At 43.0% G+C, this 142500-nt stretch overlaps 7 protein-coding genes across 14 annotated transcripts in view; 5 read left to right on the forward strand and 2 right to left on the reverse strand.

Moving 5' to 3' along the window:
• The window catches only part of keap1a (kelch-like ECH-associated protein 1a), a 20391-nt gene extending 6162 nt beyond the window's left edge, over positions 1 to 14229 (forward strand). For all 3 annotated transcript variants that reach the window (XM_080480570.1, XM_080480568.1, XM_080480569.1), the window contains 11 exons: positions 374 to 1249; positions 2791 to 2990; positions 3122 to 3278; positions 5649 to 5741; positions 6155 to 6301; positions 6478 to 6584; positions 7838 to 7967; positions 8931 to 9127; positions 11216 to 11421; positions 13141 to 13317; positions 13929 to 14229. In XM_080480570.1, the coding sequence (XP_080336696.1) occupies positions 1037 to 1249; positions 2791 to 2990; positions 3122 to 3278; positions 5649 to 5741; positions 6155 to 6301; positions 6478 to 6584; positions 7838 to 7967; positions 8931 to 9127; positions 11216 to 11421; positions 13141 to 13317; positions 13929 to 14107 (1806 nt within the window). In that variant the 5' untranslated portion in view covers positions 374 to 1036 and the 3' untranslated portion in view covers positions 14108 to 14229. The remainder of the gene's footprint in view (positions 1 to 373; positions 1250 to 2790; positions 2991 to 3121; positions 3279 to 5648; positions 5742 to 6154; positions 6302 to 6477; positions 6585 to 7837; positions 7968 to 8930; positions 9128 to 11215; positions 11422 to 13140; positions 13318 to 13928) is intronic.
• Positions 14230 to 40486: 26257 nt separating this feature from the next.
• Positions 40487 to 81704, forward strand: LOC308119785 (single-stranded DNA-binding protein 3). 4 transcript variants are annotated; one of them, XM_080479989.1, is made up of 18 exons: positions 40487 to 40828; positions 48939 to 49011; positions 49728 to 49789; positions 54265 to 54349; positions 68756 to 68845; positions 73257 to 73340; positions 74717 to 74776; positions 74960 to 75026; positions 75842 to 75906; positions 76324 to 76385; positions 76903 to 76948; positions 78239 to 78274; positions 78383 to 78437; positions 78726 to 78796; positions 79112 to 79190; positions 79293 to 79321; positions 79455 to 79556; positions 81000 to 81704. In XM_080479989.1, exons 1-18 carry the CDS (start codon positions 40773 to 40775, stop codon positions 81027 to 81029), a joined length of 1152 nt encoding a protein of 383 aa, XP_080336115.1. In that variant the 5' UTR covers positions 40487 to 40772; the 3' UTR covers positions 81030 to 81704. The 4 variants fall into 4 exon arrangements, with proteins under 4 accessions (XP_080336115.1, XP_080336113.1, XP_080336116.1 ...); XM_080479987.1 differs by having other exon boundaries at positions 40661 to 40828; positions 81326 to 81704; XM_080479990.1 differs by lacking the exon at positions 73257 to 73340 and having other exon boundaries at positions 40661 to 40828.
• A 2522-nt stretch (positions 81705 to 84226) lies between these two features.
• On the reverse strand, positions 84227 to 88531 carry LOC308119784 (ankyrin repeat domain-containing protein 34B; the record flags this gene model as incomplete). The annotated part of the gene is made up of 4 exons (XM_080479986.1): positions 84227 to 85665; positions 87102 to 87331; positions 87776 to 87958; positions 88319 to 88531. 4 exons carry the CDS (start codon positions 88529 to 88531, stop codon positions 84852 to 84854), a joined length of 1440 nt encoding a protein of 479 aa, XP_080336112.1. The 3' UTR covers positions 84227 to 84851.
• A 4179-nt stretch (positions 88532 to 92710) lies between these two features.
• Positions 92711 to 102438, forward strand: LOC308119588 (RNA polymerase II elongation factor ELL-like). The gene is made up of 12 exons (XM_080479693.1): positions 92711 to 93177; positions 95296 to 95340; positions 95475 to 95596; positions 96539 to 96699; positions 97631 to 97929; positions 98151 to 98275; positions 99036 to 99519; positions 99607 to 99691; positions 99826 to 99892; positions 99991 to 100162; positions 101104 to 101148; positions 101281 to 102438. The coding sequence occupies exons 1-12, from the start codon at positions 93004 to 93006 to the stop codon at positions 101407 to 101409; spliced, it is 1908 nt and encodes a 635-aa protein (XP_080335819.1). The 5' UTR covers positions 92711 to 93003; the 3' UTR covers positions 101410 to 102438.
• A 926-nt stretch (positions 102439 to 103364) lies between these two features.
• On the forward strand, positions 103365 to 107505 carry d2hgdh (D-2-hydroxyglutarate dehydrogenase). Of its 2 annotated transcripts, none has more exons than XM_080480163.1 (10): positions 103365 to 103533; positions 104567 to 104939; positions 105024 to 105081; positions 105177 to 105316; positions 105425 to 105618; positions 105699 to 105867; positions 105955 to 106098; positions 106217 to 106359; positions 106577 to 106742; positions 106838 to 107504. In XM_080480163.1, the coding sequence occupies exons 2-10, from the start codon at positions 104603 to 104605 to the stop codon at positions 107098 to 107100; spliced, it is 1614 nt and encodes a 537-aa protein (XP_080336289.1). In that variant the 5' UTR covers positions 103365 to 103533; positions 104567 to 104602; the 3' UTR covers positions 107101 to 107504. The 2 variants fall into 2 exon arrangements, with proteins under 2 accessions (XP_080336289.1, XP_080336290.1); XM_080480164.1 differs by having other exon boundaries at positions 103375 to 103533; positions 104567 to 104932; positions 106838 to 107505.
• acvr1l (activin A receptor, type 1 like) lies at positions 107289 to 115124 on the reverse strand. Of its 2 annotated transcripts, XM_080480165.1 has the most exons (10): positions 114950 to 115124; positions 114228 to 114311; positions 112883 to 113137; positions 112475 to 112686; positions 111808 to 111907; positions 111146 to 111292; positions 110702 to 110977; positions 109940 to 110137; positions 109626 to 109756; positions 107289 to 108785 (listed from the first exon to the last, which is right to left on the reverse strand). In XM_080480165.1, exons 2-10 carry the CDS (start codon positions 114298 to 114300, stop codon positions 108654 to 108656), a joined length of 1524 nt encoding a protein of 507 aa, XP_080336291.1. In that variant the 5' UTR covers positions 114301 to 114311; positions 114950 to 115124; the 3' UTR covers positions 107289 to 108653. The 2 variants fall into 2 exon arrangements, with proteins under 2 accessions (XP_080336291.1, XP_080336292.1); XM_080480166.1 differs by lacking the exon at positions 114228 to 114311 and having other exon boundaries at positions 107295 to 108785; positions 114950 to 115113.
• Positions 115125 to 131470: 16346 nt separating this feature from the next.
• On the forward strand, positions 131471 to 138175 carry otomp (otolith matrix protein; the record flags this gene model as incomplete). The annotated part of the gene is made up of 8 exons (XM_080479849.1): positions 131471 to 131561; positions 131720 to 131856; positions 132656 to 132758; positions 132926 to 133111; positions 134238 to 134412; positions 135081 to 135148; positions 137309 to 137493; positions 137948 to 138175. 8 exons carry the CDS (start codon positions 131471 to 131473, stop codon positions 138173 to 138175), a joined length of 1173 nt encoding a protein of 390 aa, XP_080335975.1.
• Between the last annotated feature and the right edge of the window lie 4325 nt (positions 138176 to 142500).

Consider the following 142500-nt stretch of genomic DNA (forward strand, 5'->3'; position numbering starts at 1 on the left):
AAGCAAAACAATTGATTGTTTACAGCACACACGTTGTTTAAGTGTTGCAAAAGTATTTGACCCCGTGTTTACATGCTTGACAAAAGAAGGGTAGGTTAATAAGGCAGGTTGTGAGACATAAACGCTTCCTGAAAGTTTTTGCTTCAATGAATAAGTCCAAAACAAAGCTTTAGTCAAGACTTCCTTTGGTGAAAGCTGTGGTATCAATCAGTCCTGCTTCAGCTGCAGGGAAGTGAAACTTGAAATGTGTGACACTTACACACACCCACACACTAGAAAACACAGCTCCGTCTCATGAGATTTTTAATTCCCTTCGACTCACTCAAAAGTCTCTCAGCTTTCCTAACGTTCTCTGTTCTTCTGTCTCTCACAGGATAAGCATCACAACAAAGAGGTTCAAGGAATCGACCAAACAACGGCTTCCAGCTCGTACCGGCCACTTCCCTTTCTCCTGCGGAGCTCTAAATGCCTGAGGACTCCCTGAAACTTCAGAATGGATTACCCTACAAACAATGAAAGCCATAAAATCTGGACCCACAAGGATTTAATGATCGTGACTTGACTTGTGCTATGGGAACACTCCGATACTGGCACGAATGTCGTCCGTCATGTTGCAGCCGGGAAAATATGGATGAGGGAGTGTCCTGTGGTGTACAGTCAGTCTACAGTATTGGTGCAGGGAAACACATGACGGGAATTTATTAGTTGCAGCAACTGGCTTTTTCTCTAAACTTCTTGCTCCGCCTGCTGGCAGTGGATATGACCACAAGTGGATGGTACTTGTGTGCTGTTTGTGTCCCTCATTGTTTGGGAAACCTCTTCTTACTGAACGGATATTTGCTTTAAAATCATCAAAATGAAGGTGCCAAGGACATCTACCGAGTGGTGCCTGTCTGAACTGAAAGGATTGTGTTTGCTAAGAATCTAACCCCAATGGGATAAAAACTCTTTGAAAAGACTATAAGGACTCTATGACTGCGCACGCAACATCCCCCAAAAGCTAAATCTGGAGTGACCCCACTATACTTTCTGCAGAATGCAATGCTCCATGAGGAAGAAACGTACCACACGCGACCAAGGTTTCACTGCGATCGTGGTTCCGTCCATGCATGGGTCTGGATTTCTGGACTACACTGTGGGGAACCATGCATCCAGGTCCATGAAGGTCATGGATGAGTTCAGACATCAGGAGATGCTGTGTGACCTGGTGCTACATGTCACATACAAGGAAAGGACAGTGGACTTCAAGGTAAGGGATCGCCTTATACTTGATGTTTTCTTTGGAAACGACAAACCTGGTTTGTGTTGGGCATTTGCCTGTTCTCTCTGTGCATGCATGGGTTAAATAGTTTGACATTTTCATAGTTACTGAAACCCAAACGTACCTTTAGGTTAATTGTAGGAAACAAAAAGAATCTTAAGTATTTCCCAAAGCTGGACAAGGGAGGATTCAGCAGCACCTTAAGCCTAGCTGAGATCAACATAAAACAGATGTGCATGTTCATGTGGTAAAATGAGTGCAGGTGCAAAAAAATATGCACAGCTGCTGGCCCTGACTGACGATACTTCAAACCACTCAAGTACCTCAAATCACGGACGATTCACGTGAGTAAGACTTGAATCGGTAGGAGTCACGGTGACAAGGTGTTTCCTCAGAATGCCAGCTTCACCATTATTAAACTGTGAGTGAACCAAGAGATGGGATGGTCGGACTGCGAGCCTCTCATTGGGTTTCGGGTACATGTATGAACAATAGTCGGTTCATGTTAAACAAGTCGACTTGCATGCATCGACCTGCAAGTCCATAACTGTGATTTTCATTTAAGAAAAGTGTTGTTAAATAGTCCTTCTGGGAAAAAAGCTGTTGTAAGTCAATGATAAATAATAATAATGCATTTTATACATCAAACTTTTATTAAACTCAACAATGCTTTACTGCACGAGCAGTTGACTTCTGCATGCGTTGTAATGTGTTCAACCCTTTTGATGAGCAGTTAAACAAGATGTTGCTCAGTTGTTTCAGTCCTTTTGCCTGGAGGTGATGATGGTATGAATTAGGTAGATTTATTGATCCGTGTGGGATTTCATCAACGGTCACATTCACAACAAGATTTGTGACAGTTCTAATGCTTTTAATGCTCCAAATCTTAGAAGGCTTAGTCTGTCAAATAAGAACATGTCACTACTAAGTTAAACAAACTGGTGTAACCAGGTCCATAGCGCAGGTTAATTCAGGACTGTCAGTCATCAGGAAATAAAAAGTGAACGACTCGTGTTGAACTTGCCTTGTTGTGGAGGCTCACCCCAGTTTTATTCCAGCCCTTTTTTTCTAATGTTCAGTGCAGCTTCCTTTTGGTAAATACGTGTATCATTGAGCTAATTATTTCACCACCTAATCCCAGAAATGATCATTATGCCAAATGAACATCAATTACACAGCGATCATTTATCAGTTCAGTCACATTCAAACACATGTTTAATGCCACACTCGTACACCAAAATGCTGCTAAGGTTTCAGTGTATTGCCGAAGGACACTCTGACAGGCAGTGATGGAGATAAAACCGCTCACCTTGTAATTGTAAGAAGACCCGCTCTCCCACCTGAGCCACAGCTACCCCACCATGTACTGCTCTACACTTTACTAAGACTGCGTTTTAAATGATCCGAATATCTTTTACTGGTTATATTTGGCCAATCCTTAGGCCCCAGAGTGGTTTTTTCCATAATTATAAAGACTCTGTAATTATATGTATATATATATATATTTATTTTTTTTCCCATTTTCTCAGGTGCACAAGGTGGTCCTGGCCTCGTGTAGCCCTTACTTCAGAGCCATGTTCACCAGTAGCTTTAAAGAGAGTAGCGCCTCGGAGGTCAACCTTCCTGATATCTGCCCCCAGGTGTTGGGAAAGCTTATTGACTTTGCGTACACGTCACACATCACAGTGGGAGAAAAGTGTGTCTTGCATGTTCTTCTGGCTGCTATGAGGTAAGCATACCTACTGTAAATGGCAGTAAAACATTAACAGATTGAAACTGTACAATTGAAGTGATAAGTTTATGGGACGTATACAGGAAGTAATGGAAATTTGACAAAATTGTTCCCTTATATTGCACAAGGTATCAGATGGAGGACGTGGCCAGGGCTTGCTGTGATTTCCTCACGAAGCATCTGGAGCCATCGAACGTCATCGGCATCGCACGCTTCGCTGAGGAGATCGGCTGCACTGAACTGCACCAGCAAAGTCGAGAGTACATCAATACACACTTCAGTGAGGTAAAGTGGGCAGGTGTAGGTATTTACAATCAACTCATGTCAGGCCAGATTGTGATTATTATCCTCAACCCCCCCCAAAAAAAAAAAAAAAAATCACTTAAAATGTTGAAGTTTGATCGTCTGTGCAGGAAAACACATGGACACCGTCATTTTAAAGCCGTGTTTATAATCACGGCTGAAAAGAACACTTTGGGGCACCCATGTGGCTGCGTGGCACCTAAAATGAAAATGTAAACAACTTTTTCCTGCGCTGCATGGAAACGTGGATCGTTCATTCCTTAATAATCAGGTCCGAATTGTGTCAATGATGCATTTTCACACAGATGCAATCCTGTGCATGTCTTCTAACAACTTCTATGAAAGCATGAAGCATCTTGGCTCAGACCTGGTGATAAGTGTGGCTCTGTGGCTGACGGCTGAAATGTTAATGACTCATTAAAGAGCTTTCCACACCGGAGAATGAAATATTTGATTTTGTAAGTGTAGACTTGTCGGTCATTGGTTTTGTCGGTCAAATGTGCGTGCTTGGAGGGGAGCAGCAACCTAAAAAAATCTAGGAGTTATGGAAGTGCAGCTTCTCGGCATCATTTTTGTTTTTCTTTTAATATTCTGAACTTAAATAAAAAATAAATAAATAAATAAAAATGAGTTACTGCATTGAAACACATTCATAGAACTGAATTTATAAGTGTAATGAAGATATAATAGTCATAAAATATGTTATTGTGCAAAATAAGGGCCAGATTTCCCAAAAACCATTCATGCAAAGAGTTAAATCAACACTATGAGTGACGTCACGCACAAACGGGAGTATTTGAATTTACAGTTTTTTGTGCTTTAGATTGTTTACACAAGGACATCAGCTGTGAACGAAAGTTTCCAGTGAGCGGCTGAAGGAAACAAATCTGGAAAATAAATCGGAATTTGGCACTCTTTAAATAAAATCTGCAAACAAAACCCATGGCGAGCCAGCGAAGGCCCCGTTTACGCGACAACAAATACGAGTGTATCCGCAAAACTTTCTTCACTTTTGGGGGGGGGGGGGGGGTCTGTTTACACGGCACCGGTGTGCAGACCCACTGTACCCGCAAAGTTTTTAGTTATTTCTGTTCATGCGCCTGTAAACAAACATGGCCGACCCGTAGTGGTATGACTCGCGGTCCGTATTCTAGTTTTATCGTCCATATCAGTAGTTTTATAGTTGAGACTCACCCCTGATGGCATCCGATTCGTCTTCAGTCCATACCAATGCCAGGGTCTCTTGATTTTTTTTTTTTCACGCTTACAGCGTTTTGTTCTCTGCACACGTTTGTGGTTTCATGGCTAAAACAAGCAACAGCGCCCTCCCGTGGCCGGGCAGACTAACTACATTGTTGTCAGTGTGTCTGCTGCTGCAGTGTAAACGCACCCTTTTTTTTTTCACAGATTAGGAGTCACGTGAAGCGTTGTCGTGTAAACGGGGCCTAAAGAAATTCCTTTCACCACAATGACATCCGCATCTCTGCCGAAGGCTGGGCCAGTTTGCCCCACCTTCTCAGACGCCGTAAAAAAGTCTCAGTAATAAACAATGCAATCCTTTTTAGAAGTACTAAATCACATTGTGCGTTGTACAGTAATCTGTCAACATAAACTCTTCCCAGGAGTTTCTGCATTCTGCCAGACAGATCAGATTTTTCTGAAGTCAAACATGCATTTGGCACAGCATATCTGCAGACATGATCTCTGTGTACCCAATAAGTCCATAAGCTATCACATTTGCCCACATTTTGCTATGTGTGAGCTGTTAGGCCCATATTGTTTGAGTTAATAAAGTTGCAGGCTCTTTACTCTGATGGAGAACAGAAAGTGAATGCAAAGTGCCAAAACAGGAGACCTCAACCTTGGTGCCTCTACTGCTGCAGTGCCAGTCACATATTAAAGAGGTCACACCCCCAAGGATGAGGGCCCATCAGTACTGTTACGACACACTTTATCCTGTCTAGATTGCATGTACTTCGCAGTGAGTCACCCAACACTGCAGTTTTTCTGTCTTTTCATATATTTACAGAAGTCTGTTTTTTTTTTTTTTTGTTTTTTTTAATCTGAGTTTGTCGCATTATATACTGCTTTTGTAGCAGCAAGGAAAACTGCTGCTGCAGTGTTTGGCATTGTTAAGATCTGTGGTTTTAACGATTCTAAGGATCATGGCAGACTTGGCTCTTGCGCCCTATATTCTGTCTTACTTTATTTTTTTAAAGAAATAGAAAGCGGCTATTCCCCTCTGTAATTTTGATCACTAAAAAAAATACATGCTCACCCATAAACAAGGATAAGACATCACCTTGAAGGGATAGCCCGTCATGTGTCGGCTAATCGGTTCGTATCTTCCAGGTGACCAAAGAAGACGAGTTCTTCAGCCTCAGTCATTGCCAGTTGCTGGACCTCATCAGTCAAGAAAGTCTCAAAGTGCTTTGTGAGTCAGAGGTGTGTAGCATTTGATTGAAATTAATTAAAACCTGACTTTCATACAACAGACCTTTCGGTTCCAATGTTCTTTGGCATCTCACAATTTTGATTTACAATGGGGCTTCCTGTTCTGGGTGTTAGGAAGTGTGACCAATATTGCGACCATTACATTCACAGTTGCAGTCACAGAAAACATAAAAGTCACAGAAATATGTATTTTAATAAATTTGGTCTGAACAAAATTTGGTCTGAACAACAATATGAATGATCACACCCTGAAAGAATGACAAAAACACTTTAATCCAGATATTTAATTGATTTGATATTTGATATATCCATGCGTCCATCTGCTTTATTCACATGAGAATGTTTTTATTATTGCCAATAGAGACCAGGTATTGATATGCTACTGTACAATCATCTTCCTTTAGGTGTATAAGGCTTGTACAGACTGGGTTCGCTCGGATATGGAAAGCAGATCTCAATATCTGCATGCCCTCCTCCATGCGGTTCATATCTATGCACTGCCGGCAAAATTCTTGAAGAACCAGCTCCAGTCCTGCCCCATCCTGAGCAAGGTAAATCACAGCCTCTCCGTTTTAGGCCTTAATATGCAGATGATTTCTGTCAGAACATGGATGTGAGTATTATGTAGACATCAGAACAATCTGTGTAAAAATGATCTGTTCTTCTAATAACCTTTCGCTTATTTAATTAACTGTGTCTGTGTCTGTGTGTCTTATTTGAACTTCAGGCAAATTCCTGTAAGGATTTCCTGTCTAAAATCTTCCAGGACATGACAATAAGAAAGCTATCTCCTGCGCCTAATCGAGGAACCCAGCTCATCTATGTGGCCGGCGGGTAATTATGTATATATTTATATATTGTTTACACCATTATTTTGAAATGCTTTGGAGGATACAAAGAAACCTCTTTCACTGTGTGCAAATTGTTGCTTATAAACACATAGCCATATGAAACACAAAAACAGTTTGAAACCCTTTATGACTTTCACGAAGGTATTGTAATTTGTAATTTTGTTTGAGATTATCAGACATGTTGAATGCATCAGCATGTGTATGTTTGAGGTAGTCTGCGGTGGTGTTTAGTTGGACAATCTCATATCATCGGAAATTGTTTTGAAGACACTGCCTCTCTGCTGTTTGTCGATGTCATAACCAAAATACGGGAAAAGTCCCTCTACGTGGAGATATTAAAATCAAAACCTCTCAGATGATCTCAAGCAAATGTGATCATTATTCCCCTTTTTTAAAGTTAACTTTATTGCCGGGCTCCTGGGCAATACTTCATTAAGAACACCTGCAGGTGCTTCTAAAGTGGCTGATTAATGCTTTTTTTTTTTTTTTTTATACAAGTGTTTGATAATTTGTTAGATCTCCCTGAAGGCAATATTTAAAATTCTCCCTACAGTTTGTGCGCTTTTTATGATATTGATTGTTCCAAACTAACTACAAGATAAGTCTCTCCTCCTGTCCTGGTAATGAGCCCTGACTCTACTTTATTACCTCAGTTGCACCCCATCAATTCAGAATGTGAGTCAGTTTGCCACCCAGTGGCGGCGAGCAGGTGACACACTCTGTCTTCTTTACGCTGCTGAGCTGTTCTCTGCGCTCAAGTCTTGACTCTTCCTCTTCTGTAGCCTCCTAATTCATCGGTGAGAAGCTTAAAAGCCATTTAATTCACAGTTCTTTAGAGGACACGGACATGACGTAGCCCTCGCTGGGTTCACACATTTTACTGCTAAAATTTAGCAACCTTACATCAAGGAGCAAGTTAGTTTTTTTTAGCTTAGATTTTCATTTCAAGCTTTCTTGGTAGATTTAATGATACTATTGCTGTACTTCATGGACCTTTCTATTGGATCATGTTGTTGTAGAAACACGGATATGAACAGATGTTCAGGATGTATGTCATTGGCATGGAGATAATGACTGAATATTCATTCTTAAAGATTTACTTTGTGACAAACATGCATGCATGCGATTTAATTGGCTTTGTCTTGCTGTTCCTGGCAAGATGCAGTTTACTTTGTAAATAAAGTCTCCATAAGCAAACATAGTTTCTTCATTGTGTGTTTCTTGTTTTCTGTCCAGATACAAGCAGCATTCTCTGGCCACGATGGAGGCTTATGATCCCAGGAAGAACATTTGGCTGAAACTGGCCGATATGGGGACACCATGCAGTGGTCTGGGAGCCTGTGCACTGTTTGGACTGTTCTACACCGTAAGTGGCATCACTGCAGTTTTAATGTGAGTGTTGCTTAAAGAACTGACCCAGTGGAATAAGGTCCAAGAGTTATGTACTGCAAGACAAATTGTGAAATTGGGAGTTACTCGCCTGCAAGCATTCATTGATAACGTCATTGTCACTTTTCATCCTGCATATGAGAATCCTGGTAGATTTGAAGGGTCGACAGAAGCAACTCAGTAATCCATCCATCCATCTGCTAGTGATTTATCCGACACAGAGCATGCAAAAAATTCCACAAAAAAATGTCCCAAGCCTGGATTCAAAATATTTCTGCTCCATTCACCTTTAGCAAAATCTAGGGTTGTACAATAGATCACAAATGCGTGGTTGTCACGAAGTCGACATGTGAGAGATATATATATATATATATATATATATGTATATATATACACACACACACCGTATATAGATAGATGAATGGCAAAGATTGACTAAACTGTGAAAGCTTTTGTTCCCATGCACTGTGCATTGATGTTCTATATGTAAACGTCTCTGGCCAATCAGATTAAGCCCTACTGCGCCGTATGCCCGCCCACTCAGTCACAGCCAGTGTAAATTAGGGGCAAGAAAAAGAGCACGGTTATTGCCAATAAATCTCATAACACAAAGACATTAAAATAATCTATCAGGTGTTTGTATTTATTACAAATTTAATCAATATCACAGTTCTTGATAAGATAATTACGTTTCACATGTTGTGGTATGATGCAGCACGAATGCATATGAGGAGGTGAGTATTATTATAAATGGTGATTTTGGAGAGTGTACAACACCTCTGAATAAACCACTACACCACCGTGGCTCAGGTGGTAGGAAGTGTTTGATCCCTCGTCGTTGGCACAGTGAGTGAAGCATATTGAGGCTTCTTGAAGGAGTGAAAAATGCCATATAAGTGAATTTCATTTATTCATTTTTAATTTTTTTTAATGGATCCAGGTTGGAGGCAGAAACCTGTCGCTCCCAAACAACACAGAGTCCAATGCCCTGTGCTGCTATAACCCCATGACCAACCAGTGGAGCCAGCGCGCCTCCCTGACCATCCCCAGGAACCGGGTCGGGGTGGGCGTGGTGGACGGCTGCATCTACGCTGTCGGAGGCTCCCAGGGCTCGGTTCATCACAACACAGTGGAAAGGTGAGACATTCTGAAGCGTTAGCTGTGTGTGTGTGTGTGTATGTATTTATTTACTTAACTAGGCACTCAAGCAGTAATTTGATTTTCATGGCATTTTATTTACTGCGATGAAGGTAATGAGGAGTGATTTTATTTATTTATTTATTTATTTTAATTTCTCCCCTGAACGCAAACTGTTAGATGAAGTGCAGTTATTTCAGTGCGAGTATGAATAATGGCATGAGAGAGATGAAATGAATAGCTGCCATTAGACGTAAAGAGCAAGAAATCTTTCTGGTATTTGGCGTAATTATACGACAACATGCTCTCTTTTTAAACATGTCGGGGCAAACTTCTTAGGAATGTCAATCTGGTTGGGAATGCTGTACAGGAGGAGTTAAAGTGCTGTTGGGAGTCATTCTCAATCAGTTATTAACAAAAAATCTCGAGTATCAATATGACAGTGTGTTGATATTAATATCTTCCCATTCCATTTCTTAAGAACTCCACTTCAAATGTAACCTTAATCCCTGTTTTATATTAAAAGGTATAGATTTCTAAAAGATGCTAGTCACAAGAGATTTATTACAATTCATCAGATGCCTCTTGAAAGTCGTCTCCTGAGGAGCTGCTAAATATAATGAAAGCTGATAAAACTATTGAAATGAAAATTCAGTGTGAAACGCATCAAAGATTAGAGCATTTATTGTAATAGCAGTTGGCAGAAAAGGCTTTTCTCCTTACTCGGTTTCCCAAATGAATCCACGCAACTCGCAAGAGACCCAGCAGGGAGTCGTACCTCCCTGCTGAACTGAGATTATACTTTATTATTTTGTTACCGATACGAGACTCGTTGCAGATGCAAATGTATTTATTTATTTTTTCTTTCTCTGTGCTGAGAGTGCACGGTCATTGTCGGCAAGAAGACTTTAATTTATCCGTTCTGTGAAGGGCACATTGCCAACAATGGAGGGCAGGTGATGTAATATCAGCCACCCCCTCCTATCAGCAGTTTACAGCTGGAATACACCCAGAGCCACCGAGTCAGTCGACATCCTCGCAATGATTAACCAGTGGGAAAACATGCAGTACAACCTGCCTCATCATGGGTCACTCACTTTTTCTTGGAATGGTTTTGTGCTGGTGTTTGCTCCTGACGGGTCTCCTTCCAGGCCAGTCCTGGTGGTTGAATCCCACCCATCTCACTTTGTACACGTCTTTTTTTCTTCTTTTTTTTCCACAGACACTTTGTATAAATCTCAGTAAATGCGCTGATCTGCTTCTATTCTTAAATATGTGCAGGTGCATCTCAAAAAAATGGAATATAATGGAAAGATTTATTCATCCCATAATTTAATTTGTACAGTGACACTTTCATGTATTTTACATTTATTATGCATGAACTGAATATTTTCAAGGCTTTCAGAAATAAAAAACAGATGGTTTTGCCATTTTTTTTAACGAGAAGCTATAATTATCACAATTTAGATTTAAAAAAAAAAAAAATGCTTGAAACTTCTTAGTTTATTTGTTATGAATGTAAAAATAGCTGACTCATATCAAACAAACAATTATAATGATATTGTGATCAAATGTGGAATGGAAAACCACAATTTATCTAAATTTAACATGTAAATTTGTGAACCGTGGAGGTGCCAGTCCGCGGTTCATCTTCTTGGACCTGAATGCGGCTCAGTCTTTTCTTCCTGCCTCGAGCTCCGAAAATCCGTTCCAACCACAGACCTTTCAGCTCCGCTCAGTCCAAAGACAACACGAGCACCATGAGCGCCCGCTGGACTACACGTGAACTTCCTCGTCCCTGTGCGATCTCGCCGGTGTTACAACATGTTTGGCTTCCAATAAACCTCGTCAATAGTTGCCAAACATGGTTGCCAGCTTAACCTAATCCACTTAAAGTTGACTGGCTTGTGTAGATTGAGAGGGTTGCGGCAGTGCGGCTGCTCTGAACCGTTTTAAACGTGTCCCAGCACTGATGCATTAATGTGATTATTCTAATTGATTAATATGTAATGTCATTAAGGACCGTCAACAGATTGTTGCTCCTCTAAGCGCAGTGCGTGCGCTGAACGACTGCCGTGTGGTTTGCAGGTGGGATCCGGAGTCGAATCGCTGGTCCTTTGTTTGTCCGATGTCGGTGGCTCGTCTGGGGGCCGGCGTCGTCGCCTGCGGGGGGGCTCTGTACGTAGTTGGGGGATATGACGGACAGAATCGTTGGAACACCGCTGAGAAGTACCAGCCCGACACAAACACTTGGCACCAGCTGACACCCATGAGTGCCATACGCAGCGGACTGGGTGAGTTTGTTTCTCGGGGCCTTTTTGTCGACAATTTCATCCAACTAATTGATTCCTCCGGTTCTTTTCCAAGAAGACTGGCCATGTTCAACATTTGATTAACATTTTTGAAAGCCAATAACACTGTATAAAATGTGCAATAACATGTTGTTTGTCGTTGCACATATATACAACAACATTTTGTTGAGCAGTTTCAGTCCAGAGGCAGCAGGAAATGGCCCAATAGCAGCAATTTGTACGTTTCACACATGTACAGTGATGTCATCTGCAATCCACAAAACTCTTCAAGATATAAAATATATTTAACGCATAAATGAGTTGGAAAAGGGGTCAATTTAGAGATATGCATGTGCCTTACATATGCCTATCAGACAATTGAATGGTGAAAAAAAATGTAAAAGTAATAATGATCTGATCATTTATCAGATCAAGAAATAACTGAATAACGAGGCGAGAGACGCAACTTAAACTATCATTTTAAAGGATATTTTATTATACATTACATCTTTTATGTTCTCCTACCTGTGTCCAGCATAAGGCATAATATCTGAGCATAAGGATTTTGGGGGGGAAACGCTGGTTCATACTGTCATAACACAGTAAAATCTGCCCTGAGCAGCTGATTCTTCATCGCTTCTTATCAGTCAATGGTAACCTGTAAAACAACAGCCTGTGTTTTTATGATCCCATTTTTAGTTTCTTACAAAACCACTGAATTCCTAAAACACGTCATTTGGAACTTCTTTGTCGGAGTCTGCACACCCACCTGCTCGCTCGGCTCCGTCAATGAAAGCCGTCTGACAAGCAGGGCCTCGAGTCTCTGCCTGGAAACGTCTCTTTTGTTGTTCCTCAATGGAGCAACGAGCTGCCAAAGGCCAGGCCATCTGCAGTATCCCTCTCAATCTTCAAGAGGAAACATAATGTCCAGTTAGTTGTGAACAACAATGGCCTTCATGAATATGGATGATGGAAAAAAACAAAACACAACAAAAGGAAAAGAAATCACTTTGGGTCTTTTGGTCATTTTGGCCTCAAATTCTGCTCCAGGTCTTTTCTCTGGTTGCCTTCACTTTTGGAAGGACACCACTCCTGGATGGGAGGGTATTCTAATGATATTGTTGAAATTTATGATGATCTATCAGAGAGTGGCCATGTGCTTCTGGGGTCACTACAGTAGGCAATATGAATATACATTAGATGGCAAATTCCACATTACATTTCATTGTACAGAATGTATTTGATCGTAGTACAACATATTGAGATCGCTGTCAGGAGTCCTAGAATTAGTGAACATTTTGACTGCCCTGCTGTACACCTATTATTGTTACCTTTTGCCAGTTTGTATGTCGTCCAATATATGAGGAGATATTTATTTCTCCTAAAGTGTTTGAGCTGAATGTTATGTGAAAGGTGCTCTTTCAATAAGGCCTGGTATTAATATTTCTGTTGTTTGGTTGCAGTATTCAATACAGTGCATGATGTGGAAATGAGATTATGCATCTGAGATTTTGAATAGGGAAATTTGTGTGATTCTTTTTTTTTTTTTTTTCCTTGCTCAAGTGCCCTCAAGGATTTTAACCAAGCAAACCTCGGGGAATAAGCTGCCTTCCCTTATCACATAATAGATAATCAGCTATTGAGTCAAGTTGTATTTGAAATGGGACTGAAAACTTGAAAAGAAATGGATTGTTATTATTAAAGTTGAGCTTTTCTTCCCAGGATTGGTGTGCGTCAACTCTCACCTGTACGCTATTGGGGGCTATGATGGGCGGAGCCAGCTGTCCTCGGTGGAGCGTTACAACACAGTCAGGAACGTGTGGGAGCCCCGGGCGCAGATGCAGTTCTGCCGCAGCGCTCACGGCGTCACCGTCTACCAGGGACGCATCTTCGTCTTCGGTCAGTCGCCGATCGCCGTTACTCGGATCGCCGTCGGCTCTCTGTAGTGCTTGGCATGAAGTCCAATCAGAAGAGGCTAAGTGAAAAAGGCAGTTTTGTCTGGGTTGACGACACGCGCCTGATTATGTATCTAGAATCGAACGGCTTTCAAGATCTCATGTAAATATTATGACACTCGCCGTTCTGTGAATGGATTTGATCGTTGTGACGAGCAGGAAGTTAATTAACTGATGCTCTTTTGCGAAAGTGTGAGCAGCTCTCAGCTTTTTTAAACTTGCTCATTGACTCTGTGTTGTTTAATTAAACAGAGTAAAGTATGGTTCAAATGCTACGAGTAAACAGATCTGCAGCAGACAAATTAAATGCCACATCGGGAAGGAAGGACAAAACACATCAATGAATTAATTTGGGTGCAAAACCAAATCTAGAATTTTCCTCTTTAAAACCAAAAAAAAAAAAAAAAAATCTATTTGCTCATCCATTTATGAACTGAAAAATAAATTGTCTAAAGACAGAATAATTGAATTTAATTATTCATTGATACGACTGTTGAACAGTTCCATAATTTGTCTCACAGCTTCATTAACCACACTGTTTGTGTGTCCAATTAGGAGGTTTTAACCAGCATGGCTTCCTGTCCAACGTTGAGTGCTACTGTCCCGATAAAAACGAATGGACGTTTGTCACCGACATGCCCATAGGACGCAGCGGCATGGGCGTCGCTGTTACCATGGAGCCCTGTCCTGGCAGCCTGCCAGAAGAGGAAGAGGAGGAGGGGGCCGCGGCGTGACATCAGGACGACATCTGTTAAAAGTCTTGAGTTGAACACTGTGGTGCCACTTTTTAAGAGAGAGTTAGTTTTCTAAAAAAAAAAAAAAAAAGCATTCCTACTAAAACAACTCAATATTGCAATTGCAATGCGATTGCACCTGGAGTATATAAGAACTTTAAAGGTGAAGGAATACATTCCAGCGTCTCCTGCGGCTCACGAGTGACACGGACGACGTGGCGCGATGGCGACCTCACCAGAAATGAAGGTGGTACAGATGCAAACTCAAGTTGTAGTTCTATTTAATTAAATGTTATTTCTCAGACGCCTTTAATCTCTGTAGTCTTCAGTTTCATTTCTAAATTAACTTGGTGAACTTTGAACGGCCTTAGCCGTCCTAATTTCACATTCCTCTGTCTGCTTTGTATCTTTAACTACATGTCTGTCTCTCTTTGGCCAAATGAGCACTTTTTGTACTTTGTCTTCATGTTACTGGTGTCAATGTAGTTTTTAGTTTTTTTGTGCAATCACTGTAGTTTTGTTTTGTTTTGTTTGTTTCTAAAAATGGATTGATTAAAAGGTAAATTATAAGCCGTTTTTCATTATTTGTAGAATTTTAAATGCGGCAGATGTGGTTTACTGACCTCCTCTGATTGTGTCTGTTAAGATGCATTAAAGCCGTGCAGATCCAGTATGTGACAGCATATGCACTACCACTAGATGGTGGAATAAGTCCAAAAACAGAGGGACACTTAAACAAAACTATATATATATATATATATATTTGGTCTCTTGGTTTGATGTGGAAAAGAAGTCCAGTGGCACTGACAGCTTAAGAATAACACAGCAAAAGGCTGTAAATCACTTTACTTGTTGCCACACAGTGACACATTCCTGAAATGGTGAAGGTGGATCTTGTGCAATAGGAGCAATTCTCTCCTGAAAACAGGATATTTGTTTTCCTCTTGCATAGCCCAATAATTGGAGGCGAACAGCGAGAGCACCTTTAACAAGAGTCTCATTCTCACCGTCCGCAAGAAAGACGGGACGGTGAAGTCGGTCTGGCGTTAGTCATCAGCAGCAAACGTCACTTGTGTGTTTACCTTCTCTCTCTCTCTCTCTCTCTCTCTCTCTCTCTCTCTCTCTCTCTCTCTCTCTCTCTCTCTCTCTCTCTCTCTGCACTGCTGTTCTCTATTTCCTCCATGGCTCACCTGCAATTATCCCAGCAGGCCACCAAAGAAAGACAGTCATGGACAGAGCTATTATTCAAATCAAGCCTCACTCATCTCATCACGTTTTGTGATAAGACATGTGACGGAGGGGGGGGGGAAGCAACAAAGAGGAGGGAAAATATCTTTTAATGTGTGTTATTTCTTTTCCGGAATAATAGTCTGGTAGATGATTAAGGTCTTGTGTTTGTTTCTATTTGAATGTATCTCAGATTTCAAACTCCGGGATGCTTTTGGAGCCTTGATCTCATTCATTATTGACAAAGCAACCTGTTGGGCAATGAGCAGAGATGGAGTAGTGGGGGAGAAAGGAAGAAGAGTTGTGTGTTTGGGCCCACGAGAGTATATGCATGGAGACAAAACGGCCAAGCACACGGCTCTTACTCACTACTTACTGCCCGACACAAGAGCAAGTGACTCACATGGCGAATGCATGACGCAGGCGTCTTATGCGCATTTGCACATGGATACACAAATACGTGCGAGTCCATACACAAACACGTTTGTTCTTCATCTGTGACACGCGAACGCACTCGCATATGCGCGTGTGTGCACACTCGTGCAAAACAAAGCTGGCTGTCTCTTATTCACAGTCTGTGGAAACAGATTTGACTCAATGTGTTCATTGTCTCATGAGGGGAGGGGAATAAAGAAGGAGATGTGGCACTGTACAGCGCGGAGATTTGCCCTCCGTGGAGAATCAGTGGAGGAAAATTAGTGCACGTACAGATGTAGCCGCTGAGCAAGTCCATCTTTTGCATGCCTGCTGCGCTGATGTTGAACAGTTGCACAACCCCAAGAGGAACCGCTGGAGGACAGACTCCTCTGCCGGAGCGGAAGAGATGCAGGGACCGCTGCCATTTATCACAAGTGTGAAAACACTTTTGCTCAATAAATTATTTGGTCCAGAATCCAGATTTTTTACATTGCCAACACTTTGTTGACTACAGTTAGACAAAAATGTTCCTAGGGTAACTTGTGCTCAGAAATGCATGCATTAGACCCAGCTCGTCACTTTTGAATGTGAAAAGTGATCAAATCTAAAAAAAAAAAAGAAAAAAAAGCTGATCTGATCATCAATCGTTGCGTAACAGAGCCCACAACTACGCATCACACTGAAATGTGCATACCGGATTAAAAAGTCTATAGGAGACTATAGGAGTCGATAGAAACGCTGTGAGTTAAAGTGTGCGTGCGACACTGAGCTACTCAGCCTTTTTCAAGTCTGTTCGGGGTAAAGGAAGCCTGAAGGGGCCGAAGCAGCCTGTTCCATCACTGAGTATTACAATAGGGCTTATCCTGTTGGATATGGCTTATTCGGCCTTATTCAGATGTGCGCACAGGCAGGAGGTGGAATCAAGGCTCTATAGGATCTGAAGAGGTGGGGGGCTTTAACGCCAGTGGGCCTATAGCTGGATGTGTGTAGGTGTGACCTTGGGAAGTGATGACCTCATCAACATCCCTGCCTGCAAAGCTAATCTGTTACATTCTGAAGGATGCTCCTACGATGGAGCCACCCATGAAGGTGACATTGGTGAGTGGGCTGGTGGCGTGGAAACACACCCCTCAACAACGCGCACACGCAAACACATTCAAATGAGGATTACAAGTGAACAGATGCATTCGACTACTGTACGTGCATGCAAATACTGTAGGAATACCCGCCGCTTGTCGTCGGCGGAGGCAGAAGCGGAGTCTCTTGATGAAACGTCTGTAACTGCGGGAAAGTTTGTGATGTAAACGCCGTCGTTTCACGGCGGCCGACGATGACCCAGATGCCTGCAGCAGGTGTTTCAGCATGATGGAGGTCAAAAGATCAGCCCGCTGTCTCTAATCTGACCCCAAAATGTGGCAGCTTTTCTCTTCAGAGGCCAACACATGACAGTCAGCACATTTTTTTTTTTTTTACCTTGATTTTTAGCCGACAAAAACGTTTGACTGAACAATTCAATTCAGTTTTATTTAAAAAGTTGAAACTGGAGAACACAGGAGTGAGCATCGGGGACTAGTGAATAGGGAAAACGCCGATGGAACAAATCCATGGAGTTTTATTTTGTTGTTTTTGTTTCTTTTTTAACCTCAGAGCCTTCACTGGCGTGGATTAACTGCAGCGTAACTTTAAAAGCGCTACCATTTACAACTGTATGGTCTCATGGTGTGCGCATGAATATCATAGCCATCTTCTCTGCAAACAGATGCCCTTGGGCAAGGCACGTCCATCTGATGCAGTGGAGCTAATCAGTGAAGAGCAACAGAGGACAGACTGGCAGTGCCGTTAGGATTGCTTGTGAGCAAAATGAGTGGGAAGCTGAGCATATATACATATGTACTGAGCCAATATACCAGTGCATACTTCTTTTTTTTTTTTCTTTTTTTTTAAGCAATCACATGCTCTATTTAAGACCACTGAACAAACAGTTCTGTGAGTGGCACTGGCTGAGATTATTCCTCTATATTTGTCCCTTAGAATGATGTTCATGCATTTATTCGCATATTTTGTATTGAATGTTTATATGCTGAGTCTAAGGATATTGTTTACCTTGAATGTGGGGCCTTTACACAAACGTACATACATGCATTCAAGCACACTCACATGGAAGGACATGTGTTGTACCCAGATCAAGAACTGCATGGCCTAATGGAGGCTAATGTATCATCTACTTCAGTGGTGTCAAACATAAGGCCTGGAGACCAACGCCAGTCGGCCAGAGAGTTCAATCTGGCCCAAGTTTAGATGATTACACATGGAAAACCTTGCAAAGTCTAAAACTTACATAGGAAATATCAACTTTTTTATTTTTATTTTTTTAAGAAAATGTAACTTCTGCTCTTAATTTATTCACTGGGTGGGGATTGCACTATTTTACCAAGAATAGCAGACAACACAACACTAGCTCCCTAAGTTTCACTAACATGAAAGTATGTGTGAAAACATGCATGCTGAATGCTGCAGAAAGTGCAAACTGAGAAGTTACAGGCTTTTATCTAATCGGTTTGTTTTTTTTAACCCACATTAACCTAAAGAGAAACACTGGCACACACGGTGAAAAGGATTTCTTGTTTCTCACCGGATCTGTCAAATAAATCACAAAGTCAAGTCAGATGTTACATTTTTAGATGCGACAATTAATAAAAGGAATTACAGCAAGAAAATAGAGGATATAATATTTGGACATTTTGGGGAATAATATTCAGATGTCTGTCCAAATGCAGACTTCTTAATGTACTTGCCGATCTTTGCACCATAATAAAGGGAGACATTTGAGACTTGTGATTCATTTACAGGTTATCATGACAATATTTTCCTGGTCTGACCCACACAAGATCAACTTGGGCCCCGAACCAAAGTTAGTTTGAAGCCCCTTATGTACATTCTCGATACCTGCAGGAGCTAAACGTGTAGTGCAAGCCTGTAAACCTCTCACAGCTGGCAAAAGGAGGATTTTTTTTTTCACATGGTGTAAGTGTGTGTTGACAGAACAAGTGTACAAAACGATTTAAAAGTTTATTTTATCAGGACTTATATCCCTTTGGAGGATTGCATTGGCACTCTGCAGTGAGTCCATGTTGACCTTATACAAGTAAAGATCATCTTGCCTCACTCTGAAATTCCTGTCGTTCTTATCCCGACATCCATTTTTTTTTTTTCCTGAGATCTTTGCACAGTGTTAAAGTAGAGTGTTCTTATAATGATATGCAGGGAGAAAACTGTTGTTTTCGTTAGTGAAGATAGCCTGCCTGTTGTGAGCATGTAGTGCGGCCGACTGGTCTGTGCGTTCCCTTCAACTGTGTTTCTCTCAGACTCGGAGGAAAGCATGAGTGGACAGTTTCAAGCTCCCCTCTCGCTGAATTGATTCTACTATGGGTCCTCTAGAAACACGGCGCTGAAACACAGGGGGGGTTAACTTCGAGCTATTCTTTCTCTTTACCTGCTCGGGCACTTTAAACAGTCGTTTTTTGTCGAATTCGTGTTATCAGTATACACATGTCATTTTCAATTCCCCCTGTTTGCGCAGGCTTGTGATCATCTCCCGCTTTCATGAAAATGCACTTTCCCATGTCCCCTCTGTACCCAAAGGTGGTATATTCCACAATTTATTCCAGGGAAAGACTGACAGTTTTTTGGGTCATGAAGCAGCTGTTCAAGTCAGTGGTTCACCCTCCCTCCGCAAGAATAAGGAATTAGTACATTTCAAATTAGATAACGACAAACGTTGGTGCAAAAAGAGAAAAAAAAGTATGAAAATGTATCCGCTGTACAAAATAAACCATTTAAACTTGATCAAAAAATATTTTTGTCACGTTAAAAAAAAAATTAAGCCCAGTTGATTTTCACCATATTAACATGAACTCTGCTGTGTGTATGTTGTTCGTATTTTATAGTTGCACTAGAGCAGGGGAGCAAAAAAAAATACCCAAGAACAGCAAATTCTTTTCAAAATCCTTGTCATGTTAAAGGTTGAGAGCTCACGGACACACACATACTGTAACAGTTGAAAGTGGAGTTGAACAATGCTGGGATGACTGTTGACCCCACCTCAATAAATCCAGTCAACGTTAGGTTGTGCCTTGGCAATCCATCACTTTCCTTATGGGTTTAAATTAGAGTTTTCATTCCTGTGCTGTTATGAACAAAGACAATTTAAATATCCGACTTGGCTTTTCATAGCGGTTATTGTAAATTTCATGATCGATACGTCTCATACCCCGAGAGTGCCTTTTAAATGTGTGCATAGATTAATGAGTGGGCTTCTTTCTTCCATTTGTGCATCCACCTTAATACCTTATGTGTGACAGGAGGAAAAAAAATGTATTTACGAGGAGTGACTGAATTTGTGCATGGTGATACACAGTGTACTGCTGATTGTTTTTGTGTTTTGTATGTGTGTGTGTGTGTGTGTGTGTGTGTGTGTGTGTGTGTGTGTGTGTGTGTGTGTGTGTGTGTGTGTGTGTGTGTGTGTGTGTGTGTGTGTGTGTGTGTGTGTGTGTGTGTGTGTGTGTGTGTGTGTGTGTGTGTGTATGTGGGCACATTCAACATGGGTCAAGCCCCTTGGAAACAGCAGCGGAGGTCCTCTGCTTTTAAGTGGATTAAAACTCCAGCACAATCCCCAGGGCCAGCAGGCATTGGACAGACTGGGTGTAGTTTAGATGAGGACTTAAGACTGATTATCTCTCATGCTGCCTTTGTTTTTGATGCTACAGTTGCATATAAGGGTAATACTGTACAGTACCGTAGCTGCATGCCGTACATAGAAGCCGTGACGCACATATTAGCTATTCGGTCTGCAAATCAACATGGTTGTATTTTTCCGTCTGCACTAAACCCTTTGCCGAATATCCATCTCTGTTCCACTTTGAAAATCAGCTGTAACCGACTTTGCTGTGCCATTGCAGTGGAAAGATTCCTCGGCCCTGAATGTATACCTGCAGATTGTTTATGTTTAGTCTGCCGTCACACAGCTTGACTTATCTACGTTATAATATCTGAGCTTCTGTTGTGGTTTGCTGTGGACCCAGAGTGTCACTCCCATACTTCTTGCAATGTGTCAGCACCAATTAACCAGGTCAATATTCTGTGCTCTAGTTGTTACAACTCGGATTCTGAGCCGGATTCTACTTTTGTCCGAGTTGCATGTTTAACCAGCATGTTCATCTGGAGCTGTCTGATATCATGAACTGACATAGTAACCTCCACTCACTGTTGTTGTCAATTGAAAATGAACAGAAAATGTATTATTTAAGATCAAATATGGAATTAGATCTCATGATCAGATTAATTTTGAGAATTACAAGTGTTATTTACTTATTATATTATATCACAAATTCAGAGACATTGTCTATATTATTTTTGGTAAGCAATATGCTGTTGTGAATGCTGTGATTGGTTTGCCTTTTCGTGACCTCACCTGATTTTTATAACCTCTATAATGTGCTTAGGATTCATGATTCCCGGAACCAATGAAAAATATTACATTATCCTTTTGCTTTCTTTTCCATCCATGCCGGAGGAGAGGAATAGAATTGTTTTATGAAGTGAACAATGTGTAATGCCACTGACAAAGTCGAAATGAAGTGAATGCTCTGAAATTACAAATCTTGAGGTGTGGATCTGGCCCCTGAAATCTCATCTGTCCTTCCTGCAGTCTTATTGCTGCTGTCCACTGGAAACGGCTCACTGATGCAGAGATGCTATGAAGTTATTTTTTTATGAGGCAGTGACAGTTAAAATTGATGATCCCAGCCAACAAGATAACAGTATGTTTGGTATAAGTGAGCTGGACGTACTCCCCAAATTTTACTTTGCCTTCAACTTGATATTCACAACAGTGTATTTGTGGTCGTTTCATTTGTCAATGTCATTAGGACAGAGAATCATGTTTCAATCTATACGTTTAGCATAATCTTCAGATAAAATTCAAATGAGCATAATCCATCCATCCATCCATCCATCCATCCATCCATCCATACATCCATCCATACATACATACATACATACATACATACATACATACATACATACATACATACATACATACATACATACATACATACATACATACAGCCATAAGGTTACCCAGTCAACCCCAACCAACACAGAGCAAAGGCCTCGATACACTAAAGACGTATAATCAAATCTAAACTGTACAAAATATTGGCAGCTAAAAAGTTTTGAATATCAACATGTCTTTTTGTTTTTACCGGTACCTGCTAGTTTCTTTCTCTCACTGTGTCTCCAGGGGTTTTCCACCAACATGAAGTGACATTGAAAGCTTTTTGCAAATTGGCTCATCCTTCCACTGGTTTGGCAATTATGTAACAGGATGTTTGTGTACTGATTCATTGGGGACCAATGCTGGTGCCTTAAAATGGTGAAATGCAGCTGTTTTCTCTCTTTTTTTTTTTTTTAACAACAAAAGAAGTATATTGCTAATTAGATATTATGTTTAAGATTGGGTTGACTTGATGACACAAGCTGCCAAGCATGGATTTATACTCTACCTACCCACCCACCCCCCCGAAACAACTCCTTTGTCAGAAATGCAATAGAGGCAGTACACTGAAAACAACAGTGAATGTAAATACATGTTTACAACTATTGCAAACCCCGGTGACAAAATACGTGGCATTTCATCGCACCATGTTTCACCAATTGGACACTTTTTTTGTGAAGCGGCAGCAGTTGGAAATGTCAACTCCGACATAGTAACTTGTGTCGTAATGTAGTTCTGACAAAGCAGTAGGAGAGTGAAAAGTAAACTGGGAGGTGATACCAATGAGATCAATTTACAAACAGAAACATTGCATTATGTGCTGCGCGATTTCCCTTGCATTACGTTATATAAAACATCTCATAAACATCTATAACTCCAGTTGCTCCTTACCCGTTGCTAAAAGCACGAATACAGATACATGAATGTATTGATGGTCAAAACTATATTGTAACACACTAAAAACAATTGCATTACATTATGCGGTTGAGTAAAGTAACGGAATAAAGTCAACAACCACTAAAATATTCCAGAAAAAAGGTCAAACTTTCATCGTTCAAAGGCCACTCGATCCGTTCTTCCTTCCCTCCATAGTTGTACGTGTGAAAGTTCAAAGATACAGGACTCGTGAATGAGAACAGAAGGGAGGAACACCAGATTGGGAAGGCAGACAAAAAGAAAAAACACAGCAGCATGATCTCTTCAGAGAACAACAACAAATTCACCAGAAACCACTCGGTTCACATGCCAGTAGAAGACGGCTCAATGGGTTTTGGTTGAGAGAGATTAAAACCCATTCAGAAGCTTGCGGTTTAACATCACTAACGTTACATTTGCCAAGAAAACGTACCCTGACACACCCGAACTGGGAGACATGTGATAATTCTGGATCAGTTTCATTTGAGCCAGTGACGATTAAAAGTTTGCTTGGAGAAAGCCAGCGAGAGAAACTGCACCAAGAGCAACCAAAACACTTTGACGAGATATGTGTACCCTGCCTTTGCCCATTTGGAATATAGAACATGAACGGATAGATGGAGTTTCATCTAATTCTATTTTTGATGGCTTCTGAGTCAGTCATGCTTAATACCAGGAGCAAATCTTAACTTGGGTTCCTCTCTAACATTTAATATGGGAAACAAAATGTGCTGAATATTGCCACCTATTAGCAATCTTCATCTATTTGTTTGTTGTCTCATAAAGGCAGTTCGTTCTTTGTTGATTTTGTAAGCCTTTTTCAAGTGAAAATGGAAAACTTTCATTGCGTTTTACTTGTCATTTTACATTGACGAACATTTTCAAAAACGCTCCGGCTTTTTGACGTCTGTCCACACGAATGTCCGTTGTTAATGTTTACAGCGTATTGTTCTCTGCACACGTGTGGCTTCCTTACAAAAACAAACAACAGCCACCACGAGTGGCCCAACGTGAGAACTACAACGATTTCATTGTTTCTGCCATTCCCACGTAAACAGAGTTTGTTTTCAAAATGTTGCCATGTAAACGTGAAACCCTTCTGAAACAAAACAGGAAAAACAACGGGTTTTCACTGTTATATGTATCATTGTTTAAACTTTAGCTTTACCCAGAGTAAGGGCCTGTTGACTTCTCGATGATACAGCCTGAAACAAATTGCTTAATGTTTGCCAGTATTGTTTTTGATCACAAACAGACGGCAATAGACAATAATGGCCAGCTTATTTTATTTATATCACATACTGACACAGATACAACTACAGTCGATGGTCCAAGTTGTTCAGGTAAAATTAATTGTGTCGAATATTTTGTTTTGTCAACTCTGCCCATCTCTCTCTTGTTAATGGACTGAAGTTGATAAAGCTCATAAACAACACACTTATTAGTTTTTGGCTTAGATTATAGAGAATGTGATCATAATTGCTAAAAATCTGCAAAGGTAATGTGTTTTTTTCTGAGCAGGTTTCGTACAGCACCCTCAAAACACCCGCAAATGATTTGATTGGATGTTCCCCAAACATGACAAGAACACGAATCCCAAACATTAATTTCATACACCACTATTGTCACTGAGTGAGTCAGTGAAGCAAGATGATTTGTTGGTTCAGGATATTTTAAAAGACCAAAATTTTGTGATAATATTTAATACTCATTTTAAGTGGCATTGGCTTTTGGATCACAATACAAGCAAATAAGAATTTGCCTCTGATCTCTGTTCACTTGGTTAATGTTTTAGCCACTGGTTAGGTTATTAACATTGTTCTAGAGTATATTTCAATAATTCTGCTTCTGAACTTTTAACTCCTTCTTGTTTTTCAAGAATTCTGCTGCCACTGAATCATCGGCCTCTTCACTGCGCTGATGAATGACGCCTGTACTATTCATTCTACCATACTTACTAAAGCGAGTCTCAGAACTCTCCTTCATGCTCACGACACATCTGGTTTCCTAGGACACTTGTGGTTGCCTAGGAATGAAGTTAGGTTTTACATGTTGATGACATCACCCCCACCCCGACCCCCCCCCAACTCCCCCAATCCTCAGTGTTGCTGTGGCTGTAGAAAAGGTTTAAGTGGCCAGAGCGAGGTCAATTTTAATGTTTGAAAACCTGTCTCTTTTTACAATGAAAATGCTCAAAAGATAAAAAATTCAGATGGCAATTTTAAGTTGGGCCCGTTGCCTACAAAAAAGCCTCAGGGGTGAAATGGGATCAGGCCTCACAGAACCCCACAGTACGTGTGTGTGCTTGGTGGATGCACATGTACCTGTAATGTGCACATGAGTTGGGGTGTGGGAGTGTATGTCTGTGTGTGTAGATGAAAGTGTGTGTGTGTGTGTGTGTGTGTGTGTGTGTGTGTGTGTGTGTGTGTGTGTGTGTGTGTGTGTGTGTGTGTGTGTGTGTGTGTGTGTGTGTCTACTCCCGCCAGCCTTTAATGGGGATCATGTGTGGAGTCAGCAGCACAGACACACAAAAACATGCTAACCCCCACCCCCCACGCACGGTCCGCATTAACAAAGCGTGTGCACGCAAGCACACACACACACACACACACACACACACACACACACACACACACACACACACACACACACACACAGAGACGCACGCACACAAATACGCACACAGAGCGTGCCTCAGTCAGCGAGTTAAGAACAACTCCTAGGGGAGGTAAAGCACCAGTTTCTGTGTGTGTGCATGAGTGTGCGTGTGTGTGCGAGAGAGTGGCAGAACACACACTCTGTTTCAGAGAGATGGGGGATGGTGGGGGGGGGGGGGGGGGGGGGGGGGTGGAAGGCTAAGGGGGAGGGGAGAGAACGAGAAAGGGGGGAGAGGAGAGAAAGGAGAAAGATATGGGCAGTGAGCAAAGGGAAAAGGATGGAATGGGTGTGTGTGTGTGTGTGTGTGTGTGTGTGTGTGTGTGTGTGTGTGTGTGTGTGTGTGTGTGTGTGTGTGTGTGTGTGTGTGTGTGTGTGTGTGTGTGTGTGAAGAAAGAGAAGGAAAGAGAGTGAAGAGGGAGAAAGAGTAAAAGATCGACAGGGAGGATAGAGTGAATGGCGTCGAATAAGAGTACGAGAGAAAGGGAGAGAGGTTGAGGGGCCCTGCATAGGGGGAAGAGGAGGCCCTGTAGTTTTGGCCAAGAGGCAAGACAGTCAACAACACATGTATCCAACCTTCAGACAAACGTCTTCACTCAGGACAATAGTAAAGAGCTAAAAGTAGAAGCTCATAAAGTCACTCACGTGTTCGTAAACACAACAAAGCTTTGTCTGTCATCATTTTTGACCATTTCTCATTATCTAAGTGTTTCTACTTGACCCCGGAACGATCCGTGCTCCCACCGTGATGAAGGACAGAAATTGAACACACCATAAATGATCAGGAGTCCATTCGATAAGCTGCACAAAATAATGCAACAAATTAGATCAGTCTGTAAAACAGTGAATATCCAGTAAAAGACTTCCAAGTATTGATCAAGCAGACATTTGAGCACTAACACAGCGTTGGGCTATCAAAACGTCTCCAACTCCAGGTTTTTCTTTGGGTTGTTTTTTCTCCTTTCATCATATCAAACTCTATGTTCATGAAAGAAAACGCAGGTTTAAGCCAAAAAAACCCAACTAATGTTGATTTGTTATCTGCTGTGTCAGTGGTCCACTTTGACATATCTGGTTAGGACTTGACCTTGAGAACATTGGACCCATGTTTGAATCCGAGCAGGGAAGGTGCCTGGTGTCAAAACTTGCCAAGTCTACGCCGCAAGTTACCTGCTTGCCTCCTTGAACCTTTTAAAAAGGAAAAGCCGAATAGACACCCTTTATTGTTGGAATAGGTGATGCATGGTTCCACAACACAACAACCTGTCCAGGGTGTCCCCTGCCTTCACCCATAGCCAGCTCCGATCAGCCCCAACAACCTGTGACCCTGACGTTCAATCGGTATAGAAAATTGAATAGAACAAATGTTTTTAGCCTGAGCAATTATGAAATAAATCTGCACAATTATCTCATTCACTCAACCCACCTGGCTGATTACCTGCACACGCTCTGTCCATGCGTTCATTGCGCGTTGTCAAAGGAGTTTAGTTAAACCTGGCGGGCTAGTTCCAGGGGAATGACACCAAACATTAGGCCAGAAATTCACACTCACATTCTATCTGCAGCAGCTCACACGGTTTAACAAAGCAAGAAAGAAAAAAAAGTGAAGGCAGAAGTAGTCACGACTAAAAAGAGTTTTGATAAAGCAGGAGCTCTAACCAGGGTCAACATCAGAGTGGCTTTTCAACTTTAGCTACATCTGACAGTGCTGTAGGAAATGAGCAGCCAAGCCATGGCTGCCGTCTTTTTCTTCTTTTTTTTTTTTTCCTTTTTTCTGACGGTTAACTCTCTGGCTTGTTTTGGGTGTGTGTGGTGTTTTCCAAAAGTGGCTGTTGAGGGAGGCTTGAAGGGAGGGAGTGGGATATGACTGATCTTTCTTGCATTCCGCAAAAGATAAAGTGTTTTGGTGAGGGAACCAAGTATTCGGTGTCATATTTGTGGGCACGGTGTTTCTAACCATAAACACATTTTTCTGAACGTTTTAACACCTTCAACATGTTGGAACGCACGGTGGGGCAGAGGAGAGCGCCGTTGCCTCACGGCATAGGGACTCAATATAAATACCATGTAAAAGCCTTTCTGCCCAAAGTGAAAAAGTAAGTTGGTGATTGTGTCTTTCTTGTCCTGTGACTGGCAACCTGTCCAGTGTGGACGATGTCTTTTTTATTCACAATGACAGGCTCCAGCTCCATCAATATAGAATATTCTTCCATCCTCCTTCCATCCCCTCTTTATCCAAGTAAGGGTGCCATTCCCATCAAGTAGGTTGTCAAAATGAAGCTACACCCTGATCCATCATACGGCTGATTCAAAGTGGAAGGAAACAGAATCAATGCCAAACACTGGGAGAACATGCAAACACAGAAAGGCCTCCGATAGGCAGGAATCAACCCCAGGGTATTCTCACAGGGTTCCGCGGGGCATTTTATCAATATAGTGGTCAGTGTAAACGTGAATATTTAGGGAGTTTTTAACAAGTTACTCATGCTATTATTCAGCACTCCTGAATGAATTCAATTGAAATTCATTTTAGTTTCATTCGCAGCACCGAAATACAAATGATAGGACAGAGACAACGAGCAACAAACAAACAAGTGTGCTCCAGGTATAAAAACCTTTAAATCCCCCGCCTTACACCGCCATGCAGCCATGTTGAGCATTGTATTATATCTCTATAGCAATGGGAAATCATCAGTACACACCTCAGATATGCATCAAACTTATGGTTTCACCATTCTTACTGAATACTATAAACATTCATCAGGCTTTCAAATTTTCTGTCAGTATCTACATATCTCGTGGTGGTATATGTCAGAGGTTCTCAACGGGGTTTAGTGTCAAAAATCGGCAAAAGATTTTTCCATACATTATGCCTGACAGTGTGGAGACCTGATAAAATACAATTTGTTCACGTTCCCATTTCACATTAATGTGGACTAAATTCAACAAAGATGTGTTTTGCCAGTCTCCCACGTTCTGAATTTTCCACACCTCGTTTTGTGCCTGCTTCATCTCCTTAGCAACCAGAGCCGAGGCTCATGGACTTTGTAGTGTTTAACACTATCTTGCTTTTCAAACGGGCAGAATAAACAGAATTTGTCAGAAACAAAGTTGTCATTAGAACCAGCAGAAATAACAAACACCTATTTGAGATAAACAGAATCTGCCCTGTGTTTTGGTAACACCAGGATTTCTCAAAGGGAAAGCATTTCCACAAGATGTACAATAGAGGTTGGAAAACGATTTGCAAATCCTTCCCAGTGTGTCACCGAGTATTGTTCGTCAGCCGGTAAACTTTTTTCCTCGCTCTGACATCACAAGACACAAGAGATGAGATTTATCATCAACAAAATTTTACAGTAGTTGTTTGGAATTGTTAAAAGCCTTTGAAGAGCAACATCACCAGGGTCACTCATGAAAGGAGCCCAGAACACCCATTCTCAATCTTAGAAGGTGACAGAAAAACAGCATCTGAAATTACTCTACTAGTTGAAAGAAAATAACATCTGTAGACTGTCTGTGGAGCCAATTATACCACCGCACACTCATGTTTGTGTCTCTGATAAAAAATAAAAAAAAGGGAGGGGGGGGGGGGGGTCTTGTAACTGTTCAAACGTTTTTGAGAGGACGCGCAGTCTGGATCCAATTTGACATCCAAGTCAACATATGTTTCTGTCGCGAGCTTTCAGGTCAAATGTAAATAAAAGGCTGCGAGCACTTCATGTTGCGAATTCTTCACACAAAAGCAGAAGAAGAAAAAAGAAACTTGGCACATTGCTGAACCCATACCAATTGTATGACTTGTGCTTTTGTGGGGTATTGAATGAAGTGCTACCCTGGTGTGTTTTAATAAAAAAATAAAATAAAATTAACTGATAGACTGTAACCACAGAGTATGTTTTTTATAGTTCCCACTTCATTAACTAAACATTGTATTGTTTTCCTCACTGGATTCAACTGCTATCAAAGAAAACTATTTGTTTTTGGAGCCAATATTTACTTGAAATGTCACCAAAAACAATCAGTGTTTTATCAACATATTATTGGGATACGACTATCTGTTAAAAAGCCCTGCACTGACTGATTGCAATAAACACAGCGTTTTGGCTCAGGAGCATTCAAATCCTTTGGTTTTTTTGGGATTTGCTCTTGCATCAGCTGGACACTACACTGACTGCTGACAGCACAGGAAGGCACTCTTCTCCACAGCGTTTGATATAAACACTGGGGGAAACATGAGAGAGAATATGCATATGACTTTTGAGCACATGATCAAGGCTTTCTCTGTCATTTTCTGTCTTAAAAGTTGTAACCAGCTGTAACTCTTTCTTGTTGAAGCAGCAGTGACTTCTTGCTGCCAAAAAGCCGTCTCAGTCCGATCAGAGCTGGTGGCTCCGAACAAGAATAATTGACAGTTGAGAGAAGAAATCCACAGACTGGTTGTTTTGTGCAGCAGGGCCTCTTAAACCAGCCATCCAATGATGAGTTCTTTCAGTAAGCAATCCATATCCATCCGTCCGTCCGTCCACTTTCTATACTTGCTTATGGTAGCATGGAGCAAGAGCGTCTTCCATATAGCTCCACATCCATAAGTCTGCATACAGCAAACAAGGATGGTGTTTTCTGAGTTACAGAAAATCTGATTTAAAGAGATGTTTTACTCAGTTAATGCTAATAAAAGGCAACATTTTACTTTGAAACGCAAGTCTTCCATTGCAATAAATCTCTTTATAAAGTATCAGACTGTCATTACTTCAGCGTAATGTTTTGGCGTTAGTGTAGCTGTGAGTGACCAGTATCCTAAATGTGCTTGGAATCCTGACATTTGTGGATGAGAGACAACAATGTCTGGCAGAAAAACTTAAACAGTCCCCCATGATTCATGCTCCTATGATTCCTCATAACCCTAAAAAGACACACACACACACAGTTGGTTTGCAATGACTAACTTTTAGCTTTTAGCCCAGGACAGCTAGGTCCATGCATTGCAAAGCTGGATGCAGGTGAAAGCCACCAGCACTGTGTTAAGTTACAGTCAGCTCTCCAGGGAAGGTGGCATGGACGTGGTTGGGCATTCGTCCAGTGTACACATAAATTGCAGGCAGTATACACATCAACTGAGCAAATGTAACAGAGTAGCGGGCTCAATTTCACACCGGTTTTAAAAATAAAGGCTGCATGGGGGAGTAGTGTTTAGCACTCTCGTTTCATAGTGAGAATGCAGGCCAGGGCTTTTCTGGGGAGTTTGCATGTTCTCCACGTGCATTTCTTGTGAGAGAGTGTGTGACTGTCTCTCCCTGTGTTTGACCTGCGACCTCAGCAACCACATGCACAGACATATTCTTCTGCTTGTCTTGCTCTGGTATTCATCACAGTGGTACATCTGATTAGTTATAGGCAGAAGTGGAAAGAAGCCTGAAAAATTGAGCTCAGTGCTATTGCACTGCTAAGATTGTACTCAGTTACAAGTAAAAGTAGAACCATTCTCAGAAACTACTCACAGCATTATTGTCTGTTACACGGAAACTGCTTAAGTACTGAAAATGATGTAGTTCTCATGTTGTACCAGTAGTGGGTGCTAGTTTCATGACACTTGGAAGGCAGCTATTGTTATTGTCTATCTACTCGTGGATGTGCAGAGGAACTATTTTCTACAATCATGTACAGACATGTACAATAGCAGCGTTTTCTTAAAAAAAAGTTGCGCTTTACCCCATTTCCATGGAGTCAGCACGTCTTTGAAAAGATCTATCTTCCGAGCCATTTTCAAAAAGTTACATTTTCAGTGGCTCCAAGGACCGTTGTCATGTAAACAGACAACGTTTTGTGCTCGCATCGTCATCGCTTGATCAGGCTGATTGTCATACTTGTGCCAGATCTACAGTATGCACAAACCACAGATATGACAGTGATTATTCATCTCTGTAACATGTTTCCCAAAATGTGGCGCTGTAATCTTCATTTTCATGTGACGTGCACAGACCCATCCCAGGGAGAAACGTCACATAGAATCAGCATTTCTTTGGGTTTGCAAAGTCAACTGAGAGCTTCACAGATGAGTAAAAGTGTGCGATTCGTCTTGTGTATGTTACTGGTCACAGTGTGAATCTTTTTCACGTGCGTATCTATATGTGTCAGTCCCTAAAGGCATGTTGCAGTCAACCATGGGAACTTGTGTAGCTGACTGTAAGTCCACAGTCCTGCCTTGTCAGAAATAGGCCGGGGTAGGTTAGAAAATGTTTCATAAGCTCAGACTGACCTCCTTCCTCTCCGTTTCTTCCTTGCCGCCCCCTCCAACACCCCCCCCCCCCCCCCCCCCGCCCCCGCCCCCCACCCCTTTTTTTCTTTCTCTTTCTCATGGTGTCGCTGTCTCCATCTTACCAAAACATTGAAACGGTCATTGTAAAAATAGGATCATATACTTCCTTAACAAGACGCATAGACAATCCTAAAAGTCTACATTTCAGAGTGATTTCTCTTCACTGCAGCACATCCAAACTTCCTCCACGCTTTCTTCATTTTTAATCTCTCTCAAAAGTCTCCGTTCTCATTAATATTTCCTGCATTCTGTTTTCTGATAGCTTTGTGCTGCGGGAGTAATATTCTTTCCACTAAACTGACAGAGGAAGGTGACTGAAATGCTTGAATTTATGACTCTACAGTATGTTCTTGTAAAAGTGTGCACGCTGGTGTGTGTGTGCGTGTGTGTGTGTGTGTGTGTGTGTGTGTGTGTGTGTGTGTGTCTTTGCACAGATGTGTGTGAGTCTCCGGCCATGCGTGCAGTTGCCAGTCTGCATATGTGTGCGTGTGTGTCTGTGTGAGCATGTAATTGCATGCATGTGTCTCCGTGTTTGTCTCCGTCTACCATTTGACTGCCATCTGAATCTGTGGCACGTACGGCAGAGCTACGAAACACCAAGATAGACAGACAGGAGGGAGGCAGGAGGGAGAAAAAAAAAAGAAAAAAAAAAGTACCCATGTGTATGTGCCTGCGTGTGTGTGTGTGTGTGTGTGTGTGTGTGTGTGTGTGTGTGTGTGTGTGTGTGGGTGTGTGTGTGTGTGTGTGTGTGTGTGTGTGTGTGGTGGAGGGGGAAACAGAATGGGTGAGAAGAAGTGAAGAGGTAAAAAAAGAGAACAAGTGAGGGGGAGGAGGGGGAGGAGGGGGAGGAGGAGAAGGAGGAGCAGGAGGAAGACTTTTGGAGGTGGAGAAGGAGAGATGAGGACAGAAAGCAGGGAGCGAGAGACAGAGAGAGAGAGAAAGACATGAGCGCGAGAGAGTTAGACAAATAGAGATACAGAAAGAGAGAGACAGGCTCGGTGCAGAAGGGGGTGGGGGGGCATCGGCATACAGAGGCAGTCTGTGGTCTTCCAAGCAGCAGCAGCAGCAGTAAAAATAGGGGAGAGGAAAAACAACGATGGCTTGAAAGATTAAATTCCTGTTGGAATAGGAAGTGCAGAAAGAGGGAAGGGCAGATACTGAGTGAGGCGGTGGGACAACTGGCTGAAGGTGCTGGATTTGGCTTTGGTGCTCATTGTTTACATGACAAACACGCCATAAAACAACAAGGTGAATAGGCCTTAATGTCTGATATGATTCATACAGGAGCATTGATGGACTTAGAAAGAATTAAAATCTTCTAAAAAATGTACATATATATATGGAAATGTTCTGGCATCTATAAATGCAGATGATCAGAATCAGATAATTATTACATCTAATATTACAGGTAAAATAGAGTTGAACTGCAATTAAGATCAACAGACGTATTCAATTTGTGAGCCTCACAATTCTGTGTTTACATCCATAGAGTTTCTTTCTTTCTTTCTAGTGATGTTTGGTCATTACAAAATTTTTGGACTGATGACTAACCATTGTCTATAAAAGTGGCTAAACCAACTGATTTAAACTGAAAACATCTGCTGTGTTGGGTTTGAAGCGGTCTGAACCTGTTTCTATTATTTGCCCAGGTGTACATGTTCTTCCTGTACAAGGGTGGGTTTTCTCCATTGACCCGGGTACTCTGTACTCTCCAATTATAAAGGCAAGTGTTTGACGATTCATCAGTATTTCTGAAATTGCCTGTAAGTGTGGAAGTGAGTATTTGCTGAGTGATGGGCGGGTTGTAAACTGCCTTCACTCCTCATAGCCAGCCGGGATTGGCTTCAGCACCCTTTACCCTAAACTGGATGAAGTGTGTAGAGAGGATGGATGAATTGATGGACTGACTTTTAGTCCTCAAATTAAGGAAAAATTCAAAAAGATGCGGTACTGTCGTTTTGTGAACGTGTGAAACCTAAAGCTAAAATGTTGGTGCTTTTTAACATGCATGTACTTATGTGAACATCAGTTAAAGTCAAATCTTCACATGAGATGTTGTTTCTACATCATGTGCATACTCTCAGTTTTATTGTATTCATGATAACTTTGTAGAAATTTGAAAACTCCTAGTGTAAACAGTGAGGATGTGACAGAACTCACTCGGAGATCCAGAAAATCTTAGAATCGCAGGAAATATCAGACCATTACTCTTATTTAAGCCACCCACTATTCTACTTGAGATATTTCTTCTGCCATATTGTGACGATATTACTACTTTCACAGCCACTTTCCTCTCACAGTCGTTGCCTTACATATATTAATTATTTGTAAGGTGACATTTCCTCTCACAACCAATACCATAGATTCAATGTTTTGGGTTTTTTTCTCTTCGCGGAATCACCAGTCCCATTTTCTTCTCTCTTGCTCATCTGATCCCATGACGCTACTAGTTCTGTGCAGTGTAACAAGCATTTCCACAGAGGAAGTGTTTCAGGAGCGTTCAAATTGCATTATTTATTTTTTTGCGTGACATCCATACAGTTTGTGTCTGTGTTTACGTCCCTCAAACAGTCACAGAAGACATATCTTTACAGTTTAGCAGTAATCCTCCTGCAGAGCGTGCCGGAGTTCATTTCTGTAGCTGAGAACTCATCAGGAACTCTGGTCCTTTAGATTTGTTCTCTACATTTTCTCCATGTTTTGCTCCAGTGCTTTGGGTGGAGCACACTTTTCTTTCTTTTCTTTTTGCTCGAGTTAAACCACTCTGAACTTTCACCATACAGTGTGAATTTGCATGAATTCATGTCCACTCATGTTTTTGCATTGACAGGTTATTTGCTGTCTCACTGCATAAGAATTCACTCCACTAAAGACACCATCCTTAAAGCAAAAGGCCCACAGAAGACCGGGAGAACTTCCTTTTTCTCAATTAGGTAAAACCCATGATTTCATAAACAACTGTTTATAGAATTGATGAGCGAATTCTAACAAGAAAGAAATAATGTATTTCTGTGATCAATAATTTTGTACTGACTGTGGTGATTCATATTGGATAAAGAGCACTGAAGGAAATGCAGAAATACAATTTTCTCAAGTGACATTGGGCTCAATACGACATGAACTATATATTGCAATGACACGCTTTTAATAAGCCACATCCAAACAGAAAAAAAAAAAACCTGCTTTTACCCCTCAAATATAACTACTGCTTTTCTTAGATTTAAGTCATTTAAAGTTCAAGCACAATATTTAAGAATTACTGAAGCATTTCTTCATCAGTTTGTGTCAAATAAAGACTGACTTTAAAAAAAAGAAAGAACTGTTTAAACATGATCAAGGATCGTGTAAAGATATCGGCGTTAAATTAAAGAAAAACCAAACTTGTATCAAAGGAAAACACAGTTTATAGTGCTGCTTATTCCCTTCATCATACTCTTTCATTCAGAAACAATACATCCATAACAGGAAACTGTTGAGCGTGTGCAGTGCTCTGCCAACAAACTGTTTGAACGTGCGTCGGAACATAGGTAATATAAGTTTTAATTTACTTTCTGCTGGTTTGATGGATAATGAGCCCCCCCCCCAAAAAAAAATGTCAACACTTGTTTTTACATCTTCTCATTTTCCTAAACAACGCCTCGAAATTGAGATTTAAATGGATATCACACAAAGACAATCTCTTTTGTATTAACCGTAACTCACAAAGGGAAAGCGATTTTTTTTATTTTTTTTTTATTTTTTTACAAAAGAATTCAGGGAGGGGGAGACGGAAGGAAGTGATTGCTAAGTGCTGGAAGGAGTCCCACATCTCTCTTAGAAGCCAATGAGCTCTGATAGAGAAATTCCAACAAACCCACTGATTGGCAGCGCAAAGGATGCCATTCAATTAGAAATAAACATGTGAATGGAAGGCTTCTGAGAGGGATCTGGAGTGATGAAAAATACAGGTTTGGCATGATTGAGCTCAAACCTGTTTGGGGATTGCACGTGTGTGCGCGCGCGCGCGTGTGTGTGTGTGTGTGTGTGTGTGTGTGTGTGTGTGTGTGTGTGTGTGTGTGTGTGTGTGTGTGTGCGTGCGTGCGTGCGTACGCTCTCTGATAGGATAGGGGCTTCGTTAGAGTAATTACAGCTTTGCTATGTAAATAAGCCTGTCATAGAGGAGTGAGACACACCCACCTCTTTTTCAGACCCAATTAACCTAACTCCCCTGGAATTTACATACCTAACAATCTCCAGAATACACACGCACGCACGCGCGTGCATACTGTATGTACACACCGACAAAATCGATCCAAATATTACTCCATGCACACCTTTATACACCTCAGTGCAGATATACCTATCGGTGAATCCTTGCATGCGCCAAACTTTTCCATCCCACACGGAGTCAGTCTGAGGCAGCGCGCTATGTCTGAGTGTGTGTGTGTGTGTGTGTGTGTGTGTATGTGTGTAAACTTGTGAACATTTGTGTGTATCCTGGTTGAGGCGGTAGACTCCAGCTCGCCAGGTGATATCTGTATGCATAAGGCATCACCCCGGGCTAACTGGCTGCTGGAGCTGTGGTGAGCAGCATCTATCATCTCAGGCCGCTGATGAATGTCTGTCCTGAATGGCTCTGTAGCGTAGTGAGGGGAGCAGAGAGAGAGCACGAAATGACTCATGGTAGAAGGAGAAAGGAGGAGATGGGAGGAGGAGGAGGAGGAGGGGTGGATAAGGAAGGACGGAAGACAAGGTGTAAAGATGAGGGAGAACAGTGATGGAGAACAAAATGCAGACGATGGAGGTGGGAAGGAGGCTTCGCCAAGAAGTAACAAAACTGAGACTATTGACGGAGGCTGCACAGCCACGTCGGGATTTTTGAGATGCACTGTGGGAGAGAGAAGTATGGAAAAGTGGAGGTGCAGAAGAAAGTGAGAGGAGTGGAAGACAAGGGGGAGCGAGGAGCCACGCAGGAGAAAGTAGAGAAATGGGAGATTGAGAGACAAGAAGGTGGAGAAGCGTGAACAGAGAGAAGTCAAATGGAGGAAGAGACGGAAGGGGGGAGGAGAAAGCGAAAGAGAGAGAGAGATAGAGATGAAGGATGCGGGTGCATGAGGAAAAAAAAAGGGAGGAAGATTGTGGCGAGAAGGCATTAAAGTGGGTCAGAGCAGAGGACGGCGATATGGAAGAGAGGGAAGAGGAGATGGAGAGATAGCAGTGGGAGAGGCAAGAGAGGGATGGAGATCGGATGGGGTGGAGAGAGGGAAGATAGTTGAAGGTAGTTTGGAGGGCAGGACGGTCTGGTGCCAAAAAGCTGAGTAAAACTTGGGATTTTACATGTTTTAGAGTGAAACTTACATTCCGACTGGATCGCACAAAAGAAATACACAAGCAAACCCTGGAGATAAAGTATAGCAAAATATAAATACATACATAAGACTTGACTTTAACTCAACCAGTATATTATAATTCTAAGAATTCAGTCCAATGATCACATTCGGAGATGATGTACATGTAGGAAGCTGGTGTCATTAAGTGGAAATATGCGAAGGTACATGGCAGCAGGGACACAAAGCACCATTAACCTCGTCCGAATTTAATAAAACCGAGGAAATGGAGAGCAAAACAGAGAACACACGGCGATACTGCTTGTGTTTATTCCGTGCTAAAGACGAAGAGGCTGTGTTCCCGGGGATCATTGGGTTCTCGGATCAATACTGGTGCTATGATGAGACAGTGATAGAGTTTGTGGTCTACAGCTTTAAAAGATACCTACACCATCACTTTCTCTTTCTCCCCGAGAGTATAGCCGGCACTAAGCTAGCTACGCTTGAAAATGCGTCTCATATTCATTTGTTTTGTCTCTTTGTACACACTGCGGGCGGTTTTTGGGAGGGATCTCCAGACTAGGTAGATCACAAAACGGGGCACTTGAATATACGTACATCCACACCACACTTACAATACGCTGTTTAGTGTGTAAACACAACATTTCCATGGTTTCACAAATCGTTCTATAAACTTTTTGCAAATCACATTTTTCTGAGACACGGAAATAGAATTAGACCAGCTCCATAATTAGCCGTATGAAAAGTGTTGGAATCAGAATCAGAAAAAAAACAACCCAAAAAAACCCCAATGGTTTCCCCTGATGAAGTCCTACATATAAATTTACCAATTTGGCTTATTTCAGTTCATATTATTTTTGGTTTATTCAGTGCGGACGGAGCTCTAATAATCTAGAAAGTGCTCCTGTGGACATGTAGTTTCCACATTCAGCAGGTTTAGTCAGGATGTAGTCTGAAACACACTGTGAATATGAAAAGATTAAGGCTGAAGATTAAACAAATAGAAATGCACAGACAGAGCAGGGAGGTGTTATTATTTGGCGCGCACGTGTACTCATTTCTGCAAGTAATACAAAACGCAATATCAAATGGGAATTTATATGAAGAAGTAGAAATCTGCCATTTGTCTTTGGGAAAAAAAAACAAACCACGTCACTCTTATCAACTCTAATGGCCACCAGTGTTTTAATTTCACCGCATCTGTCAGTGTGTCTCTGCTGCGGTATGCTCGATACACCAGTTCCCCAAGAAAAATATTGGAGTTTTCTCTTCCGTAAAAAATAATGTTCTTTGTCTGCTTTATCCCTCCATTATTTCTCTATTCTTTTACAATATGTATGCTCATCATGCGTTGTTTGTATTCTCATGTAAAAAAGCAGGCTCCACCACACATACAGAAATGTATTTTCTCTCTCTCATCTTCAACTCTCTCTCTCTCTATCTCTCTCTCTGACTCTCCCTCTGACTCTCTCTCTCACATGCACACAGGAAAGCATGCGCTGGTCTACACACATACACACACACACACACACACACACACACACACACACACACACACACACACACACACACCGGCGTGTGCACAAACATACACGCACACAGACAGTCAGCTGTGCCCTTCCCACAGCTAGTAGCACGAAAACAGAGCACACTGCCTGTCCCTGCCTCACACACACACTCACACACACACACACACACACACACACACACACACACACACACACACACACACACACACACACACACACACACACACACACACACACACACACACACACACACACACACACACACACACACACACTCTCTCTGCAACAGCTCTCTGCACACTCTTAAAGGGACATGACACAAACTTAGACAGCAATCGAGTGCCAACACTGTACCTAGACATTGAATACAGTACATGAGCTGAGCATGAGTATTATCTAGTATTTGTCACCATAATACTGTTGAGGACTAAAAAGATTTGCATATCACACAAGCGAACCGCTTGTGGGGAAGTGACATTTCTTAGAATTGTATGGGAGTGTCTGCCACATTAAAAATTTAATCAATTCTGTTTTTATCGCAGAGGTAAGAAAGCAGGAACACTCAATGTGCTTGTCAAAAATGCTTGTGCAAGCCACAGATTTCACGATGATGTAGCACCAGAGGAATGATGACTGGGTATAATTGAGAAATAATGACAACTGTTAATGTGACGTATGTTATCGTCATTCGGTTAAAATGGTGTTTAGACTGTTAGGGGAAATCAATTCAAGCAGATTAAATTAGCACTGCCATAGATTCTGTATCTGCTATACCCAAAAGCAATGAAGACACAATAAGACTGAGAAATGAAATGAAACTGAGTCTGACTATGTAATAAGACCAGAATCTTCGAAACCGCAAAGAAATCTTGAATATTCTAACAAAATCTGGAAATGAAAATTACAAATCGAGACAACCAACTTAAGTTGGGCGATTGTTTGTTGTCTCTCACTCAGCTTGCATGCATTTTTTATTTTTTTTTATTGGACTGTGTGGAATTTTGTATTTCCATAACCACTAAAATAGCACCTTTCACTTTAGCTCAATTTGCATACTCATAATATAACTTTGACAGTTCCATCAGATGTTTCCTGCCCAAACCAAGTACAGAGAACTATAGAAAAATAACATTTATTCTCTTTGATCTTGTTGAGGCTGGGATATCCATAAAAGCCCAATTGGGCATTTGAGAAACACTTTCCTTATGATTATGAACACACTCATGGCCTCTCATTTGTAATTACAGACATAAACTGATTCAATAATAACATGAATCACTGAAGTACTCACTGTGGTATTAGCGGACAAAAATACTATAATGTATGTGATGAGATAGGTAGCCAACCTGACACTGTGTGCTAGCATCATGTGTCGTGTTTATGAGTTTACTTATCATGTTTTATACTAGTGTATCCCTGTGTTGCTTCCTTTATGAAGCCGCTCCAGTCAATGTTTTACACTCACAGATGATTTTGTTATTCATTCACATTGTCAGAATAAACGGAGATCACCTACTCTCCTAATACACGACGCAAACCACACGAGCAAACATCTATGCATGTATAGTCGAGACGGGAACGTGCGGTGGCATTTAAATGTGTCACTGGTTGGCGAGTACTTGGACAGAAAAGAAGAGGGACTCTTTGGAGGGACATAGGCCAACAAGGGAGGATAATTCAGCCAATCAAATATCCATTTTCGGTGACATTGGGATGAAAATGAAACACTAAGCAGTCCCAGAACGATAAATACAAAGCTAATCATGTTTTGAAAACGTAACGGCAGTCGCTTTTGACAATGTGGCACTGTACACACACACACATATGTAACGTAAGGCCTGAACTCGAAGGCCTCCAAAAGAGAACTTGAACTTGAGCGAAGTCGGCAAAAACTGAGACACTGTAGCTTTAAGAAGCCCCCACCGTCTCACAACAGGGGGGGCGTGAGCTGAATCCAGGAACAGCGATTGAAAAAAAAAACGCTCCACCAGTGGACTGTTTCAAGTTCCCCCCGGCTGAAACCCTGCCTGATTTGTGGGCAATGTTGGGGATGTAGAAAAAAAAAAAAAAAAAAAAAAAAGGAAACCGGAGCGAAGAGAGCGCAGGGGAGAGATAGGGAGACAACACTAACTGGGTAGCTATGGAGATAGTAGGTTTTCCTGGTAGCTTTCTTTGACAGGTGTCGAGTGGGATAAAATAAAGTATCAGAACAGCTTCCAAGATGTACGGCAAGGGTAAAGGAGCTGTGGTCCCCTCCGATAGCCAAGCAAGAGAAAAGTAAGTAAATATTACACTGTCATAACAGAAATCCAGCAAAGAGTGTGCTAGGTGGCTAAACTTGCTAACTGGTGTAGTTGAGTTACTTCAGGGGAGTCTGGCACGTTTGGCTGTGCTCTTTTTCTTTGTGTGTACGAGCTGTAAAAAAAAAAAAAAAAAAAAGAAAAAAAAAGAAAAGTGATGCTGCGGGAGTTTATTTGCTTTGTGTGTGCTTGGCGAGTCTTCCTTTCCCTCTTCTTGCATCCTCCCAACTAACAGGCATGGCTGCTAAGTTAGCCGGAGCGGCTAGTAGCCACAGCCACTTCCACTCTGCTCTTTCTTGTTTCTCTCTGTCTCGTGCAGAAGAAGCGGGCAGCGCGCGGCGGCTGTGGCCAGTAAAGTTGCAAGCGGCGGCGCTCCGCTGCACGTGTTTCCAGTAATAATGCAGAAAATGGTGCACGGATAAGACGGACGGATGGGGATGGGGATGGGGAGGGAGGAGGAAGGGGACCGAGAGAGGGAGAGAGAGAGAACCCACGGTCCGGGCTCCATCTCAGCCCCGGCGCGAGGAACAATGCATTTGTAGCTTAGCTGCGCTTTTGTGTGTGTGGCCCCGGTAAAAATAGAATACAGCTGTTCGAGGGCTTTGTAACAAAGTAGCGCAGGAACGTTTCTCCGGTTCCTCCGCGCTCCTCGCCGACTGAGGCTCCGGGCGGCTGGATACATTGTATCCATGCGGATCGGCCGGTGAGCGGGACGCACGAGAGCAGAGCTGCGTCTCGTAACTTTTGTGGCCCGATCTGATTTCTTTCAGTGACCCCCCCCACCCCACTCCCCCCCCCCCCTCCTCCTCCTCCTCCTCCACCCCCTCCCTCTTCGAGTTGTGTGAACCTTTTATTCGAGCTATAAGCTGCGTGCATCCAGCGCCCCGTGCTCGCGGAGGATCTTCCTCCCGGTCAGGCTTTTGTTTCTCAGGCTTCGTCCGGAAACTTGCAGGCTGTTAGCTTGGGAAGCTCGTAGCACCTCCAGTCCCTTTGTCTGCACGCCTCTGTCTCGATGCCTGTTGTTCCCCCCTCGCAGGAGACGTGCGCTCGCTTTCCCAACACTCCCAACAGCCTCCAGATTCCACCCAAATGGGGGTAATTTTCACAAATCTGTGTGCAGCAGTTCTCGAATGAAAAACCACGATCCTCCAGTTTAACCCCCCCCACCCCCCACACCCCCCCATTGCTGTTAACAAAGCCCCCTGTAAAAACCTGTGCATGCTTTCATTAAACTTAGTTGGATTCAAAGTGCTGGCTTTGAACAGTTCCTGATCCACTACACAGGCAGATCACCTAAAGCCACATGCAACTGCCTGAGCCCCTTCTGTTGTGGCTCCCTGTAAAGTTCACAAAATAAGTAAACATCTTTAAAACATCGGGGTTTTTTTTCTGCAACAAGGACTGCTGTTTGAAATTAACTTTAATCTCGCCGTTTCTGAGACTTAAAAATAACATGCTGTCCACTAAAATGCATGTCCTTTCACTTCACCTGGTAAACGATTCAGTCCTCACCTCTCTGTAAGACGTCTATAAAGCCAATAGAAAAATATATGTATAATTCAATGGAGACAGATTCATTAGGATGCTGGTTTGAGAAATCGGTGATGATGAAAGAACTATAAGGGCTCACGGCACAAATAAAACGTGTAGTTCACAAATTTCACAAGAGCAAGTAGAACCACAAAACTCTATATGAGCTATGTTCTCCTTATCCTGAAAGTTAACCCTGTTTTGTGGTTCCTGGTGAGTTTTTATTTGGTGGAAAGTGGGTAAAAACGGCTCTTTTGGTCGTAAAGGTTGCAGACCTCTGACCTGAAGGTAATGAATTGGAGACTGTTTCTGGAAGTGTTCCTCACAGCAGATGAGAGGGACCCGCCATGCCCCTGGTCCCAGTCAGCAAGTTCTTGAACTGTCACATGCATTTACCCCACGTCTGACTTCTATATTTTTTATTTTTTTTGCTCCGATGCGAGCCCCCTGTATTTCCGCCTTTTGACCACATTGCTTTTCCGTTGGCTTTCTTCATCTGCCTCCTCTAACTCTTCTCTTCCCATCCAATGCTGCTCCTCAAAGTCCTCATCCCTCACTTCAGTGTTGAATTATTGAGACAGACTGAAGCAGCTGCTCTCAGCTTTGCGTCAGAGTGGAGAGAGACGGAGGAGAAAGAAGGAGACAGAAGACACGGGGAGATATGGTGGGCAGACTCATCTATGTTTAAAGAAGGGGTTTTGTCGGGAGCCTCAGGCAGGATGTCAGGTGTGCCGATGGTGTACATCAGGGAGATTTCTCACTCGGTGGAAGTAAATGTATGCACGCACTGATGTCCCAATTCAGAACGTGACAGCGAGTGTGGAGGTCAGGGGTCACCTCACACGGTGTGATGAAGGAAGGACATTTTGAATAAGCTTTAAAAGGACCGGGCTGGTGCAGACATCCTGTGATCCCAACAATGTAGTGTAAAGGTTATGTATTAATATCTATTGAGCAAAAAAGATGCTAACTTTAAATCTTTCTTACCTTGCCTGATGAATATAATTTCACATTCCTTCTGTGAAGTACGACTACCACTGTCTGAACCTGACTGCCTCTCTGATCCTCTGTGCCACCTACTGCTTCTCCGGTAAAAAACTGGATGTGTCCCCTATTATGTTCCTGGCAAAGCAAATCTTTCCCCGCTCCCTCTGCTCAGCCACGCTATAGTAGCTCCCCTCCTCAAACTTCTGTTCCTTTTCTATGAGCTTGCTTCTGAGCTTTAATAATGCAGTAGGCCAGGTGCATGCACAAGGCACCCCTTTTGCAACCCACACAAAAACACACACACACACACCACACATAAAAATTTCATTGAAGGCCTCTTGGGGGGGCATCTGCAGTGTGATCCTCCTATCCCCTGACATAAGACCAAGTCCTTAACTATTTCCTACTGAAACTCCCGTACGAGGATCCACAGCCTGCAGTACGCAGTGACATGTAAACAGTATCAATATTGAAGCACCCACCGGAGCCTAAATTGTCCCGTGACCTTTTTGCCAGGCATCCCACAAGTCTTGAAATCAGTTTGAATGTGAGAGACTTCCGAGAGTGATCACCTGAGTGCAGAGGTAAAATTCTCCATGATGTGTGGAAACGTGTGCGTGTGTGTGTGTGTGTGTGTGTGTGTGTGTGTGTGTGTGTGTGTGTGTGTGTGTGTGTGTGTGTGTGTGTGTGTGTGTGTGTGTGTGTGTGGCCACATACGAGACTGACCTGCAAGTGGCAGGGACTTACACTCTACACCAGCGGTCACTGAGAGCTTTGTGACCTACAAATTGCCAGGAGCCTCAGAAAGTGGTCAGATTCCCCTGGCTAAAGTGGTCAAGTGTTAGTGTGTGTGTGTGTGTGTGTGTCTTAGCAGAAGCTCAGTCTTTAGCCTCTTAGGAGCAGCAGTCATTTGTACAACAACCAATCTCTTACTGTGTATGTAATTAATTTAGTGTATGCCGCCAGGATGTACTTCTCTTGTTTGAAGTGTGACTGATAGATGTTATTTACAGCTGAATATTGTTAATCAGTGTTGGAGTCGTCTGCGTAAGTTGAGATGTCACGACCGCATCTGCTCAGTTTGTTTGTTCATCTGTAGGTCTGCTTGTGCATATATGTTTTGTCTCTGTAACTATCAGCTAAAGGGAAACACCCTCAGCTATTTATTACCTTCCCAGCAGGGCAGCCTGTTGTACATATAAAAAGACACATGCCCTGCACATTGAAACTATTATCTTTTTTTTATTCTTTTTTTCTCTACAAGGTATTACTCCTAAAAGAGTGTCCAACTTGTGTTGACCCATTTCCAGTTGAATACTCTCATCACGTGTGAATTTATGGATCTAATTCTCCAGAAAAAAGAAAAAAAAAGTCAAGAATCACCATAGTTCTCGTTTTACGCTGTCATTTTCTGTATGATGAGTCTCACTCTGGCACTCTTTAACTTTTGTTGACAAGTTGAGGAGCTGTTTAATGTTCTTCAAACATAAATCACTGATTGCTGTCTCTTCAAGGAAGCAGCATCCAGCCAATGAGCTGCTCCAGTTCAGGAGGACTGCGTGCGGTGTTGATCCTCTGTTCGTATGACGGTTGTGGTCTCAGGATGCACACTGTACATGAACAGAACAAGCAGGAGGCGGTGATTAGTGGTTAAACACACAGCCTAAGATGTATTCCGTAAATGTTTTGTTTGTTGCGAAACGTACAAGGTTAGTTTGTGGCCACATTCATGTAAACACATGAATCTACATAATATTAGTGTGTGAGGCCCATTCATTAATATGCAGATTGCAAATTTCACCCCATTCAAGCACAACTGATCATGTGTGACTTAGATAAGAACTTAGTTGATCTCTGATTTTGTCCCGTTTCATGTTTAAAGCATGATAATCTCGTGTAATCATAAAAAACAGAATTAAGCATTTGCCCATGAGTCTAGACAATATAATTTTGTCTGTTTAATTTTTCTTTTAAGGACAAGGTGTGCAATCGTGTCGGGACCGTCGGCTCCATACTACGGTTACTGTCTTATTTGCCTATTCAGATCTTTTACAGACTACATTTGCATACTAACAATGCATATTTTCAAGATTTGCATACCATTAGTGGTAAGAACAGGTCAGGCACAGATCATATCTCTATTGTAAAGCACTACAGCAGTTATTATTTATCCCCCCCATAGCAGAAATAGTAACTGAACGTGATCATACTTTAGCCTTGACCTTCCAGAAAATTGCGGCTTGCGTTCCTATCCCCCATGTATCCATTTAAGCACATATATTATCTTAGGGTTATTCTTTACAGACACACAAATTGTAGCATAGACAATTGAGTGCATATATAAATCTCATCATATTAATAACCTTGGATGTGATTGCAAAGGTGTGCTAGCCATGATTTATCAGATCGTTTTCCTTAAAGAGCATAAAGAACATGTGAAACAGAAGTAGGGGTGCTTTTCTAGTTTCAATGGTACAGAATGGATTCATATAGGAACTGCAGCCCTTTGTCGGTTTCTGAATGGAGTTGCAAATACACCAAAAAATAGAAAAACCTAAATGTAGACGAGATGTAAACGTCGGAATTCAAATCCAATGGCGGCACCTGGGTAGTGCGTCGTGCAACACTTGGATGACAATACAGCATTTACACATTTGGGTCATTTTGTAGTTAACCTTCAAAAACATGGGAAGCCTTTTAAGATTGATTTTTAAAAAATCATTGACTTTGCAGTAGAAACAGTTTCAACTGCTTGAGACACACAAACCCCTCAAAATGCAATGTGGGAGTCAGAACTAAATTGTTACACCAATGGAAGAAAATCAGATTGTTAGATTCCTATAGATTCCTATACTGAGCTAGAAGTTCTCAAACAGACTATTGTTTCAATCAGCTGCTTATATTCTGGTTCAGTGCAATGGTCAATACAAAAAACTAAACTGGAGACACGGTGAAGTGAACAATTTAACTACACAAAACCTCTTGAATAGATCCAGCGCATAATCTTTGCTGTATTGTTTGACGTACAGACACAGATAAAGTCGAGAAAACTGGAGCCTTTGAAATTTAGTTGCGTTGTGAAATCTTCCACCGATGGTTGAAATGGTGGTGGATTCACTTTCTGTCACCCGGTGCTTCTCACAGATTCACCTTGTCCCTGACCGTGACCATAGGAATTCTACATTTCTAAACTGAATACTGTTATTAAACTGATCACTAGTTAGGTTTTCCATCACCTTAATGGAGCTTATTGACTTTCTGCCCTTTTAAAGATTGTGGCAGCGATATATACTGTATATATTTATATATACACATATATAGTTTGTGTGGACTAAGTTCTATTCATCACAATATGAAGGAAGACAGCAGTGCAAAGCAAAACAGCTGTCAGTGGTTAAAAAACAAACTGCACAACAACCCGATTATCTCAAAACCATCTTTCATTGATCAGTTCATTGGCTAATGATGGGGACTTTGACACTGAGCTACTGTCCTTCTCATTAGGACCTTATTGGCCTGTCAGAGGACTGTCTGCTCTGAGCACACAGGGCACTGTCATATCCACACTGCCGGTCGATTGATGGTCCATTAACAGCCTATTAAACATGACTAAGTGAAGGAGTTAGGAGTACAATGTTGGGCCAATGGGGGTTTCCCACTCCACAGCATGGTTCTTCTGTCTGTTAATAGACCCTGGTGGATTGCCATTTTCAAGTGTAGCCAGCCCGTTATAATAGCAGTGATTTGAAAAAGTCTGACAAGAGCTTTTCAAATATTGTTGGAACCGATGGAAGGCCTCTTGTATGCAGGTATTTCTGTTAGAGGGTGACACTTTCAGTCAGATGACACATTTTTTATATAGTACAATAGCACGACTTGGAAGGGTGAGAATTTGTAATAATAATGATTTCTGAAATTGACAAACAGTATTTCATCTTCTAACCAGTGTTTATCGCTGACTGGTCTATTGGTAAAGTCTATATTTCTAACCATTTATACCATTCATACATTCGATTAACCCAGCTCACTGTGCAGGTTTCCAGTCCATCATAGGGCTAATGGAGGGAGACACAGAATCACAAACGTCAGAGACACCTTTAGCTGCAAATGCCTGTTTTTTTACGTTTTGAGGAAGCCAAAGAGAAAAGCAGTGCACAGGGAGGACACGGACACACTACAAATCAAGGCTCTGAAGTTCAGCCCGTGGTCAGACTAGTGCTAACCACATCACCGCTGTGTAGCCCAACATTAGTACTAGTCCTCTGCAATTACCAGACTATAAGAAACTCATGATAAATATTGTCTAGCTTCAACTTAATTGACAAAAGTCTCCCAGTTTTTGGAAATCAGAACATTTTAGTTTATTATTTTAGTTTTTTTTGTGAGGTCAGACTGGTAGCTTTTTGAGGTTTCCAAGAAATATTTGATCAAAAATATTTACCAGGCGGTCACAGTTGCATTGTGGATTTGTTTAAGAATCCATTTTTAGAGTCTTAATCGTGTAGTTGGTTTGATGTAGTTGGTGTAGTTTGTTTTCTGTTGAACATTCATTTCGTCTAATTTTCACTGACAATGAAGGGATGCGATGTAAATGCTTACAACTTAAAAATCTACAATATCGCCTTATGCGTTAGAAAGATCGAATTTGGTCAAATTTAGTTTAATTCGTGGTTTTAAATCAAATAAAGTGTTTGTCCTCCACGTTTTGTTAAAAAATGTTTAGCACACAATGTAACAGTAACTGATTATTTCTGCTCATTCATACTGAACCAAACGAAGGTGGTTTGTTTCATCCCGTACTTGATTTTGAATAGTGAGCCATTTTTCCACAACAATGTCTGCGTCTTGACCCACCAAGCTATTGTAGCTCTCTGTTTTACACAGGCATCAATTTGGCCCTCTTTCTACCTCTGCTGCCATCTTAACAACCCCCTCATTAAACCTGGGTGCCTTTTATAAAGGTGCAACATTCCCGCCTTGAACAAGCTGCGTAAAATGAGCTATTGTCCATTCAAACTGAGGATTTCTAAAGCTTCCTGTAGGTTTCAGTCAGGATCTTTAAGTAACTTATGGGTTGTGTGTCATGTTTTATGGCTCAAAATAGCTCTTATACCTGCGGTAGGTTTTGTCCAGTAGTTTGCCGTTTGCCCAAAAAGACTTAATGAACATCAACAGCTACTGCAAACCATTTATACACTTCTCTGATATGTCCTGCAATACAAATACAACCCTGGAAGTATCTGAACCTTTTAGAGAACATGACTCTTGTCTGATGAAGCATATTTTCAATTCATATCGAATGGATTAAACCAACAACAAGCGAGAAAAATAAAGTGTGATATAGACCAATGATCTGTCTTTGGACTATTGTATTCAATTCTACTTGTTTATATCAGGTTAATGTTACTATCTTCTTCCCATTGTCTCAAAAATCAGAGCTCCCAATGGGTTGAGTCTTAGTTGTTGATTATCCCAAAAGTTACCTTTTCATCCAACGCTGGTCCGTTGACACCCGATCCTCCTAGTAGTCGACTGTGTTCGCTGATGTTTTGTCTTTCTTTTCGTTCCAGGTTAGCGTTGTATGTGTACGAGTACCTGCTACATGTGGGAGCACAGAAGTCAGCACAGACCTTCCTGTCTGAGGTAAGAAGGCATCCACGACTCAAAGAAGCTTAGAGCTCGAACTGAAGGCTTCTTTGTTTCTTTCTGCGAAAATCACCTATCTCGTTCAACTTGAAGCAGCTCCTGTTCAAACATGTTATCTGAAACACAGGCCCTGATTATTTATGAATGCTAAACAACTTTGTTCATTACTTACCGTTACATAATATATCTCCGGTATAGTGTGTGTTTATAGCGACTCGTACTCAATCGGACATACGTTGTCAGTGCAAACACGCAAAACATGATTACAGGGTGCAAGGTGTTGCGTAAATATTTCATCAGGGAATCTTATAAAGTTACACCAGATCATTCTCACTGTCCACCGTGGTGAATCTTCGTCAAGTGGTGAAATAAATCCAACCCTTGTCATTGGAGACATTTTGAGCTTTTGTGCAGCCATTGTGCATCCCAGGAGCTCATTTGGAGTACAAGCAAGGTTTCAGTGACTACGTAAATTATAGTGCGTATGAATGAATGGAACTTGCAATGGCTAAAGAGGACCAGTAGAGAGTTTAATAACAGGAAGAGGTTGAGGATGATGGAGATTGTCTGAGACAGAAAGAGGCCTATCCGCACATCTGAGGCCATTGACAGTTCGAAACTGACTGATTATATGTTCTTAACCCCTGGACCTGCAGACATAATCCTCTCTCCAGTGGCCATAAGTGACTTCTCTTCTCCTCTCCTCTCCTCAGATTCGATGGGAGAAGAATATTACATTAGGGGAGCCCCCTGGATTTCTCCATTCATGGTGGTGGTAAGTGTTGCATTCCATTTTTTCAGCATGAGCAGCTACTCTGTCATTTGTGTTCATAAGCACGTCCATTTCATGTACTTGTGTCTTTAAACAGATTTTACAGTACATGTCTCCTCCTTGCCACCTATAGACGCTCAGTCAGTCACTAGGGATAGGGCCCATCCGATCCAGTATCGTTCTAGGTTCCGATACCAACGTAATTCATGGATCGGAAAAATCCGAGCCACGTCTGTGTTTTACTGTCTGCTGAAATGACTCCACAAGGGATTCCCTGCCGCCGCTGTACTCGCTGGCTGCAAAATGTGGAATGGATTTCCTGAACGGAGGCGGGTCTCAATGATACGTGGAGTAATGAGTTAGGAAATCCATTCCACAGTTTGCAGCCAGCGAGCAGTCGAGCATAGCAGCACTGTGGCTATCCAACGTTTCATGACAACGTGTCCGCTGTTTGGACGCATTTTTACGCGCAAAGCCGTTGTACAGCAAGGCGGCTGCTCTGCAGCCAGGACTGACCATTTAAAAACCCCAGCTCGTCGTGGAGAACGGCACTGACGGTGGCATCAAAACAAAGAAAAGCAGCTCCTCCATACTGTCAGCAGGCAATTCACACCTCCGTGAAGCTACGTCTTACTCCACCTAAAACTCTTTGAAAATAGTCCCATTCGTTTGTGTTGTGTTCGTGCTGGAAAGATTGCTGTTTGTGCTGCGTTGCTAAAGAATTTCCCCCGGGATTAAAAAAGTGATTCTGAGGTTTTAATGATATAACAAGTTTATTATGAGATGATGACGTCATGCAGATCCCCACATTGTCCAAATTGAACAAAAATAGTTTGTACTGCTTCCTTTTCTGACCTTATACTCACCTCAAGTTGCCTTTTGGGAGCATACATGCAGACTTTCGTACATTTCATAATTGCCTGTAGAGAGGAGTTTATTACAGCCTCATATAAAATCAACAATAATGATAATAACAATATTAAAGCAAAGAAAAAAAAATAAAAATAACAATATTAAAGCAAACTTTGGTATCAGAATACTATCGGTATCGGCAGATATCCAAATTCAAGTATCGGATCGGATTTCCCCTCTTAAATTGGGCTCTTCTTGTCCATTTTGTGGTTAAACATGACTTCCAGGGGTGGGAGGTCTGGCAGAGTCTCAGCCTTTGGGTTGACCAGACTCACTGAGGGCGTGATCCCTCCCCTCCCCGTCTTCTAGGCTCTCCCCTCCTCCCGCTCTCCAGTCTTAACCCCCGTTTCTGAAACAATAGATCCAGATGGTTAGGGAATGGACCCCCACCCTACACACACACACACATACACACTCCCTTCCCCCTCCTCACCCTCCCGTCGCCCTTTGTGTGCCCCCCACCTCCCACTTTTCCCCTTTTGTTCACATGGGAGAGGGTTTCTTAGCAGATTAACCCGTTGCATTCCAGGTTCCTTTGTGTCACCTCTCCCTCCTCTGTCTTCCTCCCCTCCCCCCCCTCCTGTCATTTCTGCCCCTGGCTATAGTTTGACCTTTAGGGTCAACTTCTTAAGCATTGATCAGCAGTTTCTTATGTTTTTGGATGTTGCTCTCACCTGTGGTGCACGTTAACAGGCCCCACAGTATGTTTCTCACTCCGAAATTACACGCCTGCAGTCACATTCCTGTCCTACTTTCCACACCATATGTTAAGTATAAGATTGGCATATGAGCTTCCTGAGGACCCAGTAGATATATAAACACTAAACTGAAATTCATAGCTCAAATGTAACGACTGGATTTAGTTGTATGACGGATGAAGTCAATAGGTTTCAATCCATGTTTGAATTTTGGTAGGAGCTCAGACTACAGAACTTCAATCAATCTCTTCTAGACTTCCCAAAACAATTCTTGTGAGCGTTGAGAGCTGAGGAAGGAGAGCATGAGTCAGAGTCAGGTCAGAGGATAATCGAAGCAGAGAAAAGGGCTACAGAAATGTTTCACTCAATTAAAACGGCAGCAGTTGGAAAAACATTCTTAACTTGTATGTCAATTTAAAAGTTGCTTGGCTGGCAGTTGTCTTTATTTCTTCCCTAAACTGAAAGGGGATTTGTCTTGGAAGTCAAGGTCCATTACTTACTTCTAAAAGCACAAATGAAGTGAATATCGTTATTCATTTTTAAACAATACTTTGAAGCAACTGATATTGTATCAACCAACAGCCGTAAATGGTATGTTATGTGGATAATCTTTGGCATCAGATTGGCTACATATTAGAGTTTTTACAAAATGAATGATGATGTATAAAACATTTTACATTAATCCTGTGCAGTGAGTGCTTAAAAGTTGCATCATTTTGTATTTTACAGGCTTCAATAACACTTTTCTTGTAGCATCTGTTTTGTTTAAGGTGTTCACATCATTCCAATAAATTTTGATTTTAGGATCACTACTTTAGCTGCAAGAGATATAACATTGTGTATTTTTGTATTGTAAATCTATATAGCGGGTAAAAAGAAAGGGAAATGGAGCACAGCATCTTTCAGCTACAAACTGCCCCAGGATTCAGAATAGATTCACTGTGTTGCTGAAGGACAAACTGCATTGAATTGAGTATTATACAGATTAAAACTGAACATATTTGGCAAAAAAATATGTTAATTCAACACAACTAGTTTAAATATATCCTTAAATGGTCTATAAAAGTACAGTATCCAGTGTAACTTTACCTCGGGGGGTGGCTGTGCTGAGTCAGAAGATTGAACGTCGACACCATCAGCAATCTGAGACCAAGGACATGTTTTAATAAGAAGAAAACGAAGGACCAGTATAATACTTTGAAAACATAAGAGTCCAGGGCAAGGTAAATCTGAAGAATAAATTCCATCTATTGTTTCGGGACTTCTCAAAGCGTTGTGAAAATAGAACGATAGTCAAGAAACGGTTCACACACAAGCAAATGTTCTTCCGATAGTGTAAACGTCAGCTGTTGTCTCTGAGACAAGCAGTTAGTACTTCTGGTCTTTATCCTGTTTGCCTTTTTTTTTTTTTTTTTTTGCATGAATCATGAACAAGCAGTTATTTATCTGTTAAAAGATTCCTTTTTTAAAGTATTTTCTTCGGCAACTCACGCCTGTTATCATGCGCTCCTATGTCGCTTTGTTAGGTTGGCCTAAGTCCACGTTTGAGATGAACTTGATCTTGATCTTGATCTGAAGTATTTTCAAACATTAGGATTGTTTAGGTTTGAACATGCTTTTAAGTAGATTCCTAAAACGAATGTGTAATTACTCCTTTCTGTAGTTTCGGTGTTCGCTCCTCCACTAAATCAATGCCCAAAGAAAGATTCAGCTCAGAGCTTTCAGGCAGTGAGATTACACAGAGAGATGCGTGGGCTTTTCCACATGTAATTCCAATATGCTTGTCTGGAAGCAGTCAATATATGGGAAGAAATCAGAAAGGTGACCACAGCTTTATTGGGCAGCTCAATTTGTAGAGCGGACGTCTCCCAGTCGGCAGGTTGCAGGTTCAATTCCTCGTCTCCACGAGTCCTTCAGCAAGACTCTGAACCCCAAATCGAGCCCAACGGATGGATCGAGCGCCTTGCATGTGTCTTGCTCCAGTGGTGTGTGAATGGGTGAATGTGATTAACAGTGTGAGGCACTTTGGGACTGCTCAAGCAGTTGAAATTTGCTGTATAAGTGAAATCCATTTACCATTGATCATCTGAGCAAAGGTTGGGCAAATTATAAGCTGAAGTAAAGCAGAAGAAATCTCTTATTGTGGTATTAAAATGTGTGTGATAAAAGAAACACATTTTAAACAGATCACACTTGTTAAGTGAAAGAAGCATGTAAATGTGTTAAAGATTTCCAGAATGCATTTAAAGTTCATGGACAAAACTTCTTCAAAACACAAACATCGTGACAACCCAAGTCAGATTTCCTTTTTTTCCTGTGCAGAACAATATGGTGCATTCGATGCTTTAGCTACTTCTTGAACTGTCGAGTCATTGGTCAGGGAGTCACCAATTTTCCCAAGCTTTATTAGATAATTGGTTTTGGCAGGGGTTCAAGTGCAGTGAAAGTAACTGTGACTATATTGAACAGCCGTATCAAAAGATGTGCAAATTTTTGTTCGAATAACACTATTTATCTTTCTTCAACTAGTTGAAAAGAGGATGGTTTATTGACGGAGTGGATGTCAGTCCCTTTAAGAGTGGACAAATGTGATAAGATGCCTCCACTGAAGTCAATGCAAGCATGGTGATACAAGTGTGTATGAGCATGTGTGCATTTTGAGAGAGTGAGAGGTTGATTGAGGGGGCTACACAGGCATTGTGTCCCTCTCACAAAGATGCTCAAGTGTGTAAGAGGTAGTTTAAGAGCGCTCGGGAGATAGCTGGAGTGTGTGAATGGATTATGAATAGCTGTTACACATTTGCTTGTATTGCTCTGTTTTGTAACCTCTGACCTTCTCTCTCTCCTCTCACCCTCTTTCCATTTCAGTGTATTCTGGGATTTGTATTGTGCAGCTCCAGACCGAAGGGAGACATGTGAACACTCCAGTGAGGCTAAAGCCTTCCATGATTATGTAAGTGACGGGCGGGAATCTGCCAACCCTTGTTTGTTTTCCTTCACAAAAAACAATCACTCTTTTACACACTGTTGAATATCAGATTTCTTTAAATCGGCTGTGATTCACGTAAGTCTTCTTCATTTCAATACTGAGGTCAAGGGTGCATGAGAATCTTGAAGCCTGCAAAGAATAATGTCTTGTTCAAGGACATTTGTACAAGTAATATAGAGCTTTAATTTTGTAGTGTGATATATCGATAGTTCCTGGATTTATCCAAAAATGAACAGCTTATCCACAATTTTGTCAACAAGGAGAAGTGATGTAAACAATAAATAACAAATACAAAGTTTCCTTTCATCAAGAATAGTTAGAAGCTAAAAAAAAGACAAGTTGTGATGTCTCCAACTGTCAAACTCACCATGGCGTCAAATAATAATAAGAAAACACAATTCTTAAACAACATGAAGATAATTTAGACATTTACACCTGCTGATATGTTGGAGAAGAAAAGACTATTGAAGTCCTTTAAACTTTATTTGTATAGTGCCAGTCATGGCCCATGGAACTGACCATCGTTTCACCGTTTCCAGGGTACAACCCAGTTCAAAAGGGCTTCACACACACACACACACACACACACACACACACACACACACACACACACACACACACACACACACACACACACACACACACACATGCACACGCACTATGTAACGTTACCATTCACATCATTGGATTGGAGGTGAAAGCTGTGGTACCCACAGGGGCTCAGCAGGTTCCACCTTCCAGCTGCGATCCAACAGTACAAACCACTTCACTCGCGTGCTACTCGACAGTCAACACAGTAAAGTCAAAGGCTTAATCAAATATATGTAAAAAAGAGAAAATCAGCTAACTAGTCTCTCATGTATTTAGTTCTAACTTATTCCTCGTTCCATTCGTCGAACCGATTGACATAAGATGATTTTCACAGGTGCGGATATCTGCACCCTGATGCATTGTATGTGCCCTTTACACCTGTTGGAATGTAAGCTCCTGTGAGGTGAGCCCAAAGGGCCATGGTCCTCAGAGGTGTAAATAACAAAACGATCGATCATTTCTCATCTATTTATATGGCACCGTTCAGACAATAAAACACAACTCAATGGGTCAAATATTTACAAACATCGACACATGGTTAAGTGAGCACATGGATACACACCTTACAAACACACTCTGGGAGGACCAATGCTCCCCTGGAACAATTGAATGAAATAATCCAATAAAAGGTGGTTGAAATAGTCAACACCAAGATGAAAACAATCAAAATGTAATTAATTTAGAAAGGTTGGAACTACAACAGAATTAATAGAATGAGTCAGAAAACAGATTCATCTAAAGACCTTGATGGTGCTAAAAATGGCATCACGTGGCCACATGGAGCTATTCTTGTTAAGACACAGAGCAGCCTCACAGTTAAATGCCAATACCTGAAATGTCAGTAGCAAGTCCGGACTGAAGACGCTGTCAGTGCCGTGCAACTCCAATGCGTCTGTGCAGGCACAGTTCTGCATTCCTATATCATTTATACATTTTAATGATATCTTTAATGTCACTTAACAGGGAATCACAGGAGTCTGCTGGGGAATCTTTTTAAAAAAAAAATCATGATTATTTAGGCGCATGCGGTGCCCCCCAGTTTTAATTATTTCAGTTGTTATCAAAGAGCCAAGCATTTTCTAATACAGTTTCTCATCTGCTGTGCTGATGATTCAGCTGGGAGCGTTTCCATCCAAAAGCTTTGGAAGTGAAATAGTCAAAGAGAAAATGAATGAGGTACTTTTTTTTTTTTTTTTTTTTTTGAACAAGGGACTCCCAAAATTGTTCCTGCCACTTCATAACGCCACAGTTTTACAAGATCTTGAGAGGATAGCAACATCTACACACAAGGCAGATTTTTGGAAAGATCTGATTGAATTAAAAAAATAATGGCTATTAGATTTTATTTTGTTGTGCGGCTCTACATCCAGTCTATTTAATCAGTTTTTATATATGTCCTTCCTTGAGTTATTTTAGAAACATTTTTATGCAGGAGGAAATTTTGCTCTTGTCTTATAGTATATAGAAGCTAAAGACTTTGATCAGCAGCTGCTCCATGGTTCGCAATGTAAGGTTTTTCACCGGTATTTTCACCGACACAATTCAGCGGTGGCTGCTTGTTGTCACAGTTCAAGTTTACACCTCCTTCCACAAGAGGCCTTCAAATAACACGTCATCCACTTTGTGTGCAGCAATAATGCAAAGAAGTGTGTGTTTTTCTTCTCCAGTGTGAGAGGAAACTGTCACTGTATGCTCTCGTGTGTAAATGTTATCTATTTTGATTGACACTGTTTGTCTCTCTTCAGCCTGTCCTCTCTGGCCAAGACAGTGTGGCATTGTGTGTTTACGTGTGTGTGTGTGTGTGTGTGTGTGTGTGTGTGTGTGTGTGTGTGTGTGTGTGTGTGTGTGTGTGTGTGTGTGTGTGTGTGTGTGTGTGTGTGTGTGTGTGTGTGTGTGCGTGTGTGAGTACGCATTCTGTATAGTGTGGGGAGATAATGGAATAGAGTTCTAATCCGGTAATCCCAGCACTGGGCCGAGGCTAAGCCAGGGATTTGTGTGTGTGTGTGTGTGTGTGTGTGTGTGTGTGTGTGTGTGTGTGTGTGTGTGTGTGTGTGTGTGTTTTGACGGACGGGGGGCATCTTTGGCAACCAGCCCGTGGAAGGAGGGTGGAGGGGCTCACACCCTCCTTCCAGTTAACCCTGTGTATAAATGTAGATGGCCGTGCTACATGGTTGCTTTCTGTCTGCTCCTAAAAGTGATAAAGCAAAGGAGACAAGACTGGTTTAATTTTGGCTCCAGCCCCCCGAGGCTAGTCTCTGAGCACAGGTCCTTTCTACTGGTTTCAAAAGAATGAGCCGGTTTGAGGCATTGGAGTAAAAAAAAAAATTTTTTTTAAATTCACCTTACCTCAAAAGAGTTTCTCAGTCTTTTGAGGATTGTTAGATTGCAAGTCAGTATTTAAGAACTATTATCACAGTTCTCCTCACTGGGTGCAGACACAGCAGAGGCTGTCAGTTACTATCAAAGCAACTTCTTCCAAGTGTCCAAACAGTGGTTTAAGAAGCAATGCACGGGTTGTGATAGTATTGGCTGCTTGTTAGGTGATGTAATGTTCATGAAGCTATGCCTCTATCCTGATTGGTGCGATTCATGGTTAATGGAGGGATGGTAGTGATGGGCAACATCCTGGACAGGTCACAGACCAACACAGAGAAACAGATAAACACACATGCATACACTTTTAGACCCTGTTTAAGGGGAGGTTTTCGAGTGAAGACGTAAAAACCTTGTTGCGTTTTGAGCATTTGTTTTCACGACAGCGGTGCTCGGAGCAAGTGAAAACAACTGTTTGGAAAACTGCTCCCAAGGTGAAACGCTTAGAAAACGCTCCGACTCCATCTCCCTGGAAACGGGGTAAAATGCAATTTTTTTGAAATGCTGCGATTGCACATGCGCACCACGGCTGTTGTAAATAGTTCCTCTGCACATGCTCAGTAGACGGACAATAATAACAGTGTTTGCCTCCAGAGTGTCATGACTCCCAGTCCATATTCTCCTGGGACTTCACCCGTAATAACAATCCGACGTCATCGTCTGTCCTTACCAATGCCTGCGTACTTGCCATTGTTAACGTTTATAGCGTATTGTTCTCTGCGCGCGTGTGTCTGTGCTTTCATTACAAAAACAAACAACACTCACTACTAAACGGGACCCTAGACTGCAGAGGAAAGCTGAGTTCCATTAAGTACCCAGTTACTTAAAATATGTGCATGAAAATACATCTGTTCATCCATGTTACATTTCAATTCACATATTCTATCTGGTAACATGAAGTGACAGTAAAATTGGAAAACAAAGCAAAGACATCAGAACATGTCAAAATATAAAGTTGCGTCACTTTATATCGGTTCATGTTCTGTAGAGTCACATAAATGCCTTTTAATTAGTCCAGCTTTAATTACACTGCATGTTGTTGCATTATTCAAACATCCTGAAGGTTTGATTAGAAGTGTGAAAACAAGACAAACAACACAAAAATCTGACATTTGATTGTTGCGAATTTCTCTTGTAATCTAATTGCACTTTGCTTCTTCCTCTTTTGTTGAGTGTCACTCTTGGGAATTCGATGCCTGTGGAAAACGGTTTGGTAAGATTCGAAGCTGCAAGTGGTTGTCGCACCTCGTTAATAATCATTTTGAAGTGAACGGCTTCCACCAGTTGAGGTGGTTCATTTGGGAATAGCGGTTACTTGCTAACATGGGAGCGTCACTCCTGCCCGGAGTGAGTCAGAAAAGTTTTCAGTCTGCCTGTAATTTTATAGCATGAAGGAATACGAAAGGTGATTTTTCTGTTGTAAACATTCAGTGTACACCAGCTGGAGCAGCTGTAATTAAGGCTCCTACTTGTTGACGCTTTCATCAAGCTTTTCCTCTATTTCCTCTGCACTCTTTTATTACACGTTTGTCACTTTCCCTCGCACTTCTTCTACTTTTTGCGCTTTATGCAACTTCAGCCTCCTCACATCATGTTTCCCTGCAGCTTGTGGTTTCTCTGCGACACCCCCACATCTACATCTTGCCTCCCTCCCCTCTCGTTCACTCCGTAGTCATTCTCCCCGCACCTCTTTTTCCTCCCATCCTTCTTCGCCGTATCTCTTACTCTCTCCTTCACCCGACACACCAGTCCGCCCCCTCTCTTCTCACTCGGCTTATCGCTCACTCCCTCTCCCAACTCCTTCCTCTCTTATTCTCATTCTCGCTCTCTCTCTCTCTCTCTCTCTCTCTCTCTCTCTCTCTCTCTCTCTCTCTCTCTCTCTCTCTCTCTCTCCCTATCTCTTCTCTGACCCACTCCTCCCTTTCTTTCTGCCTCACCTCCGCTACCCCTGTTCCCGAGAGAAGATTGATTGGCTAATCTAGCTGTTTACCCACAATGCCTAGTAGCGCCGAGGAGGAGAGGGCAGTGTAGTCAACATAAAGACACAACCGAGAGACAGTTGAGGTATTTGAAAATGGAGCTCGTGAGCAAATGTCAAAACAGACTCGGACTGAGTGAAATGGAAGATAAGCCCAGTTTTCTTTACGTTTGATCACTCAACTCAAGAACCTCGTTCTTGCGTGAATCCGAATCTCTGTAACCATAATTAAGACAGCTGGCTATTTTAAGCAAATGAATAAAATATAATATTTGCAAGCATATTTCATCATCAATACACATTTTGTGAAAATGTTGACACATTTAGCAGTTTCGTTTAATTGAAAGTTTTCATGCATTAAAGCAGTGAACAGTGCAGAAGTCAAAACTTTTGGTACGTTATTGAACTCGTGGAGTTGTCTGTTATGATGTAGCCTCCGACCATCTTTATTTCTGTGGTTTAATATCTGATAAGCTCATGAAGGTGATTCTCATGCCTCAAGAAGTGGTATCGGTGACGTTCCTTTTTCAGAATGACGAGTGCGTTTAAACATCGGTACCCTCACAGCAAACACACAAGCATTGGATAATAACCTGCACAGAACTGTGGCTGCCACGGGCGATGCCAACCTCTCAGGCCATTTTGATATCGTTTACCCAGAGACACTGTGTTCCCGTCCATTCTGAGAAGATAAGTCTTGTTTTCATAACCAGGACATCTCAAGATAAGTTTCCACTTAACTTTCTTCGAGGTTAAATACTCAGGAAGTTAAAAAAGAACTCTTGAGTATGAATAACCCAGGCCAAAAATGTTGACTGTTTTTACAGTATCTTCTTTATTTAGACTAGCCGCCTTTTCGAAATTTAAATTATTGCTTTGTCAGCAGAGAAATTAAGTCACCAGGAACATTCCTGCACAAGCAAAACCCTGAATGATTTCAGAATGTTTATTTAAAGAAACATAAATTGCAATGCATATTATGCACTTTATTTTAGGTTCAAACCTGATAAAACATACATGAGCTTATTCTATCTATTAGATATTACGTTGGTAAACAGAAATGTCAAAAATGTTCCTACTCCGTCTCCATGTAAATGGCATTTGCGCCATAGTAAATAGTTCTTGTGCACGTGTGAGCAGATCAATATCAACAATGGTGGCCTCTAAAGTGGCATGATTCCTCGTCCATGTTCTCACGGGACTTGGGAGTTTTAGAATTGACAATAGCAATCTCACTTTATTGTCTGTCCATAGAAATGTCTGTGTACTTACCATTGCATGTGTGTCTGGTTTCTTTACAAAAAAGAAAACCCCAACAGCATCAACTTGTGAATTGGCACGCTAACCACATTGTTTTCCGTGTTTGTGTCGTTTCCATGTAAACGAACAGTGTTTTCCAAACGTTTCCATGTAAACGCAAAACTTTTCTCAAACAAAAATGCAAAAAAACCGATTCATTTTCACTTGAAATGTCGTCATGGAAACGGACCCCGATTTGCCTCAAATGCATGTTTTCGGTGTGGAGTACCCGCTCAAAGAAACCACACACACACACACAGCGAAAACACAGAAAGGCGCAGCCGAGGCTTGATCCTGGGACCTTTGAACCAAGACTGCTCCCCACTACACCAGCTTATCAGCTCAGCCATCAATGAAAAGAGCTTCTATTCAGCTGCTGCTTTTTACATGTCAACTTTCACTGTAGGCTTGGTTAGTTGTGATTCCCTTCCTTCTGCGGCAGGGATTTGAACCTGGGTTAAAATTGGTCAAGGTCAGGAGTTAACTCAACACAACACAAGTCATCAGTGTCAATGTCTCCTATTTTCAGACCCATTTTCCATATTACCTTTGTTGCTTTTCTTAATAAGCAATTGGACTTTCATAAGGGTTTGAAGACATTTCACCTCTCATCACCTCTCATCATCAGCATTGAACGTCTTTGTAGACATTTTTAATATTGTAAATTATAAAAGAGAACCTGTTCCATGACATAGATGACTTTATTGAATTTAGATTACCACATTATTCGTGATTTCATTAAAAAATCAAAAGTTTGCTTGACATGAGTTACAAAGGGAAATGTTTGGCTTGTGACGCAGTAAAACCATAGATGTGCATAAGCACTCCTCAGTAGAAGGCAAACAGTCTAAAGAAGTCCCTTGTTTACCTTTTTCCGTCACTGACAGCTGTAAGTAAATAAGAAACTGACTTCAAATCAGCTGAAGGGACTCTGTCTTGCAGCTGTACCTGACTGAAAACTCATGAAGCACATTTCCTATGTTTAAACAAGTGATTATCAGGTTGCTCTTTGTTTTAACTTGATGAACCGAGGCATAAACATCCATAATCATTAAATCCCTCCTACATCTTGATTTAAAGCTTCATTCTGGTTTACAGTTGTTCTACTCGTGTTCTTTTGGCCCCCTCTGCCTTCTCTCTGCGGAGCGCTGGCTTAGTGGATGTTGTGTCTGCGGCATGTATTAGTGCTGTCATCCGGTGTGTGTGCATGCGTGTGCACAAGCGCGTCCGTCTGGTTGAGCACTGCCACCTTGGCAGCAGCCTTTGGGGGTAGGAGTGCATGTTGACTGTGCATGTTGTGCCAGGTTTGAGAACCAGCTGGGTTTCCAGGGACTGTACGTGTGTGTCCGCGTGCATTTGTTTGCCCGACGTGACGGTGAAAGTAGCAGCCGTATCCTGTTGCTCTGGAGCAAAACACTCTGTTTTGACTGGACTGATAAATTAGCTAGATCGCCACAGTCAGCTATTTTTCCTCCCGTCTCCACACTCTCAGCGTCTCCCATCCTCACTCCTTCACCCCCCCCCCCCCCCCCCCGCCCCCCTCATTCCACTCCCTGCACTAAGGACAGTGGGTCAAGGAGACAGTGATGAGGTACATATCAGTGTGAACCAGAATGTAGATTAGTACCTCTCTAGTCAGGGACACACATAAATACAGACACACACACATCCACATATAGATACATTTGCTGTCTCTTCCTACCTCTTCCCTCACTCCATCCAGTGTTTATGTCTCTGTCTTTATCCCTGTGAAAGGTATCAGGCGGAGGTCAATAATGTGTTGAGCACTATTGATCTGTCCGGTAGGTCCGATGGGTGAGGGAGAAATGGAGAGGGAGTGATCAATGTTATTCTGTATAGCCTATCTACATACGGTACCGTAGCAGCCAATCAGATCATTAGTCTTTTGTTCCCTGATAGATTATTCATCAGCGTTGTGGGTTTGTACTGAGGAGCAAAGGCAAGCACAACATGGTGTCCTCACCTGGGACCAAACTCTGTATTGAAATGTCAGATTTGTCTGATATTCTTCCACATGTTTGTTGGTAGTACAAAGAGGTTTTGTTTCCTTTGCAGTATGTGCAATACTTCTCAATTACAGCTGAGTGTTAAACCAGTGGGAAAAAGTAGTTCTATTTAAGAATGGTTGGAGCAGCCAGTTGATGCCTTCCCCGGTGCAGCGTAATTTCCATTAGTTAAATGTTTGTTGTTTTTAATAAAACAATTGTTTTGTCCACAAAAATTATCGACAACATGCACATTAGGGCTCTGCATTATATTGCAGATTTATCGTTAATAAATATGAAATAAAGGTCAGATGCACATAATGGAAAAAATAAAGCAAACTAGTAACAAAGCATGGTCCGGCTGATTTAAATTAAATCCAGAAGAGCTAGCACGATTATGTGGAAGAACGAAAGTGAAAGTGCAAAAACATTAATATCATCTACTTAGGTGCTTGTATTCTTCTGTCATATCCTTATCACTATAATAAATAACATCATCACATATCGCATGTTCAGCGAATTTCCTGCAGCCGTAACGCACGTGCTGACTTTCAAATGTTAAAACAATAATCCAACCTTTTTGCTAAAAGATTCCCCAAAAAGACATTGTTGCACTTTGGGGTGTTTCTGTTTCCGGATATTGTAAATGATTGTTAATATTGAATCTCTTTGCATGTATGAAAATAAACAATACAACATTGCACTAATTCTATAGAAATATTGCAATGTATTAAACTAAACAGAACTTCATCCACAAGCATATATGGACTATTTCTACATTCCCCAAAACACAATTCCCAAATGTAATCAAATTAATTGCCAATCCCAAATGTAAGTAGTTTCAATTCAGCAACGCACCAGCCATATTAAAGATGGTGTGCCACTTGAAATGAAAGTCCTCTGTCCAGTTTCAAAATGTTTGATGACCCTTGATCAATGTCAAGTTACAGCATGCACAAAAATCCTTAACTACACATTAGAGAAACAGGGATTATAATATAGAGCCGCATTGTGGTTAAAATCCCGCCCGGGGGTCTTTCTGTGTGCAGTTTGCATGATCTTCCTGTGTATGTATGGGTTTCCTCCGGGTACTCCGGTTTTCTCCCTCTTCTATCCATGTGAGGTTAATTGTTGACCCTAAATTGCCCCGAGGTGTGAATGTGAGTGTGTGTGATTGTCTGTGTGTGTTTGCCCTGTGATAAATTGATGACATGTCCAGGGTGTATCCTGCCCTCGCCCATATTAGGCTGGGATGGGCTCCAGCTCCTCGCCACCCTGCACAGGACTAAGCAGTATAGATGATGGATAGATAGATAGATGGGATTACAATACAAATCTACCAGTCACATAACTTTGTTTTTTAAGTCTATAGTAGCAGAGACATGTGAAGCACAAGAGAATAGAGTGGTCTAACAAAAGTCCATTCATGTTCTATACCCACTTTACCCAAGGTAGAGTCATTGGGATGGTATTGATCCCTGCAAATACAGAGTTTATAAATGTGTAGTTACTGGACAAGCCACAAGCACACATCACATATTTCAATGGGCCATTTCAAGTTACCTATCAATCTGAAACGTATTTCTTTGAGAAAGTCGTTACAGGCACAGGGAGAACATGCAAACTCTACACAGGTTTAAACCATGGTGAAGCTTATACCAAGATCCAACCATGGTACCTTAATGGCTTTCATGTAGCCCAAATGGTGATATGTTAAAATACAGATCATGATAAAGTTGACCAACAAACTTAATTGAAGTCCATCATAGCTTTCTGTGATATGACTGTTTATTGTTGTTGCTTTAGATTTTAATTTGAAACTTTCTCCCTGCTTGTACCACTATCTCATCCTACCCAGTTCAAGACACAGATTTTCTGAATAATGACACTTTAATGTTTTGGCTTTTTTAAGTTTTAATTCAGATAATCATTATTTGTTTACTACCTGGCAAATAAAATAAAACACTCTGGCTGTACAGACAGTCATACTGGAGAATAGAAAAGGTTTATTCACTGGTAGTTGTTGTACAGTACGCCAAGCCTATAGATCCTTTGATAAAAGACTTATGATCTTGTGAGAAATGCTTGAGATTGCAGTTCTGTATCAAAATCACTGAAAGCAACATTTCAGGCCTGTAGTCCACATAGTTTTATTGATGCCCAGGTAACAGGAAAAACCTACCTGATATTATTTTTTTGCAGACTTGGCATTAAGGTGCCTTGACAGTGTTTGTGCAGCGCTGCAGAGGAAAGCCATTGAAATATAGTTTTCCAGTTTAAATAGTGTAAATATTCCCAGGCATGTGAAAATGTGTCCCGTGGGTTTTGTTGAACTTTCAGCCGGCTTCAATGGAAGCAACATATTCTTCTTTTTCCTGCCGCATGTCAGGCATTAAAGCTCTTCCAATGCGTGTTACCACTCGCTGCTTCTCTTTCTCTCTCCTTCATTTACAGACGTTCCATACCTTATGCCTGAAAATGAATAATTCAGCTCAACTACAACAAAACCTACATATCCATTATGCCTGCTAATTAGTGCAGCACTAATGTTTGCTGTAGATTGCTCTTGTTTTGACAGTTTTTTTCCTTGCCTATAGGTACACACTTGTTGTCCCTCTATGTGCACAATCTCTGCATTAGCAGCTACTTACCTGTACGAATGTCTACAAATGCAAATTCTTGCAAATTTACTTTCCTGGTAGATCAAGTTATTCCGATTCACAAATATCTTCCTTTTTTTTTTTTGTGCAAGATTTTCTGACAGACTTCGACTTCCAAGTGAGGATTTGAATTAAAAAGGTAGATAGAGACAGTGCTGTGTGTGCAAGTACAAAAACTAAAAAGGCACCGTTGGATCCTTTTGTATTTCCCCAGGCCAGTTGGTTTTAATAAAGTCCAACTGCATACTAAATCTACCTTCCTCTTTGCTGGTGGCAACTGCGCTCAGTCTGCGTGTTTTCAGTATGCATTCATTTGCAATCAGCAAATTGGAGAATGTCTGAGCAGATAAATTGTCATTAATAGTCCATAACAATAATGTGACCAAGTGATTGATCGTGAACAGAAATCTCTCTTTCTCTCGCTTTCTCCGTTACATTTCCTTCTTTGTTTTCCCCCCCTCGTCTTTTCTGCTCTGTCTCACTCTTGTATCTTCTAACTCACTCCCTACCAGCTCACTCTTTCCTGCATCTTCTTATACTCGCTCTCTCTCCCTCTCCCTCTCCCTCTCCCTCTCCCTCTCCCTCTTTCTTGCTCTCTTTCCCTCTCTCTCTCTCTCTCTCTCTCTCTCTCTCTCTCTCTCTCTGCGCTCCTGGAGCGGGGGATGCCAGGGGGACAGAGTGCAGATAGGACCTGTCTCCATAGCAACAGCTTCTGCAAGCTGCTGACACCCTACTGGGGGGGGGGGGGGGGGGGGGGGGTTGTGATGGGGAGGAATAGTACAGGGGCTGGGGCATGGGGAAGGTGTGTGTGCTTTTGTGTGTACTTAAGTGTGCATCAGTGCCAGCAAAAAGGAATGCGCGCATGTGTGTGTTTGACGGGTCACGAATAAGAGAAAAGATGGAGAGAAAAGTGCACAAAAGAAGGGAGAGAGGATGGAGAAGGAGAGAAAGCGGCTGCCGACCCTGCTTCTTCCCCAGGGACTCAGTGGCCTGCTCATGTTCACTAGCAGAATTAGCATAAAGATGGGGGGAGGTGTGTGTGTGTGTGTGTGTGTGTGTGTGTGTGTGTGTGTGTGTGTGTGTGTGTGTGTGTGTGTGTGTGTGTGTGTGTGTGTGTGTGTGTGCGTGCGCGTGTGTACGTGCGTGTGCTTGTTTCAGTTTTCCTGTGTGTTGGTCTCAGATAGGAGGAGGAGGGAAAAGGGCAGCAAGTGTATTTGTGTATTTGTGTGCATGCGTGTAATTGGTAGTATGCGTTCTTCTCCGGGCATACAGTATGTGTCACATGGGTGTAGTGTGTTCGTGAGGTGTGTGCGTGCTGGTGGATCGGTGGACGTGCGTGAATGTGTAGCTGTGTGTTTGTGAGAGCGACTCCCTCCCCTGGGTCTTAAACCCCCTCCCTGTTCTGTCCTGTAGCCTGCGGTTCTCCCCAGTCTGCCGTTCTGTACTGAAGGGCTGCACTTTATGAGGCTGTGATGCAACTCTTTGTGTGTGTGTGTGTGTGTGTGTGTGTGTGTGTGTGTGTGTGTGTGTGCGTGTGCGTGTGCGTGTGCGTGTGCGTGTGCGTGCGTGCGATTGTGGCTTCATGTGGTTGCGTGCATGTGTGTGTTTGTTCCGGCTAGCTTATGTAAGCACTCTGAACATGCATCTTCATCTATGTGTGTTGACAAGACTACAGTTATATCATATTTAACTCCCGGGCTGAATCGTTTTCCCCCCATTCCTATTCTCAACCCCCCCCCCCCCATGGTGTTTGACTGGCGTGCAGGGGTGGGACACAGTGCTGGTGTTAATATGGTAATATGATTAGCATTAGTGAAGCCGCTGCTCTTATCAGGTCCGCCTCTTCCGGATGATTGTTGCTTTTCAACATGTCTGCCGTTGCTCATTTTATGTGTTAACAACCAAAATTCATACTATCGGTTGCAAACAAGTAATGGTGGTCATTTTTTGTTCTACCTTAGTTTTCAATTTTGAGATATGCAAAATACCATTGAAGAACCCACAGTATGTTCTTTTAATAGTTGTACTTTGTGTTTAGTTTGTGATTATCCTATGAAAAGAAAGAAAGAAAGAAACATCAATTGAAAAGAACATTAGGACCAAAGCTTCTTATCTTTGGTATTTTGAAAATAAGCGTAATATTTCTTCATTAAGAACATAAGCTCAACCTGTTTGCCGATGACTTGTTACTTTTAGTACGTTCTGGTAAAATAGTTTTTTCAAGCAGTACATTTCTGATTCTCCCAAAGAAATGTCACATAATGTAAACTACATTGTCTTGCTCCAGTACTCTTGAGCAAGACACTGAACCTCAAATTGCTCCCAATAGATTGACAGCGCCTTGCATGGCAGCAGCCTGCATTGGTGCGTGAATGTGTGTGTGAATGGGTGAATGTGATAAACGATGTAAAGCGCTTTGACACTTCTTACACAGTTGAAAAGCACTATATAAGTGAAGGCAGTTCACCTGGTTTTTTTGAGGGGGGGGTTAGACACCCCGATAAATAAGTCATGCATATTTTCATATTATGTAAATTAAACAAGAATATAAATTTTTATAATAAAATAAAAGTTGCAATAAATCTGCAAGTATTGAAACATCTTTTCATTTTCATATGTGATATACACTTCATATTTTACATACGGTAGCTTTATTTTAAAAAAACAAAAAACTTTATGCCATCTGTAAAAGTACTACAGCTTTAGGATAAATATAAAGTTTGAAGAAAAAAACCCAAAGATTTTAAAATGTTTTTTCCCCCCCATGCACATTTGATGTTCAGACTGCATAAATTCTGCAGCTTTAGTAAACAAACTTGTCAGCTCTAATGTGCGTTGGTCGTGCATCACCTCAAGAGCTGGCCATGACTCACGGTAGAGTCAAAGTCCAGGCGAGGTGATCTTTTTTGAAATAAATCATACTGATGTTGTTCTTCATACCACACAGGAATCGAAATGAAGAACCGTCGTTAATCACTAAATAATTCAAATTCATCTACAGCCAACTTGTTTCTTTGTCATGAAGACTGTGGTTCAGTGTTGGACTGCTGCATACATCTTTCTTCACAACTTTGTGTTCGAGAGTATTTCTCTTCTGGAGCATTTCAATAATATTTTCAGAGGTATTCTCCCTGAACTCTTCTTCTTCACTCCTGCCCTGGTGTGCAGGCAGAGAAGAGGTGGTTAATGCCCTTCTCCTCTCCTGTGTCTGAACTGCAGGGATGTGGGGATGCTTTAAAGGTTGTGATAGAAAATACTTTAAATTAACAATTTAAACTTTAAATGGGGGAGGAAGGTGGGGTGGGTGGGAGTTTGCTGTGATTCCTGGTGCAGATACTGCCCCCTGTAGTAATTTGCTGGTCAGTGCATCCTCTAAATGGAGATGGCTGTGAAGCAGTGACACACGCAGACTGACATTCGCCCTGAGACTATGACTGTTAATTGTTGTTTTTGTGTGTTTCAGAGCGCAGCAGCAGCGCCCAGCCCAGTGATGGGCAACATGCCCCCCAATGACGCCATGCCAGGGGGTCCCATGCCCCCGGGCTTCTTTCAGGTATGAACCTTCCTTCTCTATCAGTGTCCATCACCTCTCAGCCCACGTTTGATCTTATCTCTGGCTCTCACTTTCCAATCTTTGACTCCTCAAATCTAAAGCAATCTACTTTAGCCAACTCTTTGAAATCTTTATTCAGCTTTCGGCATTAGTGAAAAGTTCCAACAATAACAGATTTTTTTGTAGCTTTTTTGAACTGTGCCATTTCTTGGCATAATTGCATGTAAGTGTAGTGTATACGTACTTACTCAGACCGTCGCTTCCTTTTAGGATCATTTTGGATTTGTATACTGGACTATGATGTAAGTTTCTGTAGTGAATGAGAGTAGATAATGCTTAGTATTGCCAATTTGTTTTTAAATATTTAAGAAAACAAATCCATATATACATGTACATGGTCATGTCAGAAGATTAGAATCCAATAATTTATCATTTTAGCTTATAAGTAAAAAAAAAAAATCCACTGTTTCATTTAACAAGCTCATGTGGGGTTTTTTTCTAGTTTTTAAGCGGAAACCATAATTCTAATAAATGCATGAAACCTTTAAGTTAATGTTTATGAGTGTAGAATCAACTGATGTCAGACTGTTCAATAGATTACAGCTTTCTGAGATGTTCCTACATAGTTAATCAGTGTCATGAAATAATATGACATTTTTTATTTTCAAATGTACAAAATCAAAAATCCTACTAAAAATTACAAAACCAATATTCACTAATGTAATATTGTCAGACTTTAAAGTTTGCTAGTTGTCAATACTATGTTTGAATAATTCTACTAATTAAGTCCCTTCAATAAAAATCCATGATGGAGTTTAATCAGGTGACACCACAGTTGAGTTTCTAAATCTCCCACTTATTTCTTCTTTCCTTCCACCCCCCACCCCCCCACACATTTTTCTAAACACACTTTATTCCACTCCTGATATTTACACCCACCAGAAGCTCACACTGTTCATTCATCTGTGGCTCTGCTCGCACTGGGCTGCTGTTCAACCGATTTGTGATTCAGCCATCCTGCATTCATCCTCCCTCCGCTCATCCATCTCCATCTCAGTCTGTGTCTGACCTGTCCCGGCTCTGTGAAGGGAAAGGTTTTAGTGTGGGAGATGGCTGTCTGAAGAGTGAAGAGAATGAGACACACACACACACACACACACACACACACACACACACACACACACACACACACACACACACACACACACACACACACAGATTTATACGAAAACACATACAAGTATGCATGTGCACACGCTCACAAACAACAACACACACTCTCTCACAACACACATCCTCCGTGAGGCAGCGGTGTGATGGACAGCACTGGCATTTGGCAGGAGCCACGATAAGGTGGTGGAGAAGAGAGGGAGCAAAAAAGCGAGTGACAAAATAAGAGAGCGGGAGAGGAAGACGGGTGAGCGGAGGAAGAGGAGGGAAAAAGGGAAATGTGAAAGATCAGTGGCACCCGGATAGTGGCCCGGTGTTTGTTTCTGTGGCTACCTACCACCTTATTGTTTGCAGGCTGAGAGCGAGGAGGATGAGGATGATGATGGTGATGGTGGTGGTGAAGGGGGAGACGAGTGAGAGTACGACTGTGAATAAGCAAGGGGAAGGGGTGGGGGTAGAGAGGGTGACGAGAGAGGCATGGAAGTGCTATTTTTAACATTGGTGGGGGAGTGAGATTGGGCAAGGGTTTGTGTATTTGTGTGTATGTTGTGTTCAAGGGATGTTATTGTAACAACGCTGCGGCTGCTCGCTGCTAATGTTGCTCATCGTTTAGGCCACGTGTCGTTTGAAAGCGTTTCGATACCAGCACTGTCATGAATGTCAGCTCTGACACCTTAACAATACCTTTTCTGTTTGTTTCATGGATGTGTTTATTATTTAGTGATGTCTTTATTTATTTGAACAAACCCCCCTTTTCTTTCTTTCTTTTTTTTTTTTCATGCGACAAAAGATGCCACATGTTCAAATGTTAAGAGCGGAATAAAGTCTGTCTGATCAAAGACTTGAGTGAAACGAGATTAGAGCTGCTCCAGCACAGATGTGTTTCATTAGCGATAGCGCTTTTGTTTTCATTAATGGCTTGTTTTTGTTTATAAAATGTCAGATAAGAGTGACAAATGCTCACAATGACAGATTCCCAGCACAAGGTCAAATGTCTTGTTTGGTCTGTCAGGTCACTTCAGAGATATTTGGTTTGTTGTCATACCGCCAGGGAAAGCAGGAAAGGTTTAACATTTTTATTTAAAAGAGAAAAAATACAAGAATCGGTATTTAATCATAAAAAATAGATATGTTTTGTTTTAATTACATTTTTTAGATAGTGAGACAGTGACCCCACTTTGTGGGTGAAGTAGCATTTTTTAATCTATTCTTTCTGATTTAGCTTCAACACAGTTTTACAAGTGGTATAAAGAGAATGTAGGTGACAGCTCAATCCCTGTCAGTATAGAGAAACAGTTCTACTATAAACTTCTACTATTGCTAAAACTCCTGTCAACCAGCTCAGCACATTCAAAAAGAAGTTTCTGTGTGGAGTTTGCATATTCTGATTGTGTCTCCTTTGCGCTCAAACTCAAGAGCCCATTGCTGCAGACCAGTAAAATGATAGCATGATAACTTTTCGAGCTGCCGATTCAATCCAATCCTGTTCAATTCAATACCTTTATTGTCATACTAAGCTGTGCAAACAACCAAATTGAGGCAGCAACTCTTGTCAAAAACAAAGCCAAACAAAACGCAGGACAATACAGATACCTTATTAACTATAGTCACTGATGCCGAACAAATAATCAAAAGGCCTGTCACTTCTCCTAACACAGGATTTCTGCGGCCTTTTGCGTGTATGTTCTCATCAACTCATGCTCACAGTTTGGATTTGATTCAAATGTAATTTTCTGAAGAAAAAGGTGTCACTGCAGCATCCTCTCGCAATTGTCTTTTAATCACATATTGTCCACTGTCCTCAATACACAAATCACAACTCGCAGTTTGTGTCCACACTTTGCAGTGTCATCCCTGACAGACTGCATATGTTTGCACCCGTGCTGGAGATCCTCGACTGCTTAATTGGCGACTGTAAATTGTCAGTAGGTGAGCAGGGGGATGTTGAGTTAACCTTGTAATGAACTGGTGAAATTGTCCAGGGTGGACCCTTATTTACACTCAATGTCAGCTGGGATCGGCTCCTGCCCCTTCAATGGATTTCCTAAATGTGTGGCCCACTAACTACCAGAAAACTGTCTGTTCAACCTGTCACATGCAATAAGTGAATGCAGCTTTTTGCACCGTTTTATTTACTTTCTATTGATCCTCTCATTGGTTAAGTTCCTGACTTCATTTTTACACTCTGATACCAAACCACATTTCCAAGGATGTGCTGAAATTTGATAACCATCCTCACTGACGTCGTGTTTCCATACTGACTTGAGTCTTTTCTCAATATTAAGATATTTATACCGGCTTGGGCTTCACCTCCATAACACAGACGTTGCGTTTACTGAGGCTTTCCGGGACAAATGTCAGTAGGGTTTTTGTTGTGAGAACCAAACCAGTGCTTTCAGCAGCCTGTAAGCCTGACTGTAAGTACACATGCTCCCCTAGACCCACCCAGGTAATCAATGTGTGTTGTCTTGAGTGTGCGGACGCTTTAGAGGGACACACAGAAAATTGTGTTTGTAGACCATCCAGCGTTTGTGTTCCTAAGGCCGCTGGAAAAGAAAGAAAGTAAAGCTTTTGAAGTTACTGCCAGCAATGGAGGACAATTACTTATCAGAGGTCACTAACCGCTTGTGTTGGGGTGAACTGTCAGCAATAATGTTGGAGAAACAGGGGATGAGTTTTCACACTTTGTGCACACTTTTGATGTGTTGATGAAGTTTACAATAAGAGCAAGAGAAAAGACTTCCAGCCTTCACTATGTTTTTGTGAGGATCATCTCTCTGGTTTGAAGTTGCCACTAGTGCCTGTCCTGCTGCTGCCAGGCCTGCTGCTGCCAGGCCTGCTGCAGAAAACCTTTGGCAATACTGCCCCCATGTGGTGCAGAGGGAGTCCTGCTCCTCTGCTCAGAGGGTCCCGAGGATCACCTCCTGTGGTCTCGCCACACATGTTCAGACCTTCCTGAAGCATGGCTGGTGTCCGACACCCAATACTTCCAGCTTGTTCAGACTCACACACAGCGAACGCTACCCACAAGACTTTTGATGCTGTTTCTTTCCCACAAAATGTCCACTTTCCTGCTTCTTACCCTCCTCCTCAAAATTAAACACTCCCCACTGACTTCACCCCTCCCCTCCCTTCCCCCCATCGTCTTCTGCTCTACAATAACTTTGATTGGGTAATTCCTCCAGGTGTAAACCCACATTTTGCCCCCTCCCCTCTCTGACATCGCTCTTCTTTCTTAAAGGCACCACCCGGCTCTCAGCAGTCCCCCCACGCACAGCCCCCCCCACACAACCCCAGCAACCCCATGATGGGACCCCATGGCCAGGTAAGATGCAAAGACTCAAACACCCCTTTCTCTCTCATTCCCCTCTAAATCCCCCCCCCCCCTTACCCACACACGAGCTTTCTTTCTCCATTCACTACTCGCGCACTTTCTCCTTCTCCGTCTTCTCCTACCCTTGAGCCTTGTGAGCTCTAGTTTTGTTCTGGCGAACTCCCGACAGATATCAGCCCCTCCAGTTGCCAGCTCCTTTTTATGAAAGCCGAGCATCCAGAGGCAGCGGGGCCCGCTCCTCTTCAAGGCCTCGAATCGGCTGTCCCTGTGTGGGATGAATAATTCACTCCTTGCCCCTCCCCCGGAGCAGCTTGTGGGGGGTTGCACACTTATCTTCTCCTCCACTCTTGACACACACACACACACACACACACACACACACACACACACACACACACACACACACACACACACACACACACACACACACACACACAAATGTGCACACATACACACACCTCTCCCTTCCCCCCAGCATACTTGTTCTAGCACCTTATAAATAAAACAGAGGACAGGCGCTATGAACACGTCACATATACGTACAGAACACATGGGTTCGCCGCTGCATTTACAATCTACACACATAGAGGACTTGGCTTAGTCCAGCTGCCGACTTTAATTAAGCATATTTATATGTGTCGGACCTTTTAAAAACACTCCCCATAACGGTGTATTTCAGCACTTGTCCAAAACAGTAGCTCCGGATGCCACAGCGGAGGTAAAGCTAGCCTTTGCCCATTAACTGCAGCAGCTCAGCTCTTCATTCTTGCGGTTTCTGGTTTCCATCTTGTGCACGAGAGAGTGTGGACATGCTTCCGCTACGGTTTTGAACGGTGTTGTTGGCCTGAGGTGTCTCTAACTACGCCAGGCAGACCACAGGCCGAATCAGCTTACACCACAGTGAGAGCAGGCCGGCTGTGCAGGGAGCTGTGTGAGCACTGCCCACACACACACACACACACACACACACACACACACACACACACACACACACACACACACACACACACACACACACACACACACACACACACACACACACACACACACACACCGTGAGGCCCTTGAAAAGGTATATTTGAGTGCTTATTGTGTGCCTAAGAAGGCATTGTTAACACTCTTGTGCAGGTGTTTCTTTGTTGTTGTTTATTTATTTATTTATTTTTTTGGGGGGGGGCAGCCAACATGTTGCTGAATTTGCAATTTTTTTGCCATCATTGCCCATTTTCCAATCACAGTGTGTCCATCTGTGTGTCCTCAGTGCCGCCCGTGTTTTGGTGCTTTTGGATTTATCAATGATAGAAATGTGTTTTTTTTCTCTGTGTCCTTCTTTTCCCTTCTTCTCTTTCCTTCATTTCTCTGTGCAGCCCTTCATGTCACCGCGGTATCCAGGTGGACCACGGCCCTCCCTCCGAATGCCAAATCAGGTACTGAACTTATTTTACGCAGTTTCTACAACTTCACTGTTTCTAATAGAGTGGCTTTCAAAGTGTGGTGCTTTATGAGGAAGTCCAGCACCCATGAAAATGACTATTTGAGGCGTGGGGGGGGGGCTCATCTCGTTCTCCAAGAGTATTCATGTGTTTTCTCCACATCTGCTTTCCTTTCAGCCTCCTGGAGGAATCCCAGGATCTCAGCCTCTCCTGCCAAACAGCTTGGACCCGACAAGACCGCAAGGTAAGCCCTTTGGAAGCTGTACGGAATTTTTGCTAAAATATGCACCATTCTTACAGAGTATTGCAGCATTGATCTATTAGGTTCTATTCAATGTGACTTTTAGATCTTTGAAAGTTGCTTGAGCCCCATTTTAAAAGGCCTTTAGGCAAAGGCGTGCCCTCGCCACAAAATATCAACAATTGACTTCCTGATAAACTCATGAGCTGTGAACAGTATCGCATGTACCAGTACTACTGCACGTTTTTAACATCTGCTGTAAATCACAGCAACTACTGACCCTGTCGAGAGACGGTCATCTGTTACCATGGACACCACTAGACGAGAAACACCGTCGGCCTTCTTTAATGTCCACACGTGACTTTACCCGCTTCAACACACACCTCGCTCCACAATAATCACATCAATACGTGTGCTTCAGGTATAATTCGCAGTTATGAAAGTGTTGATTTGGAAGACTTTTTATGATTTTGAGTCTGCCTGCAATTTATGATTGACGTGTTGGCCAAGAGCCTTTCTCTTTTAGTTGTTTCACCATTTTTTTTGCTTTTTGCACATTTCCAGCTCTCTGATTTTTAATTTTCTCTGGCCAAAGACCGAATACATGAGGGTGTGTCTGGCTCAGGAAGGGGGTCTGGGTCTGATTTTAGCTTCAGATTATATCCTCAGGAGCCAGAGGGTTACAACTAATAAGATTAGGATGAAGCATTGTCTGTGGCCCGTCTTAATTCCTGACTTTACAACATGAGACATATGTGGATTAATTGTGAGTTGCGTCTCATGGTCGGAGTGTGACTTTAGATTTCCTGCTCTTGCAGGACATCCTAACATGGGCGGACCGATGAGAATGAACCCTCCTCGAGGAATGGCCATGGGCCCACAGGTACGACAAATCAGGAACACAGTCCCCTCAAATGACTCTGGAATAACTGAGTGTCTAACAAATAGCAAGAGATTGTCCTTACACTTCTAATATTTGTGAACATGTCCTCATATTAATGTCTGCACATTTGTTTTATGTCTCAAATGCTAGTAGATAGTAACTTTTCTTGAGATTGAGTTCATTTATTACTCTCACACGACGGGGATTGTTGTGTCTGCTGCTTATCTGAGGATGTCAGCCTCTGCCAGCCGAGTGATCTATGTGTCATACTTCATCGATTTATCGCGAGGAAGAGCAACACAAAACACTGAATCATCTACAGACAAACGAAATCCAGACAAACTGTTCTCTTTTTAAGAACCAGTAAATTTGCTTGTCATGTTTGACAGTGTATATTTTTTATGACTTGTCTGTCAGAATTATGGTGGGATGAGACCTCCTCCCAACTCCATGGGCGGTCCAATGCCGGGAATGAACATGTAAGTCCCCCGAGCTGCTATTTTCTGTGGCATTAGCCGTCCCAGCAGAAGCTTACAGGTAGTTTTGCAGTATTAGCTGATGGTGACACTTCTTCTTGGCGGTTTTCTTTCCTGGTTTGTTTGATATTAAATGATTAAAAATCTGCAGTTAAAGTTAGAGTAGGTAAGACATTGAAGTTCTCTTGTGTTCTGTGAGCCATTGCTTCCTGGAGCTTTCATAATTCATGGTAGTACATGCTTCCAAAGAGAAAAAAGACGAGTTTGGTAGGTAAATACAATGAAATAAATGTAGCCACACATTTTTCTGTCACCGCCAATGATGCTGGTTTACCTATTAGTTTGCAGACCCCTTTATTCCAGATAATATGTGATGGCTAGATTGTCTCAAAGCAGATTTATATAAACTTTTCCCCCTTTTTTCCTTAAGCCTTATATTCACACCACTTAGTCACCTTCATTTCTCCTTTTACATTTCTTTCTTGTGTTGCTCACATGCTGGATCTTTTTTTTTCCTCAGGGGTCCTGGAGGGAGAGGGCCTTGGCCAGGACCTAACGCTAACTCTGTGAGTCACAAGGCCTCTGTACACACTCTGAACACTGTATAGTGAAGATTCAAAGTGGAAAAATATTTATTACACAAGCAATAAACAGTAACTATTCATTTATTCATGCAATAAATAATAACTCAATGGAGAAAGAAGAACTTTAGCTTGTTGTGCTGTAATCGAATCGCTTAAATAGGGAATCATTGCAATGTGTTTTTCTTGTTTCTCTAAAGAGAATTACAAAGTTCTGGTCAGTGATTTTGACTTATACAAATGTGACTGAAAGCCTCTTCCTGGATTATTTCAACAAACTATTACTCTGGGTCCTTTCTTAACTACACCTGTCTGACTGAGACTGCACAAAAACACAATATCCCTCAGCTTCACTAAACACAAGATAAGATAAATGATATTGATCCCAGGCCGGGAAACTCAAATGTCAGAGCTGCTCAGGTGGTGCAGATAGAAGAGAGGCGAGAATGAGTGATGGTTATTGTCAGAATTAAGTAAATGTGAAATGTCAAGAACTACATTTGACAAAACTATACTCCCAGGACCATTTACATTACTCACACACCCTCCATTTATACATACTGTATATGTGGAGGTAGGAAGTGGAAACTTGCAGTCACTTAAAACTACTATTAGATTCACTGTATTTGGCTATTACGTGTAAAAGTACTGTTGTTTCAAAATATGCATATAAAACTAAAATATTCATAGTAATAGTTCTCTTCCAAATCCATTTGTTTCATTTGAGCTTTTTTCGGTATTAGATACTCAGTAAAGTGTACAAAATTATACAAAAAAGAAGATGTACTGCAGGAATGTTGTCGAAGAAAAATATACAAATTTTACACAAAATAAAGGTTTAATATGAATTCCAGAGGCGTAATCAGTAGTAATGGGATTTTCTGAGTAGATTCCATGTTGTGCATTAAGATAAGACTGGGGAAATTCCGTCATCACAGGAGCTCCATATTGTGCAAAATATATGGAAATAAGAGAATATTAGGAATAGCTTTACCAAATTGACAGCAAAAACACAGTATATTATGCTGCGTATTGTAAATACGTGTGCCTAAGATGTCCTACTTAAAAACAGTTATTAAAGTGTGAGTATCTCTAAATACTACTCAGTTACAGTAAAGTATTTGCAATGTGTTACTGCCATCCCAGCATAAATGGAACTGGAGACATTTACATGGATGCATATTTACAGTTTTACCAGATGGTTCATATTTCACTGCGTCTCATTTTCTTTTTTCTGACCATCAAATCCTTTTGGTTTGTTTGTCCCCGCTGCAGATAGCCTACTCCTCCTCATCTCCAGGAAACTATGTGGTGAGTTAAAACCCGCTTGTCCAGATGCCGCGCTCACGTCGGCACTTCTATTCATTTCATCTATAGTCTGCGTGTAATAATCAAACGTCTTGTCGGATTCTTCTTCAGGGTCCTCCGGGCGGAGGAGGTCCACCGGGAACTCCCATCATGCCCAGCCCAGGTGGTGCGTCACCTAACTATGTCCCCGGCACTAACGCTCGTGTCTCACAGTCTGTCACATTTTTCCTCACTAAACAAGCATGAGTTTGTCTGTCCCCCCCCCCCCCCCCCCCCCCCACACACACACACACACCCCCATTAACAAAGCTCCGTCAGTTTCTCATTCTTCGTGTCTACTCCTTTATTTTCTTTATTAAACCACAGCTTGAGAAAATCATTTGTCTGACTCATAGGTTCTGCGTCATCTCTTTGACATCCCAAGACTCATGTTTGTGTTTTCTTTGCTCCTCAGATTCGACTAACTCCAGTGAAAACATTTATACGATGATGAACCCGATCGGACCGGGGGGCAACAGACCCAACGTGAGTCGCAATGGATTCAACTTCTCTCAAGCACTATTTGAACTGAACCCGGACCCTCACGCTCCAGTTTTCATTACAGATCGATCATGGCTTAAAATAGTCGTCGACATTGTTGTAATGATTAAGATGACACAGATTCCCCCCCCCCCGGATTGTAATGCAGATTAACTTTTTCTCATAAGTACGTCACAGTATAATTCAGCTTTAGAGAAGCATAATTCTGCCACCATCCGCTCAATAAGCATCAACTGTAAATCGACCTGGATCAAAAAATGGAGAATAACACCGCAGACCTTGTGAACATTCTGTCACCAGTTCCCGATGGGGCCTGGGCCTGACGGGCCGATGGGGGCGATGGGAGCCATGGAGCCGCACCACATGAATGGATCACTAGGTGGGTTTGAACTCGGCGTGGCTGAAGAAATGCCTCATATGTGTGCAAATATGGTTTTTGTTTGACGTTTGAAGTTAACTCAACAAATTGAATCTTCTTCAGGGTCTGGGGATATGGACGGGTTGCCAAAGGTGAGTAAACACGACATTCTGTAAAAACGCCTGCTCTTTGCTGAGTGTTACACTTTGAGTCTGTGTTGTCTTACATGTCAATACGAAACTGTTCATCAAGGTGTGTGTCCCCCCCCCCCCCCCCTCTTTTCAGAGCTCTCCTAATAACATGGGGGGCATGAACAACCCTCCGGGGACGCCGAGAGACGACGGCGAAATGGGCGGAAACTTCTTGAACCCATTCCAAAGTGAAAGTGTAAGTAGAGTGAGTGTTTGACATCTCACAGCCCCTTAACAAGTTATCCTTCACACCCTGACATGAACCAGTGGAAAAATGCAAGCAGAGGGTCTGCCAGGTTTCTGAATACTGATCCCAGAATATTGACCGCTGTTCTGAAAATAAAGGAGGACGTCAGCGTAGCGGTATTGCTGTTCGGCTACTTTCTACACTGTATTTTGTTCTCCGGCAATTATGAGGCTCTTATATCATGCACAATAGTTTAAAAGCAGTTTGAAGTAAAGGTTTGAACAGCTTCAAATGTATTCGATTCGATCTTAATAAGTGCAGAAATACACAGAATCTAGCTGGGGAAATAAAGAGGATGTGTTAAAGCAGTATAAAGAGAGCCATATAGATAAAGAAGGGCTAATTAAAATGTGGTTAGAAGTGAGGAGATACTTGATGAACCAGTGATTAACAAGCACCCACAGTTAATAATAACATGTTCAGCATGTTGAAGCTCTCTCTTACGCAACAGGAAAATATCTTATTACAGTGTCAAGTTATGAAGCAACAACATCATCAAAGCTGATTGCAGATCTGTTAAGATGCACACGAGTGTTACACACGTTGGCAGATCAGAACAACACAACACAACAAAGAGACTCGACAAAGCCTCCCTGATTTCCAGGTTTGATCTCACAACCCCCATACTACCTCCAGTTTGAAGTCTTTATACCCTAAAATTGCATAATATGTTGTTGTTTTTTTTATAACATTTATAAAATCATTCAAAAGAGAGTTTAAAAGACGTAGCTGCAGTGGGTGTTTTTCATATTGGACGAATAGCTTTGGTTCTGCTTGCATTGGAGCCGCTTACTAATCACTTAGAAACTCATTCTACTCCCTGTATCAGTGGTGTGTTCTCACTAGGTCATTTTGTAAATCTCACTAAACAATTGGAGATTTTTTTTATATTTTGCTTTTATATCTTAATCGCTGACTTAATTTAAATCACGTGACTGTTGGGGTCTGTGTTACGTCGGGGGTTACTGCTCCCTGTATTTGTGTTAAATTGGGGCCTAAACCTCGACCCGGAGAGCCACAGGGTGCACAGGCTGGAGTTCTAGTCACTAACTTCATTCAGCTCGTCAGGAGCCGAGCAGGGTTCTGCCTGAATAACATGTATTGGCTGGAAGGTCATTGTGAACCTGCAAAATATCTGGTGGGAAAATAAGTCAGTCAGACACTGTTGGTTGTTTGCTGTAAATCTGAAGATGCGGTTTGTCTTTCCATATGATTTGGGTCCAAATGAGAACTGAATGGTTGGACACCCCGCTCTTCTGCTGGAGTGCCTCTGTGCGCCCTCCAGCTTTGCAGGACGGGCTTTGAGCGCCCTCTGGTGTTTAAATGTTGTCAGTGACATATCCACTCATCTGTGCCCTCCTGCCCCCTTTTCCCCCCTCTCTCTCTTTTCAGTATTCACCCAACATGACGATGAGTGTGTGATTTTATTTTATTTTTCCTTTTTTTTTTTTTTTTTTTTTTTTGTATTTTTGGTTTATTTTTTTCTCCCCTCCCTAATTTTGTAACCCTGCACCTGATTTTTTGTTGTTGTTGTTGTTTTTGTTCTACAACTCAATCCTTACTTCACCTCGGATTGGACCACCTCCCCCTCACACACACATACACAAACATGCATACCATTTGCAATCCCACCTGTCCCTCAATCCATAACCAAACCCCGCCCTGCTGCCCGCCCCTCCCCCCTCGGCTTTTCCTCTTCTCACTGTGCGACCACGCAGACTTCTGGGACGGCCCTCGAGCATGCTGGGACTCTACTTAAGACGGGCCCTCCCGGAGCGTGCAAATTGGCACGGAAGCAGTCACAGAGCAACAGGAAAAGCCTCCTCTCTGACTCCGGCCCCGGCCTCCCTGGTTTCCTGTCAGGGTCTAGACAATGAGCGAGGGACGGAGCCTCGCCGCGCCGCGCCGCACGGCGACAACGGAGGGAGAGAGTGGACTGAATCACACAGCCCTCCCCTCCAGGACGCCGTGTCTGGTCTCTTAGCAGCTGCCCGGAAGCTTCTCAGCCACCACAACGTTGGACTTTTTTTTTTTTTGGAAATTCTTAAAATCATCAATTTTTGTTGCTGCTGTTCCTGACCGATTCACTGGAGGGTCAAACAAAAAAAAAAAGGAGAAGAAAAAAAAAAAAAGGACCCCCTTTTGCCCTCCCACATTGTTCTCTGTGTGTGTACATTTGTAACAGAGGTGTTGTGATGATCAGTGAACATGTTTTATTTTCCTCCATTATTTTTATTTTTTTTTGTGTATGTATTGTATCATTGCTATTTTTATTATTGTATTATTGTTATTAATAATATTGGTATGATCATTTTAAGATTAGGTTCTAATTTCTGTTGGTTTTTTTAAGGGCACATTATTATGATGAAGACAGCATATGTGCACACAGAATCAGAAATCATTTGCTGTGTAACACGTGGAGCACACTGCCCCCTGCAGGTGAGATTCTATCCATCGCGGTACTGATTGGTCCTGGTTTTTCATAAACGCCCATTTCGGAGAGTTATCAACTTTTAAAACCAAAACAAAATCAAAATTGCAAAATTTGATGAGTGAAAAAGTGATGTCTCCTGCTTTAGCGGGTTCCCTGCAGTGAAATGCACAGCTCTATTTATTTATGTACTTTTAATTTGTCTCATTGTTTTTAAGTGTTATCCCTGGTTATTGTCAACTGCAGAACTAGTAGCAACTGTGTAAATATGCAGACCCGCCCAGCAGCGTCTCCTCACCTCTGTCTCTCTCTCTCTCTCTCTCTCTCTCTCTCTCTCTCTCTCTCTCTCTCTCTCTCTCTCTCTCTCTCTCTCTCTCTCTCTCTCTCTCTCTCTCACACGCACACACACACACACACAGCCCCTGAAGGTGCTGAAGTTAACGCGGGTGTCGACCCTCTCGAGACCCCACTCATGCTGCTTCCACTGTCGTTTCCCCACTTCTGTCACTCCATCGTGTGCGTACGTCCGCTGATCTGTAGCGAGCCTTTCGTTCGCCCGAGAGCTTTCCAACACACTGTGATGTACGTCTGTGTTTCAGTTCCGTTGAGCCTTCATGCGCCCGTCATTGAAGCTGGCAGGAATACTGTGTTTCCTCTTAGCTTGTGGTGAAAGGACTTCCGGCTGCCTGCTGACTGGACCTCTGGTGTGTTTACGTTGGAGAGTTGCAGGTCAGGAAGCAGCAGGCCGTCGCTCTGTTGGCCTCCCTCCCTTTCACTCACCTTGAATAAGGCCCCTCGGTCCCGTCCGCTCTTTTTTGGGTTGTTTTTTTTCCTTACCTCTCCAAGCAGGCCCGTATCAACTCACACTCCGACACACACCACAACCCTCTCTCTGGTTTTTTATTTTTTTTGTACAAGTTTCCATCGTTTGGGTTCAATTTATTTGTAAATACTGTAAAATGCATTTTGATATCATTGACATGTTTTGATATTTCAAATCACAACCAAACAGTGGATCAGAAACGCGCTGATTCGGGGCAACTGTGTGTATTTGTTCAGAGACGGTGTGTCTTCTACTCAGAAATAATATGAATGGCGAGAAACAGGGAACTGGAGCTGCTATAGACTATTGTGCGACTTCACCTCATCACAGACAGACGTGGAGCTTTAATGTGCATCGGAGCTTTTTTGCGTCGGGACAAGAGAGGAAACTGTAGCCGAGTGTGGGTGAACACCCTGAGCGAACTCACTGTCACAGACATTTCCCTGAAAACTCAGATTACAATCAAACACGATAGACTCTCCTTCGTTTGTCTCTGTTCTTGGAAACTCTGATTAAGGAGGCAAAAAAAAAAATTAAAATTTCCCCTGGAAGGGGGTTTTCTTATTATTTCTTGCAATTCTTAACAGGAACTTTGCACGAACAGAGTGAAAGAAGAAAACAATAAATACCCCTCCCCCCGGTGTCCGTGTTGACACATTGCATTTCAGCTTCTACCCTCTTGACCCAACTTGAAATAGAAAGCAGGACACGGGCTCTCAATCCAACGCACCAGGGACCAGAGTACATACTTTACTATGAAGGATTTTTTTAATGTATTTAAAAAAGGTGCAGGAGAAATGTTTGGGAAAGTGGAAAAAAAAAAGAAAAAGAAAAGGAAAAAAACAAACAAACCCATGGACAGATTTGTTGCTGAGAAGACGTAGAGAGAGAGAGTACAGGAACAGGCGTTTCCTCCCCTGTACTCTGAAATACTGTTGTATAAAATGCAGTCCAACTTCTCTCTATCTTTCTGTCCTGTAAGTAAAGCCGTCACAACGTTGATCATTTCTGTATTTCTATTGTGCTGATGTATAATACTGTAACATTCAGGGGTAGGGAGGGTTATGAGAGGACTTTCGGGGGGTGGGAGTAAAGATTTTTCCTGTTCAGTTCCTCATTTTTCCTCTTGATGACAAAGCAGTATTGAATATGAGGCAGTCTGTCCTTGGGGAGTTGCTTTGTATCTCATGTTAGGGTAGATTCAGATCCTAAATGTCTCGTGTAGTAAAATAAGAGGTTCCTTCGTATGTTTCTTTATATTGTAAAGTTTCTTTAGACAAAAAAATGTTGCTTATTGGAAAAAAGGTGGGAAATCTGCATTGATAATTAATGTATTTTTTGTTTGTTTGTTTTAATTTTCATCAAGTTGTCAGTCGTTTTTTGCCTGTGTCCCCCTTGTTGTAGATACATATTAAAAACAAATAAAATGAATTCACTCCTTTTGCCATGAACACGCACTTTTTGTCAGGAGGGCAGGAAGTGGTTCATTTAAGAGACTTTGTAGTTTTCAATGGAATTCTATTTTTGTTGTTAATATCGTATCAATGTGATGTTCCTTGGCTGCCTACACTATAGTACCCATAGATACATGGTTGTCTTTTTAATTCAATCATCCAAAGTTAGAAAAATGTCTGACTGCTCAGATTACAGAAGCTTTTCTAAACTGGAGTCTCAGTTTGTACGTGGAGGAGAAAACTAAATTTGCTGTTTGGTTTCTTTGTGTTATTACTGATTCTTCAGATACATTGAGTTGATCACAAAAACACGGACACGCACATCATTGGGCGAGTTAGTTCACTTTAGAAGTATATATTTTGTACCGTGAAAAGGGAACAACAATGCAGAGAGAGAACATGCAAACTCCACAAAGAAAAGCCACATAACCCCTAATTATTAGGACCTAAGTGAATGCAGACAAACCGAAAGCAGCCGCTGCTTGAATTTGACATCGGTTTAAAAGCAGGTTGTGGAATGAGTCTACTTTTAATTCTCAGACGTCTCGATGGTTCACTTGTGCTCCACTGCTCGTTTCCAGCTGCACTGAGTGACGACGCACCGACCTTCTGCTTCTCTCGCTGCAAGGGGAGGCAGGAGGCGCGAGCAAGGAGGTGAGGGAGGAGGTGAGGGGCAGTGGGGGCAGTAACCCTGGTCTCAGTGATCCTCTACAGGTAGACGATGGAGGGGAGGAGCCAGGCGGGTGAGGCGAGAAGACCATGCTTCTGCTTTTGGACACTTTGGTTGGAGCCCGAAGGTGGGAGTCTGATTGGTTTCCCAGTGGAGGGAGGTGGAGCAGAGGCGGGACCACCGTGACAGAGGGACTGTGGGAGCGAGGGGACGGGCAGGCGGGGAGCCTTCTGTCCGGGGGGGACCTGCCAGGCGTCAGAAACCTCATCAGAGCGGTGCTACTCCACCTTGCGTGAGAGGAGTGGATCTCATTGAGCGAGAGGACAGACTGAGAAACCCTCAGAGAGAAATCCTCCCTGCAGCTCTCGTAATTCTCCCCTGCACATCCATTATCCCTGCTTTGAACCGAGCCGTACCTTCCCTCGCTATAAGTACGGGGCCGCTCGTCTCCATCCTCTCCATCCTCGTCCTCTTCGCCTCCTCGCTCCAAATCCTCTCTGCTCCCTGCCTCCTGCGGGCTCCTCTCCCTCATGCCCTCCTTGTAAGCTCTGTTCAGACAGGCCAGGTTATGAATAGTGAGCCACGGTTCAGATGAAACCCTCTGCCTGGGAGGTGGAGTGCTACGATGGCTGGACGGACTCAGCTCACAGGTGGGATGTCTGCTGCTGCTGCTGCTGCTGCTGCTGCTGGTGCTGCTGCTGCTGCTGCTGCTGGTGCTGCTGCTGTTGGTGGTGCTGGTGGTGGTGGTGGTGGTGGTGGTGTTGGAGCTCCCTTGTTTGCCTGACATGGATGAGAAAGACAGCTCATGTTTAAAAGTCAAACTGAAATGGTTGAAAAGAAAAACCCTCCCCTGATCTAGAGTTTACTTGGTCTTACCAGATGTTCAGCTGCTCATTATTTTGTCCCTTCAAACAACCAGTTCCCTAAAATGTTTCATTGTTTTCACGGCGCGAATTAAGGAGTCCAATCATGTGCACAGACGCAGCTTCCTTCAGCGCGGCGGCCATTAGAGTGAGCTTCACCTCACCCTGGAAACACATTTTCATTTTCCCTCCTCAGGAATGAGTGTGCAGCTAACGATTTCAACCAGCAGGCATTTATTCTCATCTGTCTCGACTTGTCTGCACTGTTTTGTGCTGCAAGCGACACTCTGTCTGCATACACAAACTGTTGTTGTGAGCAGATCTGTGTACTGAAGTGGTGGAATTCACCGTTACAAAAGCAGGTTTTGCGTACACTCAGAGACCAGAAACACAGTGTCTCAATGCAATCCGGCTCGGCACGGCAATGCTGCCAGCTCAAATAAATGACAGATACGCTCAATTAAAATCTCAGAAGAAACTCTTTATGGTTGTAAGTCGGCTGAAGTGTGCATATAGTCATTCTTAAAAGATTTGTGGTTTTTAGTGGAAGGCCACGCACGTCAGCGTGAGAAGCTGAATGTAAAGTGAGATTGTTGCTTCTTTTATTTTTCCACGGCTTTTCCTTTTTAACTACAGACCCTGCCTATCAAAGACGTAGATGGGTAAAGGTGTGGTGGCGTGTGAGCTGTAGCCAATTCAATTCCAATGAGCTTAACGAGCGTTCTCAAACCGATGACACACATTCAATTGTTTCCAAAACCACCACAAAAAGTGGGTTGTGACGAAACGGGGCCGCGCCCTCTGCAAGCGAGCGTGTGGCTGCACGTCGCGTCAAAAGACGTGCGAGCTCACAGCGAACGCCCGTTGTTACACTGGTTGCCGACTTTCACTTTGAAAATTTGAGGGATGTTGTTCTTTCCTGTGAAACTGCGCCGTGAATCGAGCTGCAAGGCAAAGCAATCTGTCCTCACCGCTCAAGTTCAGACAGCTCTCCTCCTAGTGTCGGTAAGAGCTGAGCTTAGTGATCCTATCAGACTGCAAACTGCTGAATCTTCAACTAACGTGTCACTGTAATGCTACAGGAATAATATGGATCAAAACAGGTCTATTTGAGTAAGAGGGTTAAATATAACACAGAAGCCCGTTTTGTCAGTGACGAGTTACTTTTTTTTTTGTCAAAGTAATTATGAAAAATAAAAGTCAAACGAGCTGAAGTGAAGACGAAGCACGACGGTGTCTCCATGTCAGACAACCGGCATCGCTCACTTGTTCCTCTGAAGTTGAAGATGTTTTCTCCCTCCGGTGAGTTTGGTGCTCCTGTCTTCAGCACAATGTCAGACGGGGACATGCAAGACACCGGCGAGGTGTCCGGGGTCGGGGGAACGTTCAGGTAACGTCTGGTCACCGGGCCCCCGTTCACACCCATCTCTGTGGCGATGATGATGATGTCCCGGCCCCTGGCTCGGCAGGCGTCCATCAACACCTGAGGGACATGAGAGACTCTGAGGAAGTCATTAAATATAGAGGATTTACAGACATTATTATTATTATTATTATTATTATTATTATTATTATTATTATTATTATTATTGAATTTGAATTATCTTGAATTAAACATTTCTGTTATATGGATCTTCACAGGTTCTTTCTATTTTAGACTCAGACACACTTTTTAGTACACAACTGTGTATCAAATAGTCCTTGATGACGTTTTAGAATGTACACAAAGTAATCTGACATGATAAAAACTGAGAAAAATGAGTTGTTGGGCGTCCCGGTCACGTTGCCACTCCATCACAAGTTTATCATTTCTCTTAAATGTTTTATGATGTTTACAGGAGAAACCTGGATTACTTGTAGAAAACCCAAGAACAGAGCGAAAATCCCCACAAGAGCCCCCCCCCCCCCCCCCGGGGATCAAACTGACCTTCAGTGTGGGTCGATCCTGAGCATTAACGGCATAGACCAAAGCCGAGGCCCCGGAGTGGTCCTCCATGCTGGGGTCAGCACCTGCGGACAGGAGGGTGGATGCCACCGGGGCGCCGGCTCGCTCCATACAGGCGTACATCAGAGCCGTGCGGCCAGACCGATCTTGCGCATTAGGATCTGCCTACATGTCACAAAACATTGCGTCGCGTTGGCAGAAAAACTTTTCCGGCTACGGGCCAAACAATTTGCCTGACTTTTTAAACCAACTTCTGGTCATTTCAAACGTTCTATTTATTTTTGTGGGTCTTGATTGAAGATATTTTAATCAGCGGGTAATCCTCAGGAATGCGTACATCATATATCAGGGACCTGTGTTTACTATGCATTAAAAGTTTACCTCTGTCCGAGCGGGTACAGAGTTTATGCATTAGAATCACTCCTAAATCAATAAAGACGTGAACCTGCAGGCCGACTTCGAGGCACAAGATTACTTTTACGCGCAGGCCTCCTGAGTTGGAAGAGCTTGTCCCTCCAGGCTGACCTTGTTCCTGAGCAGGTATGTGAGGAGTTTAACAGTGTCGGGCCCGGCAGGCTCCCCTCTCAGGGCCTTGCAGACAGCCAGCAGAGCTGTCTCCCCTCTGGGGTTGCAGCCGTTCACCTGGGCCCCTCCTTCCACCAGCAGACGGACCAGACGGAGCCGACCGCTGGACGCAGCACTGATGAGCGGGCTGCAGTCTGACAGGGGGTCCACCATTTCCTGGGGGACAAGGAATCATTATGTATGTCACTACATCTCCATTTCATTGGCAAGACACATTTACAATTTGTCCTGAATGCCTCAAGTGTCTCAGCTCAGTTTGATACTGTCTAGTTGTCCTGTTAGTGTTTTCACTTGATTCATTTAGAGGAAATGTCCTTTTGTTTTTTTGGATGGTTGCTGCCAGAGTTGCTCAATTTTCCATTTCTGTCCATTTCCTATACAATTCAGTTCAATTCTATGCACAATGTGCCAAATACAACACAGTCATTTCACGGCACTTTTACAGAGAAAAACCCAACAATTCCACTTGGAGCCGCAGGAGTCGTCTGGCAGCGATCCCAGATGAATATGGGTACACACACACCCACACACACACACACACACACACACACACACACACACAGGGAGAACATGCAAAATACACAACGAAAAGGCCTCAGACTCGTGAGGAGAGAGCGGGAATAGAGTCTGATGATTTGACAAGGTTGAATAATAAATGAACTAATCTCACGATCCCACTCTGGCGGTCTGAACCCTCTTTGCATGATCAGCCACAGTTCCCGTTCACACACTCACACACCAGCGGCCACAAGGTCGTCACGCACCAGTTATTTGCAGATGGAGGTTGAGAGTCTTGCCCAAGGACACGTTAAATGGTCAGTACCACAGCCTGAGTGACCATTGATCTACTTTGGAGAGTCCGTGATTAGATGGGGTCGGACTCAGTTGTCCCCCTGCGAATCTCACCTGTGGCAGAGAGTACGCTCATTAGTTAAATATCAACATTATAGAATGTCATGAATAATCAACATGGACACTATGTAGAATATCCAAGCTATTCTCAGAGTGGACACTATCAGAACACGCAGTGAAAATCAAGCTTACCTTGATGATCCCTTTAAAATTGTGATTCACCCATTCCTCTTCAGCAACATAAAAAAAGCCTCCATCCTGAGTTCATCCAAACGTCCTCTTTATCTCAGTCCTTAGAGAGGTTTGCCCTGCCTTCTGCGCAACGTCTTTATGTTGCCGGCCCTGCAGCGGTCCCCGGAACACAAAGCGAGAGTCTCCCTCTGTGACTCTTCTCTCCAGATCTGTCCTCCCCTTACCTGCTGGGTCGATGGCGGGAGGTTCGGCCCACAAACCAGCGTTTAAAGCTCGGAATGATTTTGAGCCCAAAATGTCACCAGTTGCAAACGTTGCACTACAAAGAGCAAGAGGCCCTTTGATACGAGTCATCTTTGAACGGTTCTCATCTGCCTCATGATCACCATCTGTGTTCAAACGCTGGCATGGAGAAACAGAACGGGCAGATTTCAAGCACAGAAATGCAGAGGAAATCTCCCAAGCAACCCATTTGTGTCGACAAATTTGAACTTTTTTTTTTTTTTTCTTCCAGTTTTACATTTATAATCTCTATAAAAAAGAAAGAAGATGAAAGACTGAATGGCTCTCCTGTTGGATGATTATATTTGACTTGATTTGGTTTCAGAGGGTTGGAAAACAGAGGAGCTGAAAAGAGACCAGAAGGAAAACATTCCTGAACCCAATCCCTAAATGCCTGATGTGTCATTTAACCCATCTACAATTTAGTGGATTAGCAGCAGACAAGATAAAGATCTATTCCTTTCACATCAATAACAAACGAGTGAAGTTGTACTGTGCTGTATTAGAAATAATACTCCCGACCACTAATAGTTCGACGACTGACTTCCTAACAACATGAGCCCAGGGGCCACTCTGATGAAGCATTTTTAAAACCAGTAAAAATCCCTTCCACCACCGCGTACCAATGAGTACAGTTGGAACGTCACCAGAATTAGAAATACCCTCATAGATCATTGACAGTCAAAACAGGAACAGATTTTTTTTTTTTTACAACCACAGACTCAGAAAGTTACACGCACTCAGACACTGACCTTATGAATGACCGAAGAGGCTTCCAAAAGCCAAATTTAATCAAATCAAAATTTTAAAAGCATTGTTTAAAAAAAAAAAAAAGAGAGAAAGAACACTACAAGGAGAAATGGAATCGCAGATTAGAATCTCTGTTGTTTACTGTTTAGTCTGTTTACAACATGATCAAAACCAACAGTAACTGCATCTTTAAACACAGGTTTCAACAAAAGGTTGATCAAAAAGGGCTTTATATAATATATAACCGTGGTAGAATAATAGATTTAAAATGTGCAAATTGTCATTAAAAATTCAAAACGAGAGAGAGGGGAAATACATTTTTCAGCAGTACAATACAAGGTGAAACATGAACAGAGAATCTCATGTTTGTTTTATCAAAACTCAGTCACATAGAACTCCGAAACAACTTTGTGTGATCCGACTAATGGAGGGCGGAAAGAAATTCAATGATTGTCGTCTTAATCAGACTGAGGTGAGCAAGAGAAAGAGCTTGTATATAACAGGAGTACATGTACAGTATAATCAAAGAAAAGTATAATAATGAAAGAATGCCACCTCACTGGTTATTGTAAGAATAATGAGTGTCTATTATTAAAATGTAACCTGTGCTCCTATTTTCAGAAGGTTTTCTAGGTGCGTTACATTCAGTTGAGAGGCCGCGGTGTGCTGAAGCTATTTAAACAGATTTAAAATCCTAATCGGGTCTGGTGGTGGGAACACAGAGTCTTTGTATTTTTCTGAATTCTCAGTGTCGTTTCAATAGAAATCAAGGCTGCTCATCTTGGCCTTACAGTTGAGCAGAGCTGACTGAACGTGTGAGTGTATTATGTTTTTAGTGTTTGACACACAGTACCATGGCTTGCAAACCAAAAATCTGTCCTAAAATTTTTTCAAATTAAGGCATTCATTATATTAATAATAATACTATTTAATAATTATATTAGCTGCTTTGTGAAGCAATGTAAATGTTGATTTTTGCAACCAAAAAAAAAGGACCCGATGTAGCCTACGGCTGTCCCTAAGCCAACCACGAGGAGTCAACAACAATCTATGGAACGTAAATTAATTTGTTTATCTGGTACCACCTTTGGCTTATATGTCCTGGAAGACTTTTCAGCTCTTATCCAAGCAGCTTCAATTGAGTCAATTGCTTTGAGACGCCGCCACCTTGGACAAATGAGAGCATGTATTGACGTGTTTAAGGACTGCGGTTTGAAAACCCAGGAAGGAATACAAGAACTTGGCTGATGCAACGCACGGAACAGTAGTTTATCAAAACTGCATGACACATTCAAGGTGCGATGTCTTAGTGGGAAGGAGGTACACCTCTCCCTCTGGTCTATGCTTTCTCACTTCAGCGCACTTCTACTGTACCTCAACACACTGAACAAAACACATCAAATAATTATTTCAAAGTAAAGCAGAGCTGTCAAGCCTCACACAATGAGGGTTACATTTGTTTGAGCAACTTGACTAAACCAGTGCTCAAAATCAAGAAATACAATTTTGGGTTGATTCCAAATATCATCCATCCATCCATCCATCTTCTACACCCCGTAATCCTGTTCAGGGTCGCGGGGAGCCGATCCCAGGTGACCATGGGCGAGGGCAGGATCCCCCCCTGGATGAGTCGCCTGTCCATCACAGGGCAAACCCACAGAGACAGACGACCACATACACTCACACGCCCACATCGGGGCAATTTAGGGTCACCAATTAACCTCACATGCACGTTTCTGGACCGTGGGAGGAAACCTTTGCACACACAGGGAGAACATTCAGACTCCACGCAGGAAAGGCTCGGCCAGTATTTGAACCCACAACCTTGTTGCTGTGAGGCAAGACCGCCAACCGTCCACATGTCATGCATCGTCAAAATAAGAGATATTGTTTTCAATGAATCTATATAAGCAAAACATAACATTTGTTGATGTTTTTTTAATGAATCTTTTTACTTTGTTATTCTGTTTACGTGACTTGATTGCATATGAAGTTGTAAAGCTTTGTATTTTATTGAAATGTTGATATGATGTGATTTTAACACTGTATTTATTAGGTTTTTTTGTCAACAGTCCTGGGAAATCCCATACTTTTTTGAAATGTGTTTTCCCACCACCGTTATAGAGGAGGTATGTGGTTGTCATGAGAAGCTGCCCAAAGGCCCTGGATGAAAATCTCACATCTCTGGAGATCTCACAAATCTGGTAAGACCAGTTTTATAATCGGCGCGTGTCTCTTAAAGCCGCCAAGAGAAACGCAATAGAACCGAAAGAGAGGAAACCGGAGCGTGATTTCCCTCCTGCGATAGAAAGAAAGGCAAGACAGAAAAAAAAAAAGTAGAAGTGGTTACGTAAGCCCTACGTAACGGTTTATTTATGTCTCTCGACCAATCGGAGCCCTCCTCCGTTCAGCCGTCATGACGTAATGCGATCTACTCCAGAATAGCGCGCGGCGGAGGAGCAGCCACACGGAACCGTGGAGGAGCCTTTTCTCTCTCCGGCTCGTCTGGCCAATGTTTCTGTATTTATGTGGCTTTTCTCTGGCTCGGTATGAGCTCGGCGGAGGGGCGGACCGGCGGCGGCGCCGGCATGTCGGAGCTGAAGGAGAGCCGGTGCTACGGACTGTCCAGCGGTAAACTGAACCGCGGCGGTAATGTCTCCGTTTTTCACGTCAAACTCACTGACAGCGCGGCAAGAGCCATCGGTACCTTTGAAAACGGCAAGGTGGGTCACTGTTTACCTGTTTTAACCCTCAAATAACCACCCGCCGCGCTCACGGGGAGGCGAATTTTGGTTGTAGCACTTGACTTCAAATACAGAAGTAAAGAGAAGGTGGCGAGGGCGGGTTGCTGCTTCTGCGTTACGACCCAAGTTGTCCACTCTCTCTCTACCTCTCTCGCTCGCTCGCGCTCTCTCTCTCTCTCTTCTCGCACGAGCCCCCCGATCAGCAGGGAAATGAAAATACGTGTTGCATAATACAACGCGGAAACGCTTCGCTGTGAGATGATGCTTGTAACAAAGCTGCTGGCCAAGTCGTTACAAGCTGCTGGCAAGTCTGATGAATGCTAATCATGAGTGTGAGAGGGAGGGAGAGAAGAAAGCTGCTGGTAGGAGGGGATTCTGGACTCAATCTGGGAGCTGGACTACTTCATCTCTTTTTTTCTTTTTGGGGGGGGGGGGGCTTGAACAGATGCCTCAGTTTCTCTCATTTCAATTCAGTTTTCTGCACATGGAACCTTCTCATGGGGACTTTTAATAGAGGAGAAACCCAGCAGCCCGCGACCAAAGTCCCATTGAGCAGCGAAACATGGCTCAGAGGTGGACACAGGAGACGGATGGAGAGTGGAGAGATGTGGAAAGAATCAAAATCTCTAAATATTTGACCCAGTTGATCACAGATGAATCAGACGCAGCAGGAAGTCGAAAGAGAAGAGTCATCTGCATTTCCTCAATTCAGTAATTCCTAGAAATAGAGAATGGAAACTCCTCAATGAAGAAATTGCAGCTCAATGAATGAGTGGAAAAAAAACAACCAAAAAAAAAAAAACCCCCAGTGTCAGAACAGAAAAAGATGAGAGAACACATAAAATGCACACAGCACGGTTTGGCTGGATGCATTCACTTTCTTTCTTTAGCTTTACATGTGGCTATTCATAACCTAGTTTATCACCATCATAGATCGTAATAAATAAAACACCTCGACGTGTTGCCAGGTCAGAGTTTATACTGGCAGCCGTTTTACATTCGGCAGTCATCAGCAGGTGGGCTTACAACCCCCTCCCTCCCCTCCCCTCCATTCAAAGGTCAGTTAAATTCTGGCACATCTCATAGTTTCCATCCATGCCACAACCGCGTTACTTAACACCGTCATTTCTGCATTTCCCGGCAGTCAAATGTACCTCTGGGTGACAAGTGACAGGCCGGTTTGTTACTGTTTCACTGTGAAGTGGCTGCGTTTGAACTCAGCCGGCGCTCTCTTTTAAACCTAATTTGATTATTTAAAGCACACAGATACATGAGTGCCATTGTAGCCCACGGTGCTTGCATACAAGGAGGCACTTTTGAAAATGTCAGGGAAGATGTGTTGCAGCAAAAAGAGTATACAGTCGTATCCATAAATATTTGGACGTCGACACAATTTTCAGCCGACGACCAAAATGTTTGTTGAAATCAGGATGAGCCTTACATGAAAACTTTTAGCTTAAATTTGAGGCTATGTTCTTTCAGACCGGGTGAACAAGCGAGACACATCTCATAGGCGTCGTCCAGCTTTTTTTTAAGGGACCCAGAAGGGATTTTGGTTTCAGTTCATCCCTCCATAAGAAGTCTAAAAGTCTGTAAATATCAGTGAAGCATGCCAGATAAACCAAAACACACTGATCAGAGAGATGGTATATTAGAAGCAAAACTATGTCAAGCAGGTGTGGCAGGTGACAAAGGAATCCATTCAGGTCTTCGTGACAGTGGATGAAGTAGCATTAGATTTGATTGGACGAGAACAAGATTATCGCCGCAGTCCACCTGCATTTCTGTGGCTTTTGGGTGTGTGTCTGGCAGATAAATTAATTAGAACTTTATACACATTGCATGGATATGAAGACATGCTCACGGGCCAAACCAGCCACAGCATGCTGTGAATCAATAAGCCGCAAAATGAGTTGAGACTGCAGCACGGGCACGTATGGAAACAACAAGAAGACTTTGTGTGTTTCATGTTCAAGTGCCAGTAGTGTAACTATGGTACCGGTATTACTAGTTTGCGTTTAGCTATGTGTGCATGGATTCCAGGACTTTAATCTCGTGTTGTCTTTCTTTTTTCTTTTTTTTTCTTCTTCCCGGCAGGGCTGGTCCTCCAATCCCACCGTCTGTTTTAATGGCAGTCAAGGGGTAAGCTGAGCGTGGCATTACTGCTCACATGCAGTAATTCATTGATTGAATTTCACTGAGTCTGCTCATATTCGAATGTGTCGCATGTCGGTCACCCCATCTTTACTTCACTCTGTCTTTACTGCTCTCCACAGAGAATCACCATCCCTTGCTCAGAGAATCAAGAAGACTTTAAGAGTTTTACTTTTGGCGTGACTAATGTTGCCCGCGATAATCCAAACGGAAGCTTTGACTGTGTCCAACAGCTCAGCTCAGGGTAAAAACACACTTTAATTCTGAGTTTATGAGGGCTGTCTACAATTTGTTTTGTCCGGTGATTACGTGATTGTGGTCATTGTCTACATGTTTGCCACGGTCTATATGAATGGAGGCTGCACACGGTCACAATATCAACACTGACACTATGCATGTCACCAAAGAGAGACTGAACTGCAACAAGTCATGCTTCCATGCACGTCAACATATCTGACCAATCAGATGCAGCATTGCTGCCCTGGATTGCGTTGATTAAATTTCACTTCATCATTCCAACATTACATCAAACCTGGTGGCACCAGGCCGGGGTCACAAGCACAAAAACCAAGGAAATCTAATAAACAAAAAAAAACAAGTCAACAAGCTGCTCCGCTGCTGAAAGGCTGTACAGCTGCTTGTATCTGAGAAAAGCAAGAGCAGGATGATTTGAAAGCCCAAAGCACAAAGCACCACATCATATATTAAGTGTTTGTATCACAATACTCCTCAACAATATCACATGTTTAAGTGAGACTTTGTAATATATAGTAATATTTATGGTGCATTTCTAATTTAAACGTTAGAAAGTGTCATTCCTCTGCTGCTCAGCCAGAGTCGTTTTATTGATCTTTAAATGTCAGGAGGGGGGGGGGGGGGTTCTGACTGCACAAGTGTACGAGAGCAGAGAAAGGCGGAGAGAGAAATTTGATAAATGTCAGTTGTTTGAAAATGTTCCTGAAATAATTCATCAAATCTGTTGTTGAGTCCCGACGCAGTTATTCAATGTCCATCTTGAAAGCTGGAGCGCCATGCGAAGTAGTCTGACTGATGCAGTCCAACGCATTTTGTCAAGCAACGACGTTCTCACAAACAATCTTTTTTATTTGAAATGGATGATATGTGGGAGTTCTGAGTGCTCCGTCAGATCGCTGTCTGTACACGCTGTCTTCCCTCCTTCTCTCAGCACGGCCGAGGAGCTGTCATGTCTTGGGGTGATTCAGAAGAAGATGACAGTCAACGCTACAGATGACTCGTACGATAAGGCCCGTCAGAGCATGGCCCAGGCCGAGGAGGAGACGCGCAGCCGAGGGGCCATTGTCATCAAACACGGAGGGCGCTACCAGGGTAGGAAGTTCTAGGATGGGCTCACGTGTCGGCTGAGTCTGCCTGGTTATACAACAGATAACTCCAGCTGAGCGATGAGACTGGCCTCAAGACAAATTTGTACTGTGCTGATAATATCCACAAAACACAGTCGGCCATATTGCATCGGTTGCCCTGGCAACATGTGTAGTTACCATTGACATAGTGAGAGCCTGTGTTAATTTCCTCCTGCATGTTTTGACCGACTCACTCAACTTTATATTCGACGCGTTCGTGACACGCGCGTGTTTGTTTTACACCCAGTGGTTTGAGAGGGTACCGTGTCTGTTAACTACAAACACAAGCACACAGCACAGACTGACGATTTGACTTGGCTTTTTTTTTTTCTTTCTGCCACCACAGCTTTTTGTGTCACTCCACCAAACCACTTCCTTCTGGATGCAGAAACAAGCACACATGATCATATTTAGACATTTGTTGTCAGTCATGAGTCTCCCATGTCAGGCGAATTGCGAAAAAAAAAAAAAAAAAAAAAAAAAAAAATTGCTTTACTCACTGCAGGCTTGTGCAACTGTGTGGTTTTTTTCTTAAATGAGATGGCAGCTTTGGCTCACTGATGTTTGTGTTTGTAACCTGGATGTCGGTTTTGAAGGGGTGAAATGAGGTATTTTCCTCTTTTGATCCAGTATTCTGCTGGAGGTAAGAGTCGAGGGGGAAGGAAAGTCCTCCCTCCCTCGTGTGTGTGATCCTTCCACATCAAGCCTGAAATAGCGACAGTTAACACACGTTTACAGCCCATTCGCTCTCTAATGAGCAGCATTTCAAGACAAGCAAGGGCCGCAGCACATTTGATGGCGGAAGCCCCTGTGACGTTCAACACATCTCTTTGAAGATATTCTTGCTTCATTTGTGAAGGGCTTTCTTTGACGAGTGATTTCCTGCTCTCCTCCAGGCAAAAGGGTAACGGTTCGACCGCCAGGTCCCGGACTGGCCGGCCTGACCAAGCCCAAACATTCATCCCCGTCTCTGCTGAGCAACATAAAGAGGGGAGCCGGAATGTCCAAGCTCAAGAAGGGTGCCGGTACGTCACACAGGAAGAGTGTGGGTGACATGCAGGAGAGGCCTCTGAGAGAGAGGGTGACCCACCTGCTGGCTCTGAGGCCCTACAAGAGACCGGAGCTCATCCTCCGCCTGCAGAAAGATGGACTGAATGGAGGAGACAAAGACATGCTGGACACTGTACTGATGGAGGTAAAGCTTTTCGTTTGCATGTAAACATGCATATTGTTAACCTGACGACAATGAGCCTGAGCCTGAAAGACTGTTGCACATGTATTCAAGTTAGACATGTTTTCTTTGTTTTTTTAACACTTTAAAATCTCATGAATCATCCCATGAATGTTAGGTAAGACACAATTCTCTGAAATTGCACTGAAGACCTTCCTCTATTGTGTTTTTGTGTTTGTTTACAGGTTGGCCAGCTCAATAACAGAGACAACACATTTGTTCTGAAGGACGGTCTCTACAAAGAGCTGCGCAAGGATTGGCCAGGATACAGTTCAGGCGACCAGCAGCTTCTTAAACGCATCCTTGTCAGGTAACACGAATGTCCTGCAGCCGTCTGATCAGAGGAAATTTGCATTTGATAGTCAATAGTCACTCTTCAGTCGTGTTTTTCTCGACTGAAGAGCTGTGGAGATTCTGTAAATAAAATGTTATGATTGTTTTTTTTTAAGTACATGCTGCCAAAAGAATTTCCATCTAGTAACTTTCCATGTGAGGAAACAACCTGATGACCATTTAAAATAAAAAATAAAATCCACAAATATTTCTTTCAGTAGATGGAAGCTATTGACTTTGTCGTGCGGCTCGATGTTGTGATACTGTGATGCCGAGTCCAGATCAGATCTTTGATGGATGCGATTGTTTCGCAAAGACGGAGGACACTTTAAGAATGGAGCTGAAATGAAACAACGGGAAGATTTTAAAGACAATATCAGTATTTGATTTTGACTGACCTATTTTTCACTTCTTGCAGCGATTAATGCTGCTGCTTTACAGTTGGATGATATTATTATTTTTTGTATTAACATTCTAATACATTATAATAATACTTTAAAAAGAATGAAACAAATCAAATCAATGAAAATAACTATTACAACAAAGCCACAGGATCCTGGTTGGAGGCTTTTCTGTACAGTCTAAGGGCCTGCATGTTAATCCTTTCACCTATATGCGTTAGTCATTATTCATCTCATGTTATTTCCTGACACTTGAACAAAGTGTAGACATGAACGTTATGAATACATATGGAGCAATGTTGTTCAATTGGTTGATTTGCTGTGTTATTCGTGCAGGAGATTGTTTCAACCGCAACAGAACCTCTTGGCTGTCCCTGAAGCCCAGGTCAGCCCACTGCGAGACACCCCCAACTCTTCACCAGCACACCGCTGCAAACCGTCCCTGCCAGAGGAATACACAGACCCCCTGGCCAATAAGAAGCCCAGGATATCCCATATGTCCAGCAAAGCAGCCGGTGACAAGTCGAGACCGAGGCCACCTGAACCTCCGGCGCATAAAGACGTCACAGACTCGACGGCGGACGACGGCAAAAGGAACTCGCTCGACCCTGAAACACTGTTGGACTCCTTGTCAGAATTCTGTCAGCAGGAAGCTGAAGTGGCTGAAAGGTTGGAGCCGAACGCTACGGCAGCTCAGAAAGGATCAGAAAACCCCGAAGGCGAAACTCCGCCAAACGCCGACCGCTCGCCTTCACCTCTCATGGTGCCCAGTCGCAACAAACACTCCATCAAAAGGAAGAAGAGCAAACACAAAGAACATGTGAGAAAACCTCCTCGGTTCTTTCACTTTCTCCAGGTTTGCCTGCAGCTCGTTGGTTAACCTCGGTCTGTTTTTGATTTTGTAAAGGAAAAAGGCCGGTGGAAAGAAAAGAGAGACCGGAAGCTTCACAGTCATGAGGACGCAAACAGCAAAGTGTCTCTGGACTGTACAGGTGAGGACTCACTCACGATCTAGAAGTCTGAACTCCTGATCCTGACGGGGAAGGGACACTTTGTTTTCACCAGACGACACAAATCCTCATGGGGAAAACCAAATGCTTGACATGTTGTTTTGACTTGATTTCAGAACCAAGTGAAAATGTATTTGCCTCTAAAGTACTTCAAATGGACAGTGACACACCCGACTATCTTTTGTAAGTCATGCTTAATTCTTTTTTTTTTTGTTAAAATTGAGCTTACCTATGTTTTAAAAGTACTGATGTGACCAGCAGTTCCTCTTTACTCCGCTCAGGAAGTACACACCCATCTGCAGCCACGACCAGAGACAGAGCTACAAGCAGGACTTCAACAGCGAGTACAGCGAGTATCGGGATCTGCACGCTCACATCGACAGCGTCACGCGGCAGTTCATGGAGCTCGACACGCAGCTGAAGCGGCTCCACCACGAATCGCATAAATACAAGGTAGACATAAAAGCAGTCGTGGAGGACCCCTCAACAAGATTGTTGATTCATAGCGGACATGGCTTGTGCTCGGCTTCAGTTCATATTACTGATAAAGTAAACCAATAAAAGTCTGTTAGATGTTTTTCAGGGTATCATATGAACGGCCTGCGAGATGACGTAGCAAAGTGTTGGATTCTCTTATAAAAATAACTCATTTATCAGTTTATTCGCAGCGGATCAGAGTGTTAAGAGCAGTGGACCGAACGCACTGAGACCTGAGATGCAGCAGTTTAAAGTAACTCCCCTGTTGGTAGTAAAGTAGTAGTATCAAAGCGTTACGGCTGGGTTTTTGTAAAAGTGCTTTTTTTTTTTTTTTTTTTGGAAGGCTTTTTTTAAACTGCGATCCGAGAGAAGCGGCGGGCTTCTCTGGTCATTATCCTGCAGAGGAACACTGTTAAAAAACTTCCTGTGTTCTGACAGAGTGGAAACACAAACTTCTAGAGGTTGTTGCGTATTTTTGGATGCAGTGAAATTCAAAGAGAAACTATGCGTTGCACATAGAGAATTTCTTTTTTTTTTTTTTTTTTTTTTTTTTACATTTCACTGTATTTTGAACCAGGATGTATCATTAGAATATAAAAAAAAAAAGTAAAAATTGTGCTATATTCAATTCAACTTATTCAATTATTGAATTCTATTTTTGGGGCAGAATTCATTCTTACTTTTATGCCTTTTATTAATAATATACTACTATTACTATGTGTTCATGCATGATTGTGATATGGTACTCTCATTGCTTTAAACAGGTCTAATAAAATATTAAGATACACTTCTTTTTGTGTAAATTGTCAACATTAAAGCTGATGTTGTCATTATTGGCTAGAGAGTTTCTGATGTAACAAACTCAACCGTGGCTGAACTGCAAGTAACACCTTTTTCTTTCTTCTTTCTTTTGGCAGACGGTTCGTAATCAAATTCTTCAAGAGTATCGCAAAATCAAAAAGGTAGAAACTCCCTTTACGACTTTTCACTTCTTATTCAACATCTTTGTTGAGATCACGGCAACACAGTTTTATTGTTACATGAGGAAACTGTTAAATATATAGTTGTTTGTTTGTTTTGGTTTGTCCCCGCAGTCCAACCCCAGCTACAACCAGGACAAGCTTCGCTGTGAGTATCTGCACAACAAGCTGGCCCACATCAAGAAGCTCATATCGCAGTACGACCACCAGCAGCTCCGAATTGACGATTCCGCTCCAAACTGAAGCGCGTGCCGGGGACACGAGTGAATATGCCGACTTACCGTGAACCTGACGAGGTTCACATTGCTGAGTTGCCATGGAGCTGGACTCTGTGGTCTTTACGGCAAGTCTCACAGGAGCCGCTGTAAATGTCCGCGAGGTTGGGAGTTGATTTGTAGGAACCAGCAGTGGTACGATGTGGGAGGGGGGGGGGGGGGGGGGGGCAGGGGGATAAGCAGCCCGATATTATGAGATTCCTCTCTTAGAAGATGATACATTTTCTTCGGAAGGTGTTTGACTGACGGGCTGCTGTCACAGCGACATGAGACGATGACTGGCAAAGCGAGAGAAGCCGCTCGAAGGCCAAAACGGAGCTCTTCCTCCTCAAACGGAAATCATACGTGGATATGAGGTGCTAAATCGACCCACCTGTAGATTCCATCCTCATTCCACATTTGATTTCATTTTGTGAATCAAATTACTTTGGGTGTTTCCTGATGTGTTCCGTTAGCCATGTCTGTGTTCATGTTTGAAGCTGGAAGCATGAGAAAGCTGCACGCTGTACATACTCCGACGACTCATAAACGGCAGGCGACGCGTCATACAGGTGTTTTGAACCCCGGCGGCTCCGGGGCCGGTGGATCCGTCAGTATTTTGGGGTTTGATTTGATCGTCAGTGTTGTCAGTTGGGGCTCATCGACTCCTGAGCTTTGCTGGCTTTCAGACGGTTACTCATTTTGAACTGGATTCATAGTATTTCACTGGTATTACCGTCCTTCGGATGTTTCTTATTGCTGGACTACAGAGCAATGTTTATGTTGAACCCAATGTGAACTGAAAGTGTTAATCGGGGACTGTTCTAGCTGAGCTTCACTATACATGCAAATTAAAACACGTTAATCGCAGAGAGGGAGAAAGTGCTGGAGTTATTGTCACTGTAGGTTAAGAACTGAGAAATGAACAACTGTAGTTGCATGCTGTGTACTTTACAGAACGCATGAAGAATAAATCAAGAGCTTTTGTCTGAGTTTCAAATAAATTCATTTGTATTGATTGTGTGTGAGTGTATTTTCCTCATTAACAACCTTTTCTTTGAAGAGATCTTACCCATAATACTTTCAGTACTGGGGCATTTAGATTTCCTTATTTCCCATTGCATAAGTAAGTATTAATCCGTCGACAAAAACAGAATTGTTGTCATAAGAAAGCACAAAGTTCAGTGCAATCTGCACCATTACCCTCTTATCTATATTTCACCCAGAGTTTTAAATTTGCTCAGAGTAATAAACTGCTGTGGCTGTGGTGATTTTTGCAGATTGCTCCAGGGCTGTACTGCAGCGTAGGAAAACATCCTAGCAGAGTTGTACACATTCCTGGCTGGACACACAAACCTGCACAGATTGGGTGTTTTGCCAATAAACGCAAGTCTCCTTATCTTTAGCGAAGGCAGTGAGATCAGGACATGAAGATCACAGTGGAGGGTCCTGAAGGCAGAGTTTAGCCTCCTCCACACTGGAGAGCCAGTGAAGCTGCATTCATATGAATTGTGTTCCTGTGATCCAGCTCACTACAGTACATACTTTTTTCTGATGTCGGTCTTTCAACAGGGTTTGTGTCTCTTGAAGGAAAGCCTATTTAGGTTTGCATTTTCTATATCTTTGGCCGAAAATTGTGATTTTTTTAAAATTGTTTTTTAAAAACATTTTCTGCATGAATCTTTCTGAATCCTAATGTTCACAGAATTTGTTTCTAACCATAAAAATGCGATGGAAATTTGTTTAAAATGTGTCAAAAGCAGCACGCGAGGGACAGAACCCTGAGGTTAAATGTATTTTATTGTCATTTTCTGTAATTAAGTCTACTTGGAAATAGCTTTATGTATCGCTTACAGCCATTGGCTGTTTGGTGATGACGTAGGCTCAAGCCTATTGGGTGAATCAGTGAGCAGGCCTCCGATTGGTCCATTCTCCTCTCGTGACCTTTCACCTCGGCTCACCTCAGCTGCTCGCAGCACCGCTAACTAGTTATAAACTGAGACATTTTGTCTTTAAGTCACTGCTGTCCTTGAACCTTGTGTCTTTCTCCGAGATATGACACGGAATAACAGGGGCTGGCGGAGGGAGGCGTCTTGTTAAATGAACGATTTGGGTGAGTAGTTGAGGATTTTGCTCAGTGAAGCCTTGACTGGCACTGTTGTTTTGCTAGCTAGGCTAACTGAAAGTGCAGCTTCTACAAGAGATAATCTGCAGAAATTAATATTTTTATTTAGGTCAAAACTGCGACGTAGCGTTAGATGTGAAACGGAAACAAGACGTTACCGTGAAAGGTCAATGTTTTGTGGCCAGGAAAGTAGCTCTCTTGTGCCTGTCGAGTCCTGTAAATGCAAGATCCCATTTGTTTCCAGTGTTGACAAATCTAAAAAAAAAAAAAATCATATACCAAGCATAAATTGAGGTTGTAGCTTTTAGTTATTACTAACTAATAATAAACCAACGTTCTAAAGAGCCAGACTGAAAACAAACTGGTTACTACAGTGACTCACTGTCTCATTTCTTAATTTTCACAAAGTGCACTTTTATATTTTCAGGCAAAACTAAATGGATTTTTTTTTTTTTTTAAATCTTTCTAAAATCGGTTCTGAAATGTAATTGGGTGACTTTGTACACTGAATGTATGCGTCTTCTTGGGGAAACGCGTCTAAATGTATGGAAATCTCCAGCTAAATGAAATAGCTTCCAATGCATTCCACACATATTTATAGGAATTATGTCTTTATTGAAGTAATAATATTCAGTTGGCTTGATATTCCCAGGACGCTTTTGATGAAATGATAGAATTTTTGAGGTTTGCAATGAGTTAAACTTCATCAAAAACACTGATAATTATGAGCAGTTGTGGACTTGGGATCTGAGAAAGGTGAAATACATAAAAAAATTAAACACCAAAGCTTTAAAAAAATAAATAAAAAGATTAATATAAAGTACATATTTATGTTGGCTGAAATGTCAGTGTCTGACCATAAACTACATTCTACAGAAAGACAAAGCCTCAAGGTGACATCTGGAAGAGGCTTGCCCTTTAACCAAGCTGACAAAAGCGTTAGAACGAACTGATCCCTTCCTGTCACCGTGTTCCAAGTCCAACTCTGACCTGGGTTTGATACCACTTCTCTTCTCTGTAGCCTGTTCGACCAACTCTGAGCATCATCTCTCCAGCCATGGCAGGGATTCTCCAGAAAACACTGCGGCTGAAGACGGCTCTGAGGCATCTCTGCACCCACAGCCGCCTCCCGTCTACAGCCGGAGTTTCTGCTCCAGCCTCCAACCGTCCGTTTCTCACCTGCTGCTCGGCGCACGTTGTAGCCTCCGCCTGTAAACTGCACGTTGGGGCGGATGCTCCCAAGTCTTCTCCCGATGCAGCGCCACAGAGGCTGCCTTTCTCCACAGTGACCACTGAAGATTTGGACTTTTTTAGGAAACTGCTACCGGGCAGAGCCGTCACCGACCAGGACCTGGTGGAGTCCAGTAATGTGGACTGGCTCAAGTCTGTAAGAGGTCAAATCTGTTGATCAGTTCAGCACATTCCTTGTTTAATTCACATCGATGATCCTTTAAAAATATTACTATCTCATCTTCCAGGTCATAGTGAAGTACTGCTGAGACCTCAAACAACTCAAGAGATCTCAGAAATCCTGAGGTAAACAGCAAAGACTTAATCGATACGTGTACATCCGATTATTAGTAATTATTATTAACTGCTCGTCTTCTTGTTTTTTTTTTTCCTTGTTGCAGGTATTGTAACAGTCGCAATCTGGCGGTGAACCCGCAAGGAGGCAACACCGGGCTGGTTGGTGGCAGCGTGCCAGTTTACGATGAGATCATCCTTTCCACCTCGCTCATGAACAACGTTCTTAGCTTTGATAATATCTCTGGTGAGAGAGCAAAGAACATTTCAAAACATTTTCGGCGCTCTGCTCAAAATGGGTTGAGGTTATTTTTCATCAAAAAGCACGTGGACTCTTAAGGATTGTGTTCTTCAGGTATCCTCACCTGTCAGGCAGGGTGCGTCCTGGAGAACTTGTCCCTCTACCTGGAGGAGAGGGACTACATCATGCCCCTGGATCTTGGGGCCAAAGGCAGCTGCCAAATTGGGGGCAACGTGGCGACGAACGCGGGAGGACTCCGGCTGCTCAGATACGGCTCCTTACACGGGACTGTGCTCGGCCTGGAAGTGGTGAGTGGAAGAAACGACAAAAATCCACAACTGCTGCGTCGAAGTGATAAGGAAGTAGAGCCGATCTGTGACACGTGCAGGTGCTGGCAGACGGACGAGTGCTGGACTGTTTGGCCACCCTGCGGAAAGACAACACAGGCTATGACCTCAAACAGCTCTTCATCGGGTCCGAGGGCACTTTGGGGGTCATCACAGCCGTGTCCGTCCTTTGCCCGAGGAAACCCAAATCGGTGAACGTTGTTTTCCTCGGTACACTTTCAGTTTAATTCTCACAGCTTCTAGTGGTGGAAAATGCTGAAAGAACTCAAGCCATCTTGTTTGTGTGTCTGTCTTCAGGCTGTGAAACCTTTGAGCAGCTGCTGAAGACCTTTCAGCTCTGCAGGGGCATGCTGGGAGAAATCCTGTCAGCATACGAATTCCTGGACAGTGAATGTATGGAGCTGCTGAATACACACCTCAAACTGCCCAATCCCATCTCTGGTATGTACACACACACACACACACACACACACACACACACGCTGCCAGTGTAATAAACAGGACGTACAATCATCATTTAATACCACATGAATCGGTTGAAGACGCCGTCTCTCTGCAGAGTGCCCGTTCTACATCGTCATCGAAACATCTGGATCAGACCCGAACCACGACTCGGAGAAACTGCACAACTTTCTGGAGGAGGCGATGACGTCGTCATTGGTGACTGATGGAACTGTAGCAACGGAGGAGTCAAAAATAAAGGTAACTTAAAGGTTTTTGTTGCTTAACGCCGTTACTCTCATCACTTTACTTCATTCTGAGAGAAACTGACCGCAGTTTAAAGACGCCCTATAAAATATTCATCCTTGAACGAGTGTTGCGTTTGATGCTTCGGGCCAAGCTCGCTCCACGACATGGTGCATGTTGGTGCTAATTGCCACAACGTAGTCATCCTTTGCTTTCCGTCGTCGCCTTTCAGGCTCTGTGGTCGATGCGTGAGCGCGTCACTGAGGCGCTGACTCACGACGGCTTCGTCTACAAGTACGACATCTCGCTTCCGGTGGAGCGGATCTACCAGCTGGTCACGGACATGAGGGAGCATCTGGGGGACCAAGCCAAGAGGGTGGTGGGATATGGACACGTCGGTAAGACTCAGGCGGAGAGTGAAAATCTACTTTCTAATAAAGCACCTTGAATGTTTTTTCTCCCCCCCCCCCCCCCCCCCCCCCAAATCGTGTAGGTGACGGTAACCTCCACCTGAACATCACCTCTCCTGCTAAAGACCCGGCTCTCCTGGCAGCCATCGAGCCTTTCGTCTACGAGTGGACGGCTCGGTGCCAGGGCAGCATTAGTGCAGAGCACGGACTGGGCCTCAAGAAGAGGAACTACATCTACTACAGCAAACCGAGCCAGGCCGTGGCCCTCATGGGCCACATCAAGACCATGCTGGACCCCAAAGGTATCCTCAACCCATACAAGACTTTACCAGACAATCTCAAGTGACGTGATGGAGCATCAAGCCAATCAGAAGATCAGTCTCGGCTTGTAACCGCACTGATTTGTCCAGAAGTTTATTCCTGTGACAGATTTCTCCCCGGTGCCCGATAGGTTCCACTGGGACTGTTTTGCACATTTCTGTAGGTTTAAAAATTGTGAATATTAAAGATGGACAGAACAGGGCTCACGCCAGTCGTGTTCAAATCATTTTGATTCTATTCTGACATGGGCCATCACTCAGCAACAGCAGATTCTACACATCTGTGTATAAAGTGACAAGACGCCTCATTATTAGGCAATATTGCAGTAAATGTTTTAATACATATAAAAAGACATTTTTCAAAAAAAAGAAACCCAGCACTTCTGAACGTTTTCATTGTTAAAACTGGTCTTCAAATAAAATAGTTTTCAAAAAATGAAGATGGGAGTGTTTTCTCATGAAATTGTTTAAGCGACCGGTTTTGCTGTACGACTTCAGACTGGAAGAGTAACCGGAGGCCTCCGCTTGCTACAGAGAAGTTTTCCACCTCCAGACTCGCTTTAAAAAAGTGAGAACAAAACGTGACGAGACTTCCTTGATGCCTTTCCGCTTGGCCAGAAGACCTTCAAAACCGCCACAGTGAGTTTAAGTAGTACGCCAAGCAGAGAGGATCACTTCTTTCCATATTTAAAGATACCAACTCCTATTAGCGGGTACATAGTGACTTTCTGAGGCATCACAATCAACATCTGTAGTGTTTTTTTTCTTTCCTACGTTTTCTCCGTACAACAAACAAGTCCAGGAACATATTTCCTCGTTCCATTCGTAACTTTTAAGGGTAGGGACCAGTAGAGTAAATGCCTATATATGTATACAGTCGGTTCCTCACACACGCCATCATACATGACTCTTACACATCCTCAGTAGTGTTGTCGCAGCGAAGTCGATACATAAATACCAGACTATTTAAAAAAAAAAAAACCTTTTGTTTCTATTGGCTCTTTTCCTGTCGTCGATGAAGATGTGTGTTCGTGGCGACGGTTGGAATAAAGCTGAACGAGGGAAATGTTTCTGATTGTCTCCGAGCAGAATGCCACGACCGCAGTGCCAGGAAACGGCTGGCTGGAAAACACACCGAGTCGCAGGAGACTCCGGGATTGTAGTGTTTGGTGTGTGTAGTGTGTAGTGTGTGTAGTGAGGCCGAACCCGGAGCAGTCTCATTAAAGCATCGGGATGGGGTACTACAATATGCCATCCATTCACACTTGGTAACAGTCCACGGTTCGGCTGAGCGGGAGCACACTGGCTACTGGTTTGAATCCCACAGTAAAAGGCTGCTGGCTTGTTCAGACGCGGCGGGTCCAGACGCCTCCAGTCAAACGGAGGGATGTCAGCGGAAGGCAACCAGAGAAAAGGAAAATGAGAAAAGGATGGAGGCTGGATGACACTCGAACGACTCTTTCCTCTAGTATCTCTTGTCCGTCTCCCCGGAGGCCCCGTCTGGGTTTAACACACAGCGGGCTCTCCACGAAGCCGATCCGTGACATCAGGCAGCTGCCGCTCCAAACTTCTCCCCCTCTCACGACTCCTTGCCCTTCTCCAGAGAGCTGTGAATTTTGTCCAGAGTCTTCTTGATGCGCAGCGCTGTGAGTCTGGCAGACGGATTTTGGTACCAACACTCCTTCATCAGCTTCACCAGAGCAGAGAGAGTCTGGAAAGAAAAGAAGGGAAACACACACACACACAGCTATCAATTTTACCGCAAGAGCTTGAAATAGAAGAGGCCATTATGGGTCCAGTCATCTGACCGACAAGATCATTAATCTGTCTTCTTGCTACAAATATCCACACAGTGAGACATCGTCAAGCTCAGAAGATGGTAAATACATAACGGGACACGGCTTCTCACGTCAATGTGTTTTCCAACGTGGAGGTTGGTGGTTCAATAACCTGACCACATGTAGAAGAAAAAAAAAGAAGGCAAGTTGCAGCCGTTCTGAGGGATTTATTACCTTTTACATGCAGATCAGAGTTGTGATATAATTCATACTTCAAACTTAAGTGAGACGTGTTTCGAACACGAACGAACGCAGACGCCAGGATCGTATTTAGAAATCCCAGCCGGCTGTGAGGAATCAACTACATGTCCTCCGGTTTGTTTGTTTGTTTGTTTAAAACTCTTCAGCATCAATGTCTCACTTGAAGAGGATTTCATAGGAGATGTGCAAAATTTCTCAAAACGAAAGAAACAATTAAACTCATAAACCACCAAAGACCCCGCTGGTCGACTTCTTGTCATTCTCACACTCAGATGCAGGGCTGACAAAATCTTCATTCTGAGTGTATGCATTGAAAACACGAAAGGAACAAATACTATTTATTTTCAGTTTAAAATGACCTCCCTCAACTAGATTTCCTGTTGGTCTTTAAAACTCTGAACATATTTCCCTCGTTACGGGACATCTTCGAATATAAGAGGCACTTTTTAATATCACAAGATAGCCGTTTGGTGAGGATTCATAAATACTAATCGAGCGAGAGTGTAACTCACAGGATCAGAGAACCAGCGGTTGGGAATAAAAGGCCTCTGCTGCTCCACACACACCACTTTCCTCATGTCCTCGAAGCTCGGGTCGTTTGGCACCTGATCGTAAAACGGAGGTTTGTAGTCTTCCACGATACCTGAAAGGGAACAAATGGGTGGTGAAGCCTCCAGCGCCACAGTAAACGCTGATCACCGGGATAATAACCAACAGCAGGAGTTTATGAATGGGATGGTGACACAGGTACGTCGAGCAACATTGTTTAAGTTTCTCATTACGCAGACGAACACAATATCCATTGCAGGACATGCGAGCAGCTCACCGTTGCTGTACGTGCGCCTCGCTATCTCCCACAGCACCAGTCCGAAGGCCCATATGTCCACTCTCTTATAAGCGTCGAAGCAGTCTGTCTGGATGCTTTCATCCAGCACTTCGGGGGCCATGTAGCGTTTGGTGCCAACTTTGGGATTGTTGCCCACGTCCAGCAGGTTGTCTGCCTGCGAGTGTGTCACAGCCAACCCTGCAAACACGCAGTTATAAACGGCATTACAGTGGGAGTACAAAAAGATCTGACCTGAACTAAAAATCACAAACACTCTTGAATATGCCAGTGAGGAGGTTTTTCTAGGACATGTAGCTTTAAAAAAAAAAAACAGCTAATTCCCACATTATGTTACAGTCTGGGTCCAAAAATGCATTTTAGTGAGGATGACTTAAAAATACTAATCCCATAATAATCACTGATTTCCAAATGAAAAATCAAATATTAGTAATCAAGAAATCATTACTTTGACTGCCATTAAAAAAAAAAAAAAAAAAGACTGATTAAACTATTAACTCAGATTTAAAAGATGTCACTTTTGTACACTAGGTGGCAGCAGTGAGTACCTTGTTTTACCTTGTGGGATTTTAAATCGCTGCAGCACAACACAAGACAGCTGATGTTCTTCCATTCTGACACATCATATGTCATTTTATTATTGCTTTAGGCATTAAAACTCATATCTAGTAACTGTCTAATGTTCCTACAACATTATTTCGATTACACTGATAAACATTTAAAGGAGATGAAGGAGGAACTAACCGAGGTCTGCGATGCAGCAGCGCAGCTCCTTGGTCACCAGGATGTTTTTGCTCTTCAGGTCCCGGTGGGCGATGGCCGGTTTCCCCTCCGTGCCGAAGATCTCGGTGTGCAGGTGCACCAGGCCGCACGCTATTGACGCCGCCATCGCCAGGCCCTCGGACGTCTCCACGGCAACCCGCTGCAGGTAGTCATAGAGCGAGCCGTTTTCATGGTAGTGCGTGATGAGCCACAGCTGAGTGCTGGAGTTCCGGGATGTCATGTCAGACGCCATGAACCCTGACAGGAAGGAGAGAAACAGGACGGTTAAAAACAATCGGATTATTCTCAAACGTCGATGGTCAATTTGTTAAACTGCATTACTTCACTTAAATTGCTCAACACGGTTTTTTTCACGTTCTCAATTCCCAGCTCAGCCAAATCACACCTGCAGCGCAACAAACTCACCCAATATATTTTCATGTCTCAGCAGCACTGTGTTGTAGATCTCCGTCTCTCTGAACCACGACTTCTCATCTCTGGACGAGAAGATTTTCACAGCCACGTTTTCCCCCTGCCACTGGCCTCGCCACACCTCCCCGTATCTTCCTTTTCCTGCAAGGCAAAAGAGGCGCGACCAGGTAAGACACAGACACACAGACACACAGACACAGACACAGACACAGACACAGACACAGACACAGACACAGACACAGACACACACACACACACACACACACACACACACACACACACACACACACACACACACACACACACACACACACACACACACACACACACACATTCTTTACAAAGTGTCTTTTCTGTTCTTTGACAAACAAAACACAGGCCATGTGACCCGCTTACTTTTATTTCGAAGATCTAATTAAAATGTGTAAGAGTTAAATAAATAAACTCTGAACATCAACATAAGATATAATAGTTAGAATAGTCAGTAATATCAACAAACGACGTCAAATCAGCCACCAAAAGGTAAACAGTGAACAGAAAGAGCCCCAGATCTACCGCTCGAGTTTCAATTCTTTTTGTCCTACAAAAGGTAAATATTATACAACTCTAGTTGATATGAATCCGAGCATCAGCGAGGATTTTGACGTCACACTTACCGACGCACTCCATCAGACTTATTTGCCTGGCCACAGTTCTCTGGACGAGGAAGGGGAGACCTGAGCCGCTGCCTGACGTGCACGAGTGATCCAACAGGTCCTGCAGACCGAGTGAGATATTTTAACATCTTGGATCCTAATCTTTCAGAAGAGGGATCTGCACCCTAAACGTAAGTGGAGATTTAACTACAATAGAAACATGTTTACAAAAGAGTGTCGCTGTTAATCTTTCATTGCACAACAAACTTTTCTTGCTCTACAAAAATGTGGGACCCAATAAAGCTTAACGGATATGGACCAAATATTTCCACAAGCTTGTTCCAAAAGATTTTGATTACACCCGAGGAAGATAAGAATTGGGTCATTTGATAAAATGCTTCACCAGAGAGGAAGATAGAATTCGAGTTATTGTTGAGATTATAGGCTCATGTGCTACTTTATCAGGTATAACGACAATCTGAAGCGATCTGTTAACAATATGTCTGCCTTCTGTTTTTACATGCTTCTTCGAAAATGCTGTTGTACAACGTAAGAAGACAATAATATTCTATCATCCATCCAAAACTCTGCTTTAACAGTGGCCATGTCTAATTTTGTTTGAGATTGTCAAATTGCCAACGTGCGTCTCCTTCCACCTCCTTTCAACACTTGTGTGTCTTGTTCTTACCGCTAAAGTGCTGTCTCCAACATTAGAGGTGATGAGACCGTCTATGGCGCCCTGCTCGGTGTCGAACTCCTGCAGTCTCTGCAGACGGCCGTGGTGGAGCCTCCTGCAGGCCAGAACTGACAGCACCGACAGCAGGGCCAGAACCACCACAGGGCCGAGGACAAAGAGCGCTAACGTCTCCACGCGATACCGAAAGGGCTCACCTTCTGGTGCTGCGTGGAAGAAAAGATGAGAGACGGGTAGGAAAATACTGGAGGCGAACACATTTCTATCAGATCATTTTCAGGTCTCAAGTTGTACACCCGAAACTGAATGAACAAGATCCCATCCCCAGAGAAGCAGCGCAGCGCAGACAACACTGCAGAGCAGCGGTTACATAAACGTGAGGGGCATCGAGCCGCTGTTCACCTGATGGAAGCAGAGACATCAGAGAGCTGCGGGTGGTGTTGAAATTGCAGCGGTCCTGGGAGCAGCAGAGGATGGCCTGGCGGAAGGACGGAGATGTGGAGCACTGCAGGCGGCTGTTTTGCAACCCCTCCAGACAACCGCGCTCAAACACAACCCCACTGCTGCCGACTTTGACCGAGGAGAAGCACTGGGTACCTTGGCACTGGGTGGATTGGGGGCATTTAGGGCCTTCGCATAGACACACCAACTGTCCATCTATGAGAAAATGGCAGACAACGTCACTTTGATTCACCTTTAAAATAACCATACAAACAGAAAAACATCTGTCATCAACTAGAAAATTTCCAGTCAGGCAATTTTGAACAGGACAAACAGCAGGAAGTGGAGTCACGCCAAAGTCAGTAAAAATGAAGTACGATGACATCACAAATTAACCGCTGTATTTTAATTTACACATAATGATATCTGAACTAACCTTTATACAAATAGAATAATAATCTTATCCCTGTGTTCTTCTGGCGATAAAATCAATTTTCGCTTCTACTGTCGACATGGAGCAATTCCGGAGTCATATATCACACCTTGATCTGACATTTCCAAACAGTGAAAGCCAATACTCGGTTTCTACAAACACTGAACATTATGTCTCTTGAGAGGCTCCAATGCAGCGTCGCCCATATCTTTGTTTCAGTGCAACTAAAGATGACACACAAATATGAGGAAGCCTACGCCACTCCAGATACATCCAACATTTGTGTTCAGCAGTTCCATTTAGAAAATAGTTACAGGGCCAGTTGTAAAGTCAGTGTCTTGAAGATCACAAATGGATTGTTAATCTCAGCAGAGAAAAATACCAAGGAATCAATTATTTCCACTTGTGTAAAGAACTCTTTATTTTCAATCATTTTGCACTTAAGTTTATTAACGGACTCAAAAACAAGCGCAGTTCGAAAAGCACCTGTGAAAGATGTGGAGATTTGTGATGTTTAAATACGTGAATAGCTTCAATCACAACCGTGAGCACTCGTGTTCCTGTGACAGTTTTGGAAGGGGTAGTCTAGGAAAATATATTTGAAACTAACCAAGGACAATAATTACCAGTAGTAGCTTTAATTCAATGCATATTTATACAAGACTTGAGTTTCGAGCAGGGGTGTCAAACTCAGGTCCTGGAGGGCTGAGCCCCGCATGTTTCCCATGTCTCCCTTCTTCAACACGCCTGAATGTCATGATGGTATTATCTTCTCACCCAGCGCTCTTTATTTTTGCTTGAATACACATCAAAAACAATAGCGGGTAAGGAGGCATCACAGTGCAACTAATTTGTAGGATCGGTGTAGTGTACCTGGGCCCTCAGCTGATGTCAGCAGACTCTGCAGCAAGAGGAGCAGAAGAACGTGGACACTGCAAAGACCCATGTTTCAGTGCACTGACAGAGGGAGGACGAGAGGAGAGAGTTCAGATGAGTACAATACTGCAAAGTGGATAATTACATTAACCCCCGTAACGTTTTCTGCTGATCTTGGCCAAAGCTTCACACAGAAGCGGGGTTAGTTGTGCTGCAGCAGAACCCCGCGTTTAAATATGACTTTTTAAAAATGAGTTACCGCAGAATAGTTTTTATATTTTCATTGTTTTAATATAATATGAACACGTGGCTACTTCCTCCCATGCTGGTTGCTTCATTAAAAAAGCCATCACTTGATCTGCTATGTCTGCGGCTCAGCTCGCTATTAAAAGGTACAGACAACAACTAAAAATACAAATAGCAGCGACGGCGAGCCAACACCTCCAATTTCAATGTCACGGCGTCTGGGTTTTAGCATGAAGTCCGCGAACGAGCGGAGCGACCAGCCTCTTGGTAAATCTCGCAGACCGGAGATCGGCTGTTTGCTGTGGCTAACAGGCCATTAACAAGCGGTTTTATTGGCCGTCCGCAGGCGCCTCGGAGGCGCCAGTCAGGCAGGCGGCTGCCCCGATGCTAACGCTAGCTGCACGGCACAAAGCGGAGCCTGCCAGCCGGCCGAGGGTTGCCTTGAGCGGGCGGTAAAAACACCATCCACTTACCTGGCACACACAGAGTGCGGCTTCTAACTCATTCTGAGTGTGGTTCTGTATCCGTATATTTCATTTAAGTGGATGTATCAGAGTGATTTTAGATGTCAGAGAGCCGAAAGCAGAGCAGGACCACAGCCCTGCCCACCCACTGGCTGTTTTCCCTACAGCCTCTCACGACGACGTCACCAAAACATTCACACCGAGGTGCATTGTGGGGCGGCGCAGTCCAACAGGTTATAAAGAATCACCACAACGCCGGTGGCTTGAAACACTTAGCGGACATAAAGACAGCTATATTCAGTAGGAATGAAACATTAGTGGTAAAAGTGGTTAAAGTTATTGTGTTTTCCCAGAGCCAATTGAACTACAGGAATGTCTGAGCACTTACTACTGTATTTATGATATTCTTTATTGATGTCACTTCTGCAGCACCCACATGTAATTGGAATATAAAAATCATACAAAAGTAAAGCCTCCAAATATTTTCAGTTAAACTAATCTAAATATATGTATTTGAAATGCCTGTGTCTCTTTATCAAAAGCAAACACAGTTATACACCTACAAATCTATTGGCTACACCATTAACAGCATATACATAATTGAGACACTGGGTCACTGTTACATCCAGTGGTGAAAGTAATTAATCAAAAACTCTATGTGACATGACTGTATTTTCTTGAAGAATGTAAATTCAAGCATGTCTAAATACAATGTGCACCATGTCTTAAATTCATAAGTTTTACAAGAGTCAGTAACTTATTTAGAATATTTTACTAGAGAATATTATTCATATAAGCGTAGGTTTTAGCAATGCCATGTTTATCTGAGAAAAGTGCTTTGAAATTAGATTGATATAGGTTTATAGAATTAAATACCTGCTTTTGAGACAGCAATACATCAAATATTTAAAAAGTAATTGGCCAAGTAGCATTTTTTGTACAGTGTTATTTTGCAAAATATATTTTAAATAGTACTTTTGCTTGTAATTGAGTACAATATAAGCAACATAGCACGAGTAGTATCACACGAATTCCAAATTTTCTGTACTTTTTCCACCTCTGGTTGGACCCAGTAGATAGATGTAATAACAAGGGTTGTCTTCGCAGCACAGGAAGAACACTGCATATAAACTTTAAACGTCGAGTTTTGTACAAATGTAATAATCTACATTCTGTTGATGAATTAAAATAATAGCCATTTGGTTTAGCTGATGACTGTTTATAAATGGTGCACAACCATGATCAGGAGGATTCAATCACTGTTAAGATACTTCTTTTTGAGTGTGATCTGGGACGAAACAGCCTGTTTTGAGCAACACAATTTTTAAACCTTAGTGAGGAGATTATGTTGCCACCTCCTGGGATACTCTGGGAATTGCTTGCTACTTCAACAGCCCCAGGTTCACATTTCATGTACAGTATAAAACATTCTTTTCATTTTAAAGAATGTGGTAAGAAAAAAACAGGTGAAGTACAAAAAATGGTTGATCTACTGACAGATTGTTCTGGTCATGTGAAAGTCCTCATCTCATGGCTTTGTTTAGTTTTCCTTTAAATACATTCACCGGTGAAGACCTCATTGGGTGTTTCTGGGGTCATCACCCTCACCTGAAGTTTAACAGCAGAAGAGGTGTTTAAAAAGGAAATCTCAGAGTGACAACAACACCATCACTGGGCTTTTGTAAATTCTGCATGTGGAATGTGCGAATGTAGAATTTTGCCAACGTAATGTGATTGATATAAGAAGAATGCAAATGTAGTATGTGACCATGCTCTCACGCTTTATGTATTTATAATGTATAACAGTCCTATTTTTCATTTATATACATCACAAATCTCAGAGACATATATTAATGTAAAAAAAATAAAATAAAATTTTTTCTGCGGTACTTTGTCTGAGAGACTGTTATATTAACTTTACTTAGTGAATATGACACATGAACATTGAATAGTTTGGAAAAGCTTCTCTGAAAAGGATCACTCCTTGACCAATTTCCAAATAATGAATAAAAAATGCACATGAACTTGTCTGGCCTAAAGTTGCAGAACGATTTGACAAGTTGTGCAACAGCGGTTACCCAGTGGACAACAGGACAAAATGCAGTGGAATAAATCAACTTTGTGTTAGACGGGAACACTTTTTTTTTTTAAGTGGCATGATTAAGTTATGACATCAAATTAGTGTGAAACCTGGATTCTTTATGAATAGTTATGAATAGTTGCACAAAAAAGCTTGAGCATGGCTGATTGTATTAGAGTTATATGTAACATAACATTGAAAAACTGTGTATTCATTTAGCAATCAACAAAGAATGCACAGTGTTGTCATCTTATGAAGTGCTGCTGGACCCCTGGCTCTTTCATTAGGTTAGCATTGTTGTCCTTAGAAGGGATAGTTTGCAATGCATGCTCAGTTTTACTTGTTTGTGCCTTCTTCATTTGATTCTATATCACAGTCTATGTTTGTAATTTGTAGATAATGCATGATTTCAATGTAAAAGTAAATGCCCTGATGTGAAAATTGTGTCATGTCAAAAGAAACTACACTTCCATTTAAATATTTTTTACTGTCAGAATCACATTTTAGTATGAACCTTCACATTATCAAACAATGTTCCCAAATTTAACAAAACATACAAACAAACAAAACAGGATATTAAATATTAACTTTATTTTTTCATTTCCAGAAATGATATATACTGCATTGCATTACACAATTTTAATTCTGTTTCTGTTTTTCCTCTTGTGTTTGAATGCAAGGTACACGACACTGTTGTTCTAAAGCGCTGTCCAATCAGGATGAAGAATGAGGTGATTGCTCCAATAGCAGCGTGCAAGGGGCGGGTCTAATTGTTTTCCTGCTGTAGCAGATCTGTGAATCACCCAGAGTAACGGCCTGCTGGACTTGAAGGCCGAAGGCGCCATCTTTAGTTCTGGAGTTAGAGAGAATCGTATTTTGCACTTCTCTTCAGGTATGTTTTCTGAATTTGTTACAGTCTAAGAGAGTAAGCTTTTCTTGAATTTTTTTTTTTCAGTTTCCTATGTTACGTAATTTTGTTTTCAATAGGTTTCTCCATAGTAGGAGTTGCTAATCATTAGCATTACCCAATTGCTCCGTCAGCCTAATGGAGCAGTCTGAGACGATTTCGTGTTATTTTTAAGTGAAAAACTGAACTCTTTTGGCTATTCCGGTGTAAAAATATTTTTCATTTGACCTGGTAGACACTGAATTTACTGCTGCTGTCTTTAGTGAACTAATCAATGGTTCTATTAACAAATGGGTCTGAAAATGCGCTTTTTTATAGATGCGAATTGTCTCTTTTTCTTTTAATTTGCCAGCAGCAAGAAACATGCAACAATATGCTAAGGCCTTACTCATAACATTGTTTAAAAAAAGGGATATTTGGGCTTGCAGCAAGCTGCCACCTCTGAGTCTGGTTTCTGCAAAGGTTTCTTCCTGTGAGAGGGAGTTTTTCCTTTCCACAGTTGTTCGCTCATGTGGACTCGTTGGGTTTTTCTCTGTTAAAAGCACCTAGAAATGGCTGTGTTGTATTTAGTGCAATATAAATAAAGTTGAATTGAAGTTGAATTGGGTCTTTTTATTTTTTTTTGCTCTGACATCATCAGCCAGATTTGTTGTGACATCACAAAGGCCCTTTGTACTACTTTGAAGACAGTGTGTTTAATCAGCTCTTCAAAGTCACACAAAGAGCAGACCTCCAAGATCTCAAAGGCAGGTGTGTGTGCATGTTATATCTGAGGATGTTTTTTCAATTTTGAATGTATTCTCATAATATTGTCTGCTTGTTTTGTTTTTTTTTTTCATTTCCAATAGTTTCTCTTCACAGGTATATCTGACTTTTAAAGACGGTGTTCCATTTCACTTGCTCTTTCCTTCTGAAAGTGGTTTCAATTTGATCGTTGCCCTTTTGTTATGACCAGGCTCTTCGAGGAGAAAGTGCAGGTGTAGGACATAACAAGCATCGGGTGAGTTTGGGTGGAGTGAGGGTTTTATTGGTCCACAAGTTCTTTCCTTCTGGAAATGGTTTCAATTTGATAGTTGGCCTTTACGTCGTATTCTTCATTTTGCTCTTATCTGTGAGGTCAGGTTGTAAAATCACCAATGAATATGCTTTGCTGGTGAGTTGGGCGGCTAGTCGTCGTGACAAAAGTAAAAAAAAACATTGGTCAAAGGCTTGGGTTCAGAAGAGCCATTGACAGCCATCTAGATATGGGAGTAAACCCAGACAGAAAATCTTTGTTCCCCTTTTCTGTGCCTCACTATTCTCTTCACAGGTATCTTTAATTCCGATGTGTCGTGTTAAAGATGGAAAGGTAAGTACCCTACAAGACGGTTTTAGTTGATTGTTTTACTGTGTTGTTTTAAGTGTGTGTCATCCGGGCAGTCACGCCACCGGTCAAGCTGGCCGAGGTTAGACTTGTTTGGCGTGGCTGTACCGGCTGTACTGTTTTTGCCTTTTATTTTCTATCTGGGTCTAGTCGGGGTTTTTATTTTTTTATTAGCCCGGTGTCGGTACTGGTTCGACGGCCCTGTACAGGGTTGGGCCATTGCCGCACCTGTTTTGTTTGTTTTTCCGGGCAGTCACGCCACCGGTCAAGCTGGCCGAGGTTAGAGTTGTTTGGCGTGGCTGTACCGGCCGTACTGTTTTCGCCTTTTATTTTCTATCTGGGTCTATTAGGGGTTTTTATTTTTTTCTTAGCCCGGTGTCGGTACTGGTTCGACGGCCCTGTACAGGGTTGGGCCATTGCCGCACCTGTTTTGTTTGTTTTTCCGGGCAGTCACGCCACCGGTCAAGCTGGCCGAGGTTAGAGTTGTTTGGCGTGGCTGTACCGGCCGTACTGTTTTCGCCTTTTATTTTCTATCTGGGTCTAGTCGGGGTTTTTATTTTTTTCTTAGCCCGGTGTCGGTACTGGTTCGACGGCCCTGTACAGGGTTGGGCCATTGCCGCACCTGTTTTGTTTGTTTTTCCGGGCAGTCACGCCACCGGTCAAGCTGGCCGAGGTTAGAGTTGTTTGGCGTGGCTGTACCGGCCGTACTGTTTTCGCCTTTTATTTTCTATCTGGGTCTAGTCGGGGTTTTTATTTTTTTCTTAGCCCGGTGTCGGTACTGGTTCGACGGCCCTGTACAGGGTTGGGCCATTGCCGCACCTGTTTTGTTTGTTTTTCCGGGCAGTCACGCCACCGGTCAAGCTGGCCGAGGTTAGAGTTGTTTGGCGTGGCTGTACCGGCCGTACTGTTTTCGCCTTTTATTTTCTATCTGGGTCTATTAGGGGTTTTTATTTTTTTCTTAGCCCGGTGTCGGTACTGGTTCGACGGCCCTGTACAGGGTTGGGCCATTGCCGCACCTGTTTTGTTTGTTTTTCCGGGCAGTCACGCCACCGGTCAAGCTGGCCGAGGTTAGAGTTGTTTGGCGTGGCTGTACCGGCCGTACTGTTTTCGCCTTTTATTTTCTATCTGGGTCTATTAGGGGTTTTTATTTTTTTCTTAGCCCGGTGTCGGTACTGGTTCGACGGCCCTGTACAGGGTTGGGCCATTGCCGCACCTGTTTTGTTTGTTTTTCCGGGCAGTCACGCCACCGGTCAAGCTGGCCGAGGTTAGAGTTGTTTGGCGTGGCTGTACCGGCCGTACTGTTTTCGCCTTTTATTTTCTATCTGGGTCTAGTCTGGGTTTTTTTTTTTTTTCTTAGCCCGGTGTCGGTACTGGTTCGACGGCCCTGTACAGGGTTGGGCCATTGCCGCACCTGTTTTGTTTGTTTTTCCGGGCAGTCACGCCACCGGTCAAGCTGGCCGAGGTTAGAGTTGTTTGGCGTGGCTGTACCGGCCGTACTGTTTTCGCCTTTTATTTTCTATCTGGGTCTATTAGGGGATTTTATTTTTTTCTTAGCCCGGTGTCGGTACTGGTTCGACGGCCCTGTACAGGGTTGGGCCATTGCCGCACCTGTTTTGTTTGTTTTTCCGGGCAGTCACGCCACCGGTCAAGCTGGCCGAGGTTAGAGTTGTTTGGCGTGGCTGTACCGGCCGTACTGTTTTCGCCTTTTATTTTCTATCTGGGTCTAGTCGGGGTTTTTTTTTTTTTTCTTAGCCCGGTGTCGGTACTGGTTCGACGGCCCTGTACAGGGTTGGGCCATTGCCGCACCTGTTTTGTTTGTTTTTCCGGGCAGTCACGCCACCGGTCAAGCTGGCCGAGGTTAGAGTTGTTTGGCGTGGCTGTACCGGCCGTACTGTTTTCGCCTTTTATTTTCTATCTGGGTCTAGTCGGGGTTTTTATTTTTTTCTTAGCCCGGTGTCGGTACTGGTTCGACGGCCCTGTACAGGGTTGGGCCATTGCCGCACCTGTTTTGTTTGTTTTTCCGGGCAGTCACGCCACCGGTCAAGCTGGCCGAGGTTAGAGTTGTTTGGCGTGGCTGTACCGGCCGTACTGTTTTCGCCTTTTATTTTCTATCTGGGTCTAGTCGGGGTTTTTATTTTTTTCTTAGCCCGGTGTCGGTACTGGTTCGACGGCCCTGTATAGGGTTGGGCCATTGCCGCACCTGTTTTGTTTGTTTTTCCGGGCAGTCACGCCACCGGTCAAGCTGGCCGAGGTTAGAGTTGTTTGGCGTGGCTGTACCGGCCGTACTGTTTTCGCCTTTTATTTTCTATCTGGGTCTATTAGGGGTTTTTATTTTTTTCTTAGCCCGGTGTCGGTACTGGTTCGACGGCCCTGTACAGGGTTGGGCCATTGCCGCACCTGTTTTGTTTGTTTTTCCGGGCAGTCACGCCACCGGTCAAGCTGGCCGAGGTTAGAGTTGTTTGGCGTGGCTGTACCGGCCGTACTGTTTTCGCCTTTTATTTTCTATCTGGGTCTAGTCGGGGTTTTTATTTTTTTCTTAGCCCGGTGTCGGTACTGGTTCGACGGCCCTGTACAGGGTTGGGCCATTGCCGCACCTGTTTTGTTTGTTTTTCCGGGCAGTCACGCCACCGGTCAAGCTGGCCGAGGTTAGAGTTGTTTGGCGTGGCTGTACCGGCCGTACTGTTTTCGCCTTTTATTTTCTATCTGGGTCTAGTCGGGGTTTTTTTTTTTTTTCTTAGCCCGGTGTCGGTACTGGTTCGACGGCCCTGTACAGGGTTGGGCCATTGCCGCACCTGTTTTGTTTGTTTTTCCGGGCAGTCACGCCACCGGTCAAGCTGGCCGAGGTTAGAGTTGTTTGGCGTGGCTGTACCGGCCGTACTGTTTTCGCCTTTTATTTTCTATCTGGGTCTATTAGGGGTTTTTTTTTTTTTCTTAGCCCGGTGTCGGTACTGGTTCGACGGCCCTGTACAGGGTTGGGCCATTGCCGCACCTGTTTTGTTTGTTTTTCCGGGCAGTCACGCCACCGGTCAAGCTGGCCGAGGTTAGAGTTGTTTGGCGTGGCTGTACCGGCCGTACTGTTTTCGCCTTTTATTTTCTATCTGGGTCTATTAGGGGTTTTTATTTTTTTCTTAGCCCGGTGTCGGTACTGGTTCGACGGCCCTGTACAGGGTTGGGCCATTGCCGCACCTGTTTTGTTTGTTTTTCCGGGCAGTCACGCCACCGGTCAAGCTGGCCGAGGTTAGAGTTGTTTGGCGTGGCTGTACCGGCCGTACTGTTTTCGCCTTTTATTTTCTATCTGGGTCTATTAGGGGTTTTTATTTTTTTCTTAGCCCGGTGTCGGTACTGGTTCGACGGCCCTGTACAGGGTTGGGCCATTGCCGCACCTGTTTTGTTTGTTTTTCCGGGCAGTCACGCCACCGGTCAAGCTGGCCGAGGTTAGAGTTGTTTGGCGTGGCTGTACCGGCCGTACTGTTTTCGCCTTTTATTTTCTATCTGGGTCTATTAGGGGTTTTTATTTTTTTCTTAGCCCGGTGTCGGTACTGGTTCGACGGCCCTGTACAGGGTTGGGCCATTGCCGCACCTGTTTTGTTTGTTTTTCCGGGCAGTCACGCCACCGGTCAAGCTGGCCGAGGTTAGAGTTGTTTGGCGTGGCTGTACCGGCCGTACTGTTTTCGCCTTTTATTTTCTATCTGGGTCTAGTCTGGGTTTTTTTTTTTTTTCTTAGCCCGGTGTCGGTACTGGTTCGACGGCCCTGTACAGGGTTGGGCCATTGCCGCACCTGTTTTGTTTGTTTTTCCGGGCAGTCACGCCACCGGTCAAGCTGGCCGAGGTTAGAGTTGTTTGGCGTGGCTGTACCGGCCGTACTGTTTTCGCCTTTTATTTTCTATCTGGGTCTATTAGGGGATTTTATTTTTTTCTTAGCCCGGTGTCGGTACTGGTTCGACGGCCCTGTACAGGGTTGGGCCATTGCCGCACCTGTTTTGTTTGTTTTTCCGGGCAGTCACGCCACCGGTCAAGCTGGCCGAGGTTAGAGTTGTGCGGCGTGGCTGTACCGGCCGTACTGTTTTCGCCTTTTATTTTCTATCTGGGTCTAGTCGGGGTTTTTTTTTTTTTTCTTAGCCCGGTGTCGGTACTGGTTCGACGGCCCTGTACAGGGTTGGGCCATTGCCGCACCTGTTTTGTTTGTTTTTCCGGGCAGTCACGCCACCGGTCAAGCTGGCCGAGGTTAGAGTTGTTTGGCGTGGCTGTACCGGCCGTACTGTTTTCGCCTTTTATTTTCTATCTGGGTCTATTAGGGGTTTTTATTTTTTTCTTAGCCCGGTGTCGGTACTGGTTCGACGGCCCTGTACAGGGTTGGGCCATTGCCGCACCTGTTTTGTTTGTTTTTCCGGGCAGTCACGCCACCGGTCAAGCTGGCCGAGGTTAGAGTTGTTTGGCGTGGCTGTACCGGCCGTACTGTTTTCGCCTTTTATTTTCTATCTGGGTCTAGTCTGGGTTTTTATTTTTTTCTTAGCCCGGTGTCGGTACTGGTTCGACGGCCCTGTACAGGGTTGGGCCATTGCCGCACCTGTTTTGTTTGTTTTTCCGGGCAGTCACGCCACCGGTCAAGCTGGCCGAGGTTAGAGTTGTGCGGCGTGGCTGTACCGGCCGTACTGTTTTCGCCTTTTATTTTCTATCTGGGTCTAGTCGGGGTTTTTATTTTTTTCTTAGCCCGGTGTCGGTACTGGTTCGACGGCCCTGTACAGGGTTGGGCCATTGCCGCACCTGTTTTGTTTGTTTTTCCGGGCAGTCACGCCACCGGTCAAGCTGGCCGAGGTTAGAGTTGTTTGGCGTGGCTGTACCGGCCGTACTGTTTTCGCCTTTTATTTTCTATCTGGGTCTAGTCGGGGTTTTTATTTTTTTCTTAGCCCGGTGTCGGTACTGGTTCGACGGCCCTGTACAGGGTTGGGCCATTGCCGCACCTGTTTTGTTTGTTTTTCCGGGCAGTCACGCCACCGGTCAAGCTGGCCGAGGTTAGAGTTGTTTGGCGTGGCTGTACCGGCCGTACTGTTTTCGCCTTTTATTTTCTATCTGGGTCTATTAGGGGTTTTTATTTTTTTCTTAGCCCGGTGTCGGTACTGGTTCGACGGCCCTGTACAGGGTTGGGCCATTGCCGCACCTGTTTTGTTTGTTTTTCCGGGCAGTCACGCCACCGGTCAAGCTGGCCGAGGTTAGAGTTGTTTGGCGTGGCTGTACCGGCCGTACTGTTTTCGCCTTTTATTTTCTATCTGGGTCTAGTCGGGGTTTTTATTTTTTTCTTAGCCCGGTGTCGGTACTGGTTCGACGGCCCTGTACAGGGTTGGGCCATTGCCGCACCTGTTTTGTTTGTTTTTCCGGGCAGTCACGCCACCGGTCAAGCTGGCCGAGGTTAGAGTTGTTTGGCGTGGCTGTACCGGCCGTACTGTTTTCGCCTTTTATTTTCTATCTGGGTCTAGTCGGGGTTTTTTTTTTTTTTCTTAGCCCGGTGTCGGTACTGGTTCGACGGCCCTGTACAGGGTTGGGCCATTGCCGCACCTGTTTTGTTTGTTTTTCCGGGCAGTCACGCCACCGGTCAAGCTGGCCGAGGTTAGAGTTGTTTGGCGTGGCTGTACCGGCCGTACTGTTTTCGCCTTTTATTTTCTATCTGGGTCTATTAGGGGTTTTTATTTTTTTCTTAGCCCGGTGTCGGTACTGGTTCGACGGCCCTGTACAGGGTTGGGCCATTGCCGCACCTGTTTTGTTTGTTTTTCCGGGCAGTCACGCCACCGGTCAAGCTGGCCGAGGTTAGAGTTGTTTGGCGTGGCTGTACCGGCCGTACTGTTTTCGCCTTTTATTTTCTATCTGGGTCTATTAGGGGTTTTTATTTTTTTCTTAGCCCGGTGTCGGTACTGGTTCGACGGCCCTGTACAGGGTTGGGCCATTGCCGCACCTGTTTTGTTTGTTTTTCCGGGCAGTCACGCCACCGGTCAAGCTGGCCGAGGTTAGAGTTGTTTGGCGTGGCTGTACCGGCCGTACTGTTTTCGCCTTTTATTTTCTATCTGGGTCTATTAGGGGTTTTTATTTTTTTCTTAGCCCGGTGTCGGTACTGGTTCGACGGCCCTGTACAGGGTTGGGCCATTGCCGCACCTGTTTTGTTTGTTTTTCCGGGCAGTCACGCCACCGGTCAAGCTGGCCGAGGTTAGAGTTGTTTGGCGTGGCTGTACCGGCCGTACTGTTTTCGCCTTTTATTTTCTATCTGGGTCTAGTCTGGGTTTTTTTTTTTTTTCTTAGCCCGGTGTCGGTACTGGTTCGACGGCCCTGTACAGGGTTGGGCCATTGCCGCACCTGTTTTGTTTGTTTTTCCGGGCAGTCACGCCACCGGTCAAGCTGGCCGAGGTTAGAGTTGTTTGGCGTGGCTGTACCGGCCGTACTGTTTTCGCCTTTTATTTTCTATCTGGGTCTATTAGGGGATTTTATTTTTTTCTTAGCCCGGTGTCGGTACTGGTTCGACGGCCCTGTACAGGGTTGGGCCATTGCCGCACCTGTTTTGTTTGTTTTTCCGGGCAGTCACGCCACCGGTCAAGCTGGCCGAGGTTAGAGTTGTTTGGCGTGGCTGTACCGGCCGTACTGTTTTCGCCTTTTATTTTCTATCTGGGTCTAGTCGGGGTTTTTTTTTTTTTTCTTAGCCCGGTGTCGGTACTGGTTCGACGGCCCTGTACAGGGTTGGGCCATTGCCGCACCTGTTTTGTTTGTTTTTCCGGGCAGTCACGCCACCGGTCAAGCTGGCCGAGGTTAGAGTTGTTTGGCGTGGCTGTACCGGCCGTACTGTTTTCGCCTTTTATTTTCTATCTGGGTCTATTAGGGGTTTTTATTTTTTTCTTAGCCCGGTGTCGGTACTGGTTCGACGGCCCTGTACAGGGTTGGGCCATTGCCGCACCTGTTTTGTTTGTTTTTCCGGGCAGTCACGCCACCGGTCAAGCTGGCCGAGGTTAGAGTTGTGCGGCGTGGCTGTACCGGCCGTACTGTTTTCGCCTTTTATTTTCTATCTGGGTCTAGTCTGGGTTTTTATTTTTTTCTTAGCCCGGTGTCGGTACTGGTTCGACGGCCCTGTACAGGGTTGGGCCATTGCCGCACCTGTTTTGTTTGTTTTTCCGGGCAGTCACGCCACCGGTCAAGCTGGCCGAGGTTAGAGTTGTGCGGCGTGGCTGTACCGGCCGTACTGTTTTCGCCTTTTATTTTCTATCTGGGTCTAGTCGGGGTTTTTATTTTTTTCTTAGCCCGGTGTCGGTACTGGTTCGACGGCCCTGTACAGGGTTGGGCCTTTGCCGCACCTGTTTTGTTTGTTTTTCCGGGCAGTCACGCCACCGGTCAAGCTGGCCGAGGTTAGAGTTGTTTGGCGTGGCTGTACCGGCCGTACTGTTTTCGCCTTTTATTTTCTATCTGGGTCTAGTCGGGGTTTTTATTTTTTTCTTAGCCCGGTGTCGGTACTGGTTCGACGGCCCTGTACAGGGTTGGGCCATTGCCGCACCTGTTTTGTTTGTTTTTCCGGGCAGTCACGCCACCGGTCAAGCTGGCCGAGGTTAGAGTTGTTTGGCGTGGCTGTACCGGCCGTACTGTTTTCGCCTTTTATTTTCTATCTGGGTCTATTAGGGGTTTTTATTTTTTTCTTAGCCCGGTGTCGGTACTGGTTCGACGGCCCTGTACAGGGTTGGGCCATTGCCGCACCTGTTTTGTTTGTTTTTCCGGGCAGTCACGCCACCGGTCAAGCTGGCCGAGGTTAGAGTTGTGCGGCGTGGCTGTACCGGCCGTACTGTTTTCGCCTTTTATTTTCTATCTGGGTCTATTAGGGGTTTTTATTTTTTTCTTAGCCCGGTGTCGGTACTGGTTCGACGGCCCTGTACAGGGTTGGGCCATTGCCGCACCTGTTTTGTTTGTTTTTCCGGGCAGTCACGCCAAACTTTAAGTCAAACCTTTCACTTGTTTTTTCCTTCTGGAAATGGTTTCAATTTGATATTTGCCCTTTACGTCGTATTCTTGTCGTGACAAAAGTAAAAAAAAAGATTGGTCAAAGGCTTGGGTTCAGAAGAGCCATTGACAGCCATCTCGATATGGGAGTAAACCCAGACAGAAAATCTTTGTTCCCCTTTTCTGTGCCTCACTATTCTCTTCACAGGTATCTTTAATTCCGATGTGTCGTGTTAGATGGAAAGGTAAGCATCCTTTTTCTGTTCAGTGTCAGGTCATGTCAGAAGGTCTCGCTATCATTGTCATGTTTTCCAGTTGTCTTTGTTTAATTGTACTTCTTTTTAGACTTTTCTATTTAACAGAGCTTACATTTAGGGCTTGTTCAGGCCGTCATCGACTGCTGGAGAACCTCCACTAAGCTTCTTTCATTCTTCATTCACCAGGTGTCTCTAACATTTTTCTCTCTCCAGTCTGTGTTCTCTCTCTCCCTCCCGCCCTGCAGGGTCTCTGACAGTGGAACTGAAGTTTGTTTGTCTGAAACCTCCTATCCAGATCCGTCTGCATGTCTTATTTGTCTGTTTCTCCTTTCCTCTCTATCCTCTCACCCCAACCAGAATAGCAGAAAGCTGCCACCTCTGAGCCTGGTTCTGCAAAGGTTTCTTCCTATAGAAATGGGAGTTTTTCCTTTCCACCGTCGTTTAAGCTTGCTCATGTGGAATTGTTGGGTTTTCTCTGTAAAAGTGATCTGAAATGAAGTTCAATTGAAGTAAACCTTTTTAGAATTACAATTACAATTTTGGACTCTATATTTTGTTCTTGTTATTTCTGCAGTATCTATTTTATTTTCCCTGTTCACATTGCAGTGTCAGTCTCTTTCTCTCTCTCCCACAGTGAAGTTGTTCACTCTCTTTCTGAATATAGCATTTTACTGGTTCCAAGTTTTTGTTTGGAGCCGGGGGGGGGGGGGGGGTTTCTGCAGAGTTGACATGTTCTCCCACTGTGTGTGTGGCTTTTCTTCATGTACTCGAATTCCCACAGTCCACTAAACACACTTGATGGCGCTTAAAGGGAGACGGTCACCTCGTCTAGTGTCGTTCAATTGGAGGTTTCTTCCACTTCAAAAAGAGGATGTGCGTCATCTCCCGAGTCGCTTGTGTGAATTGATTGTTCATAAGTTCACTGGGAGACTTTCAATTGAATAAAAAAATGTATGTTATTTGAAACAAAATTTCAATTTGTTGATTTATTTCCAGATGTATTTAGGAATCATTGTGAAGTTTCTGAGGTATGAAAATCCCCCCAAAAAATGTTAGCAGGATTTAAGCTTGTTCTTTTATAAACTCCATTTCTCACACGTTTGCGTTCAGTTAGAATATCACAAAGTGGAAGGAAGATGTGTGAACACAAATGTTACAGGAGACAAGTTATGAACGAGTGTCATTTTACCAATGGATGATCTTATGGTTCTAACGGTTTGTGTTGGAGATTAACTCATTGATGACACAAACATGCTTACAGAGATTAAAGTAAAAGGTAAATGATATTAAATCTGTAGTCTTGAAATTTGGCTGCTATACAGTTATAATTGACACATTGGCGTCGCTCTCAAAATCAATGGAGACATAAGCAGTTTATTTTTTCTGGGAAGACGTGCCAGACAAGGATGTTGTGTCGCTGCTCCTCTTTGCCTTGTTCATGGAACCCATGAGCCAATGGATTAGGCAGACGTCACAAACAGTTACCTTGAAAGTAAACCAATTACTGATTACTAGTTACTATAAAGAAATTATATAAATACAATAAAACGAGGCCTTCCTGTGTCTGAACTTAGAAAACAAAACACAAACAAAAGCCTGACTCCAAAAAATGAGCTTAAACCAAAAGTAAGTACAGAAATGGTACCACATATATACAAGGAGGAACTATGTGAGTAAAAATGTAAAGGGTACCTCAACATTCCAAAGTCCCCACCACAAACTACTGTATCATCCTGAGCTCAACACACAGCAGCTCCCGCAGGCAGAGACAGAGAGCTCTCTGCAGCCGTGGTGCTTTCATGAGGATGGCCGCTGGATGTGACTGGTCAGTCTGGAAGGAGATGCAAACTAATCAGGCTGATGACCCCTGATGAGCAGACAGCGCAGGAGTGAGAGAGAAGAGCAGGAGGGGAAAACTTCACCAGGCCCTGGCATGTAACACCTCATACCAAATAGAATGGATGGATTTCAAAAGGTTGAACTACCTATTATTCGTTTACCCACAAGGGGGCCTTCTTCAGTTTTTATAATTCGAAAGAAGAGGTTTTATTTTTTAGGTACCTGCAGGTGAGACACTATTTGAACAAAAATCCGAGAGGTGACAGGAAAAAGTGACAAAGGGTTCATAAAAACATTTTAATCATTTACCAAGTCCAGATCGTGCAACACAGTTCTCTCCAAATTACATGTCAGCATACAACCATTTAACAGGAGAATACAGAATACATGAAGAAGGAGGAGGGGGTGGGAAGAAGTGAGGGTATTGATCACATCACAGAGCTTTAGAGGAAATGTGCTCACCACATTGGTCTTTAACCACATGAGGGACTTCTTTTTTTTAACCACACCCGTCATATACAACATTAATGAAACGGAGATGCTTTGGAGACCACTTTCATATTTCTGAGGACTACTAGGTAATTATGGATCCAATTTAAATTTGAAACAATGTACTTGGGAGATTTACTGTTACACATAGAACAAGAATGCAATAAACTCTTCGCTGTACCACTGGCAGCCAGTAAGATCACGAGTCCATCATGAGGAAGTGGTTTAAAATAGAACCACCCACGACTGATGAATGGATTGACATTGTGTACGAGATTTATGTTATGGAAGAAAACATTTCCCTCAAGATAGAAAAAAATTACTTTTATAAGAGTTGGACCAAGTCGACTGAGTATGTAAAGCAGAACAGATTTGTTTGTTTGTGATAATAACTAATATAATTTGTCCTTAACGGAAAATCCTGGGAAGACAAAATGGACAGAATCAGCAGCAGCATACAACCATGCTTCCCAATGTGTTTCAGCAACAATAGCTACATGTATGTGCCTCTCTCCAAATAAAAAGAGAATTTAAAACAATAAGAAGTGCCTGACTGTCTTTGTAATAGCGTATGTCTGTGTTGTTTACTGTTTGTGTGTGTTTGCTTGTTGTGTCTTGTGATATTTGCAAACAGGAGATTTTTCATGATCTACAGTAGATATTTTGAAACTGTCATTAGTCCCATTGGAACTCTCGGAATTCTACATGATTGCCTCATTTGAAAAGTGTTTCTGTGCCTTCAGTCAAGCATGCAGAGAATCAGATACTCCGGCCTCCAAACAAAAAGAGTCCTTTCTAAAAAAGCTGCCTGAAAACCAATCTGACCCTTCATCTCCTGAGCAGTCGTGCAGATCTGACATTGCATAACACAGCAACTAACAGGTGGATGGAGAGATGAATTCAGTTCACTTCTCACCTGTTGATTTTTTTTTTTCCTTTGGCTCTGTAACCAGTTAAGTGTGTGTGTGTGTGTGTGTGTGTGTGTGTGTGTGTGTGTGTGTGTGTGTGTGTGTGTGTGTGTGTGTGTGTGTGTGTGTGTGTGTGTGCGTGTGCGTGTGCGTGTGTGTGTGTGTGTTTGCAAAGAGAGAAAAGGGAAGAAAATTGTATCATGTAGCCAATATGTTTTCCTCCACTGGTTCCCCGGCCCTGAACAATACCAAGTGCTGTTTGTTCTTGCTTACCTGGGGCGTTAGTCTCCAGTGAGTCGGAGCAGGACCTATCCAGTATCTGTTCTCCGTGAACACAACGACACATTGTCCACAGCTTTTTTAATTAAAGACCCCTGGTCGACACTCAGTGCCAAGTGACCTGAATTGCTCCCAGCCTACATGTGTCTACCACTATCCCCTCCACTGGGGATAAGTCTCGCTGGGTAATTGGAGGGGGAAATGCTATACTGCTATCATGAGATGGAGGAAGGATTATCCACCGAAGGCTTCAACTTAAGAGGTGGGGAAGGAGGAAGAATTCCATGTGTTCTCCTTTCGGCTTTCAGACGATCTGCCAACTCTCTCTGCTTCGACACCAGGTTATAACACAGGAGAAGAGGAGCTGAGTGACTTCTTTTTTTTTTTTTTTTTTTTGCTCAATGATATCCACCTGCTCCACTCTGTTGAGCTACTCCAGATCCAACATGGCCTGTCCAGGGAGAAGACTACGTGTAGCTTTCCTCATTTTTCTGTGTCTTGTCTCTGTCAGATGCCTCTCCAATCCAAAAACTACAGGTACACCGAGTGAAGCCTTCGGACGTTAATCTGACCATGAGATTTTGATGATGTGCATGTTTGAAGATATATTCAGAGTAATTGTTTGCAGGAATGTGCACCTTCACATTAACTTTTCCCCATGTTTTTTTTTTTTCTTCTTCTTTTTCCCCCCTCAGTCTCCTGGTGTGTGCTGTCTGATGCTGAGGAGAAAAAGTGTTTGGATTTGGCCAGGAATGCTACAGCCCGCAATGTCAGAGGAGCACTGCAGTGTGTTCGTGGTCTGAGCACCGGGGATTGTATGGAAAAAATCAAGGTAAAAAGAACAGGAATGGAAATGATCGTTTTTCATTGTATATGACCACATTGCATTTTGATCTCAAAGATTAGGATAGTATGTGATCAGGTTGCACTAGACTGTGATTTTACATGTGTCTGTACCATTTGCTTTGTAGCCTCGTCTTTTTTAGATTGCAATATATACACCTACTGACCACTCCAGCATTTACACTGTATGCAACTTGCTCTCATTCATTATGACAGCTAGGCAATACCTTTATAATGCTAATAACGTGGCTTGAAGCGTTCGAGAGATATTTATTTTGTTGCATGTTGGATATTGAGATTGTAGCTTGTAGTGACTTTGAACTACACAGCGGTGTATAGAAACATGTTTCTCATAGTTTCCCTGCTTTATTCACAAACATAAAAGCATTCAGACACATTTCAGAATGAATTGCACTCCAGTACAGCTCCAGTACTCCCTCCAACATCAATACGGAACGTAAAGTAGAGTTATCACCTTTCTGACACAACTGTAAACAGTACGCACTGCAATACAATTTATGGCAGTGCTGTTGCATTTGAACACATCAGACGAAGACTGCTCTAGTATATCTAATAAAGTAGAGAGTAAGTGCTTTTAAACATTTTATTAGAAATATATCTTCAATGTGTTTAGAGACCTGCTGGAAACATGATATGAAATCTTTTCTGCTGTAGTGTGAATGAAAAATAAAAAATAAAAACTTAACGAAATAAAACCCCAAAACTATTTTCTGTGAGTTATACCAGATATCCCTCAGCCATTTGAAATATATATGTGTTTTTCTCAGAATGGAACAGCAGATGCAGCTTCCATGTTTGCAGACGACATTTATGCTGCAGGTTTTTGCCACGGCCTGGAGCTTGCTGCAGGAGAGTCCCACAATGGAGTAGGTAAGTTGCAGTGCCCACGCGATTACGGACATGCATTCTCAGATAGGATGTCAAGTATGCTCAATATGTGCTTTTTGTTGTTGTATGTATTCTTGCAAATTTTCCTGACGTGAACGTACTGCCCACTGGCTCTCTCCCCGACGGTCTCCTCAAAAAACGACCTGCAGATGGGATCAGCTACTATGTGGTTGCAATGGCTCGCCGCTCCTCCTCAGATTTGTCCCTGCTGGAGATGCACGAGCGCAGCTCTTGCCACCCCGGCATACGGACCACAGTGGGCTGGACGGTTCCTATTGGCTACCTGGTTAACACGTCCCAGATCAGTGTGGGAGAGCAGTGCAACTTTCCCAGAGGTGAGGTCAAGCAGCACATTGGTTTGGGAAGATCTGGAATAGTATAGGTGGGTGTTTATGTGTGGGGGAAGAGAGTAAAAGCAGTGAAATGAGAGAAAGGGGTGAATGGGTGAGTGGACGGGTGTGGAGGTAAGAGGAGATGGTTAGAGAACAGTGCATCTCTGTAACAGTAAGAAGGATACAGCAGCGCCTCTGTATGGGGATGAAGTGGTAAACACAAAGAAAGATTAGAGGGACTATAGGAGGTCCATTGAGGTGTTCATAAAGAAATACTTGTAGCGTTAGCGCAACACAACCTTGTGACGTAAAAACCTCAACTGGTATTTTTTAACTGGGCCCACAACACTCAATGTCAAGACTGATCCACCACAGGGGATTTGAGAAAGAAGTAATCTGAAAATTTTAATCTAATGTGCATTCTCTGTTGACCTAAATGCAATCTGATCTATATCTGCTTTATCCAATACACAGAGGCAGGGGACTGGAGCTACTGCTGGTTGACCATCAGTGAAAGACAGAATACTTCCTGAACAAGTCACCAGTTCATTACTGAGCAAACTGAGAGACAGTCACACACACATGCACATATTTCACACGCACAGGCAATTAAGAGTTAACAATTCACCCGAATGGCATATCTTTAGACTGTGGGAACCAGGCAGAGTACTCAGATAGAATAAATATGTAAAATACACACAGAAAAGCATTCAGCTCAGAATTGACCCACTACTGCACACAACTCCATCCATCTGTGTTCAATACTGCCTTGTCCAACAATACACAACAACAGACAGGTCTTCGGTCCACAGTGTAAACACACTACTTTAGACCCATGAATTAGTATAAAATGCATGGTTTTAGACTGTGAGAGGAAACCAGAATATACCAGTGAAAACCCACTCGCACAAAACATGCAAACTCCGTGACCTTCAGGCTGTGATGCAACAGTGAGAACCACGACGGATGCACATAGCATAATATATAGAGCAACGATGATACTTCTTCTATCATGTCAGACAAGGGCATAACACTTCTGAATTTTATTTTTTCTTCAATTCTTTATTTGATTTTTTTTTTTACCTTTGATTAATTATTTCTTTCAATTGATTTCTGTTTTTATTGCCAGTGGTGGGGAACTTCTTCGGTTACAGCTGCGTACCAGGTGTTAAAGACGCCCAGCACGATCCCAGAGGCAACAACCCAAAGAACCTCTGTGAGGCCTGCATAGGGGACGAAAACGACAGACACATCTGCGCCAACAACCACAGAGAGAGGCATTACGGCGAGGCTGGGGCGCTCAGGTACAGCACCGGCACTAATAACATGAAGAAGAATACACCAATAGCACCCGGAGGTGCCTTGCTGTTTTGACTGCTGCCTCTTTGTTTCCTTTTCTTTACATCCATTTCAGTCAACTGTCTTCATAAAGGAAATATAGTGAGTAATTTGAGCTGCCTGTTCTGAAATAATACAGTGATTAGAATAACAATGCAGTGATGAATGAGTAATAATTCTTATGAATCCTTTATAAGAGGAGGAATAAAATATTACATTAACCACAAAAACTGCATTCATTGAAGCCGACTGTTACCAGATCATAACAAAAGTACACAAACAACCAGAATGATGGATGCTGTGCCCTTCAATAGCTTTTTAATGTCACTTCCACCCAAAATCTGTATAATTGTGGACAATAGCACCACTCCGTCACTTTGCAGCAGTGCTGTGTGAAACAGCCTCTGGCCTCATAATAAATGTATTTCTAATAGGAATAAAATGGACCACAGCAGATGCATGATTTAACAATTTCTTAAAGTGTAACAATAGGTGGCAGAGGGAGTTTACTTTTAGTCTCCGAAGCCACACTCTTAATAGAGCACTCTCCCAGCAGTGCTGATTTCCCCCCGTAATTCCGGTTTTGATCTATCTATAGATCAAACGTGTCTCATTATTTGTCTTTCTCTTTCAGATGTGTGGCTGAGAACCTCGGCGACGTGGCCTTCGTCAAGCACACGACAATCTTTGACAATCTGGATGGTCAGTGATTAAATTGTTCTGCAGGCTAGTGACTACACCACTGATTGTATGATGACATCACTTTATTATTTATGTGCTCCATGATTGGAGTTCTCAGAACCAGCAGAAAGTGTTACACCCTGTAAAAACACAGGATGTCAGTGTTTCCCAATGTTTTCTTTGGATTTCGCTGTACGAGCAAGCCAGAAAAACAGATGGGATTCCTCTCAGACTGCATGATGTGTATGAACATCTGTACCTGTGACGGGGACATATGCAGGGAAAGAGTCAATGTAATATCATATGGACAAGATGGACAAATCAAAGGCCCAGCATTTTTTTATTTTTTTTGTCCAGCAGTGAAGTGTCCTGATTTTCCGTTTGCTGCATCTGCTCCTCCGCTTTGGGCAACATCCAAAATTAATGGTGATCATTATCGCCGTCACGCTTCAGAGGTTCTACTGGTACGGGCTAGAAGGAGCGGTTTGAAGTTGGCTGCACAAACACTGCAGCTGTGTAACGAAGCGTGCTTTATCATATGGTTCAGAAATGGCCGCAGTCGGACCAATTAGCAGAGGTCAGGAAACACAGAAGGTCTGTGCTGTCGTCTCAGGGGGACGGAGCTTCAAGGTGATCGGCCTTTTCTTCTGTATATTCTGGTAAACTGTCACCGTTGAAAATGTAAATGTAGTAATCATCATAAATGAATCAGGCAAAATCATTGACGCAGAGTGACTGAAGCTCCACTTCCGTTTGCGTTCTTAGTTAATTATTTAAATTAAACAACACGTAATACCAGTAACGGGGTTTGATTTGTAAAATAAAACAAATAAATGAAACAATAAAATCACAATGAGTTAAAAAGTAATATTTATTTGAATAAAAAACACGATTCTACGATTAAGAAGCTACACAATTTAAGCTGTTGGTTAAGAGTTAAAAGTTAAAAGAAAAAAACCCACATAATGCTGTAAGAAGGGTGCGATTTCTAATAAATTAGAGGAAGTGGTGTTTCTTTTCCCGGCATGCCTTATTCCTTGCAGAAGAAATGACAATTTGACAAGATCATCCGTCCATTAATCTTCTCTGATCTTAGCGAACACTCGGTGAAACAGATCAGAAGTCTATCTAACTGATAAGATTCACAGAGCAAAACAAAGACCTCCATTAGGTCTTTCAATCACTCAGGCTCACACAAAGAGTCTGAATCGTCGTCCAACTCAAGATTTCACAAGACGTCATAATAAAAGAGGAATAAGTGCAGTTAAAAAAAAGACGTTTATTTTGATAGGTTTGTCATGTAACTGACTACATCCTGGGACAGTAATAGTGACTGGAACTCTACATGAGCACCGACCAGCTGACGTCCACCTTCACCGTGTCTCGCTCACACGCTCCAGTTAACAACTGAAGTCTTTTAATGTAAAATTCCTGGGAAAGTCTGACATTGAGCAGAATTTAAAGAGAGTAGACTGTATGTTAGTTGTGTAAGTTTCACCCTCAATAAGTGAGACTTTTATTTGATTTCATCGCACATATTTGATCTGTTCTGTCGGGTTCTGGAGAAGATAGCTTTAATCACTGTGAGAGGGACATAAAATTCATCCCTCACGAAAATTATTTAATAGAAGGGGGATCGTGTTAACCAGTGGCGGGGATCATCGATCCATCCTCTTTAGCAAAGCGGCTGTCAATGAAGAAGGATCCCTTATCGGGACGGAACAATTAGACAGTTTTCTAGATTTGATCTTTTGAACAAGCTGAGCTAAATACATTGGTTGAAGTGAGAAGACTTCTTCTTCTACTGGTTCTAGGCAAAAATGGCCTCTGATCCGTGTCAGTCCCAAGAACAACGGCCTCTCTAAGTTCTATTAAAACCACCCCTTGAGCTTGATGCATTCTGGTACAGATTAAACAATGAGGACGTGTTATGTGTTTGAGCTGGAGAGGTGATTGCAGGAGAATTTTGTTGCCTTCTAATAGAGCCAGACCAGCAATTCACAGTCCTCCTGCCAAATACTCTGAGCTCAACAGCCGACAGTATATTTAACAGATGCATCACAGAGCTGCATCAATCCTCTCATCTAACTCTGTGCAACATCTCAAATCTGTAGATTAAAAAAACCCCAACAACTTTTAATTAAACTTGGCATATATACCTATATGTCCTCTCTTGTCCAGGCAAGAATCAGGAGTCCTGGGCTCTGGATCTGGAGCTGGAGGACCTGAAGCTCTTGTGTCCAGATGGAACCGAAGCCGGTCTGGATGAGTATGAGCACTGCCACCTGGCTGCAGTTCCCGCTAACGCTGTGGTGGTGCGCATGGAGGACAAGTGCCGCGTCTGGAAATACCTGGAACGTTTACAGGTGGGTGCCGATAAAAATGACATAAGTCGCCTCAATATGAGAGTCTGCCTGTGTTTTGCCCCAGTTTTGTGTGTGTGTGTGTGTGTGTGTGTGTGTGTGTGTGTGTGTGTGTGTGTGTGTGTGTGTGTGTGTGTGTGTGTGTGACGCCTATTTCACGTCCCCGTGCAGTCTGCAATATTGATCTACACATCCCAGTACACAGGTATCTGCTAAACTGTCATCCGTCTTCTTTACTGAGTGTGTGGGAGACGCCAGGATGACTGATATGTTCTGTGCTGATCCCCAGGCTGAACACACACCGTCTTAAAGACACACATGTACACAGGAGCACGCCGACGCACATCCAGGCGAGCCCTCGTGCATTAAGCTCTGTCACAAACTCTCCCTCCCTCTCCCTCTCTCTCTCTCTCTCTCTCTCTCTCTCTCTCTCTCTCTCTCTCTCTCTCTCCTGCAGAATGTGTTTGGCAATGCCACGGAGGGCTTCAGCCTGTTCAGCTCAGCAGGCTACGGCCAATCGGATGTGCTCTTCAGTGATGCCACCCACCAGCTGCAGAGAGTTCTGGGTAGCTACACCTCTTGGCTGGGCCCCACTTACACCACCACGCTGCAAGCCTTCGAGTGTGAGGGTAAGAGTGATGGCGTGTGCCCATTTGTCTGCGTGCTGATGTGGATTTGCCGATGAAGAGTGGGTGGCTAAGTGGCTGGAGAAGTGTTTTCTGCTTTGTGTGTTGCGGGTGTATCCACTGCAGCTGTTCTCATTATTGCACTTTCCCCAACAACAGGCTTCTGCTGATGGAGGAGGAGGAAGACATCCAGCGCATTAACTTCAACCCCATCCCGCTGTCTCCATCCTCCATTTCTGCTCTCTCTCCCCGCCATCTGTGTCTCTCTGTCTGACTCGTTCTCTCTTTTGTTTATGCTTTTCTTTTCATGTTTGTTTACCCTCCTTACATTTCACATCCCGACCTCTACATTTACATCCTCATCTAATCTATTATATTTCTAATATGTCTGCTGAGGGAGTGGGACAAAAGCTCCGACAGACTAGTCAGCTCTTAAAACTGAAGAAAATAAAAAGTCCCTAAAATTAAGCATACAGGTTTACAGGAGAGAAATGGTAGGAAATATGGAGGAATTAATTAGAAATAAACCACAATACATCAGAAAGGAGTGCAAGTTAACACTTACAGTTTTGACATATTATCACTCTTTATTGGAGGATTTCTTTCAGGACATCAAAACACACACACACACACATACACGCACGCACACGCACCCTCGTCCATGTTTTTTGGGGGAAATTGCATCCTTCTTGGCTCGGTGCATTAGTCTAAGCTTCAGTATCATCACACCGCCACCCTCCCTCCCACCCCCTCCCACAGGGTCCGTCTCTGGCACTGAACAACTTGGTGCTATTAACTTTGAGCTTAGAAGTCTCAGTTACTCTGTGTGTGTGTGTGTGTGTGTGTGTGTGTGTGTGTGTGTGTGTGTGTGTGTGTGTGTGTGTGTGTGTGTGTGTGTGTGTGTGTGTGTGTGTGTGTGTGTGTGTGTGTGTGTGTGTGTATACACTTTTTCCCACAGCCATTATTGCCCTAATTGGCAGTCTGGCACATTATACTGTTGGTGTGTGTGTGTGTGTATGTGCCTCTGCGTCTGTGCGTCTGTGCGTCTGTGCGTCTGTGTGTATGTGTGGATAGGCTTGCTGCTTTCCCCTGCCTTGTATAGCTGTGGATCACTGCTTTCTCACGTCTGGTATGGAGGGCTGGACTCTGCCCACTCACAGTGCATTGTAACACTATACAGTTTCCAGAAAGGGGATTAAAGGTTTGGGTTGCCTCCAGTGACCCCCTGAGTTTAAGAAAGTAACTTTTTTGTTTCTCTTCTGTAACATTCGCATCAATGCGATTTCTCCTAACTTGCCACCAAAACTTTCTCTATCTCTTCTCCTTATAGCCACACAAGCTTTCATGTGTCGTTAGACTCATTTATGCATTCATTTTGCTGCAAATAGTGCCACTTTAATAACAGTGGGAGATAAGAGTAACTAAGAAAAGAGTGCTCGAGGCTGGGGTTATAAGCAGAACATTTTGGTTCAGTTCTTTGTCTCATAAAGAGACTTGTAATAAGAGTATTACTGAATTAATTTCCTATGTATCAATGATGATTTAAAAAAAAAAAAAGAAAGAATTAGTACCATTAAATTTCCTGTAACAGTTGAGGAATCACAATAAAGTCTGCATCCAGATTAGAAGCCTTACTTGAACGACTGAATCCTGTACTGTAACGTGTTCGACGGACTGTGATTGTGGTCTTTTCATGTCACGTTGACCTTTTTTTTCTCTCCATTTCCTGCACCAAGCTCGACAATAGCCTGAAAAGCCGGATTATGTTCTCCTCATCAAACTGTGTTTTTGATTTTACCATGTGGGCAAAAGATCCACCAACTGCTGTTGCTATTTTTAGATTTCAGATTTTAGATTTCGGAGAAGTGTGCTCCCTCTTCACCGTCGTCTTCTGTGTTTCTGTTGTACTAATTCAACTGTGGTTTGTACCATTGGTGCTGTTTGCTTCAACAGGCTTTAGAGACGCTTGGTGTAAATACTCCTCACTGCCTGAATATGTAGAGCCACAAACCTTTCTTTTTTTCAACCAATTAAATAAATGATAATGAAGAAAATAATCATCTCCTCCTTGCATTCCCGACTTCTAATTATCCCGAAACAGCTATAATGTGATATGTGCTGTGGAAATGAATTATGGCCGTTATCATCACTGTCAGTGCCTCTGCCTCTCACACACACACATACACACACACATACACACATACACACACATCCACTCAGAAATAATCTGTTTGCTCCTTTTCTTGTCATTTGGGAAAAGAGGAGAGGAGGAAGGAGTTAGTAGAAGGATGGAGGTCAAACACACAAAGACCTGCAAACAGAGGCACCGCTGCGCCTTCAGGTGGAGGAGAGTACCACCCAGGTCGACAGGTGAATCAGGGACACGCCGTCATCATAGGTGGTCTCTATGTAAAAGCCGATGTCTGTCCAGGGGGCACTGAATGTTCCCACTGACAAAGCTTCACTTTATCTACAGCATCATTGCACTAGAAAAAACCCCCCCAAAAAAACCAGCCCGTTCTGGTGATGGAGGAGTATCATTTAGCAGCCAGCAGATACTGTAGATTGAACTGCATTGCAGCAAAGTGCTGCAATCGCTCTCCCAACTCAACCCTCTCCCTGCTCGCGCTGCTGTAATGCACAAATAAAAACAGCTAAAGCCGCCTTAATATGGGCCGCTCAACCTTGAGGTGTGGGCGTTGGGAAGATAAAAGTGTCAGTGCCGATGGTGGAGAATGATAATTAGCACTTTTATTTTTGCACTTGTAGAAGAAGTTAAAAAAAAAAACAACACACCAAAGACTTCGAATGTGGTGCCCGAAATAAAGAATATTAAAGGTGAGCGAATACAAAATCCAAAAACAAAAACAAAACACACACACACACACAAGGTTAACAATACAACGCAGCACAATTTATATGGAAATGATACAAAACAGGGTAGGGTGAACGCATACATTAAAAAACCTCCATGACCTAATACTGTTCATCACTTCAATGCAGTGTTTGTAAGTGCAGTGTAGAAAAACTTCTAATAACACTGCACATTTTGTTTCAGTTTTTTTTTTGAAGTAAACACACGTCTCCTAAAGTCATTCTTTGCAATACATTTGCAAACTCAGAGATGCATTAAGTTATTAAAATTGGCTGCAGATGAAACCATTAGCCCTTTAAATGTGCCATTCAAATTAAGATACACCATTACATGTCAACCATACGATAGACTCACTTGCAAAATGTATAATTTAGATACTCTCCTTCAATGCAATATGTTATTTCTGAATAAAATTGAAGCCAACAAGACCAACTATGCCTATTGGTTGTGTGTTTAATGGTAGATGGTGCAACTTGTAGTAACTTTATGTGTTTGTTGGGTCCAAAATGAAGTTAAATTGAATTAACAGGAAACTGTTGATGGAAGATGTATTGATAGGATAATGTACGAATTTCTGTCTGTTTGCATAAACTCTAGAAAAGGAAGGATTTCATTGGTTAATGGTTTACTTGTCGCTGCCCCTGCTGCCTGCAATCATTTCAGGTCTGATGAAGAACATCTGGTCATCGCACTGGTCAGAGGAGGAAACACAACAGTCTTTTTGACTGCAAAGAGCAGATTGTTGAATTAAAGTTTACTTAGTCAGCATTTCTTTCCCCCCATCAAGAGTCATGAATTGATGAATATTTAAGTTGGAAGTGAGGATTGATCTGCGGCTGCCTTTTCTCTGGATGGCCTCAAAGTATTCCCTCTGACGTGCTCCAAACGATTTGGATCGAGGCGACACTGGTATAGTTTTACCTCTTTTTCTTTTTACATTATTGTGGCGTTGATGCTGTTTTTGGACATACTACAAAAATATAATATATTTTTGAAATATACAAGTATTTTATTTAAAAAAAACAACAATAAAGTTTTGTCATGTGGTTATGATAAAGTGTTAAATTCATTGAAAATATTACCGGATGAAAAGCCAAATAAATATGAGGTCACCTCATACAAAGGATATTGTAATACTCTTACATGTCAAAGTACAAGATTTAGACCTTTTCTTCTTCCTTTTTACAAAGTTCCTAAAAAAACAGAGCTATGCCGCGTTTGTATTTAGCTCTATTTCAATAAATACTCTGCAGGATTTCAACCTTTAATAAATAAAGCCGCTTCACGCCCCTCTTTGTGAAGTGTGGCACTGGTGAGATTTCGTGTGGCTGCGCGTCATCGTGTGTGTGTGTGTGTGTGTGTGTGTGTGTGTGTGTGTGTGTGTGTGTGTGTGTGTGTGTGTGTGTGTGTGTGTGTGTGTGTGTGTGTGTGTGTGTGTGTGTGTGTGTGTGTGTGTGTGTGTGTGTGTGTGTGTGTGTGTGTGTGTGTGTGTGTGTGTGGCTGCCTCTG

Source organism: Lipophrys pholis, assembly GCF_963383615.2.
Source record: "Lipophrys pholis genome assembly, chromosome: 14".
In the NCBI taxonomy this organism is placed as follows: domain Eukaryota; kingdom Metazoa; phylum Chordata; class Actinopteri; order Blenniiformes; family Blenniidae; genus Lipophrys; species Lipophrys pholis.

What these genes read in the sequence shown, in the direction of transcription:
- LOC308119785 (XM_080479987.1), top strand. Translation starts at nt 40,773, where the DNA reads ATGTACGGCAAGGGTAAAGGAGCTGTGGTCCCCTCCGATAGCCAAGCA. An exon ending in CTAAAGCCTTCCATGATTAT is followed by an intron (nt 54,350 to 68,755) that starts GTAAGTGACGGG and finishes TGTGTGTTTCAG; the next exon opens with AGCGCAGCAGCAGCGCCCAG. An exon ending in ATATGGACGGGTTGCCAAAG is followed by an intron (nt 79,322 to 79,454) that starts GTGAGTAAACAC and finishes CCCTCTTTTCAG; the next exon opens with AGCTCTCCTAATAACATGGG.
- LOC308119588 (XM_080479693.1), top strand. Translation starts at nt 93,004, where the DNA reads ATGAGCTCGGCGGAGGGGCGGACCGGCGGCGGCGCCGGCATGTCGGAG. An exon ending in ACGAATCGCATAAATACAAG is followed by an intron (nt 100,163 to 101,103) that starts GTAGACATAAAA and finishes TTCTTTTGGCAG; the next exon opens with ACGGTTCGTAATCAAATTCT. An exon ending in AGTATCGCAAAATCAAAAAG is followed by an intron (nt 101,149 to 101,280) that starts GTAGAAACTCCC and finishes TTGTCCCCGCAG; the next exon opens with TCCAACCCCAGCTACAACCA.
- d2hgdh (XM_080480163.1), top strand. Translation starts at nt 104,603, where the DNA reads ATGGCAGGGATTCTCCAGAAAACACTGCGGCTGAAGACGGCTCTGAGG. An exon ending in ACTGCCCAATCCCATCTCTG is followed by an intron (nt 106,099 to 106,216) that starts GTATGTACACAC and finishes GTCTCTCTGCAG; the next exon opens with AGTGCCCGTTCTACATCGTC. An exon ending in GGTGGGATATGGACACGTCG is followed by an intron (nt 106,743 to 106,837) that starts GTAAGACTCAGG and finishes CAAATCGTGTAG; the next exon opens with GTGACGGTAACCTCCACCTG.
- acvr1l (XM_080480165.1), bottom strand. Translation starts at nt 114,300, where the DNA reads ATGGGTCTTTGCAGTGTCCACGTTCTTCTGCTCCTCTTGCTGCAGAGT. An exon ending in GATGTCTCTGCTTCCATCAG is followed by an intron (nt 112,687 to 112,882) that starts GTGAACAGCGGC and finishes TCTTCCACGCAG; the next exon opens with CACCAGAAGGTGAGCCCTTT. An exon ending in TTGGAGACAGCACTTTAGCG is followed by an intron (nt 111,908 to 112,474) that starts GTAAGAACAAGA and finishes CTCGGTCTGCAG; the next exon opens with GACCTGTTGGATCACTCGTG.